The 144179-nt window shown below is 41.7% G+C and overlaps 4 protein-coding genes and 1 long non-coding RNA gene across 9 annotated transcripts in view; 2 read left to right on the top strand and 3 right to left on the bottom strand.

Annotated features, from left to right (window-relative positions):
- The window catches only part of cnn1 (calponin 1), a 43651-nt gene extending 35638 nt beyond the window's left edge, over positions 1 to 8013 (bottom strand). Inside the window, exon 1 of the mRNA XM_062971447.1 lies at positions 7794 to 8013. Coding sequence (XP_062827517.1) covers positions 7794 to 7856 — 63 coding nt within the window. The 5' untranslated portion in view covers positions 7857 to 8013. The remainder of the gene's footprint in view (positions 1 to 7793) is intronic.
- Positions 8014 to 43774: 35761 nt separating this feature from the next.
- On the bottom strand, positions 43775 to 95528 carry LOC100552377 (TLC domain-containing protein 4). Of its 3 annotated transcripts, XM_008103750.3 has the most exons (8): positions 95373 to 95461; positions 83111 to 83211; positions 72194 to 72364; positions 67222 to 67311; positions 64544 to 64602; positions 58824 to 58918; positions 53479 to 53552; positions 43775 to 48707 (listed from the first exon to the last, which is right to left on the bottom strand). In XM_008103750.3, exons 3-8 carry the CDS (start codon positions 72346 to 72348, stop codon positions 48416 to 48418), a joined length of 765 nt encoding a protein of 254 aa, XP_008101957.2. In that variant the 5' UTR covers positions 72349 to 72364; positions 83111 to 83211; positions 95373 to 95461; the 3' UTR covers positions 43775 to 48415. The 3 variants fall into 3 exon arrangements, with proteins under 3 accessions (XP_008101957.2, XP_003216867.2, XP_062830203.1); XM_003216819.4 differs by lacking the exon at positions 83111 to 83211 and having other exon boundaries at positions 95373 to 95528; XM_062974133.1 differs by lacking the exons at positions 43775 to 48707; positions 83111 to 83211 and adding an exon at positions 49230 to 52509 and having other exon boundaries at positions 95373 to 95528.
- Positions 95529 to 99720: 4192 nt separating this feature from the next.
- ecsit (ECSIT signaling integrator) lies at positions 99721 to 108639 on the top strand. Of its 3 annotated transcripts, none has more exons than XM_003216776.4 (8): positions 99721 to 99847; positions 101630 to 101841; positions 102522 to 102939; positions 103851 to 104074; positions 104467 to 104524; positions 105219 to 105367; positions 105910 to 106015; positions 107750 to 108639. In XM_003216776.4, exons 2-8 carry the CDS (start codon positions 101722 to 101724, stop codon positions 107962 to 107964), a joined length of 1290 nt encoding a protein of 429 aa, XP_003216824.1. In that variant the 5' UTR covers positions 99721 to 99847; positions 101630 to 101721; the 3' UTR covers positions 107965 to 108639. The 3 variants fall into 3 exon arrangements, with proteins under 3 accessions (XP_003216824.1, XP_008101961.1, XP_008101962.1); XM_008103754.3 differs by having other exon boundaries at positions 99763 to 99852; XM_008103755.3 differs by lacking the exon at positions 99721 to 99847 and adding an exon at positions 99869 to 100452.
- On the bottom strand, positions 106863 to 110972 carry LOC134297140 (uncharacterized). Its single transcript, XR_010003901.1, has 2 exons — positions 110186 to 110972; positions 106863 to 107895 (listed from the first exon to the last, which is right to left on the bottom strand). It is a non-coding gene; the product is annotated as an uncharacterized LOC134297140 (long non-coding RNA).
- Positions 110973 to 111248: 276 nt separating this feature from the next.
- znf653 (zinc finger protein 653) lies at positions 111249 to 125889 on the top strand. The gene is made up of 9 exons (XM_008103757.2): positions 111249 to 111707; positions 114123 to 114166; positions 115931 to 116146; positions 117785 to 118369; positions 119368 to 119551; positions 120944 to 121055; positions 121323 to 121437; positions 123418 to 123517; positions 125336 to 125889. Exons 1-9 carry the CDS (start codon positions 111343 to 111345, stop codon positions 125511 to 125513), a joined length of 1899 nt encoding a protein of 632 aa, XP_008101964.1. The 5' UTR covers positions 111249 to 111342; the 3' UTR covers positions 125514 to 125889.
- The last annotated feature ends 18290 nt before the right edge of the window (positions 125890 to 144179 follow it).

Below are 144179 nucleotides of genomic sequence, written 5' to 3'. Positions count from 1 at the left end.
TCTAGATTTTTGTAGTTTTGTTTTTAATGCCCCCCTAGCCCTAGCTATATTTCATAGAATCATAGCGTTAGAAGAGACCTTGTAGGCCATCCAGTCCAACCCTCTGCAAAGAAGCAGGAAAATTGCATTCAAAGCACCCTCAATAGATGGCTATCCAATCTTTGTTTAAAAGCCTCAAAAAAAGGAGCCTCCACCATACTTCGGGGCAGAGAGTTCCACAGCTGAACAGCTCTCACAGATAGGAAGTTCTTCCTAATGTTTAGGTGGAATCTACAATCAAGATTGCTATCATGTTCACCGTGGCTCTATAATAAAGTAAAGGTTTCCCCTGACGTTAAGTCCAGTCATGTCTGACTCTGGAGTGTGGTGCTCATCTCCATTTCTAAGCCGGAGAACTGGCGTTGTCCGTAGACACCTCCAAGGTCATGTGGCCAGCATGACTGCATGGAGCACTGTTACCTTCCCGCCAGAGCAGTACCTATTGATCTAATCACATTGGCATGTTTTCGAACTGCTAGGTTGGCAGGAGTTGGAGCTAACAGCGGGTGGTCATTCTGCTCCCAGGGCTTGAACCTGGGAGCTTTCGTTCTGCAGCTCAGTGCTTTAACACACTTCGCCACCGGGGCTCCTTGGCTCTATAATACTCCAGTTCAAATGACTGAAAACTCCTGCATCTCTGGAAAGAGGGTGGCAACTTCACATATCTCAAGGATTCCATAGAACTCTTGTTGCTTACTCTAAGATGTTGAAATTTTCAATAGTTTTGCTTTCTTACTGTGGCGTTAGGGAACCTGGCTGTTTGAAAAAGGATATTGATTTCATTTTGCCTATTAGAAAAAAACTATGCCCACGAGTAATGCAGGGAGCTCTTGACATTTATGCGGCTGTGAGATGGTAGCGGTGGGTGATCTTCCCCGTTTGGGGTCTCAGGGCAGACATCCTGCTGCCTGGAAGATGCACACCCTGCCAAATAATACCTTATATAGAACCAGCCTACAAAGAAACCCCAAAACTGACCATATATGGTGAGTCTGTGGCTGCCCAGGCTCCAGCAGCGGAGTGGGGAGTGCTGGCCTGGCCAGGACGGTAGCTGAAGAATGCAGCTGGGGAGGGGAGCAAAGAGGCTGGCCTTTTGCTGGAGCCAGGGCTTACATTCAGCCCTGAGAGGCAAGGGGTGCAGAGGGGGAAAAGCCTAGCAATAGGGTTAGGGAAGAAGAACTGCGATTCCTAATGAACTGCAGTTTTACAGGAGTAAAAGCAATTTTAAAATATTGAGTCACACCATTTAGAATCATAGAATCATAGAGTTGGAAGAGACCTCGTGGGCCATCCAGTCCAACCCACTGCCAAGAAGCAAGAAAATCATATACAAAGCACCCCTGACAGATGGCCATCCAGCCTCTGCTTACAAGCCTCCAAAGAAGGAGCCTCCACCACACTGCAGAGAGTTACACTGCTGAACAGCTCTCACAGTTAGGAAGTTCTTCCTCATGTTCAGGTGAAATCTTCTCTTGTCTTTCTCATTCACTCCTGCAGCCGTCTGGGGTTTCAGACAGGGTTTCCTTCCAGTCCTACCTTGAGATCCCTGTCTGAAAGAGGGCTGCAGGAGATCCAAAGTATTGAATCTGGGAGCTTTTGTAGGCAAAGTGTGTGTCCCCTTACAGCAGTGGTTCTCAATCTGGGGTCCCCAGATGTTTTTGGCCTTCAACTCCCAGAAATCCTAACAGTTGGTAATCTGGCTGGGATTTCTGGAAGATGTAGGCCCAAAACATCTGGGCACCCCAGGTTGGGAACCACTGTCTTACAGCCTTTATTATTTATTTATTTATTTACAGTATTTATATTCTGCCCTTCTCACTCCGAAGGGGACTCAGGGCAGATCACATTATATACATATAGGGCAAACATTCAATACCTATATACACATAGAACCGAGACAGAGACAGACAGACGAAGAGGCAATTTAACCTTCTTCTGAGGGGATGTTCGATTCTGGCCACAGGGGGGAGCAGCTGCTTCATCATCCACTGTGACCGTACTTCCTCATTCCAACGTCGTAAATTAGTTAAATTTTGCCTCCCCACTTTATAAGTGGTACCTTATTTCCTACTTGATAGATGCAACTATCTTTCGGGTTGCGAGGTCAACAACGAGCAGGGGCTATTTTTTATTTTTAATTGACAGGTGCTCACCCCGCCACGGGCTGGCCTCGAACTCATGACCTCATGATCAGATTGATTTATTGCAGCAGGCTGCTTACCAGCCTGCGCCACACCCTGGCCCCTTTCCTATCCATGTGAATGTTCCCACATGATCTAAGAAGTTGCTTACCCCGGATCTGTTCCCCTAGAAGTGCTCTAGCCATCTATCTGGACTGGTCCAAAATCTGAGGCCTTTTGCCCCCCAACACTGGTCCTGTGAAAAAGTATCTAGTATCTTTATTCCAATCATAAGTACCAATACTTGTCCATGCTCTCCTTCTGCCTCACTGTCCCAATATAAGATAGGCAGAGGACAATGGGAGAAGAAAAACCTCCAGTTGAGAGGCCGTGAAATCTTTGATGAGAAGGCTTCCCAAAAAAACCAGAAGTTTCTCAAGCAAGGAGGAGATGCGCCCCCGGGACTCATAGAATCCTAGAGTTGGAAGAGGCCTCGTGGGCCATCCAGTCCAACCCCCTGCCAAGAAGCAGGAAAATTGCATTCAAAGCATCCCCGACAGATGATCATCCAGCCTCTGTTTTAAAGCCTCCAAAGAAGGAGCCTCCTCTGGAAATGAAGACAATGAAATATAGAGGGTCTGTTCACCTTCTTGTAATGCAAGCCATGGAGTGATCAGATTCTCATCCTTCACCATCCAAATGGCAACAACAGCCATACAAGTGAAACACTCAACGCACTATCCCTTGGTGGATATTCTATCTCACCAAAACCTCCAAAGTGGTTCCCTGTATTACACACTTATGTGCTTTGGGACCACTTACTGATCAATGCAAGATGCTGAAGTTTGTCTTGCCAGCTCCTTGGGATGAATCTACTCGGCCTGATGAATCTCCTCAGCCCTCAGATGCCTAACCTTGCAAGAAGGAGAATTGCTTGCCCAAGCAAGAAATGCCTGGACGGCTTAAGATCTTAGTGTGTGGATGCCTAGAAGATGTGAGTTTTGGCTGGTCAAGGTTGTATATGTGGGTGGGGGTTGATGGCATTGCCCCACCAATAAGAATTTTGTCCCCCTTCATGAAATGTCCTTCAGTCCTCAAATTGCAAGCATTGCAGAGAGTGAGATACAGAAAATCGTTTCCACCTAGAAATCCTCTATTTTTGTGTTGGTATACACTTGGGAATTGTGCCTGCCCCTTTGCTTTGGATTCCTAAAATCTATCTTTAAATTGCTAAACTGAGTTATTGCTATTTGAGGATTGAGGGAAGGAAATGTCATGTGGGACAACATTCTTATTTGGGGAACAACACCTTTGTTTTAAACCTGCCCCCTCCCGGGCCCCCCAGGCTACAACCATGGACCTGGTCAGTGCTGGGATAGGAACCTATCTGAGGCTCACTTTCTATTTGTGTGAAATACCTCCTCAGGTTTCATAATAGAAGAAAATTGGAGTATGAAATAAACTCAAACTAAAATTAAAAATAAATAGAAAGAATAAAATACTCAGGACAGCAGTGTTCACACATACATTGGATTAAAGTCCTATTGAATTTGATGCTTTGAAAGGAGAAAAATGAGAGTGTTCCCCAAGCAGAAGTGCCAGAAAATATGGATTATCCTTGGAAAAGAGAGACAGTTAGACCTTTTCAACTTCTCACAGTATGACTGTAATGACGCGGACCTGTCAGAAATGTTTTCAGTTGCGGTGAGCTTTTAAAATCTGTGGTTGTTCTCAGCCACAAAACAATTTTGTATCTACTTACTTGAGAATAAGTGCCATTGAATTCACTGGGATATTTCTGGGTATACAGGCACAGCATTGTACTGTTAATGGAGTTATAAAAGCCTATAGTAGCTACAATGCTCATTATTAAAACAATTAGACCTTAACCTGAGTAACATAGGTAAAGGTAAAGGTAAAGGTTTCCCCTGACGTTAAGTCCAGTCGTGACCGACTCATCTCCATTTTTAAGCTGAAGAGCTGACGTTGTCCACAGACATCTCCAGGTCATGTGGCCGGCATGACTGCATGGAGCGCCATTACCTTCCCGCCAGAGCGGTACCTATTGATCTACTCACATTTGCATGTTTTCGAACTGCTAGGTTGGCAGGAGCTGGGGCTAACAGCGGGCGCTCATTCCACTCCCGGGATTTGAACCTGGGACCTTTTGGTCCACAAGGTAGCATAGAAAGACTTAATAACTCTCCTGTGTTGGGCTGGTTTATGGTGGTAAGGACCTTCTCAACAATAGTTTGTTGTCCTTGTTGTGGTGTACCTTTGAGTCTTTTCCAATGTATGCTAGTTTCCAATATGTTTGCCATTGCCTTTCCCTGAGGCTGAGAGAATGTGACTTGCCGAAGGCCAACCAATAAGTTTCATGGCTGACCAGGGATTTGAACCCTGGTCTCCAACGCCATAGTCCAATGTTCAAACCATGGCACCATTCTGGCTCACTACAAATAATAATAATAATAATAATAATAATAATAATAATAATAATAATAATAATAATTGTGGTGATGATCGGTACATTGGGAGCCGTGCCAAAAGATCTCAGCCTGCATTTGGAAACAATAGACATTGACAAAATTACGATCTGCCAACTGCAAAAGGCCACCCTACTGGGATCTGCACGCATCATCCGAAAATACATCCCACAGTCTTAGACACTTGGGAAGCGCTCGATTTGTGATTTTGTGATACTAAATCCAGTATATCTATCTTGTTTGCTGTGTCATACAATAAAATAATAATGATGATAATAATAATGATAATAATGTTTTTTGTTTTCTGTCTCTCCTAGGGAACTCAGGGCGGTTTCCAACATAGGTAAAGCATTCAGTTACCAACACAAAATCATACAAAATAACCTTTCTAAAACAAAAACATAATACTGTACCATCAAAACAAACAAACCCATTTAAAATTAAAAGCCAGTTCCAGTACTATCTGCAAACTCACATAAAAGTGATATTTCATACAAGAATAAAAACATTAATCATGATAGTTAAACATGTCAGGCTTGGTTGTCATAATTCTTTCTCTCCTGGTTCTTTTCCATCTGTTCTTTGAGAAGGTGACTATTGGCTAGGAATGTGAATAGAGAGATATCTGGTTCTTATCCTGCTCCTGTCACTAACACAGTGGAGAGCCATAGGCAAGCAAGCATTCTCCCAGCCTCAGTAGTCCCATCTGCAATATGGGGACACAGCCTTGGACTATTAAGTATGTCTTGTAAGGATTATTGAGTCTGAAAGAGTGCTTGTGAATCAGTTTGAACACTTGAAATGTGTGTTACAAGAATAATACTTTGCTCCAGTTTGATGCCTCGATTCTACTTATGGCGAACTAGCTTTTGGTGCCTACTACTCCTTCAGGAAAATAGAATCGACCCAGTTATCTATGCCTAAATAGTGTCAAGGCAGGCATGCAGCGGGGGGGGTGGGGGGGGGGGTGGGGGGTGGGGGTGGGGGGGGAGCTTCAGCCCCCCCCCCAAATTCTCAGGGTGGTCCGCGAAAAGGCCTTATATTTATTATTTAAATTGTAATGTTTATTCATATCATGATCTGATCACCATGCTCAATATATCCTATATGCATAGGGGTATTGGGATAACGATACAAAATGTTTGCTAGGGCAAATCCTCTCTCATTCAGACTCAGCCCCCCCCCCCCCCCAACCAAAATCCTGAACCAAAATCCTGGCTACGGGCCTGTGTCAAGGCACCAATTCCTGTCTGATCTTGGAAGCTAAGCAGGGTCAGCCCTGAGTAATATCTTGATGGGAGATGACCAATGAACACCAGGTGCTGTATCAGTGGTTCCCAACTTTTGGGCCTCTAGATGTTTTGGACTTCAACTCCCTGAAATCCCAACCAGCTTACCAGCTGCTAGGAACTGTGGGAGTTGAAGTCCAAAACACCTGGAGGCCCAAAGGTTGGGAAACACTGTGCTATATGAAGGAACTGTCAAAACCATATCTGAATATTCCTTGCCTAAGAAAATCCCCCGGTGGTGCAGTGAATTTGCTGACCAAAAGGTTGATTGTTTGAATCTGAGAAGTGGAGTGAGCTCCTGCTGTTAGCTTCAGCTTCTGCCAACCTAGTAGTTCAAAAACATGCAAATGTGAGTAGATCAATAGGTACCACTCCAGCAGGAAGGTAATGGTGCTCCATGCAGTCATGCCTGCCACGTGACCTTGGAAGTGTCTACGGAAAACACCGGTTCTTCGGCATAGAAATGGAGATGAGCACCAACCCCTGGTGTCGGACATGACTACACTAAACATCATGGGAAAACCTTTAACTTACCTAAGAAAATCCTAGTAAATTCATGGGGTTACCATAGGTCAACAGGTGACTTCAAGCACAGACACACGTGCCTGTAATTATGTGCCTATACTACCTGTCAGACAAATATGTAAAAAGCTAAATGAACTCTGACACATTAAAATTGATTTTGTCCACTCCAAAACCTTTTAGACAAAACTCTGAAATATGCTTTTAATCACTCAGAATTACTATGTGAATGTGCAGCCTTTTTTGCCCGATTCTCTTTGGTTTCCCACACAATCCCTTAGACTATAACCCCCATCACTCCCAGTCAACTAGCCCTGGATGATGGAGATGTGGCTGAAGATATTTGGACAGCACCGGAAAACTAATGCTAGCCAGTGTCTACCAAGGAAGATCATGGTAAGCACTTAGGTGCCCTAGAGTCGGGGACATCCTTTTTTATTTTTTAATGATTTTTATTGTGTTATTAGCTGTAAATATAGTGAAAGCAAGGAAAACAAATATGTAAAGATAGTAAGAAAAGGTGGGGGGAAATGAGAGAAGAAGAAGAAGAAGAAGAAGAAAATAAAAAAAATTAAAAAGGAGAAAAAATAAGTTTTAAAAAAGGGGGGGAGGGAGTGACTCCCCATTGTCCTCTTGAGGATTTTAGATTGCCATTGTCAATTTTCTTGTCTGGTATTAACAGTCCTAATATTTAGATGTTTTTCATACATCAGATAAGTCTATTGTTAGTTTGTATCCGTCTTTTCGAATGAAAGCTCTGAAGCCCGACCAGTCTGTTTTTTCCTTGACGTCTCTTAGTCTCTGAGTCAAAATGTCCATTTGGATTATGTCAAATAATTTTAAGATCCAGTCATTAATAGTAGGTATCTCCTTTTGCTTCCATACTCTGGCTAGCACTAGTCTTGCCGCAGTTCCAATAAGGAAGAGCAGTTGTATCTTGGATCTTGTTCAGTTTTACATTTGGTATGCCTAACAGATATGTTTCGGGTGATGACAGGAGCTTGGTTCCTAATATTGTTTGTGTCGCATTGTGAACATTGTTCCAATATTCTTTAATTTTTTTTACATTTCCACCATTGATGGTAGAAAGTTCCTACTTCCTTATTGCATTTCCAACATTTGTTCGAGATGTGCTTGCTAAAATTAGCTAATTTGGCGGGGGCATAGTACCATCTGAAAAACATCTTATACCAGTTTTCTTGAATTTCTATAGCTGAGGTGTCGGGGACATCCTGAACCACTAAATCTGCAAGCCAACTGGTACAGTACCCATCCTCTCAATAAAGAATCACCTTCCCATGGAATAGACTCCCGGTGCTAAGACAGCACCACCTTACCTTATTCTTGACTTCAGCTGACATGCCATAGGCTGGGCCCCGGTTGAAGTGTGTTGCAGACATGTTGCCCACGTGTAGTGCTGGTGGCGGTGACGGTGCTGCTCCTCAGTGGAGTTGGGTGCTCTCCTTGGTGCACGTCGGCTCTGCCTCTCCACCGGCTTTCCCTGCAACTTTTAAAAACTCATTGCTCCCCGGCTCTCCCCCTCCTCCTATCTGAGGGGGAGTCCTTCCATTGGCCCGGCTGCATGGCCAATCGCCACCTGCCAGGGATGCTGATGTCAGCCTGTTGGTATTAAGAAATGATGGTGTCATTTTTTCCACCTTGGGGGGGGAGGGTGCTGTGGGGTGGGGGGGACACATCCACTTCTGCTGCTGACTCAATTCCCTGAGATATTCTAAATATTTACAGGAGCCTGAACCTGTGAGAAGTGGGGAAGCATTGATGGGATGGGACCAGTTGGCAGAGCATCCCCAACCCATAGCTCTCCCCCTGGCTCTGCCCCTTGTGGCACTGCCCCCTGCCCCTCTCACTCCACTGCTTCTGTGTCTTCCCCACGCTGAGCTTTCTGCTTCTGTGTGGCTGTTCATCTGTGGAGGACCCCCTCCCTTCCAGCATCTCTCCCAAGGAAAGCATCTTCGCCACTCACTTTCCTTTTTTTTCATGTCTCAAAACCGCAAAAGAACAAGCTAGAAAATTCGAGTCCAGTCATTCGGGGGAAGTGCTTTGTTGGTTGTCTGGCCAGGCCTCCCTGGACCTTTCTGCACCAATTCCCTTTGCCTCGTCATCTTGTTTGGTTTTTTTCAACTCACATGTTGCTTGGCAGCCGGCGCGGCTCCGTTTCTTTTCCTGCAAAGAACTTTTCCAAAAGTGTCTGCATAGAACACTTTAATGCAGCTGCTAAACAGATCTGACTGTCGACTTTGAGAGGTTGATATTTTTAGATAAGAAATCCTTGCCGAATGTAACTTTCCACTTGCTGCTGAGAATTCAGATGTTTGGGAAGCGGAGGAATTTGAGGGTGTGTGAACCGACAAACATTTCTTGGCAAAAAAGCTTAGAATAATAGAAACAGAATCCTAGAGCCTCCGGTGGCTCAGTGTATTAAAGCACTGAGCTGCTGAACTTGCAGACCGAAAGGTCCCAGGTTCAAATTCCGGGAGCGGAGTGAGCGCCCGCTGTTAGCTCCAGCTTCTGTCAACCTAGCAGTTCGAAAACATGCCAATGTGAGTAGATCAATAGGTACCGCTCCGGCAGGAAGGTAACGGCATTCCATGCAGTCATGCCGGCCACATGACCTTGGAGGTGTCTATGGACAACACCGGCTCTTCAGCTTAGAAATGGAAATGAGCACCAACCCCCAGAGTCGAACACGACTGGACTTAACGTCAGGGGAAACCTTTACCTTTACCTCAGAATCCTAGAGTTAAAAGAGACCTCGTGGGTAGCCAGTACAACCCCCTGCCAAGAAGCAGGAAAATCACATTCAAAGCACCCCCAACAGATGCATCCAACCTCTGTTTAAAAGCCTCCAAAAAAGGAGCCTCCAACAAACTCTGGAGCAGAAAGTTCAACTGCTGAACAGCTCTCACAGTTAGGAAATTTTTCCTAATGTTCATGTGGAATCCCCTTTCTTGTAGCTTGAACCCATTGCTCCTAATTCTATTGTCCGGGGCAGTGTGTTACAATGTGTTTTAATAAGCACTTGCGATTTTTTAAAATGTGTATTTGATCTGATATACTTTTAAAGAAAAAAGATGGATCTATTTCAGGATAGCAGGAGACAGAAATGCGGAATTAGAACCTTTTTGCTAGGAAGCAGCAGTACTTTTAGCAGAGTTCATTGCAAGTTTAAGAACACCCTTCCGATTAAATAAACAATCGTGATAGTTTAAAGGGGAAGACCATTTTTTTAGAGGATCCCAGCCATTCTGTATTGGACTCCACACATCTTTTCCTGTGAAATTTGTTGTAAAACATGATGTTTTGGTGCTTAATTTGTAAAATCATAACCTAATTTGATGTTTAATAGGCTATTCCTTAATCCCTCCTTATTATCCAAAATATCCGCTTATCCAAGCTTCTGCCGGCCCGTTTAGCTTGGATAAGTGAGACTCTACTGTAAGTAAGTAAGTATTGTGTTATCTAAGCTTTTTCTGAAAAAAATCAACCCAGGATGGTTCTTCCGAATTAGGGATACCCCTGTCAGATATTAACATCCACATATGGTCCTTTTTCACACTTTCTTTCATTATAACTAATACTTAACCTCTCCTTTGCTCACTATCCTTTGGTACATGACATGTTTTATGGATCAATAGTTTCTATTTCATTTTTCCTCTTTAACTGGGATTGTGGCAAAACTCATTAAACACGTGCAAATAATTCATATAGCGAATCCATAAAATGTTCAAGACTATTCATCTGAAACCAGACTAAATCTCAATAATCTCTTCCTTGTGCTAATTTGCTGCCACAGTTTCTCTGTGGTGACGGGTATTCGACCCTATATGAACAAGTTTTATGTTATCTTTTGCTTTGCTTCCCTATCTCAGTATGATGTATGTGCCTTCAAATCACCTGTTAACTTAGGACCCCATGGATTTCTTAGGGTTTTCTTAAGCAAAGAATACTCAGAGATGGCTTTGCCAGTTACATCCTGTGAAATTTAGGCCCCTTCCACACAGCTGAATAAAATCCCACACTTTCTGCTTTGAACTAGAAAATATGGCAGTGTGGATTCAGAAAACCCAGTTCAAAGCAGATATTGTGGGATTTTCTGCCTTGATATTGTGGATTATATGAAAGGGCCCATAGCCAGCAGCAGCTGGTATTCTTTACCCTGCCTAGCTTCCAATATTGTACAGACACAGTGATTCACTAATTCAACAACATGGGTGTTTACCCCATTTGGAACAAGAAATGCCAGATGCCCACACTGGGTTTGGGAAAGGAAGAGGCACTAGGAATCCTATTGGAAACATACAAGAACGGATCTGATTTTATGTTTGAAATGTATATTTTTAATTCATAATGTATTTTAATAGTTTTAACTGTTTTATGTGCTGTTTTATATTGGTTTGTATGGGCATCTAATTGTTGCCACTGTTGTAAGCTGCCATGAGTCCCTTCGGGTGAGAAGGGCGGGATATAAATGTGAGAAATGATAAATAAATAATACATTGAATAATAGAGCATACCAAAGTATTACAAAAGAAAATCAGCCTGTGCTTTATAGGCTCCTTCTACACTGCCATATAATCCAGATTATCAAAGTAGATAATCCACATTCTCTGCTTTGAACTGGATTATATGAGTCTAATGTGCCATATAATCCAGTTCAAAGCAGATAATCTGGATTTTATATGGCAGTGTAGAAGGGGCCATAGTTTATAGCAAAGTCTTTGACTGTACAGATCATGAAAAGCTATGGATTACTCTTAAAGAAATGGGTATGCTCTAACGTTTAATTGCTCTTTACTGTTAAGAACAGAATATGAAGAACATGAATGGCTTCCTGTTGATAGGGAGGTGAGGCATTTTATCACTCTATCTGTTATACTCACATACTGAACATAACATATCTAAAGCAGGATTAAATGCAGAGGAAGAAGGAATGAAAACTGGAAGAAGGAACACCAACAATTTAAGATATGTAGATGATGCAATATTACTAGCAGAAAATAGCAAAGTCTTAGAATGATTACTAAAGGAAGCAAGTGCAATGGCATATTTATAGCTGAACATTAAGAAAATAAAAATGATTTAACTTTAAAGTAGGCAGTGAGGATATCAGAATAATTCAAGTTTTTCCACACCTTGGCTCAGTTGTTAATCAGAATGGAGACTGTAGTCAAGAAATGGGAAGATCAGCTATAAAAAATTTGACAAGATCCTGAAGGATATATCATCGAATACTAAAGTTAGGATTGTCTATGTCATTGTATTTCCCATTTCTATCTATGGTTGTGAAAGCAGGACAGTGAAGAAAGCTGATGGGTAGAGCATCAGCTCATTCGAAATGTGGTTGTGTAAATGAGTTCCATGTTAAAATGGATTGCTAAAAAGACAAATAAATGAATCCGAGAGCAAATCCAGCTTGAATTCTTCTAGAAACCAAGATGGCTAAACTGAGGATGCTGTACTTTGGCCTTTAATGAGAAGGCAAGAAAAGACAATAACGCTTGTTAAATAGAAGGTGGTCAAAAAGAAGAGTGCATTACAAGTGAATAGATGTGATCGAGGTGACCACCCTCCCCCCCAGGACTTTGTAAAAGATAGTTCAAAAATCAAGACTTTATGTTCTATATTCCATATATTAATAGTAGAAGGTGATTGAGACTTTTTACTGGAGTTTACTGTGGATTATCCCTGCACTCTGAGGCAAGAGATAACAACTTCATGAATTGTAAAATCATGCTGCTAAAACTCCACTTTTATGAATTTCCATGCTGGGTTCTCCAGATGTTATGAACTTCGTTCTTATCAAATATTTTCAATTGTTTATATCATTCATGATTACCCTTTATGCAATGTAACTCACTTTTATGGATTCTCCCTTATTTCCATGAAAGCTATATATTTGCCTATATGTATTTGGGATCCCCGGAAAATATGTATTTTTCCCAGCATGGTTTATATTCCAACTTTATTTTATTTTTCATTTTATTTCATATAATTGTCAAGTCATGAAATCAAATAGGAAATGTTTTGAACTCAACCTGAACCCCAGAACTTATCCCATTTCCTATGACCCAGGCTTCCTTTCCCAAAAACAAAAGGATAATCTGCCACTGCAAAACCCAATCAAATTCAAATTGCATGGACAATATAGGGCTTGAGTCGCCGAATTCGGAGTTTGCTGACCTAAAGGTGATTCGCCCCAAGGCAAACATTGTCATATCTCACCCAAAGGAAAAACCAGGACACCTCAGGAAGCCTGTCAATATGGCTCATCACCACCCATCTTTGCTTCCATCTCTGACACCCCAAGGCATATCTAAAATCTGTATACGTGACAGAAACCCGGACACCCTTGATTGCTGCCATTAATAAATTAAGCACCCTTTAGAAATCGGTCTAGCAGGACTTAATCCGCCAGTTCCTGTCCTGTCACCTCATTGTTTCAATAACTCCCGCCTTCTCTTTCCTGATTGGCCCGAGTAGAGACAAAAGGCAGCTTCCTATTGGGCCAACGGAGCAAGGCGGGAAACGAAAGCCCGCCTCGTTCAACCTTCTAGCCTATCAACGATCAGATGGGCGGGGGAGCAGGGCGGGAAATTCAAAGGGCTGTCAGACTGAAATTTTGTATAAGTATGGCTTTATTTTGATTGTATGGTACCCTAGTAGACCGAATGATCGCTACTAGAGTCCTCTTCAGCTGAATTGCTCAATAAAGACTCCTTGGCGGATTTTCCTTCAACTTTGGCGGACCTTCTTCATTTCGGCTTCAGGTTGTATTGCGGCTCGTAATTCTCCTTTTGGCTTCGCCAAGGTCCGTTCTCTCAGGACCGGATCGGGTCTCTCCTTAAGGGCCCGATCCCCTAAAACGCGGTCGACAACATAGACTCAATAAGGAAACCACGGCTCTGAGCCCGGAAGATCTGAGCATTGTCATTGTTGATAAGGTAACTTGGGTTGCACGTTTCTCCCTTTTGCCCTCCATTCATGCCTCTTCAAATTCCACAGCACAGCTGGTTACAGTTGACCTCCAGTTATAGCACTCAAACGCCAGGGCTTCCCAGTTCTCAGTATCTACGCCATAGTTTTTAAAGTTAGCTTTAAGCCCATCTTTAAATCTCTTTTTCTGTCCACCGACATTCTGTTTTATGTTCTTCAGTTAGTAGCATAGTAACTGCTTTGGGAGATGGTGATTGGGCATTTGAACAGCGTGGCAAGTCCAGTGGAGCTGATGGCGTAGGAGCATCGCTTTTCCTTATCCAGAATGCTGACATTTGTCTGCCTGTCTTCCCAAGAGATTTGCAGTATTTTTGGAGGCAATGCTGATGGAATCGTTCCAGGAATTGAGTGTGAAGTGTAGACAGTCCACATTTTGCATGCATGTAACAGGGTTGGGAGGACAATACCCTCATAAACAAGCACCTGGGTATCCCTACAGATGTCCCAATCCTCAAACATTTGGAAAAATGCTGCACTCGCAGAGCTCAGATGGTGCTGTATTTTAGTGTCAATGTTGACTTTTGTGGAGAGGTCAAGCCAACCCTGACCAGGAGTGTCTTCCACTTGGAAACAGATGCCCTCACTGTGGAAGAACATATGGGTCAAGAATAGGATCAACAGTCTTCTACATATCCACCACCAAGACACTACACTTGGAAGGTCATCATGCTCAAACAATGAGGGATCGCCTTAGTAAGTAAGTAAGTAAGTAAGTAAGTAAGTAAGTAAAACATTGTAGAATTAATACAGTTTGACACCATTTTGACTGCCATGGATCAATATTGTGGAATCATACTATTTGTTGTCTGGTGGGACACTGGCAATTTTTGGTAAAGGATTGTTAAACTACAGCTTCCATGATTCCATAGAACTGGCACAAGGCATACTGCATTCAAACTCAAAGAGCACCCTTGGAGGTCTCTCTGGCCCCTTCTACACTGCCTACCCTACACTACACATTATCTTCTTTGAACTGGATTATATGAGTTTACACTGCCGTATAATACAGTTCAAAGCAGACAATCTGAATTTTTTATAGCAGTGTAGAAGGCCTCAGTCATGGAGTTGTTATAAATTGAAGTTGACTTGATGACAATTAACAAGAACAAAGTAATATGTCATTACTTTACAGAATGTGGTGTCAAAAGATATGATGCTTGACCATTGGCTTTGAAAACGTTACTGCATGTAGATTAGACAAATTTATAAAGAGATATCTACCAAGAGCAAGATCTATCAAGTGCCATTAGCCATGGTAACAAAACTGGAGCTTGGATATTTCAGGGACAATGTGCTATTGAATACCAGCAGACATAAAATCATCACCTTCATCATCACCCCCCCCCCCCCCCAAATCTCTTCCCATAGCATTTGGATTGCTACTCTTAGAAACAAGATATTGAGCTAGGTGGGATGCTCTTTTAAAAAAAGGTAAAGGTTTCCCCTGACATTAAGTCCATTCGTGACCGATTCGTGGGGGTTGGTGCTCATCTCCATTTCTAGGCCGAAGAGCCGGCGTTGTCCGTTGACACCTCCAAGGTCATGTGGCCGGCATGACTGCATGGAGCGCCATTACCTTCCCGCCAGAGCAGTACCTATCGATCTACTCACATTGGCATGTTTTCGAACTGCTAGGTTGACAGGAGCTGGGGCTAACAGCGGGCGCTCATTCCGCTCCCGGGATTTGAACCTGGGACCTTTTGGTCCGCAAGTTCAGCAGCTCGGCGCTTTAACACACTGTGCCATCAGAGGCCCCATACACTGCTCTTTAGCTAACAGTTAAAGAGGGTGGCAACATAAAGCCACAATTAATCCAACACCAGAGACAAAACACAGCAGTGCTATATACCTTCCCTACAAAGGGAAAATCCAGTCTCATCTTTCATCCACTCTAACATTTTCGGCAGAGTTGTGCATCTTTGGGACTGATAAGCAAAACCTTATTAGCAGCTGTACTTCTGAGGGAATTCCACATCCTTGAAAAAGCAATTTTATGTGTCTACTGTAATCCTCTGAAGGTAATGAAACTGAGCACTACAAAAACTTGCCTTTTTGGTTTCCAGTTTCCAGGAATTCCAGCTATTATGGTGATCATGCTGTTTGGGGAATTCAGAGAGAGTATTGTTTTAAAAAGAAAGAATGTTCCCAAACTTTGGTTGTATAGATCAGAACTACCGCCACTATCCTAACTGTAACAGGCAAGAAGAAGGCACTTTTCAATGTTTTCTATGCCGTCTCCTCCTGCCAAACTGACAATAATAATTAAGAAAACACTAAAATGTAAATCCTAAGTTGGAACAAGAAGAAAGTAAGTATGAAGTATACACTAGATCGGAAGAACCATGCTATTTGCAATCATCAGAAAATACATTAACTCCAGATACCTGTGTGTATTGTAATGCTTGCTAGACTTGCCTGACCTGACTCAGATATCCCCTTTGAGAATATGATGCGGATGACACTGAATCAGAGATTGAAAAAAGTCACTTATTCAGTATTTTCCAGTGTATTGTAGTCTTGTGACACAGCATAGAGGGATCTGGCCCTTTCTTTTATGGGGCTTTGTCACTGTGCAAAGTCACCTTGAATTGCAGCTGCCAGGCAAACATCACCGCTGCCTATTGTCATAGCTGAGTCTGGCATGACCCACTGCTATGGCCTCCCACTGATGTAAGCTTTCTTTTCTCGCCTCTTTTAAGCAATTTAAAAATGAATGATTATGTCATATTACATTTTATCATTTTATATTTTATGCCACACACAGTGATGGCAATGGTGGAAATGCTATTTCTTTGTGTCTACTATCTCAGGCCCCTTCTACACAGGTGAATAAAATACCACATTTTCTGCTTTGAACTGGGATATATGGCAGTGTGGACTCAGATAACCCAGTTCAAAGCAGATATTGTGGGATTGATATTCTGGGTTATAAGGCCCCTCAGTGAAGCTATTCATTGGATTAAAGCACAAGGTTTTTTTTTAAGAATGTTTTTTGGGTTTTTTGTTTTGTTTTTTGTTTTTTTTTACAAAACTGATAGTGTTTATTTCAAATGAAAGGAATTTGGCAATTCTACTGTGATCTTTTTCCTTCCCTGGTTCTCTGCGACTTCTTTCCTTTCAACTATTGAGACTGAGGGCCCTTCCAGACAGGCCCTATATTGTAGGATCTGATCCCAGGTTTTGTTATGTTTATCCCAAATTATCTGGCATATGCGGACTCATATAATCTAGTTTAAAGCAGAAAACCTGGGATCAGATCCTGGGATATAAGGCCTGTCTGGAAGGGCCCAGAGTGGAGTTAGTTTCCTGGACTGAGACCCATCCTGATTTGAGGATTCTGGAAGTTGTAGTCTAAGGTATACATCCAATTGCTTGTTCAGCTAGTGTTGGAATTTGTGCAAATTTTTTTTTGTAATAATTTTTTATTAAAAATTTCCAAACAGCTTATACATCGAAAGAGGGGGAACAATATTTATAGGAAAGTTAAGAAAGAGAGACCAAGAGAGAGAGAGAGAGAGAGAGAGAGAGAGAGGGAGGGAGAGAGAGAGAGAAAAGATTATTCATTATAAAATCCTAGAGGGGGGAAAAAGAAAAAAAGTTTTTTGAACTTCCGTTCAACTCTTGTTGAAGCAGAATAAAGGAATTTGTGCAAATGTTGATATATAATTCGGCAACCAATTCAAGACATTTAGTCAAGTTAGAACTAGGTTTGGATTAAGTCTCTCAAAAGTATCTTTTCCAAACTTTGACATCTTGGGCATGGCTTTGTGTTCTGTATTTTTGGGCAGGGAAGTAGCATGTAAATGACTTCAATAAGGTGTTGCTTTTGTTGCTGTTGATATTGCTGTTATTGAACGTGCCTTCAATATGTTTCTGATTTATGGTGCTTCGATCTAAGGTGAACCTATAATGGAATTTACTTGGCAAATTTTGTTTTAAAGATGTTTTCCTTTGCCACCTCCTCTGACAGAGTAGGACTGGCCCAAAGTCCCCCAGTGGGTTATTAATGGCTGAGAGGGGATTCAAATCATAGTCTGTGGGCCATCCCAGTCTGACCCAAAAGGCAGGACCTGTATTAGTTTTACCTAAATTTATTTATTTACAGTATTTATATTCTGCCATTCTCACCCCGAAGAGGACTCAGGGCGGATCACATTGTACACACATAAGGCAAACATTCAATGCCATATAATCATAGAACAGATACAGAGACAGACGCAGAGGCAATTTAAACCTTCTTCAGCTTCAAACTTCCTGAGGGTATGCTTGATTCTGGCCACAGGGGGAGCAGCTGCATTATCATCCACTGCAACGGCAACTTCCTCATTCCAACGGCGGCTGGATGATTTTTATGGTGTCATAAATTAGCCTCCCCACATATAAGTGGTACCTAAATTTCCTACTTGATAGATGCAACTATCTTTTGGGTTGCTTAGGTCAACAACGAGCAGGGCTATTTTTTATTTTAATTGTCGGGAGCTCACCCCGACACGGGCTGGCCTCGAACTCATGACCTCTTGGTCAGAGTGATTTATTGCAGCTGGCTGCTAACCAGCCTGCGCCTCAGATAAAACCAAATTAATCCAGAGAAAACTGAGATTTCCCAATTTGCTCCAGAGTAGTAAAATACCTGGAAAGATCCGGATAATAAGCTAAGGTCCAGATATTTCCAGGTGAGGCCCCTGGGGAGATTGACTCCCAGGACTGCTTCCATAGTCCTGGGGGTCAATCCCCACAGCCATCCTGGTTCTTTGGGCTCCTGTGCCCGAAGGAGCAGAATGGTGCCCCCCCAGTTTCCTCTCCAAAAGTTTTCAGAGGGGCCCGCCAACAATACAGACCCCTCCAAAGAGTACTTCTGGATGCAAAAATGATGCATCAGGAGGTAGGGGAGGGAGGGAAATCCCTACCATCACCACCACCTCCTCACACGTCATTTTCATGCACCAGTATTCTTCAGAGGGACCTGTGCTATTGGCAGATCCCTTGGGTAATGTTGTGGGAGGGTGTGAGGACAAGAACCTGGGAGGAACTGGGTTAAAAAAATCGAGTTCCTCCCAGGTTTTGGGCCTATCTGGAAGGGCCCTGTAAGTCTTAGTCCACGAACTAAACCAACTACACCATTCTAGCTCTTAATAAGATATTACATTGAATCAAAAATACTTGAATGTCTTCTAAATCTGTCCTATAATACCACCTTTAGCAGCAATTTAGGCACGAGGTACCGGCAGGAACATTTCTCATTTGGGTAGAAAATCTAGGTACCGCTAATTTAACTAATTTATAACACCATAAAACCAGCAGTCTGTGGAAGAATAAGGAAGTACTTCACCAAGGACTCGATGTCACAAGTGGACAATGAAGCAGCAGTTCCCCCTGTGGCTGGAATCGAGCATACCCTCATGAAGCCAGAAGCTGTAACGTTAAATTGCTATATATATATGTCTAATATATGTTGTCTAGTGGCATTGAATGTTTGCCATGTATATGTGCATTGTGGTCTGCCCTGAGTTCCCTTCGGGGTGAGAAGGGTGGAATAGAAATACTGTAAATAAATAGATATTAGCAGCAGATAGTTTTGAGGCCTGAATTAGGATCCACATTCGAGGGTGGAGAATAATTTATTCCCTTCCATATAACTACCAGTATCTCAAATCTCCAAGTGTGACAGAGTTACATCAATACACATGTGAAAGGCCATGGTATCTTCCTAATTTTCAAAATGTTAAAAGTAAATGCAAGATGGGGAGGGAAGCAGTGAGCCAAAAGGTGTAACCTGCCTCCTCCACACTTTCCTAGAGCTCTTCCACACAGCACTATATCCCAGAATATCAAGGCAGAAAATCCCGCAATATCTGCTTTGAACTGTGTTATCTGAGTCCACACTGCCATATATTCCAGTTCAAAGTAGATAAAGTGGGATTTTATTCAGCTGTGTGAAAGGGGCCCCAGTGTGGTAAGGAGAGGCTGCTTCATCCAGGGGTTCTAATATGACCAGCAGCTTTGAGTAGAGCTACAGATTGCTGGGAGCACTGGAGATGGGGACTTTATTTGTCCCATCACACAGTGGTACCCACTGAGGGCCCTTCCACACAGCCATATAACCCAAAATATCAAGGCAGAAAATCTTACAATATCTGCTTTGAACTGCATTATCTGAGTCCACACTGTGATATATCCAGTTCAAAGCAGATAATCTGGGATTTTATTCAGCTGTGTGGAAAGGGGCCTAAGATTGTCTCTTGAATATTAAAAAGAAAACAGTTATTTCTCCAAATTCAGAATTAAAGGCAGGAATAAAGGGAGGTAAAAACCTCTCCACAAAATCCTGATTCTGTAGCTAGTCTTTTGATTGTTGACCAGCTGGGGTGAGACTACCTAGCTTTGGGAAAACAAAGGCACAGTCATACAGGGGCGGTTCAACCGTAAGGCAATTTAGGCAGTTGCTTAAAAGGGCACAGTTGAGACGCCTCTTGAGGCGCTTCCAAGTGCCCTAAAGCCAACTTTTTGTTTGCGCCTCTTGCCTCTTTTTTTTTTTTTGCGCCTCTCCCTCTGCAGTGCTGGAGCTGGCCGAGAATGCCCCCGACGCCCGCTATGCGCCTTTCTCGCTCTTGGCGCCCAGCCCCCCGGCGCACAGCCCACCAGGCAGAAGAAGAGGCGAAGAGGCAGCAGCGCAGGGCTTCTTTGCACTTTCCCTCCCTTCCTGGCTTCGTCCCTCCAAAGCTGGGAAGGGGGGGGGAGTGAAGGAGCACTCATTCCGCTTTCGGCGAGGCCTCGCCTTGGGAATGGGTGCTTCTCAGCACTCCCCCCCCCCTTCCCGGCTTTGGAGGGGTGCTGGGAGGCTCCCACCATCCCTCTGAAGCCGGGAAGGGTAGGAAAGCGAAGGAGCACTAATTCTGGCAATGAGCCTCAAAAAAAGTAGGGCCCTATCCTACCTTTTATTTTTCAGTTATTTGTTTGTGGGGAGGGGGGGCAAAAATACCGCTTGCTTACACTTTAAAATTGCCTAGGGCCGGCCCTGCACATCCTGGAGTATATTGTCCATTTGACCAGAAAAAAAAAAAAAATTAATCAATTAGTCCTCACTCTTCTATTCAAAGTACCCAAAACAGCTACAAATCATCATCATCATCATTTAATTACTTATTAATCGCCCTCCATCCACGATGCTCTAGGCGATTTACAAGATAAAATTGTAAAAGATAAAAATACATACATACAAATATTAATAAAATTAACATAGATTAAAAGCTGTAGTAAAGAGCCAGGTCTTGAGTGCTAGGGTAAAAGGCCCTAACTGACGCATGGCTCTCATATGGGGCGGCAAGGCATTCCATAAGGCAGGGGCAGAAATAGAAAAAGCTCTGCGTCTGGTCCTTTCCAAGTGCACTTCTCTAGGACCCGGTATATAAAGTAAGTCTCGTTGGGATGGTCGTTGCGACCTCCGATGATGGGAGAAGGAGAGACGGTCCCTAAGGTACGATGGGCCCTGGCCGTAAAGAGCTTTAAAGGTCAGAACTAGCATCTTATATAGACCACGGTAATCGGTTGGAAGCCAATGCAGATGCTGCAGCACTGGTGTTATGTGGCATTTCATGGGTGTTCTTGTGATCAGAGACAGTAGGCAAGCTCTCAACCAGATGCATCATAGTTAGGGAAAAGGGGTTCTTGGTAGGAGACAATTTTAAAATAGCACTTGCTATTCCCAGCAGTAAATCCCCGACAGGGCCAGCTGAGGGCATTTGGCTGCCCCAAGAAAGGCAATGTTTGAGAAGTTGCTGGACTACCATCAAGTCATGTGCAAAAAAAAAAAAAAAAGAGGGAGGTGTTGCAACACTACAAGAGATCCTGTGGCACACCGGATGAATTGCCTCCTGCCTTTTTGCAGTAACTAGGAGTGAAGAAGAAGGAGCAAGTAGCTGTGATCATGACAGTTGAGGGCATGTGTGCAAATTGGACCATAATCAACTTAACCAGACACATCAGTGTTAGGATGTCAGAAAGTTGCAATATTGGAGGCAGCTAGTGAATGATGCCATGTTCTTCTAATGTTAGACTTTCTGTTTTCCCTAAAAACTTGACTTGCTACTCTTATCACATGCAGCTTCCAGGAACACTGCTGACAGAGCTTGGAAAGGTTACTTTTTGTCCAACGATCCCAGAATCTGTGATCCAGCATAGCCATGTTGGATGGGGGTTTATGGAACGTATAGGAGCTCCCGGTGGCACAGCACGTTAAAGTGCTGAGCTGCTGAACTTGTAGACTGAAAGGTCGCAGGTTCAAATCCAGGGAGTGGAGTGAACACCTGCTGTTAGCCCCAGCTTCTGCCAACCTAGCAGTTCAAAAACATGCAAATGTGAGATCAATAGGTATTGCTCCGGCAGGAAGGTGCTCCATGCAGTCATGCTGGCCACATGACCATGGAGGTGTCTATGGACAACACCAGCTCTTTGGCTTAGAAATGTAGATGAGCACCAACCCCCAGAGTCGGGACTTAATGTCAGGGGAAGACCATTATCTTTACCTTATAGTCCAAAAAGTAATGTGTGCATGTTCTGTCTGTTCATTATGCTTGTGCCCACTCTATTATTGACCCAAATTGCCTGGGTGTCAGTAAAACCCAGGGATCCTCTTCCTCATAACATTCCTGAAGCAAAGAAGTGGTTCCAGTTTCATGCCCAGAGGCAGGCAAGAGGAATAGAGGTTTGGTTCCCTGCCCATTGCTCTATCTACTAGTTTATAAAGCCCTATCAGTCCTAGTCAAGTGAGGTTTTTAACTTTGCGAATCTGAATGTTTCTGGCATGGAATTGAGAGGGGGTGAAGGATGGTAGCTTTAATTTATCTCAGTGCTGCTATAAGTAATGAGCCAGACTTCTGGCTGGAGCAAATTGAGTCCTGCTCAGTACTTGCCTTATAAGTCCAGCATCCTTCCTCACTTGCTTTGCTTTTCTGTTTCCCCCTCGCTTCCTCCCTTCCTTTCCCTTGTCTGTCCATAAATCTGGTAACAATCAGAAGCAAAGCAAGCAGAAGTGGGCCAGGGCCGGAATGAGGCAGGGGGCGGGGAAGCAGCACAAGAGTTTGCACGGGTGCCAGGTTCCACAGCACTTTTATAAACATGTTTGCCTGAAGCCAAGTAGTGCACATTTTCAGCCTTTATATGGGAAAGCAGTAAGGAAAGGGGCCCTCTGAGAATCCTTGGGGCTCCCAGCCCAAGGACCCAAGATGTGTGCTATTTGGGCACTTCCATTGTTAGTGAGCCTCAGGCTGGGGCCAATGGATTTAAGGAGTGGCAGGGGCCTCTCTACTGGCACCCCTCACTAATAGCCTTCAGGCTGGTTGAATGTTATCTAAGCAGGAAATGGGGGAGTGAAAATCTACGCCTGCCTGCTTGCCATGGATTATTCCATTTTCTCCATCTTCAGAACAAGCAAGGCCAACATTACCATTGGGGAAGGCAAGGCAGAAGATGTATAGTGTGTGGGGTGTGTTGTGGTATGCTTCCAGACAGCACTAAATCATGGGTTTTAAACAGGGGCAAAAATCCCTGGACTTCAGAAGAAGTCCATATACAGACCTGTTAGTCCTGGGATTTCTGCCTCCATTGTCCAGACTTGCTGCTTTGTTCCGAGATTTAGAGGCTCCTAAGATGGCCGCTGCAGGACTTCCACCGGAAACCTCAGCAGCTTTTTTTAAAAAATGCCTGGGATGCGGATATATGGATATGCGGATTTCTGAAAAAGTTTCGTTCTTTTGTCCTGGCCAGAAAAACTGTGCCCTCCAGACATTTCATGAAGTATCTGCCACACAAATAAACCTCATGGGGTAGGACCACTTCTGCCCAACTCAGCACTGCACAGTGGAAAAGGAACACACACTTTCAATCCAGAAACAGAACCTTGTCATTATTGACACTTTTTAGAGCCTGGTTGCCTGGCCATCTGTCCAGACAAATTTGGTTGTATACTTGTGGCATGGAACAATGGGGTGCTGTTCCTGGGTTATACATGGCTGTTCCTATTAGCCACCTGCATGACCTTGGCTCTCAGTATTTACATTCCTCTCTCGCACATCCATGTCCCAACAACCAGTAGTAAGTTTTTGACATTTGCTCAATTGTACCCATGTTGTCAGCATACACCCAAGGAGAAACGAACATTTATAACCCGGCAACATCATCTTGTTGTTCCCTGGGACAAATACACCACAAAACCTGTCTGCACAGATGGCCATACAAGATCTTACTAATTACAGTTATGATTTTTTTTCGTGTCAGGAGCAACCAGAGTTGCTTCTGGAGTGAGAGAATTGGCCGTCTGCAAGGACGTTGCCCAGGGGATGCCCGGATGTTTTGATGTTTTTACCATCCTTGTGGAAAAAGTTGGTAAAGAATGTTTAAATCCTGTGGCTACCTCTTGTAGTTTAGTGAGATCTAGGACCACTCTGGCTGAACCGCTTAAAGGTTCCTCTCTAAACTATAAACCCCAGAATGCTGCATGAAGCAGCCACGGGACTTAATCACTCTTTATCTATACTAAACTCTAGTATGATTTTCCATGCATGGAATAGGAGAAGAAAAAGCCAGTAAGATGTTGTAGTTTGATTGCTGGACTCTCTTTGGGAAACCAGGGTTTGAATTCCCACTCAGCCACAGAAATCGGGTAAATGATTTTAGGCAAGTCACACTTTATCAGCATTAGATGACAGCAACAGCTAACCCTTCTGAACAAATCTTGCCCAGAAAACTCTATTATAGTACTGCCATATGTCAGAGACAATTTGAAAGCACACAACAACAACACTGTAGGCAGCAACATGATTTGGACTGACATCAGGAATGATAGCTATTTTGGAATATGTCAATATGTAGAAATTGGAGCATGTTTATTTTCTAATGCTCCAGAAACTAGACTCCAAATCAACAGTTTCAAGTTACAAAAAAGTTATTCTACAGAACATTAAGAATTTATTTACTGCAATGACTGGTTGATAGTGAAATACAAGGGTTGAATGAAAAGTAATGCCTCCACCTTCATAACTCCTCAACAGGTGGTAGTACTAGTATGCTTCAGGCACTGGCTTGTTCAGTAGACTTTCCTCTACAGTTCCAATTTGGCGGGAAGCCTTAGCATTGAATGGTTGTGTTGTTAAAGTGCAAAGTATGGAACCCTGCGCAGATGGTCAGACAATGCGACTTAAGCAACGTGCAGTCATTGAATTCTTGACAACAGAAGGTGTCACTCATCAGAGAATGCAAGCTGTTTATGATGATTGTGTTGATGTGAGTACTGTTTAAAGTACTCACAAGTTTAAAGATGTTGAGGTGGGAACATCTGACTTGCCTGACAAACAAAGAGTTGGACGTCCTATGACAGCAACCACCGAGTTTCTCAAGCAAAAGGTTGACAGATTGATTCAGGACGATCGCCATATCACCCAGAGAAAAATTTCAAGCATAAATGGCATTTCACAAGAACGTGTGGGTCACATTATTGCTTTGCTTGGCTATTGGGAGATCTGTGCATGATGGGTACCCAGGATGCTGATGCCTGAAATGAAAGCACACAGATTTGAAATTTGCCAGGAACTCCTCTCGCATTATGAGAATGAAGGTGATGTCTTTCTCATTTCAATTGTGACTGGAGACAAAACGTGGGTACACCATTATGACCCGGAGAAGAAGCATCAGTCTATGGAATATCGACACAAAGACTCGCCCCAGAAAAAGAAATTCAAGACACAGCCCTCAGCTGGAAAAACCATGGCAACAGTGTTCTGGGATGCAGATGGTGTTACCATGTTGATTTCCTTGAACGTGGAACAACAATAAATTCAGAGTGTTACATCACAACGCTGCAAACTTTGAAACAACGGCTAACAAGGGTCTGAAAGGAAAAGGGAAAAGTTTTCCTGCAGCATGACAATGCCAGACCACACACTTCATATGCCACCAGAGTAGAACTTCAGAGACTGGATCTCACCACAATACAGTACAGATTTAGCACCGTCTGACTTCCATCTGTTTCCGATAATGTGGGGACATCAATATGCTTCTGATGAAGACGTTGAGAGAACTGTGAGACGCTGGTTGCGGAAACAGAGTGTTGACTTCTTCCGTGATGGCTTCCGAAAACTTGTTCATCGATGGCAGAAATGTTTCCAATTGTCTGGTGAGTATGTGGGAAAGTGAATAGTGGTAGTTAAAGAGCACATTCTAAGGATTATTTCTGCGTTTGATTTATTAAAATATTCCCATACAAACCCAAGTAACGAAGGTGGAGGCATTACTTTTCATTCAACCCTCGTACATTTTATTTGGGGGTGGGGGCTCCCCTTTGTACTTGGATAGACTTAATCAAGAATGCTGTCATATTCCGGAATTGTGAAGGTTGAACAAGCGGGCCCTAGTGATCCCTTCAAACTCGAAGATACTATTATTCCATCATAGCTAGACTAGTAGTAGTTATATTTTTATGTGATAAAGACACACAGGAAGTTCCCAATTTCTCAATCTTAGTCCATCATCTCTAAAATGAATGAAAAGTGATAAACTTCATAGTGTTGTCAGAGATACAGATGAGACAAGGAAATGTAGTTACTTGCTCCTGAGATGTTGTTCAACCCCACATTGCCCAAGTCTCCAGTCCTCAATGAGGAGCAATTAATTAGCTTAGAATAGGCTGAGGGAAATCCCTTCCCACCTGACTCCTGAATGACAGTTGGAGTGTATCTATTTCTTCTCTCCTTTCTATTTCTGCTCTCATTCTGATTGGTTGTGTAGAATGGATACTTTGCAGTGCATGCCTTTTGTCTTTGACTTCCTACATTTACATCTTGGTGTGCGCTGTGTGTATTGAGATCTCTCTCTGCAGGAGAGATGTAATGCCTGGAGATTTTTCCCTCTCTCTTGAACTTTAGAAGAGATAGAGTTTAGAGTAGCTAGGACCCAGTTTTTACTATTAATAAATATAGTTATTATTTTTGTAAATAAACCTTTTGAGATTTTAAAGACAGAACTCTGCATGATTGCCTCCTAAGTTCTAAATTCTTTACAGCCACATGGCACTTCACGCTCTGCTTGCTGTGACCCGAAAGCTCAACTATAAGTATCATTTTCTCCTAACATCCAGAAAATCCTAACAGAGATAGCACCAGCAATTCACGGAACTGGAGATGAAGATAAATCTGCTGTCATAACTGATGTGAAAGATATTTATAAATACAGTAGAGTCTCACTTATCTAACATTCGCGTATCCAACATTCTGGATTATCCAACGCATTTTTGTAGTCAATGTTTTCAATACATAGTGATATTTTGATGCTAAATTCGTAAATACAGTAATTACTACGTAGCATTACTGCCTATTGAACTACTTTTTCTGTCAAATTTGTTGTATAACATGATGTTTTGGTGCTTAATTTGTAAAATCATAACCTAATTTGATGTTTAATAGGCTTCTCCTTAATCTCTCCTTGTTATCCAACATATTCGCTTATCCAACGTTCTGCCGGCCCGTTTATGTTGGATAAGTGAGACTCTAATGTAGCACCTTAATTGAATAAATGGGCTGCATTTAACACTTTCTGCCTTGGCACCATTCAGAAATGCAAAAAATAAAGACTAAAATATATTCCTGGCATCATTAGCAGAATATCTATATTTCTCTCCAAAATGGGCTTCTTTTGTAGTCAATGTGTAAGGGTTTATGCAACTGCATGTGTAAAAGTAAGGGACATAAACGGGTTGATTTCTGTGGACTGGTAAAGGAGTCAGAAGATTGGGAAAATATTTTTTAAAAGAATCAATCCATTTCCATTGCTTGTTCCAACATTTGTTGTAATTCCTTTAAAAAGTGACTCATTACATTTCGTGTTATTTTTTGTTACTTTCTTTGTTATTTCATACTACTATTTGTTACTTTCTTGAAAACAAATCAGGCTACAAGAGAATGGCATGAAATTTGAAAAATTCCACTCAGAAGGCCCTTTGTCAAAACATTTAAAAATACAAGTTTTTACACACATCACATCCTACCCACTTGTTACAGTCTTTTCTAAATGTAACTTCACTATGCTCTCATTTACCAAAGGTGAGCAACTCATTACAGTTGGATGGTTCCCTCCAAGTTCTAGGCCAGAAGACATTTCAAACTACCCTTGTTCCCTGCCTTGATTTTAGATCTCATTGGTGACAGAGCCCATCCAATGGATCAGGGGTGGAAATGGCTACCACACTGTTGGATTTTCCCCCTTTCTCAGTGTATCTTCAGAGTTCAATTATTCCTGGCCAGTATAGTCTTCCAATCACAAGGTGAAAGTAACACTGTTTGGGGGGACCTTAGCAACAACAACAACAACAACAACAACAACAACAACTCTTTATTTATATTCTGCCATTCTCCCCGTGGGAACTCAGAGTAGATTACAGTATAAACAGATACAGGCAAACATTCAATGCCTTGTTACAATACAATGTGACACATATACACAGACAAAGGCAAAGACTTCTTCTTTCATTTCCGGCTTTGGAGGCAGTGCTCATCTCTGGCTCTTGGGGAGGTACTCTTCTCCATTTCCAAACCAAGGAGCCTGCATTGTCACCTCCTGGTCATGTAACTGCCATGACTGCTTGGAGTGTCTTTATGCCTTTCCCACCAAAGCGGTACCTATTTATTTACTCACATGTGCATGTTTTCGAACTGCTAGGTGGGCAGGAGCTAGGGCTAACAGCAGGAGCGCACCCCATCCCACGGATTCAGACTGCCAACCTTCAGGTCAGCAATTCAGCAGCACAAGGGTTCATTGCATCACCGTGGCCTATATGATATTCTTGACCATAAAGACCTAAAAAATCCTTCTCTGAACTACAGTAGAGTCTCGCTTATCCAACGTAAACGGGCCGGCAGAATGTTGGATAAGCGAATATGTTGGATAATAAGGAGAGATTAAGGAAAAGCCTATTAAACATCAAATTAGGTTATGATTTTATAAATTAAGCGCCAAAACATCATGTTGTACAACAAATTTGACAGAAAAAGTAGTTCAATACACAGTAATGCTATGTAGTAATGACTGTATTTACGAATTTAGCACCAAAATATCATGATGTAGTGAAAACATTGACTACAAAAATGTGTTGGATAATCCAGAATGTTGGATAAGCGAGTGTTGGATAAGTGAGACTCTACCGTACATACATCCACACTTCACTAGTCTTTTCTTGGGAGGTACAACTACCCACTAACTGTTTAATTAATAAAGAATTACAAACCAGTCTTGTTTCTGTCAAAGTATAAATTTCTGCTAAAGATTTTAAGCACTGTTCCATATGCTTCATATGAATAAACATTTGTTTCTGACTTGAATAAGTATTTACATTTAATTTCTCATTCACACATTCCGGATAGTTCATAGGTGGTGGAAATTAAGATTATTTCCCTTAATTCATTTGCCCTTCTTTAATTATTCCAGTCATTCTGGGATTGTGGTGTCTGTTTAATTAACTTAATTTTTTTCTTATTCCAAAGTTATTTTCAGACGCTGATGTCTGTTTAAGCAGTGTTTTTGGATAAGAAGCAAGCGGACTTCCTATAACAACAGCATTGGCTTAACTACTCAGACTTTGAAAATGGCTGCACAGTTTGGAGATGTATTCATACCCAACAGTTATTTGTTATAATCCACAAAAACATGGGTCAATAAGAATTTACTTTTAATAGACGTACAAACAGCTTAATTAAATTAGATTTTGTTTTATTTAGCTGTACAGCCAACATGACTACCCTTGAATTTGTTTCCTAGATTTGAAGATATCATATCTTAGATCAACAGGGGAATCCTAAACAATAATTAAGTTTCCTAAGGACTGGGACTTAACTCTTTGAGGTTTCCACCTCCAGCAGATATACTTTGGATTTCTTATGGATTATGATTGGCTGAGTTTCACCTATACAGCACTTAAACCTTTTTAAGATGTAGCAGTGCTGAGACATCTTGAGAAATTCACTGTTTTCTGCTTGAGAAAGGGGCCTGTGGCTTCACAAAGGCCAGCGACAACTTAGATCCCAAGAGAAGTTACTTTTCTACTGCTAAAAATGGAGTTTGAATGTCATTGCCCTTTGCCTTAGTTTTCCACATGGTCACCAAGGGGGCTGGGCTCTGCCTGCATAGAGATACAATAGAGTCTCACTTATCCAAGCCTCGCTTATCCAAGCCATTTTTGTAGTCAATATTATCAATATATCATGATATTTTGGTGCTAAATTCGTAAATACAGTAATTACAACATAACATTACTGCGGATTGAACTACTTTTTCTGTCAAATTTGTTGTATAACATGAGATTTTGGTGCTTAATTTGTAAAATCATAACCTAACTTGATGTTTAATAGGCTTTTCCTTAATCCTTCCTTATTATCTAAGATATTCGCTTATCCAAGCTTCTGCTGGCCCATTTAGCTTGGATAAGTGAGACTCTACTGTACCTCCAGACCAAATGAACAACAGAAACAATGTCTGATACAAAAAATAGACCTCTGACTCTAATATTCTTTTCCTGTATGATTTTTAAACAGCTTTTCCTTGATGAAGGAGCCAACAGAGCTTCAAAAGCTTGCATGGAGTGTATTGTGCATTTTTGTGGGTTTTATATTTTGCTATATAATCAACATGTCTACCCCTGAATATGTTTCCTGAATAATTACTGTTAAATGCTTTGGAATTGATTCTGATGGGGACCATCTCATAAGTATTGTGGGGCCAAGATTAATTTAGAGAAGCTTTGCCACTGCCTTCCTCTTTGGTCAAGATAATGTGACATCTTATTGTTGAAAACCAGACTGCAAAATGACGAACCCCACAGTCTGCAGATCTGTAGAAATGAATTAGGGGACATGTGTTGATTTCCTTCACAGTTTCAGACTGTTTTTCATTGAACTCCCAATCACCACACACAACTTAGACCTCAGAGAATGACCACACAGTAGTTACCATAATTCCTTCACAATACCCCTGGAAAACACAATGGGCTTATGAATACTTAGTTGGGTCTTTTCCCGTTATCTCTAATATGATCAGATTTTATTCCTGGGAACATTTCCTTTCCTATATTGCCACATTGGACCCCATCCTTGAGGGCACCATTGAAATTGCCAACACCCTGAGCACAAGTGATAACATCAGAGGAGGTCTCTGGTGTTATCACAAGGGTGATGTTAACTATCAGGCACAATTGCACAGAGTATTACATTCAAATAAAAGGCTAACAGATGAGAAAAATATACATACCCAGTGGGAAATAAGGTACCACTTATAAAAGTGGGGAGGCAAGTTTAACTAATTTACAATGTTGGAATGAGGAAGTGCCGTCAGAGTGGATGATGAAGCAGCTGCTCCCCCCTGTGGCCAGAATTGAACATCCCCTCAGGAGAAGGTTAAATTGCCTCTGTGTCTGTCTGTCTGTTGTCTCTGTCTCGGTTCGATGTGTTTATGGGCATTGAATGTTTGCCCTATATGTACATAATGTGATCCGCCCTGAGTCCCCTTCGGGGTGAGAAGGGCGGAATATAAATACTGTAAATAAATAAATAAATAAATAAATAAATAAATAAATAAATAAATAAGAAATATTTATTTGTATCATTTTTATCTCACCCTTCCAGCGAAGAATGAACATTCTGCTCAACCATAACAAAGATAATTAAAGCAAAGTTAAAACAACAGAATGTAAAAATAAATTAAGTCATCAACCATTAAAATAATTATTATAATCAACACTGTTACCAGCATGAAAAAATAGTGAAATGGCTTAATGGAAGAAGTGTTTCTTCACAGCTTTCCCAAAAGGAGCAGGATTAGGAACTGACCATAACTCTCATAGTAGTGCATTTCACAATTTGAGAACAGCACTAGCAAAATTCTTCCCCATTGAACAGAACTCTGTAAATTGCAGAATTGTTTCCCATTCCCATCACAGGTGTAAGATTCAATTGGCAGCCAACACAGGGGCTATTTCACACTACACCATTACCGTGCTATAGTCCCCTTTGACCATGTCGGCTACAACCTATACTTAGAATTCTCAGCAAGAAAGTGCCAAGATTCCATAGGATGCATCCATGTCAGTTTAAGTTGTAGCAAACCACTATAATTGTGTAGTGTGAAAGAGGCTCTAGATGTATGAAACGGGTGTGAGTTTATGTGCATACATGCACAGAGGTCAATACAGGCATGAGAGAGGATTGTTTTATAGGGTATGGCATGTTGCCAGGCATAACTTCATATTCCTTTTAACAAGGGATGAACACGCAGATGGATTATCTGGTCTGAATCAGCTTTCTAAACTAAGAAAAAAGTGCAAGACTGAGGCTGGATCTATGGTTCCCTATATCCCAGGATCTGCTTATCTCAGATTATCTGGCAGTGTAGACTCATATAATCCAGTTCAAAGCAGATGCTGGGATCAGGTGCTGGGGTATAGGGCAGTGCAGAAGGGGCTGAGAAGCAATCCAAACTTTGGGGCTTGTCTCCAAGTAGGGAAGTAAGGAAACTATGAAGTCAGTAATAATAATACACTTTATTTATATTCCGCTCTAGCTCTCCGAGGGGACTCAAAGTGGATTACAACATACAAGATAGGCAAACATACAATGCCTTAATACAGTGGAATAATAATGACATACAAATACACAGAACACAGGTAAAGGTTTCCCCTTTAATCTCCGTCTTTCTGGAGGCAGTGCTCAACTCTGGCCATGGGGAGCTGCTCTTGTTCCGTTTCCAAGCCGAGGAACCTGTTGTCCGCAGACACCTCCTGGTTGTGTTGCAGGCATGGCTGCATGGGCGCCTTTATTACCTTCCTGCCAAAGCGGTACCTATTGATCTACTCACATTTGCATGTTTTCGAACAGGTTGGCAGGAGCTAGGGCTAACAGTGGGAGCTCACCCTGATCCACGGCTTCAAACTATCAACCTTTAGGTCTGCAGATTCAACAGCTCAATGGTTTAACCCATTGCATCGAGTGCATACTGTTGGTGAAAAATCTGAGAGAACAACTTTTAACTATACTGCATATGTTTACTCTTAGTAAAGGTAAAGGTTTCCCCTGACATTAAGTCCAGTCATGTCTGACTCTGGGGGTTGGTGCTCATTTCCATTTCTAAGCCGAAGAACTAGCGTTGTCTGTAGACACCTCCAAGGTCATGTGGCCGGCATGACTGCATGTTTACCCTTAAACAATCATGATCACAACTCAGGTTGCAACGGAATGTTAGATTCATGTGACCAGATGCAAATCAAACAAAAATCATGGGCTACTCTACTCTACTATAGTTGTGGAGAAAAGGAAAGTTGGGTGAGTGTAGCTTGCCTGACAGACTACTGAAATTCCCTTTTAAGGGCCGAGCCAAAGCCATCTGGGTTGGACAAGGCAGCAAATCATCAAAGAGACTAAAGTTAAGGACACGTGCCTAACATATCTTCCTCTTGCAAGGAATGAAGGTAATTTTTATATCAGACTAGCTTAGGACATTCTGCTGCCCAAGAGCATGGAAAAGATGTCACTCTCACTTTCTGGGTCATCCTTCATTGACTATCCCTCAGCATCTGATGCCAAGATAACTCAATAACAGGGTCCTTGGCAATAGCAGATCACTTCTGCTTTCTCAAAATGTTTGTTAAATGATGCTGAGATATAAGTGACTCCCCCAGTTGTGGGACATTTTTTGTTTTCTGGTTATGTTTTATTTGATATAATAATTTTTAGCTTCTCCTCCAATGAGCTCCAGACATTGAGCATGGCTCTGGTCTCACCCTTCCCCTTTATTCTCATAATAATCCTGCAAAGTAGGTCAAACTGAGAGATAATGACTAACCCGAGTCCATTCAGGTCATCTCATAGTTTAGCGGGACCTGGGACCTGAATCTTCCAAGTATCTGGTCAGCACTCCACCTACTACATCGCACTGGCTCTCGGGTATGTGCTAAATTGCCTTTTATGTCACAGACATTTAACAGCTATAATCCTACAAGGCTTGTTGCTGTTCTTGTACTTCTTGTTCTGTGCTTACAAGTACACTTGTGTCAGTATGGCAAAGGGTTGGACTGGATAGTCCATGTAGCCTGACTAATGTCAGTATGGCAGCGGCTGGACTGGATGACCCGTGTAGTCTCGTCCAAGTCTATGATTCTATGATTCTATCATTGGAGCTTCTTGACCATGTTGTTCAGATGAGGATTGTCATTGCCTTTGTCGAAGGATAAAGGATTGGGACTTTCCCAAAGAAAATTTCCATGGCTGAATGGGGACTGCAGCCTTAGTCTCCCAGAATCCTAATTCAACATTCAAACCACACCGGCTTTATGACAGAGGCAGCATGGATTGAATGTTGCACTAAGACAGGGAAACTAGGGTTGAAATCCCAGGTAAATATACATGGGATTGTACTGAATTTGCTATATACATTTTCCTGGTAATGAATCATATTAAACTATGGAGTTCAATTCTTTCCTTTTTTTCGTGTCAGGAGTGACTTGCGAAACTGCAAGTCGCTTCTGGTGTGAGAGAATTGGCCGTCTGCAAGGACGTTGCCCAAGGGACAACCGGATATTTTGATGTTTTTACTATTTTTGTGGGGGGCTTCTCTCATGTCCCCGCATGGAGCTGGAGCTGATGGCGGGAGCTCATCCACACTCTCCCCAGGTTGAATTTGAACCAGCAACCTTCAGGTCAGCAACCCAACCTTCAAGTCATCAGTCCTGCCAGCACAAATGTTTAACCTACTGTGCCATGGGGCTCCTAGTTCAATTCTGAAAAGACATGTGTAGGACTGATGATTAGAATGAAAAAAGATAGACAGCAGAAGAGCTGGGTTGTTGTATGTCTTTCGGGCTGTGTGGCCATGTTCCAGAAGCATTCTCTCCTGACGTTTCTCCCACATCTATGGCAGGCATCCTCAGAGGTTGTGAGGTATGGAGAAAACTAAGCAAAGAGGTTAATATATATCTATGGAAAGTCTAGGGTGAGAGAGGTCAGTGTGAATGTTGTGTAGTTAATCACTTTAATTAGCATTGAAAAGCTTATCTGCTGTCTTCTTCCTGCCTCTGGGGCATCCTTTGTTTAGAGTCGTTAACTGCCCTTGGTTGATTCATGTCTGGAAATCCTCTGTTTTCAGAGTATTGCTTTTTATTTACTGTTCTGATTTTTGAGTTTTTTAATACTGGTAGCCAGATTTTGTTCATTTTCCTGGTTTCTTCCTTTCTGTTGAAGTTGTCCACATGCTTGTTGTCCACATGGCTTCTCTGTGTAGTCTGACATGATAGTTGTTAGAATGGTTCAGCATTTTTGTGTTCTCAAATAGTATTCTGTGTCCAGGCTGGTTCATCAAATGCTCTGCTATGGCTGATTTCTCTGGTTGAATTAGTCTGCAGTGCCTTTCATGTTCTTTGACTCTTGTTTGGGCGCTGCGTTTGGTGGTCCCTATGTATACTTGTCCACAGCTGCATGGTATCCGGTAGACTCCTGCAGAAGAGAGAGGATCCCTCTTGTCCTTCGCTGACCGTAGCATTTGTTGGATTTTCTCCGTGGGTCTGTAGATAGTTTGTAGGTTGTGCTTCTTCATCAGCTTCCCTATGCGGTCAGTGGTTCCCTTGATGTATGGTAAGAACACCTTTCCTCTGGGTGGATCTTTGTCTTGACTCTCATGGCTTGTTCTCGGCCTTGCAGCTCTTCTGATGTCTGTGGTGGAGTATCCATTGGCCTGTAGAGCCCAGTTTAGGTGGTTGAGTTCACCTTGGAGGAGGTGAGGTTCACAGATTCTTTGTGCACGGTCTGTCAGGGCTTTGATTGTGCTCCTTTTTTGACTTGGGTGATGGTTGGAGTTTTTATGAAGGTATCTATCTGTGTGTGTAGGTTTTCTGTAAACTGTGTGGCCCAATTGTTGATTGGATACTCCACCACAGACATCACAGTTTTATCCATACCTCACAACCTCTGAGGATGCCTGCCATAGATGTGGGTGAAACATCAGGAGAGAATGCTTCTGGAACATGGCCACACAGCCCGAAAGACATACAACAACCCTGTGATCCCGGCCATGAAAGCCTTCGACAACACAGCAGAAGAGCTACTTCTAAATTTAAGCAGCACCTCTATCCAATCATATTGTTCTTTGGCCCATATGAACATACCATATATAGAGTAGAGTCTCACGTATCCAACACTCGCTTATCCAACGTTCTGGATTATCCAACGCATTTTTGTAGTCAATGTTTTCAATATATCGTGATATTTTGGTGTTAAATTCGTAAATACAGTAATTACTACATAGCATTACTGCCTATTGAACTACTTTTTCTGTCAAATTTGTTGTATAACATGATGTTTGGGTGCTTAATTTGTAAAATCATAACCTAATTTGATGTTTAATAGGCTTTCCTTAATCCCTCCTTACTATCCAACATATTCGCTTATCCAACATTCTGCCGGCCCATTTATGTTGGATAAGTGAGACTCTACTGTAATTCTAAAATGAAATGTCTGGAGGGAATGTAACAGCAATGTCAACTTAGAACTTAATGGCATTTTCAAAAAACTGATGACAAACCTTTGTCTAGAACAGAAAGTAAAATAAAATAATTAAAGGAAGCAAAATGTGATAACACTTCATAGGGAGCACACAAGTACTAAAGCCAGTGTTTTCCATAAAATATTCATGACAATGAGAAATGTCCAGCTTGTGATACCTAGATACCTAGAAGAACAGATTTGATTGGGTCACTTTAACTTGTGAAAATTAGTTTACAAGAAAAGTATCAAGAGCTAAGTATTTCTATAACTCTCACTGAAATCAATAGACCTTCTTTGATTACGGCCCACATTGTCTGCATTCTATCCATTGAAAGAACATGATGCTGTGGGGCTGGAAGAATTACTACCAGTTTCGCTGGCGGTTCATTCTTCTGGGCTGTCTATTAAGTTGAAAACTTTAGCTCAGTGGTTCCCAACCTTCAGTCCTCCAGGTGTTTTAGACTTCAACTCCCAGAAATCCCAGCCAGTTTACCAGCTCTTAGAAATTGTGAGACTTGAAGTCCAAAACACCAGGAGGACCAAAGGTTGAGAACCACTGCTTTAGCTGGATCATGCTCAGTAATTTTTGAAATATAGTTTCAGCGAGTTTAACTCACTGACCTATTTGACTTCCTTCTTATACAGGAGTTTGAACATACTTGAAAATTACAATAACTGGCAAAGTGCATTTTGATTTCAGACAACCTCCAGTGTAGTTGGGTTGTTGTATGTCTTTCGGGCTGTGTGGCCATGTTCCAGAAGTATTCTCTCCTGACGTTTCGCCCGCATCTATGGCAGACATCCTCAGAGGTTGTGAGGTATGGATAAACTAGGCAAGGAAAGGAAAAAATATATATCTGTGGAGAGTCCAGGGTGTGGCAAGAGTCCTTTGTCACTGGGAAGCCAGCATTAATGTTTCAGTTAATCACCCTAATTAGCATTGGAAAGGTTTTTGTCTCTTGCCTGGGGGGATCCTTTGTTCAGTCAATAGCTGTCCAGTGTAGTTTTCAGTTGAACAGGTTTCACCAGCCAATTGCCAGAAAATTTGAACAATTCTTACAATTTCCGGAAAAGTGTGGAAAGCAGACAAGTGAAACTTTGGTTCTGTATTTCAGACAGGATGCTTCCCTATATCCACTTGGGCTTCCATTTGCCCTTAATATATATTGTACCCACAACTCAAATAGTTCTCAAATAGATCTCAAATAGTAACTCAAATAGTTCTCAAAGTGTGCTGGGGCTTGGCATAAACAGCCTCATCAATTCCTGAGGGAGCTGCTGGGAGCTTAATTTTTGCTGATGATGTGAGGCTGGGATGCGTGGCAACTGAATCAGAGTCTCCCCCCGCTCCTCCGCCTGCTGAGCACAGTATCATTGCTAAGAATGAGCATTTCCATTTATAGAACCGTTGCTTGAGCTGATGTCATCCCTCCTCCACCAGCTTGGTAAACACCGCCTGTGCGTGTGTATGAGTGTGCCTTGCGTGTTACTTCCTAGAGAAGGGAACAAGACAGCTACTGGGTCGCTACTGAAGCATCCCTCTTGGCACGGCCATCTAGCCGACGTCTAGTGCTTCAAGCTATGTGGCATCCATGGCTCATGAATCAAGGAGTCTCTTAAGGATCTCCTCCCATGAAAGGAAAGGGAACTTCCAGGGGGGATGTGGTACTTCTTTGCAGAGAGACTGTCCAGGATGCCAAGGCTGGTTCAATATGAGACTCATAGAATCATAGAATTGGAAGAAACCACATGGACCATCCAGTCCAACCCCCTGCCATTCAGGAAAAGCACAATCAAAGCACCCTTGACAGATGGCCATCTAGCCTCTGTTCAAAAGCCTCCAAAGACGGAGCCTCAACCACATGCTGGGGCAGAGAGTTCCACTGCTGGGACAACTTTTACAGTTTAAAAGTTCTTCCTAATGTTCAGGTGGAATCTGCTTTCCTGTAAGTTGGACCTATTGCTTCGAGTCCTAGGGCCCTTCCAGAATGGGTCCCACTTACAGGAAAGCAGATTCCACTAGACATTAGAAAGAACTTTAAGATCATCTGGGGAGGCCCTGCTCTCGATCCCGCCCGCCTCTCAAGCGCAGTTGGCGGGGATGAGAGACAGGGCCTTCTCGGTGGTGGCTCCTCGGCTGTGGCACTCCCTCCCCAGTGACATCCTGCATGCTCCATCCCTTCTGGAGTTCAGAAAGAAACTGACCTGGCTATGCGAGCAAGCGTTTAAATAATTAGTTTTCGTTGCTTCGACGTAGTCTGGATTAAGGTTTTTGTACAAGCGGATGGTGGATGAATGGCACAAGCATTTTACACTGTTTTAGCTTTGTTTATTGTATATTATGATACTTTTTTTGTGTCAGGAGCAACCGGAGTTGCTTCTGGAGTGAGAGAATTGGCCGTCTGCAAGGGATGCCCGGATGTTTTGATGTTTTACCATCCTTGTGGGAGGCTTCTCTCATGTTCCCACATGGAGCTGGAGCTGATAGAGGGAGCTCATCAGCACTCTCCCCGGGTGGGATTCGAACCTGGCAGCCTTCAGGTCAGCAACCCAACCTGGATCACAATCACAAGGCTTTTATCCCCTATGCCATCGGAGACTCCATTATGATACTATTTAAATGTTTTAACTGTTTTAATGTTATTTTATTGTATATTTGGTGTATTGGCATTAATTGCCATTTTTGTAAGCCGCCCTGAGTCCCCTCGGGTGAGAAGGGCAGGGTAGAAATGATAGAAATAAATAAATAAACTTCCTAACTGTAAAAGTTGTTCCAACAGTGGAACTCTCTGCCTCAGCATGTGGTTGAGGCTCTGTTATTTGGCAGTGGGGTCTCATATAATTCAGTTTAAAGCAGAATACCTAGGACCAGATCCTGGGATATAGGGCAGCAGAAAACAAGCCTGCTCCATCTTCTTTATAACATCTTTCAAATACTTAAACACGTCTTAAAGCCGTTCCTCATTGGGCTTAATGATGGCTGAGCTGAACACAGTAATTGAGAGTTAGTTGCAATATAGCAACCTCTGCAATCCAGACCATAAATTACATAAAAAAAACTTATGCTGGGATTCTGGATAGCTGTGACCAGCTCCTTTGTTTGGCATAGTGGGGGTGACACCATTGCCTTGCTGCTTCAAGGGAATATATTCAGCTTGCTACTGATGTACACCGGACAAGTGCATGCTTCGTTTGCCGAGGTCGTTTGTGCAATCCCTGACATTTCCAAGTAGGGCTTAGAAAACATCTGTCTGAAATCCCTCTGGCTGGCTGCCAGTCCGAGGTGGCCATACTGTCTTAGCTCACTGCAAGGCATATCCTCGGGTTCTTAGACTGCCTTCCAATAATATTTCCTCTCTAGCTCTGTGGGTGCTGCTGTGAAATAAAGATTTGCCCCAGACTTTCACACAGTCTGTGGCACTACACCACTTTGCAAATTTCTGTTTTTCTGGTAGGAAGTGCACACAACCAGTTGCAATGTAGTGGTTGATTCATAGCAGTGGTATCCAAACTTTTTTTGACCAGGGCCCACTCTCTAACATTAGTACCAAAAGGGGTACGAATCAGTTTTTGGTCAATTTTAGATTTGGTATGGTTATTTGGGGTGCTGAATCAGAAAATTGCATTGGATAGACCACATCAGCCCTAATTTCTGAAACAGAACATATGCCATCCAGTAATCGCCATCTGCTCTCCCACAGAAAACCATATTCAATAATCTAGAGCTGATGTGGTCTATCCAATGCAATGGTCAGCTCTGCAGAAAGGAATGGAAACAAAACAAAATAAATAAATAAAGAGAAAAGAGATTAATGGACCAGATTTTTGTTCTCGTGGGCCACTGCTGGGCTGCAGCCCACAGATTGAGAACCACTGATTTAGAGAGAAGCCTTACCTAAAGGTAGCTTCTATTAATAGAGGGTTTTTAAATTAAAGTCTCTATCCCCTTCTCTGTCATTCAGAATACCTGTTGGTAGGAACGTAGCCAGAAAAAAAAAATTCAGGAGGGGTTGAAATCCCCCCTCACACACAGAGAGAGATTACTTTTCAGGTCAGTGTCTCCTGATCTAGCATGAGATTTCAACAAGATCCTGAAATTACCGTCATTGTGCAAAGGTTCTTCACAAGTAATAGGTCCTGAATCATTGCTCCCTCTTAAAGCCACTTCTTTTTGGCCACAAAGGACAATAGTTTCCACAATTGGCAGATGTTTCTTTCTGTTTCCTTCTGGTTTCTTCTTATTTCCTTTCTCACGACAATGGGTTACATCAAGATGTTTTCCACTGAGAATTAGCATGAACGTTTCAGCTAAGCACAAGTTGTTCTGATGGTACTTTTTTTTTTTTTGGTGTCCACTGAAGACTTGCATCTTTCCATCACACAAATGGTTTAGCAACTAATGTACCAAGCTTCTGATGGCCATCTTTACTCCCAACTTCTCCTCCAAACACCACACCATACTTTCAGAGTGCACCTTGCACATGAAATGAGTAGGCTAACCAGGGAAATCTGTTGGACCATTTGAGTTGAAAACTTAGATGCCTCTTTTATCCACAGGAAATACATGTCCTGGCAATGGAGTCCGTGGATTTTGCACAAATTGAGCTTTCACTTGGTCATCAGAAATAGTCTTGTACATATAAAGTCAAAGGTCTAACAATGACCCAGCTTCTTCTCTTTGCTCTTGTGCTGTGGTTTCTTTGGCAGGACTTGGATTAGATCAGTGGTCTTCAACCTTCCTAATGCCGCAACCCCTTATTACATCTTCCTCATATTGTGGTGACCTCCAGCCATAACATTATTTTAGTTGCTACTTCATAACTGCAATTTTGCTACTGTTATGAATCATAATGTAAATATCTGATATACAGGATGTATTTTCATTCACTGGACCAAATTTGGCACAAATCCCTGATATGCCCAAATTTGAATACTGATAGGGGATGATTTTGTCATTTGAGAGTTGTAGTTGCTGGGACTTATATTTCACCTACAATCAAAGAGAATTCTGAACTCCACCAATGTTGGAACTGAACCATACATGGCACACAGAACTCCCATGACCAACAGAAAATACTGGAAGGATTTGGTGGGCATTGACCTTGAGTTTTGGAGTTGTAGTTCACCTACATCCAGAGAGCACTGTGGACTCAAACAATGATGGATCTGGACCAAACATGGCACAAATACTCAATGTGCCTGAATTTGAACACTGGTTGAATTTGGGGAAAATAGACCTTGACATTTGGGAGTAGTAGTTGCTGGGATTTATAATTCACCTTCAAAGAGTCCATTGAACCCCACCAACAATAGAATTGGGCCAAACTTCCTACACAGAACCCCCATGACCAACAGTAAAAACTGGTGTTTGGTGACCCCTCTGAAACCCCCCAGGGGTCCTGATCTCCAGGTTGAGTGTTGGGTTATCTAGCAATCATGCATGCATTTTCAATGTGGATGGTTTATGTAGTTAGTTTTGTTTGTAGCTTAGTAACCTGAAGCCAAAGCTGCATTCCAGAGTTGATGGCATCATTTTAGGGCTTTTGCATGTGATGTGGGAAATGGGAATATACTTCTTGGAGATATACAGGAAGTTACATATGCCTTTAGAATTTGGGGCATAAAAGAAGAGACTCTCTCTTCACCTCTTCCTCCTTCTTCTTCCAGCCATGCCATGCTGATGTTACCTCTTGTTAAGAGATATGTAGTATCCTGAACTGTATTCTTTTGCAACTAAGATGTTTTTACTTGTATGACCATCATCATACAAGATTGTGAGTAAACATATTTTTACTATTTTACTGCTGATGTCTCTGATGCTTATTTTATGCGCATGACTCTTTAAAGGGAAAGGGAGGCTGGCTATTTTGCTTTTTCTCACCTCTGCTCACATAAACCCCTAGACTTCTGTGTTTTTGTTACTCTGCACCAATATCTAACCATATTGGTATCATAATCCTAACAGGTTATGATCATCTATATATATAAAAGAGTGATGGCATCACGGCGACCCACAAAACAACAAAACTACAGGCCCCCCAACCTCGAAATTTGACAACACAACCCATCATCCACGCCTCTAGGTTGATACAACAAAAAGAAAAGAAAAATAAAGTCCTAATTAGAGAGAGAGGAATAATTGCTTTTATCCAATTGCTGCCAGTTAGAAGGCTAAGCTCCTCCAACTTGGTCTCCTAGCAACCCAATAAAAATAATAAAAAACACTAAAAATTAATACAATAAAATACTATAATAACAGAAAATAACTAAAAGTAATACAAGAAAATAATAAAATATAATAAATAAAAATATAACTTACAATAAAATTAATTTAAAAATGCAAATAACGTCAAATAAAAATTACACAACAATTTTTAACCAATACCACCACCACTTTGCCACAGCAACGCGTGGCCGGGCACAGCTAGTATTTTCTAATAGGTTATGAATATATTCCTAATATTGAGAAATGCTGGATTAGATGAACCAGTCAGTGGTAGACATCCACAGTTTCCTTAGTTTTCACCTGCAATCCAGGTCAAATCCCCTGTGCTTGCCAAGTTGGTCGCTTCCACTATGTCAGCTATTGCAATGTAAATCGGTAGAAAGGTAGGTAATGATAGTGTGAATAATCCAAATTTGGTCTAGATATTGCTTCCAGTTCTGGAGGGACTCTAATTTTTGTTTCTCATAGACTTGACATGGAGATTTGGTTAACCAGTTAAAATTCAGGAGTAAACTAGAGATTTTTTTGACCTGAAATTGGAGGGGGGGGGGGGTTGAACCCTTAAACCACCCCCTTGGCTGCAGATTTGCCTGTTGGATACTCTCATATACAGAATAGCCAGTAAAAACAATCAGTTGACCTCTTTCAGAGATTATTATCCTCTTCAAGAACAAACTTGGCAGGAGAACATATATTTCCTATTTTAGTTGGGAAGCCATGACTTTTGCTCTTATTTTCTTTGGTCCATATATGTTGCAGCCACCTACAGTTTATAAATCGAAATTTCTTCCATCCTGCTGCCTACCTGCCCCCTTCCCTGCCGCTGTGAAAGTTGTGGGAATTGCCAAGGTCTTTAGACTTTAAACTGGGCAGAACAACAGGCTGGATTTACTGGCTGACAGATGGTTTTAAAATTTGACACTATATTACATCAAATCAACTAATTTCTTATCCTCTCGTTACAACTCTGACATCAGTTTATGCAGCACTGAATAGCTGGGGGCGGCAAGGGAATTGATCTACATGTAAAACACTTGGTGAGAGTTATACATTTGCCACCATGAGGTTTGAACACTGTCCAGGAGTCTTCCATAAGAGGTAAATACTGAAGAGTAACCAACAGTATCCACAGGGAATAGGGAGTCATACATCTCCAATTATCAGTTGATGGCTTCAGTTTTTTTCTTTTTGTAATGCCCTCTCCCGCAATACGTTTTAGCTTATGTATATATTTCAATATTTATCCTAAACCAAATTCTGTCCCATTTGTGTACACAGTACACACCATCTATCCACAACTGATTATAATAGGTGTGTTTTGGAAAACATCAGGGAGAAAAAGATATAAAGATGTCCCGTTGGGGGAAGCTTTCAAGGTCTAGCAGTCCATATTTGGTTTATGCATGCTTCTTTGTCAGTATATCCACCCACACAGCACAGGCTGAAATGAAAACATTCACAAAACACAATACCCAGATGTGTGCACAAAGACAAGATTAAATACAGAACAACAGGATTCAATAAATTAATCGTGTTTAATATATTAACATTCATTGATTCGCGTTGTTAATAAAGGGAAATTAGAAAATTACAAACCTACTTAGGCGAGGATTAAATCATTCTAAATGGCAGAAGAAAATAAGAAACAGCTTCCATTCCTGTTTCAAGATAGACTTCAGGTGTATCCATCTAACAAACTTAATATGCTTTTCAGCATTTTAGGGCCCTTCCACACAGCCATATCACCCGGAATATCAAGGCAGAAAATACCACATTATCTGCTTTGAACTGGGTTATCTCAGTCCACACTGCCATATATCCCGGTTCAAAGCAGATAATCTGGGATTTTATTCAACTGTGTGGAAAGGACCTTAGACTGATGCTGAGAGCTTTGTAAAACCTCTTTAGGCAGAAATGTAGAGGAAAAACTTCCACTACTAGTTCCTCCTAAAAATTACAATCCACTCTTCTAGCTTCCCAGATAAGTTTTATAAGCATTTTAAAAATAAGACTGAGATTGTATAAATAATTTTTCAAATGTGCTTTAAGATGTTTAGTACATGGTGTCAGTTTGTTTGGTATCTGGTCCAAAGCGAAAATGGGGCGCAGTCTTCTGAAAAGGCGGCTGAAATGAATGAGAGCTCTTTTCTATGGCACTTATATCGTGGAATGTCTTCATGGATTTTAGCACAATGATGAAATAACTCTCTCTGCTGTGCTGATTTTTTGTCTACATTAGAATTTGTTTTATAACTGAGAAGCTAGAGGCCTCAGTTACTGCAAAGCATTAGCAGTGTTAAGCAGAGAGATACAAAATTTCAAACAAACTTTGGCAGTTTGACGTCAAGTGGGGGGAAAGCTGTATTTTACCAAAAGGTAAACATTTACCTGTGAGTACATTGGGGTTGAGAGCCAAATACATCTACAGCTTTCTTGTCAGGCAGTTATTTAAGGGTGACATTCTGCCTTTGTTTGCTCTCTGTAAAATGGGATCAGGAGCATTGTGCACTTCACTATAAAGAACACAAACAAGATACAAGGAAGGCTATGAAACAGGCTAGATGGCCATCCATTGGGGGTGCTTTGATTGTGCTTTTCCTGCATGGCAGGGGGTTGGACTGGATGGCCCATGTGGTCTCTTCCAACTCTATGATTCTATGAAGCAAAACACTTTTGTCATTTTTTTGTATCGTGTCAGAAGCGACTTGAAAATATACTTTAAGTTGCTTCTGGTGTAAGTGAATTGGCTGTCTACAGAAACGTTGCCCAGTGGGCGCCCGGATGTATTAGCTGAGAGGCTTCTCTCATGTCCCTGCAAGCTAGAGCTGACAGACAGGAGCTCATCCCTTCTCGCAGATTCAAACTGATGACCTTCAGGTCAGTAACCCAAGCTTCAGGTCAACAGTTCAGTCGGCACAAGGGTTTAACATTAACATGTTTAATGCTGCATGGGGCTGGGAGCAGCTGTGTTTTGGGGCATATTGTAATGCCTTTGGAAGACAGGGGGTTACATTAAGTCTTTATATGCCCTGAACAAGCAGTAAATATTGAGTAAATATTAATTGGCTTAGTGCAACAAATACAGATCAGTAGAACAATTAGTGCAACGCTTGTGATCATAGAGGGAAATGTAGTGTCAATGCAAATAGCTTGCCAAGTTGCATTACCTGTGAGTGTGGAGATATGGTGGGGGGAACCATACTGTTGTGCTCTGGATATTTCTAATGAGGACAGTCGCACATGGTGAAAGAGAAAAGCAGGCGCACATTGAAACCTACTAAATGCCATCCCCTCTATTGCATCTTTATTTTACTATGGAGGATTGAATGTGCAACCACAAAGGAATGGTACATATTTCCAGAGCACAGAAAAGTGATTTTTTTTTGTGATAACAACTCCCATAATTCGGCAGCCAGCATAGCCGCTGGTGCCTGAAAGATGTCAGGACTGCAGCCCAGAAAAGGTAGCTTTCCCAAGCTTTGCAAATTTGGCACTTCCTAATGAAACCTCCCCTGCAATTCAGCGTGGAATCTCTGCCTGTTCAATGAAAGCTCTGCTTTGGCAAACACGTTTCAACTTTCAGTACAGAATTGTGCGTGTAGGACAAGGCTCCTCTGCCTAGGCTATCAGGACAGGTCATCAGGGGTTCTGTGAAAGACTAGGACTAAAAACAATATATTTTTGAGCTATTGATAGAATGATTTTTTTATGTAGGATTTCTCTGAGGCCTCAAAATTATTTTAAAGCTTCCTCAAGAGGAAGACTAGTATAGGGTATAACTTTAGTTTTAGTTCTCTTTTATTTCAGATCAAAGACAGAAAATCCTAGCTGAAATAATAGTATTTGCTAGCTGGCATATTTCATTAGCATTTGATAGCCAAGAGATATTATGACATATCATTTTCATGGCAGTCAAAACATTTAGATATGTACAATCTTATCCATGCATAGGGTTGTACTTTTCAGGTTTGAAAGTACAATCCAATGCATGGGAGCCCCCGGTGGTGGAGTGGGTTAAACTGCTGAGCTGCTGAACTTGCTGACCAAAAGTTTGGCAGTTCGAATCCCGGGAGCAGGGGTGAGCTTCTGCTGTTAGCCCCAGCTTCTACCAACCTAGCAGTTTGAAAACATGCAAATGTGAGTAGATCAATAGGTACCGCTCCAGCGGGATGGTAAAGGCACTCCATGCAGTCATGCCAGCCACATGGCCTTGGAGGCATCTATGGACAACGCCGCACTTCGGCTTAGAAATGGAGATGAGCATCAACCCCCAGAGCCGGACACGACTAGACTTAATGTCAGGGAAAGCTTCACCTTATTTTCTTGGCACACTTAAAAGAAAGAAATGTGGATTCACACTAAAAATGTGAGCCTTAATGTATGTATTCATTATAATTTCACATTCAAAAATTCATATTCAGCAGCAACTGGTTTTTTCAATTGCACATTTTTAAAAAATTGCATAATTGTAGTTTGACTTCTGGTCTTTACAAAAGAAATCCACCCCTCCACTATTGCAGTGGAAGATACAAGAATATGCAAGGTTGGACAGGTTGGAGAGAGAAATCTCTGTCTCTCCAACCTACCCTGTTCTCTGGAAAAATGCATGGCAGATGCTAATATTCTTCTTCTCCTGCCCTCAATAGAGACTAAACGCCAGCAGGGATGGCCAAAGGGGAACAGCTTTGCTCCGGGAAGAAGCAGCTCCTGTTCTCTGGTATATGGCTGTGCACAGGGTCCAAGGGGCTACATTTTAAAAGAAAATGCTTAAAAAAAATGGAGTGAAAAGAAGATTGGTTTGCCTGTATCTGTCACTTGTTCACTTTTTTTAAAAAAGGTATGCATGAGCATTCCCAGAATTATAATGGGTGAGTACTCAGACTCTTTAAAATGTTTTAAAAATTAAAATTAAAGTCAGAAAACAACATAAGAATGGGGATTCCCCATGCCTTTTAGGAAACCATCATTTACAGCATAAAATCAAGGTGACAACTGAGGTGTACATAAGGAATCTGGAGAATTGCATTATCTTGGTGCTGCAGAAATTAAGGTTTTCCTTATAAAGATACATGCTGCTGGAACCAGTCACCCAGACCCAGAATCATACCCAATACTATGTCCCTTTGATACATCTACCATCAACCCCACATCTTTGGTAAATGTGCGGCTATGTCATTCCCTGATGTAACACTTTATTTGTGAGTTGTTGAAACAGGAGTAAACATGGTCAAGATGTATCTTGGTGCTATCCTCGTTAGGAGAAGAGAGTTATGTATTCTTGCTTAGTTAACTTTCTAGGACAGTTTCAGGACCCCAGAATGGAGAAAAATCACCAAGTGGAAAATAAGTGTTCCAACCTGACCTGTCAGAGAAAGGGCATTTTTGCTGCTTTGTTCCCCAACATTTACTGCTTGCATCCCAGTACCTGTTAAGGCATTTCTCCACATATTATGTTGATGAATCTGGTAATCCACCATTTCCAACACATCACAGATATGCTGTCCATCCACCTTGTCTTTTGTACATACTTCTAATCAGGACCCAAGGCCACTGCAGGGTCCTGATTTATTATTTCTCTTATTCCAAAATATTCCATCCACAGGGCCAGAAGGTCTTCTACCCAGGAGACAATGACACCCATTAGTCCAGCTAATGGGTTTACAGCTGAAACCGGTTAAGTTTTTATTATATGAAGCTCAAGCCAGGAGTTTCACTTACTTGGCCATTTCAAGTCTCTTTTTAGCTGCCCTACAACAGTTCTGAACAACCCGACCTCAAACACAAAGACCAAACAATCATTGAAACAGCTGTATCTTCGTCTCGGTGTGTGCCAAATGCTGCTGGGCACATACTTCTTGCTTTGAAACTACAATATGCATTTCCAACTTTGTCATGTGCCACAGAGAGGTCATCGCCAGAACTTACGTTGATAGTTATTCTATGATAATCAGCTGCTGACTTTGGTCAGAATGACAAAGACCACTCTGGATGGAGTCGACCAAAGACTTCTGTTGTGTGGCTCTGAAGCTGTCTGGCCCAAAGGAATGGTCAGGAGCGGTTCCTATGGCTACTGGCTTCTAAGGGAATTAGAAGAGGGTGTCCAAGCTTTTTCAGCTGGTCTCTATGTTCCTGGCCATGCACAGCTTCATTTGGTGCTTCATGTTGCTTTGCGTGCCTTGGACCGACAAAAGGCCCGGTAGAAGCCACGAATGATACGATACATCCAAACCACATTGAGCACTTCCAAGGCAACACTGGGCACAATCCAGGCCAGCTGTACCCATAGGCCCAGGCGCTCATACTCTGGCGTTCCATACCAGAAGTATACTTGGGCATAATAGGAGGGAATGACGGCAATACGCACCACAAAGAACACTACCATCATGGCCAGGCCGTTGGCCAAGACAAGCCAGGAAGAGCGGGGCCAGCCTGCTGTGTCTAGGAACCATCTGAGGAAACAAAAAGAGTAGAGTCAAACAGAGACACATAGAAGGGTGGCCTACATAGAAGACCCTCCCCAAGGTAAAATGAAATAAAAAAGCTGTCTACATTGACTGACTTATTCAAATCCAAGTAAAAAAATCAGAGGTCCCATGGACCCATGTAGGCCATGCAGTGACGGCTATGAATACAGAGAGGAAACTCACTGTAAGAATAAGGCACACGTGGAGTTTGTTCCTTGTTTAAAAGTACTGTTGCAATTCTGGGAGCATTGCCAATTTGAGCAACAGGTTGATGTTATAGATTCAAGAATGTGCCTTCTGCATTCCTCATTAAGCACCATTTGCTAGTGATGGCAGCAGGGACTATTTAAAATACCTTTATTTACTCAAGTCTAATGCACAATTGAATCTAATGAACATCTACATTTTCAAAACCCTGAAACCCAAAAATTGATTTGCTGACAAATGTAATATGCAGCAGCAAAATAAATAAATAAATAATAATAATAATAATAATAATAATAATAATAATAATAATAAGTTTATTTATATCCCACCTCCATCTCCCCCGAAGGGGACTTGGGGCGGCTTACAGCAAAATTAAAATACAAGCAATGATAAAATATAAAACATCAAAGGACAAAAACAAAAACCAATAATAAAATATACACAATAGGTGAAAAAACACCACACAGAATTAAAACATCAAATTAAAAACAATGAGGTTGCAATAGTGGATAAGCAAGGCGCACATTATGAGTAACAAATTCGTAAATAGATAAAGTGCATTAGAATCATTTACGGTCACATTGGGTAGGGAGGAGTCCTGAATAATATCAAGCCATCAGGAATCAGGGGAAGAGCGACCAGTGCAAAAGGTCGAGCAAAAGGTACAGTCTTTGTAATAGTTGTTGCCTGCTTATAATTCCTTCTTTAAAAACAAAAGTGTTAGAGTATCAAATTTTCTAGCAATGAAAAAAAAACACCTTGGATACATCTATGCTGTAGAATGAATCCACTTTAACTGCCTTGGTTCAATGCTAAGGAGTCCTGACGGTAGTAGTTTTACAAGGCCTTGAGCCTTCGCTGTCAAAGAAGGCTGATGCTTCAACAAACTACTAATCCTAGGATTACATAGCATTGATCAAGGATGATTAAATTACAGATGATAGCCCTCAAATAGGAGGTCCAGTTGCTCCTGAAGCAGCTTCCCCTATTGCTTTGGTTCAGCACTAAGATTCAGTATTACATGAATCTAACACACACCCTAATTTTGGCAAGGTGGTTTAGCCATAAAAGTAAGCATCAGATTCATGTAAATATAGTAGGGGATGAGGTTTGCCCTGTGAGCAGTATGTCTCATATCTTTTTTTTTTACAAGTGTTCTCTAATTATTACATTTTCGTTTTTTAAAAAATAACACAGTGTTATTTTTTAAAAAACAACCTAGCAGTTCGAAAACATGCCAATGTGAGTAGATCAATAGGTACCGCTCTGGCGGGAAGGTAACGGAGCTCCATGCAGTCGTGCTGGCCACATGACCTTGGAGATGTCTACGGACAATGCCAGCTCTTCGGCTTAGAAATGGAGATGAGCACCGGCCCCCAGAGTCAGACATGACAGGACTTAACGTCAGGGGAAACCTTTACCCTACTTTACCTTACAGTGTTATGAACTCCCCACCCAACCTCTGCACTCCCTCCAAAACAAAACCCATATATTACATGCTAACAAAAATGTTTAGAAAAGTACAGGATGGAAGTCATGTACAGTAACTTTAGGGATCAAGCCTTTACAGAATAAATGTATATGAAAAAAGTGCAATCACGACGGGAATGGCTGCTGGACTATGATTTTGGATATGTGTGGTTTTAAACAATTGGCTTTAATGTATAGATTTTTTCTTAACTTTTATTGTTTAATGTACAGTAGAGTCTCACTTATCCAAGCCTCGCTTATCCAAGCCTCTGGATAATCCAAGCCATTTTTGTAGTTAATGTTTTCAATATATCATGATATTTTGGTGCTAAATGCGTAAATACAGTAATTACAACATAACATTACTGCGTATTGAACTACAGTACTTTGTCAAATTTGTTGTCAAACATGATGTTATGGTGCTTAATTTGTAAAATCATAACCTAATTAGATGTTTAATAGGCTTTTCCTTAATCCCTCCTTATTATCCAAGATATTCGCTTATCCAAGCTTCTGCCGGCCCATTTAGCTTGGATAAGTGAGACTCTACTGCAGGGGTCCCCAAACTAAGGCCCGGGGGCCGGATGCAGCCCTCCAAGGTCATTTACCTGGCCCCCGCCCTCAGTTTTATAATATAATCTTTTTATATCATTTTTAATAATATAATATATTGTATTTACATATAATACTGATAATAATATTATAATGTTATACAATATAATACAAATGATAATACCATATACAGTAGAGTCTCACTTATCCAACACTCGCTTATCCAACATTCTGGATTATCCAACGCATTTTTGTAGTCAATGTTTTCAATATATCGTGATATTTTGGTGCTAAATTAGTAAATACAGTAATTACTACATAGCATTACTGCGCATTGAACTACTTTTTCTGCCAAATTTGTTGTCTAACATGATGTTTTGGTGCTTAATTTGTAAAATCATAACCTAATTCGATGTTTAATAGGCTTTTCCTTAATGCCTCCTTATTATCCAACATATTCGCTTATCCAACATTCTGCCAGCCCGTTTATGTTGGATAAGTGAGACTCTACTGTATAATCTTTTTATATCATTTTTAATAATATAATATATTGTATTTACATATAATACTGATAATAATATTATAATGTTATACAATATAATACAAATAATAATACCATATAATAATATTAATTATATGTTATATATTACATATAATATTACAGTATAGTAGTATAGTTCAATATAGTAATATATAATGCTAATATTGTGCAATGCTAATAATATAATATATTCTATGTACATACAGCTGCTCTGAGTCCCCTTCGGGGTGAGAAGGGTGGGATATAAATGTAATAAATAAATGTAGTAGATGAATAAATAAATAATTTTAGACTTAGGCTCGCACAAAGTCTGAAATGACTTGAAGGCACACAACAACAACAACAATCCTAATTAACTTGACTATCTCATTGGCCAGAAGCAGACCTACACTTCCCATTGAAATCCTGATAGGTTTATGTTGGTTACAGTTGTTTTCATTTTTAAATATAGTATTGTTCTTTTATTGTTGTTGTTGTTGTTTTGCACTACAAATAAGACATGTGCAGTGTGCATAGGAATTTGTTCGGTTTTTTTCCAAATGATAATTCGGCCCCTCCACAGTCTGAAAGATTGTGGACTGGCCCTCTGCTTTAAAAGTTTGGGGACCCCTGCTCTACTGTATATGCTTACTGTTTTTACATGTTTGTTTATATGGCATTGAATTGTTACCAGTTTGTAAGCCACTCTGAATCCCTTTCGGGATGAGAAGGGTGGTGTATAAATATAGTAAATAAATAAATATATTTGGTGAATTTTCAGCTAAAAATGTATAATTGGTTTTTTCCCTCCCTCAAGAAGACAATGGGAAGTCTACCCTTATAACTCCTTTTTTCCCACTCCCCCTCTTTTTTTAATATTTATCATTATCACTATTTATCCTTTTTTCTTTCTTTTTCTCCGTATTTTTTCCTTTTTCTTTCTTTTCTCCTCCTCCATTTCCGCCTTTCTCTGTTTTCTTTCCTCCTCTTTCTTCTCTTTCTTCACAGTGTTTTCCCCCACCTGCACTGTAAATATTACTTATAACATAATAAAAACAATTAACACAAAGAAATAGGGGGGGGGGGGGGAAGAAAGAAAAAAGGAAAAAAATGTATAATTGCATCCTTTTGCTGTAGTTGTCTGCACCTGATTTAAAGCAGGCATACAAGAGCCTTTTTATGGGACACAGTTATAGCACTACGATTCCATACTATGGAATACTGGAATTGGCAGCTTAGGAGAGGGACACCAATATTCTCAGCCAGACAGCGCCTCTGACCAAACTATAAACCTGATTGCATAGGATGCAGCTTTGGCAGTTAAATTTGGCAGTTGAACACCCTCCCCAGAGAAATACGGCAAGCCCCAACCCTTTTGAGTTTTAGAAAAGCCCTGAAAACATGGCTATGTGCCCAGGCTTTTGAAGATTGAACGATAATGACGACCCGGACTGATTTACGGCTACAGCACGAGGATTTTGGAGGAATGGATTTTAATCATATGTTTTTATATTTTTTATATTGTTTTAATTGTTTTATTGGATTTTTATTGCTGTTTTAATTATGTATAGGCATCGAATTGTTGCCAATTTTGTACGCCGCCCTGAGTCCCTTCGGGTGAGAAGGGCGGGATATAAATGTTGGAAATAAATAAATAAATAAATAAATAAATTGAAATTGCAGTACCCTGTATGTCTGTATGGCTGCAATCTTAAAAATGAGGAATCAGGTAAACCTTAAGTTATTAATTTGTGTAACTACTGAATGAAAAGCCTGACCTGCAAAGTAAGCAAATAGTGGGAGCCAGTTCTCCAGTTCAGATTATGCCAAGGCCTTGAGGCTTTGGCTCCTATGCTTTTAATGGGAGGCTTGGAGGATTGCCCCTTCCACTGGATTCCTTAGCATATCCCTGTCTGCAAACTGAGTCTAAGGGGAGACAGACACTTCAACTTCCCATTACAGATTCTTGAGCCCATATCCCTTGTCATGTGCTCCAAGTCAACTCACCGTAGATTCACGAAGGGTGTGGAGAGCTCTGAGATGAGACGGAAGTTGGCAAAAAAGGGTAGCACCCCACGGCTCTATTGGGACAGAAGAAGAAACCATCAGTTGCCAGGACAACATCCAAGACAGTGACACATTTCTTGCGACAACTGTAGCTGGTGGAACGTACCTTGGATAGCAGTCTCAACTTTAAAGGAGTTACCCAAGGCGCTCAATCCCAAAGAAGTTCAGAACATTGGACAGCTCCTTTAAAGCTCAGGCTAAAATCCAGAATACATTTCACTGGCTCAGTGACAAGGATCATCCCAGCCACCACTGTCTTGCTCCTTCCAATGGCAGAAGATGTAGATACCTCTAAAATCCTGAGCAGATACCCCCACCTTCCCACTCACCCCCCATAAGGAAGCAAAGCAGAGAGGGGTTAGATAGCAACAGAGCAGAGAACCAACACAACCAGACCCAATGCTACCACCCATATAGATGTAAATAGCAAAAACTCTATTTTCTGTCAAAAGAATGGGATGAAAGCCTACATGTAGGCATAATTATTAGCCTGCATATGTTTATACCAACAGAAGCTGATCCAAATGCTTCCTCTCTTTGGCTATTTGATCTTAGGTAAAAGGTAAAGGTTTCCCCTGACGTTAAGTCCAGTCATGTCTGACTCTGGGGCTTGGTGCTCATCTCCATTTCTAAGCCAAAGAACTGGCGTTGTCCGTAGACACCTCCAAGGTCATGTGGCCAGCATGACTGCATGGAGCGCCATTACCTTCCCGCCGGAGTGGTACCTATTGATCTACTCACATTGGCATGTTTTCGAACTGCTAGGTTGGCAGAAGCTGGAGCTAATAGCGGGCACTCACTCCGCTCCCGGGATTTGAACCTGGGACCTTTCGATCTGCAAGTTCAGCAGCTCAGTGCTTTAACACACTGTGCCACTCTTACCAAGACATTATTTTTGCCTTTCTCTTCTTCCATCTCCCAACCCTGCTATGATGCAAGGCATCAAGAGCTTCACCCCATTGAACTGAAGCTTCATCCAAAGAAGCAGTGCTAAGAGAAGTTCTACACCCACCAGAAGCAAGTGGCCTTACTGACTACAGGCTTCTAGGAGCCATAGTCCAAAAAAGGATTTCTCCAAGCAAATTACATTTCCTTTCTTGTGGACATTTCTCCTGCCCCAGTCCCCTCACCCACACAAAACAGACAGGGTTTCAGAGACAGTCCTGTGGTGTGGGATTCTAGCTCTGACTGATGTCAAATATCATATGGTGAGTCTGCGCACAGGAAAGTGACTACAAGTAATGCAGTGAGTTAATGCCCACAGGAAAAAAAACAACAGAGCAAGAGGAGATAAGGAAATCAGGAACAGGGTGGAATGGTTGAATCCTTAGTTGCAGGTATAAGAGATATTAAAACAAGAAGAATGTCCTAAGAAATGGTGTTGGGGACTGCCCTTCAGTGTGATACTCTAGGCTAGGCTTAATAATGAAAGCTCCCCTCCATTTATTATAAGGATTGGGAATTTTAGACTGCAATTCCCAGTACAATAAAGAAAAGCGAATACTGAGGGTTTACAAGCAATCTCCAAATTACGAACAAGATAGATTATGTAGGTTTGTCCTTAAGTTGAATTTGTATGCAACAGATACATTTTAAAGTATAACTCCAATATTTCTCCTGCAGGAGAGATAAAGTGGGATATATATATATATATATATATATATATATATATATATATATATATATAGTAGAGTCTCACTTATCCAACATAAACGGGCCGGCAGAATGTTGGATAAGCGAATATGTTGGATAATAAGGAGAGATTAAGGAGAATTCTATTAAACACCAAATTAGGTTATGATTTTACAAATTAAACACCATGTTATACAACAAATTGGACAGAAAAAGTAGTTCAATATGCAGTAATGCTACATAGTAATTACTGTATTTATGAATTTAGCACCAAAATATCATGATGTATTGAAAACATTGACTATGCGTTGGATAATCCAGAACGTTGGATAAGTGAGACTCTACTGTATCTGTGTGTGTGTATGTGTGTATGTGTGTATGTGTGTATATATATATATATATATATATATATATATATATATATATATTTGGAGTTACACTTAAAAAATGTACCTGTTCCACTTTGGTATGTGCCCCTGTTCAGAAGGTTTCACTACACTTTCTGTCCCTGTGATAATTGAATTTTGAAAAATTTGGCTTGTTGTGGAAACAAGGATTGGTGAGAAAGCTTCAGTGCAGACACCTTTTCCCCATGATAACTCTTTCAGGAGTAAATTTCCCTTTCTTGAGATAGATTTCTCTCACTTTTTGTTGTCTCACCCCCGTTCTTAACTATGAGTAGTTAGTAAGACAAGTGTTTGTAACTCAGGGAGTGCCTGTAGTCCACAAACATCAAGAGGGGCTAGGCTGTGGTCAGACTGATTTAGTGCTATTTGTTTCTCTGTGTTACAAAACAGTGTTTTTTCACAGCTCAAACTATGCACATTTAATTCAGTTATAAGTCCTGCTGAATATATGTGACTTGCTTCCAAGTGAGTTTTACAAGCTATGACAAAGCTTGTAAAAGTGAGTTTTTTGGCAGCAACTACCCCAACAAGCATGGGCAAAAAAGTAGTGTGTAGCCTAAAAAAAGGTGTAGTCCAGAAAAGTAACATTTCCAAGCTCTACACTACAGCCTTACAAGCCCACTGTGTACTACGTGCTGGTGGAGTATCCTTCTCTGGAGGTTTTTAAGCAGATGCTGGATGGCCATCTGTCTAGAGTGCTTTGATTGGTGATTCTGCATGGCAGGAGGTTGGATTGGATGGCCCTTGTGGTCTCCTCCAACTTTATGATTGTATGATTTTTTCAAGGCTTAGAAAAGAACTAATGTTTGTATGTTGATCTTGGTCAAAACATATCTAGATTAAAGACTCTTATGTCTGCTTCCAAGCTGTTTAACAGTGCAACAGACTGCCTCAGCAGGTGGTGGACTCTCCTCTTCAGTTTTTAAAGGAGGCAGATGGCCATCTCTAAGGAGTGTTTTAGTTATATACAGTAGAGTCTCACTTATCCAACACTCGCTTATCCAACGTTCTGGATTATCCAACGCATTTTTGTAGTCAATGTTTTCAATACATCATGATATTTTGGTGCTAAATTCGTAAATACAGTAATTACTACATAGCATTACTGCGTATTGAACTTTTTCTGTCAAATTTGTTGTATAACATGTTTTGGTGCTTAATTTGTAAAATCATAACCAAATTTGATGTGTAATAGGCTTTTCCTTAATCCCTCCTTATTAGCCAACATATTCGCTTATCCAACGTTCTGCCGGCCCGTTTATGTTGGATAAGTGAGACTCTACTGTATTCCTACATGGCAAGGAGTTGGACCAGCTCCAACCCCTTTCCAGTTCTGATTTTATTTTACAATTCAAGAAATGTTACATTTCCCAGCCTACCTCACCCTTGTTGAGGTGAACACATGGACCTGAATTGTTTTGGTTAGCCCTGTCTAGTGTCTATTTGCTGAAACAATTGTTAAGTCAGTGTAGAGATAAACCCTATGGCTTCAACAGGTCTATTTTCGTTGAAACTAAAGAAGAAATTTAGGCCACATTCTAGGCACAGCATTATTTGCTTGCTTACACCCTACAATCATGAGGTGGTTTCTACTTTATAAGGAACTAGCTTTGCCCAGCCACGCATTGCTGTGGCTTATGGGAATCATTTGTTGGCCAGGTGGAATAGCAGTGAATAGCCTTGCAGCCTCAAAGCCTGGCCATTTTCTGGAGTAGCTGAAGTAGCACCCTCAGTCAAAGAACTGCTTTGAAGCCTGGCTACTTCCTTTGTAGGGGAATCATTGTTCGGCCAGATTGAATTGCACTGAATAGTCTTGCAGCTTAAAAGCCTGGCTGCTTTCTACATAAGGCATCCTTGTTAGGCCAGGTTGAATGGGATGGAGTAGCCTCGTGGCTTGAAAGCTTGGGGATTTTTCACCTAGGGGAAGTCTTGGTTGGCCAGCTTGAAAAGCACTGAATAGCCTTGCTGCTTGCAAGCCTGGCTGTTTTCTACCTTGCGGAATCCTTGGTTGGCCAGTCTGAATAGCAATTAATAGTCTTGGTGTGGCAGATATGAATGCTGCAATTAGGCACCTTGATTAGCATTTAATGGCCTTGCAGCTTCAAAGCCTGGCTGCTTCCTGCCTGGGGGAATCCTTTGTTGGGAAATGTTAGCTGGCCCTGATTGTTTCCTTTCTGGAATTCCCAATTTCCCTGCTTTCAGAGTGTTACTCTTTATTTACTGTCCTGGTTTTAGAGATTATATTGTTCTGTATTATTATACCACAGTAATTATTACGTATTATATTTATAATCTTATATTAACTGCTAAGAAGTGGATTATATGAGGCCCCTTCTAAACAGCTGTATAAAATCCAAACTGAAGTGGATTACATGGCAGTGTAATCTTTGGGTCTTCGGATTGTTCTTGGTCTGGATCCCCCCTGTGGCCACTCCTGGGAGTATGTGACTCCCGTGGTTGTGCCCACAGGTTCATTGGAACACGCAAGCCCTCTCACCACGTCAAGGTGACAATCTATCGAGGGGGTCTTGACCTAAATCCTTGCCTAGATATGCTAAATCTTGTCTAGATGCTAAACTTTGTCCAGATACTGGAATTGATTTCTGCATGTTGGTTGCAGAAAATCACCTCAACTCTCTTTGGGTTTTAGCCACTAACTTCTAGTTGTTTTACCGAGTGAAAAAATTACATTATGTAGGTTTTTAAGTTCTATCTTTGCTATTTTGCTTGTTAAGTTTTAAAGTCAGGTCGTTTATATATTGTTTGATGTTATCTGCTTTATTGTAATTTGTTTGTACAGTTCTCCTTGCTGGCACTGAATGTTTGCCATGTATGTTGGAAACTACCCTGAGTCCCTCTGTGGAGATAGGGTGGTCTGCAAATAAAGTTTTTTAAAATTATTATTATTATTATTATTGTTATTATTATTATTATTTTATTCAATTTTTTCTGGAAAAAATGGCTTGGGAAACACCTGGTTTTTCCAGAATTTTCCTGTTTTTTTCCCCAGGCCTTTCCATCTCCACTTAGGATTGCTCTGACATTTCTTTCTTCCTTTCATCTTTCGAAAACCTCTCCACTGTGGAAATGCAATGTGAATAAGGAATCCTCACGTATCTGGAAATCACAGAGGAAAAGGAGAAGGAAGTGCAGAAATTGTTGAAGTGAAGGAAACTTTTTAGGAGAAAGAAAAGGAGAATGGAGAATACAGGAAAGCTGATCCCGACCCAGTGCTATGGAACTAACCAATACATATCCATAAGCGTATAGCGCTGCCAAGTGGTGGCAAACGAAAAGTGAATCTCCCAATGTTCTCCAGTAGCGCATTAGCAGCAACAGATCTAGAAGTCAGAACACAACACATACACACACAAGGAAGGTTTACTGAGGTATCAACTTGCAAGAAACAAGGATCAAGCAGACATGGGAGGGAAACACAACCAGGTTGGCCACCTTTTTACCAAGACTGTTGAGCCTTCACCAACCCTGCACCCCGTTACCTAGAGAAAGCATGGGAAGCTTTTCCTGACATGATGGCAAAACCAAAACAAAGCATCAGTGGCCATGCTAACTGAGATTTCAGGATCTCCCTGCCATTCCATAAGCCAGGGGTCCTCAAACTTTTTAAGTGGAGGGCCGATTCATGGTCCCTCAGATGGCTGAGGGGCCGAATTGTCATTTGGAAGAAAAAACACAAACAAATTCCTATGCACATGTCTTATTTGTAGTGCAAAAAATCCCCTCAACAACAATCATTTACTTATTTATTTATTTGCTACATTTATACCCCACCCTCTCTCACCCTGAGGGGGACTCAGAGCGGCTTACAAGTTGTATGTACATACAATATATTACATTATTAGCATAGCACAATATTAGCATTATATATTACTATATTGTACTATACCATTATACCGTAATATTATTAGTAATATTACATTTAATATATAATATATAATTAATATTATTATATTATACAATATTATTATATTGTATTATTATTATTATTATTATTATTAGCTGCCCTGAGTCCCCTATTGGGTGAGAAGGGTGGGGTAGAAATACTGTAATAAATAAATAAATAAATAAATAAATATTATATTGTACTACATTATAATATTTATTATTAATATCGTATGTATACACAATATATTATATTATTACCATAACATTCATTTACAATATTTCATTTACAATATTGGTAAATGAAAAAACAATACAATATTTAAAAATAATTTTAACCAATATACTGTAAACTTATCAGGATTTCAGTGGGAAGTGTGGGCCTGCTTCTGGCCAATGAGCTCATCAAGTAGGATTGTTGTTGTGCCTTCAAGTTATTTCAGACTTTGGGCGAGCCTAAGTCTAAAACTGAGGGCGGGGGCCAGGTAAATGGCCTTGGAGGGCCGCATCCGCCCCCCCCCCCCCCGGGCCTTAGTTTGGGGACCCCTGCCATAAGCTGTTTCTTACATTATTTCATTTTGCCAGAAGCTTTGCTCTTTGTTTAGTAGACCCTGACAATTTTGAGGGGAAATCATTTTAGGTTTAAAGAACCCTGCCAGAACTTCATAAATGAAACCAATAGCTTGTCAAAATTGGGAACAGCAAGCTATCTGCAGGGCTTTCCTAATGTGCCTTCACAAACTGTACACAACAATGTATGGCCAAATCATAGCAAAACAGTCAACAAAGGATACAGTTGGGTGGTGATGAGGTGGGAAGGAAATCTTTTTAGGAACTGAAGGTGTGAAAAGTGTGGTGTGTATTTGGTATTTTCCCCTCTCTTCAATCCAGGGAGTATATTCAAGAAGCAGTTGTAAAACAGTTACATTCATACACACACTCACACACTCCTCATCCTCATGTATTTTTGTTGTTGTATAGCTTCAATTCATTTCCAATGGAACCATGAGATGCACAGCTAATCTTAAGAAATGGGGCTACAAAGTGGAGACCACGACATGCGAGTGTGGAGAAGAGCAAACCATAGACTGGGTTTTTGTATGTCTTTTGGGCTGTGTGGCCATGTTCCACACAGCCCGAAAGACATACAACAACCCTGTGATCCCGGCCATGAAAGCCTACGACAAAACAAACCACAGACTACCTACTACAATGCAACCTGAGCCCTGCCACATGCACAATGGAGGATCTTCTTACAGCGACACCAGAGGCAGTCCAAGTGGCCAGCTTCTGGTCAAAGGACATTTAGTATAATGCCAAGTTTTTAACTTTGTAGTTTTTTAAATACATTATAACTGTATTCTCAATTTGCTTATGACACAATAAATAAAATAAATTTCCAATGCATGGCAACCATAAGGTGAATCTACCATAGGGTTTCCTAGGGTTCAGAGTGCGTGACTTGTCTAGGGTCACCCAGTGGGTTTTCATGGACGAATAAGGATTTGGGGCTTGTATTCCAATACTCAGACTGCCATGCCACACTGGCTCTCTCACCAACTATTTTCCAGAAATCTGTATGGTGCATATGACAAAGAGGTGAATGCTTTCAATGGCTCTTATGTCAACAGTATCAAATATTTATATTATATTCTATTATAATAATGAAAGGTAAGAGAGATGAGATGCTGCCAAGTTCTATTATGTGCTCAGTATATTAAGGCCTTTATTGGTGCTGCAGATATCACAGATCCCTTCCACACAGCCATATAACCCAGAATATCAAGGCAGAAAATACCACAATATCTGCTTTGAACTGGGTTATCTGAGTCCACACTGCCATATATTCCAGTTCAAAGCAGATAATGTGGGATTTTATTCAGCTGTGTGGAAGGGGCCACAGAGTTTGTTCGTGGGATAAATGAAATTGTACATTACTAGAGTGCAAAGAAAAAAGAAAGGAGGGAGGAAGCGCTAAAGCCAACCCAGCAAGTATAAAAAGCCAATTGCCATTTGGTGGCAAGTTATCGCCACTAGCTTTGTGAAAGAGAGTTTTTACCTCTCTAGCTGAAGCAAGATCCATAATCAGAGTGGTTACGGCATGACTATTACAAATGACTATTGGGAATAAATAATTAGCTGGATGACAACTGAAGCCGCAGCATAGATTGAATGAGAAAAGAAAGAGGGGGGGGGGGAACAAAAATCTTTCAGATTACACGCCACTTGACAAAGCCACCTGCATTGCATTGCACAGCTTGCCAAAGAAGCCCTTCAAAGCAGGATTTCAAGCCATGCCGTGTATAAGAAATATGGATCCCGCAAGGAGCAAGCATGAAAAGGAGCAGCATGCTACCTGCTCTGATCTGAACCAGATAGGATCTAAAAAGTAATTGTAAATTACCCAAGTCCTTCTGTGAAATTTTATGAGAAGCTCTCCTTGATAGACAAGCTTTGGCATTCCCAAAACGGGTTCCCTAGCCATCAACACACACACACATACACACATTCCAATAATCTTGTTGTATAGTTTCTCAACAACCAAACCAAGGCCCCTTCTACACTGCCATATAATCCAGATTATCAAAGCAGATAATTCACATTATCTGCTTTGAACTGAATTATATGAGTCTACACTACCAGTTCAAAGCAGATAACCTGAATTTTATATGGTAGTGTAGAAGGGGCCTAAGTTTCCTCTTCAGATCCTGAAAAGCTAAATAAATGATGACCTGACAGTACTGCTTGGTCTGACAGGGTTGAGTTAAGAAGCAAGAAGATACATTTTTAAAGTCAAAGTCAGTTCATAGAATAGTAGAGTTGGAAGAGACCTCATGGGCCATCCAGTCCAACCCCCTGCCAAGAAGCAGGAAATTGCATTCAAAGCACCCCTGACAGATGGCCATCCAGCCTCTCTTTAAACGCCTCCAAAGAAGGAGCCTCCACCACACTCCGGGGCAGAGAGTTGTATAATATGATAAAGGCACTTCGGTTCTAAAGCAAAAAAAAAATGTCTGGGTTGTTGTGTGTTTTCCAGGCTGTATGGTTATATTCCAGAAGCATTCTCTCCTGATGTTTTGCCCACATCTATGATAGGCATCCTCAGAGGTTGTGAGGTATAAAATAGGTCTTCTAAACTCCATATTCCATAAGGCACAGGTCTACACTATAATCCATGTCACTTCTCTAAAGCTACAACCAGAAACCCTATTCTCCAAAGTATCCTTTATCCATTACACCTCCAATTTTAAATTGGTCATAGGAGCCCAAACATGTGGTGCAAATGCACCCTGCCTCCAGGACGCATTGGGAGGGCATTTGGGAGCAAACATTTGCTCAACTCTGGGCTATGTAAGAAGGGGTTTTGTGCTATAGGCCTCTGAGCAGTATTTTTGAAATTTAGGTCACCGACTTAAATCTTGCAATTGGACAACTGAGGTGAATGGAAGTCATATGTTGATGACAGCAAGATACTCTCTGGCAGAAGATGCAACAGCTTACTTGGGGCTTTCTTCAAAGGATGCATGGAGATAGACACCTGGGCCTGCCAAGCACCTCAGAACTGGGAAATCAATCACATAGTCTCTTCCCAAAGGATATTCAAATGTCAACTCAAAAGTGGTTAATCTTGGCAGGTGTACTTTATCACCAGTTTTTAAAAACTTTTTCCTTTTCCAATTGTATAAACTGCATTTATATATTTTTAAAGAAATTGTACTGTTCTTAAACAAAAGTTGAGGAGAAAATATTTAAAGTACAGGCTGAGCATTCTGAGAATTCTGGCATCGAAAACTGTCCACATGAGTGACTAAGATAGTGACACCTTTGCTTTCTGATGCTCAGTGTACACAATTTTGTTTCACATACAAAAACAATACCAATATTCGATAAAATCGGGTGATGTGTAGAAGGTGCATATGAAACAGAAATTGATTTTGTGTTTAGATTTGGATCCCATCTCCAAGATATCTCATTCTGTGCACATAGGCAAATGCAGGTATTCCAAAATCTGAAAAATCCAAACTCCAAAACACTTCTGATCCCAGGCATTTTGGAGAGGAGGTGCTCAACCTGCAGAAGAGAAGGCTGAGAGGAGACATGATGAGGGCCATGTATAAATATGTGAGGGGAAGTCATAGGGAGGGAGCAAGCTTGTTTTCTGCTGCCCTGGAGACTACGACACGGAACAATGGCTTCAAACTACAGGAAAGGAGATTCCACCTGAACATCAGGAAGAACTTTCTCACTGTGAGAGCTGTTCGGCAGTGGAACTCTTTGTCTCAGAGTGTGGTGGAGGCTCCTTCTTTGGAGGCTTTTAAGCAGAGGCTGGATGGCCATCTGTCAGAGGTGCTTCTTGGCAGGGGGTTGGACTAGATGGCTCATGAGGTCTCTTCCAACTCTATGATTCTGTGATTCTATGATTCAACCTGTAATACTTGAATTAAATAAGAATCTTTGTATTCAATGGGGAAAACTTAGGTCATTTGTGTATATTTTCATGTATTTATTTAGTCCAGCTGGTGGAAATCATATGGCCATCCAGATGTTGAGCTCCATAACCCTTAAAGACGTATCTTCCTTGACAAAACTGCCTGGGCTTTAATATCTGCAGGGATTTCTCTTTGTCCTACCACCATCATAGGCGTGGTTGGTTAGGAAAGGGCTTCTTAAGCTCTTTCCATCTGAGACATTTTTATGTGACTCCAGGTATATAGGTATATGAAATATAAAACATTTCCTGCTACTAAATCAGCATTTGCAAGGCTTGTTAAACAGGCTCATTTTCTTTATTGTGGAGTACAGCCAAAGCCCACTGTACTCTACAGAGTCCACCGTAAACACTGCACCTTGTTGCTAACAGATTTGTGTAAATAGGTGGCATTCAGAAACTTTTTACTGTTGCCATATTTTTATGGCCCCCAATACTGAGCTAAGGGGACCCTGTCTGGAGTCGGGATCCACAGTTTAAGAACTCTCGAGTTAAGTCATGTACTGACATCAATCTAAGCAGCTGCCTCATAACTTCTGCCCACTCGGTGAAAGAGGGAAGCTTTGCTACTTACCATAGAGTAGATAGCCACAGGTGATAGCTACATTCAGTTTGACTAGCCAAGGGTCTCCCCTGGAAAGATGAAACAGTATGGGAATGTTAAAACAGTTGGAGTCTGCCTTCCCCTCAAATTCATTGGATGCAATTTCTTTTCCCCATTAACAGGCTAAGCTCTCAACTTGGATTTTGTGAATTACCATTCTCAGAGTCACCCAGCCAGCAAGGACATAGAGATCTTTAAACTGAAAGCCTCACTGATTTGGTTTTAATTCATTACAACTGATAGAATCAAGGAAATTTAAATAACTATTATGCATCTGTGTGGCCATATAAAATTCAGATTATCATCTTTGAACTGGATTATATGGCATTGTAGACTCGTATAATCCAGTTCAATAATGTGGATTATCTGATTTGATAACCTATATTATATGGCAGTGTCTAAGGGGCCTGCCAGATGTTGCTGGACTTTACCCATCAGTTGTAGCCAGACCAGCCATTTGCCAAGCATGCTGGAAGTTGACCGGTAGCAACATATGGAGAACCATAGGTCTGGTATGTAGACAAGTTACTTTTTTACATGTCTCTTTGGTCCCTTCTATACTGCCATATAATTCAGATTACAGAAGCAGATAATCCACATTATGTGCTTTGAACTGGATTATATGATGCCATATAATCCACTTCAAAGGAGCCTCCAAACAGAAGATTATTCATGGATTGGTGATCTATAAATAGCATTCTGCCCTATGATTATTTTAAAGAATACAAGCAGAAGGATTGTAATAATAAATGTATATGAAGCACTTTGAAATATGAAAGGAGGATAAATATTAATTATTGCAGTTATAGTAATCTCATGGTGAAAATTTCCTAATTTCTCAGCCCAGTAGGAAGCTCACAGCATCATAAATACTTGAATAACTACAATATATACAGTATCCTCACTAATCTGATATTTAGTTTCATTTATATAGGAAATCAATTTTAGCTCAATGCACTTGATAAACATTCATGATTTAGTTTTGCTGTGTAAACAACCAGCACTGGATTAGAGATGATCTGAGAATTTTATTTCATGCAGAGCAGAGCTTCTTAAAACTTTTCCTACTCACTATCCCTATTGGCCCAAGAATTTTTACATGACCACAGATATATATAAGTATATAAAATAGGTATAAAATCAAACATTTATAGACAATGAATTAGCATTTGTAAAGTCTTTTATGAAGTACAGCTAAAGTATTTTCTGCATATTGTTGCTAACAGATTTGTGTAAATGTCTAAAACAGCCACTAAGTGGCATTCAGTAATATTTTACCATTGTAAAATTTTTGTGACCCCAACACTGAGCTAAATGGATCCCATTTGGAGGCATGGCCCACAATTCAAGACACAGTGATGTAGAAAGCCCCTGAAACCGACTTGATGTTTCAGCATGTAGGGAAATCTGTACATAGGTGCAGTAGAGTTTGAAACGTGACCTTCTTGGACTCAAATATCCAGAACCCCTTAATCAGCCTACTTAGAGCAGGTTGGAGGACCATAGGATTCATAATCCAAAAGTAACTTTTTCAAGTTCTGAATTGAAATGGCACATACTCATCTATATAAAAAGAAAATAATGATACTCCAAGCTGCTATTCTGGGGAAGACAAACCACAACTGCATGAAGTGAATGGGACAGGTGGGCCGGGCTGTGGCGCAGCTGGCTAGTAACCAGCTGCAGTAAATCACTACTGACCGAGAGGTCATGAGTTCGAAGCCTGGGTCGGATTAAGCCCCCGACCATTAAATAGCCCGGCTTGCTGTTTACCGAAGCAGCCCGAAAGACAGTTGCATCTGTCAACTAGGAAATTTAGGTACGCTTTATGCGGGAAGCTAATTTAACTAATTTACAATACCATAAAACTGCCAGCAGCATGTGGAAAGGAATGAGGAAGTACAGCACTCGGTGTCACTCGTGGATGATGAAGCTACAGCTCCCCTTGTGGCCAGAATCAAGCATACCCTCATGAAGCTGGAAATGTTAAAATTGCCTCTGAATGTTGTTTTTCTGATGGCATTGAATGTTTGCCATACATATGTTCATTGTAATCCGCCCTGAGTCCCCTTCGGGGTGAGAAGGGTGGAATATAAATACTGCAAATAAATAAATAAATAAATAAGGAGAAATGGCACAGGGTGAGATGTGAAAGGTATGCCTGCAGGACTTCGAGGCTCATCCCAGCCAGCCCTATTTGGGAGCAATGAGAGGCCACGGGAGACCCAGGCATGGCCACGGTCAATTGCCAGCAGGGCAAGAGGATGGCCAGGCAGCAGCATAAGCACCTCTTTGGGCCCAGTGCCAGTCCTGGCTCACAGGCTCCTGCCTGCAGCTGATTCCACTCAGTCCGGCTCAGTCCTAAACCCAAGAGGGAACAAGAGCCCATTCTCTCCCAGCACAAAACAGCCCTTCATGGTTTCCTAGCACAATGTGGCCAATCAAGCTCACGGGCTCTGCCTCTCCTTCTGGCTTGAAGAGATCAGCCTGAGGAAACAGGGTGTACAAACTGGGTGGTAAAGCATATTATGAGAAAATAGTAGTGTGTGTATGTGTTTGTGTGTGAAAGAGAGAGGGGAGAAAGAGATTACAAGAGAGAGATTAAGGGCGAAATGAGAGTACAAGCCAGGTGCTCCATTCCTGCTTACCAGATGGGGTTGGCATTGACAGCATCGTCAAACCAAAGGATGTAGAGGCAGAAGAGGCCAACTATTAAGGCATGGAGGGTGGACACACACCTAGGAAGGAAGAACAGGAAAAAGAAGAGTTAAGTGTTAACCCAGTACTGCACGCACACACATAAAAACAAGAAGGCATGAAGTCTTTTCTCGCTCAGGCATGGACCAGGACATCAACAACAACAACAACAACAACAACAACAAAACTTTATTTATATACTGCTCTATCTCCCATTGGGGACTCAGTGTGGTTTACACATGGTAAACATTCAATACCAACATACAGCATACAACAGTCCAATAATAAAACAACAGCTTAAACATAATAAAAATTTAAAACAATGTGTTCTTTACATATAAAAACAGTTTCAGATTACTGTATATACTCGAGTATAAGCCTAGTTTTTCAACCCTTTTTTTTGGACTAAAAAAGCCCCCCTTGGCTTATACTCGGGTGAGGATCCTGGTTGGTTTATATTTGGTTCAGCTTATACTCGAGAATATGGTACATGTATTATTTTTCTCTATTACTATTGGTATTATTACATTTATTATTGTACTCTATTATTGTTGCTACTATTACATTTATTTTACTCTATTTTTATTTTTATTATTAATACATATATTATTTCACTCTGATCTTATTATTATTATTATTGCATTTATTATTTTACTCTATTTATTATTACATGTATTATTTTCCTGTATTTTTTTTATTATTATTATTATTATTATTATTATTATTATTATTTTACTCTATTATTATTGAAAGGACACATAAGCACATTTACATTGAAGAAGATAAGAATAATGATTTAATCAGAGTTATACAGTCTTACATTAAATCAGAGCTTGATGTAAATATTCAAAAACATTTAACCTACTGATGCCTCAATTAATGTAATTTTTTGGTATCTATTTTTATTTCTGAAATTTACCACCCTCGGCTTATACTGGACTCAATGATTTCCCAGGTTTTTTTGTGGTAAAATTAGGTGCCTCGGCTTATATTCGGATCGGCTTATATTCGAGTATATACGGTACTCCATTCGGTGATTTAACAACCAATGGGCTTAATTTCAGAATAGAACAAGATAGCTGTAAAAGCTAGGGTAAGGGCCAAACAATAAAAATAACATAAAGCCAGGGGCGAAGTGTGAATGGATAGCAGAGAGCATAGGCCAGGATTAGTCCACTTCAGACCTGCTGAGTAGCTAACAAGGGTTAAACTAGTTAAACTAGCACCCATAAACAAAATCGAAGGACGTGGGTAAAGCTCAGAACAGAGACCGTATGGTGGCCATGCGGCGTGTAGGGTTTCAGGTTAGTCATTTCCAAAAGCCTGCTGAAACCACTAGGTTTTCAGGTCCCTACAGAAGGATGCGACTGATGGAGATTGCCTTATCTCTTTGGGGAGGGTGTTCCAGAGGCGGGGGGCCATCACCGAGAAGGCCCTCTCCTTTGTCCCCACCAACTGTACCTGGGACGATGGTGCAAGTGAGAGGAGGGCCTCCCCGGAAGATGTAAGGGTCCGTGCCAGGATATAGAGGGAGATGCGATCACGAAGATAGGCGGGGCCCGAACCGTTCTTACTCCTCCAGCATATTCTTAACACTTGAGACAAGTAAGAATGCAAAAGGGAAATGGAACAAGGATAGCCTTTGCACAATTAAACCTTCTGCGCCAACTGCACTCGTTCCTTGAGAAGCTAGATCCAGCCATGATGGTACATGCCTTAGTTACATCCCATCTAGATTACTGTAATGCACTCTATGTATGACTGCCTCTGAAGAATGCAAGGAAATTTCTGCTGGTCCAAAGAGCTGCAACCAGGTTGCTCACTGGGGCTGGCTACAGGGGGTGGACAACCCCCCATTGCAGCAGGTCCACTGGCTGCCAGTCTATTTCCAGGCACAATCCAAAGTGCTGATTATTATTATTATTAGCGACATTTATATCCCACCCTTCTCACCCCGAAGGGGACTCAGGGCGGTTTACAAGTATATATACATACAATATATTATATTATACGACTATATTGCAATATTATTAGTAATATTGCATGTAAATAAATATACAATTATAATAGTGAATTATAATTATCATTACATGGTATTACATCATAATATTATTATTATTAATATTACATGTATATACAATATATTATAATATTAGCATAGTATTATGACCTTTAAAGCCCTAGACAACTCAGGTCCAGGCTATTTGGCTGACTGCATCCCTTTGTACAAACCTACTCAGGTGCTCAGTCTGGGGATCCTCCTAGACTCAGCGCTGACGCTTGATGCTCAGGCATCAGTGGTGGCCGGGAGGGCTTTTGCACAGTTAAAGCTCATGCGCCAATTGCGACCGTACCTTGTGAACTCTGACTTGGCCATGGTGGTACACGCCTTAGTTGCCTCCAGACTGGATTACTGCAATGCGCTCTATGTGGGGCTGCCCTTGAAGGCGGTTCGCAAACTACAGCTGGTACAAAGATCAGTGGCCAGATTAATAACTGGAGCTAGCTACAGAGAGTGGTCAACTCTCCTGTTCAAGCAGCTCCAATGGCTACCGATAAGTTTCCGAGCCCAATTCAAGGTACAGGTTATGACCTACAAAGCCCTAAACGGTTCAGGACCTGCTTATCTCCATGATCACCTCCTTCCCTATGAACTTGCACGGGCCCTAAGATCTTTCGGGGAGGCCCTTTTCTCGCTCCCACCTCCGTCTCAAGCACGGTTGGTGGGGACTAGAGAGGCGGCCTTTTCGGCAGTGGCTCCCCGACTCTGGAACTCGCTTCCGAGGGAGATTAGACTGGCTCCTTCATTGTCCACCTTCCGCCAGAGTCTAAAAACATGGATGTTCCCGTGCGCTTTTGAGTGAAGAGGCCACCAGCCATGTATCTTGTTTTCAAAGTGTGCTGCACTTTAATATTATCCCCCATTTTATAAGTTTTAGTGTTTTAATGTGATCGGTTCCTTGTCCTCCTCCACCCATCTCTATTTTACTCATGAACTTTATTCAGAGTTTTGCACTAATCACCCTCTGTACATAGCAATTGATGTCTTGGTTTTAATAATTGTCATGTTATGTTGTTTTATAACTATGTTATTATATTGTGTTTTAAATTTATGGACTGTTTTTCTTATGTAAGCTGCCCCAAGTCCCTTTCGGGGGAGATGGAGGTGGGGTACAAGAATAAAGTTATTTGTTATTATTAATACTCGAGCCCTGAGATCTTCAGGAGAGGCCCTTATGTCAGTCCCACCTCAATCGCAACCTCATTTGGTGGGAATGAGAGCGGGGGCCTTCTTCTTGGTGACTGTCTCTCGACTCTGGGACTCCCTTCTGCCCAGGGAAGCCAGAATGGCCCCTTACCTGATGTCCTCCTGGCAGCAGGCTAAAACCTTTTTATTCAGACAGGCTTTTAAAAAGGAAAGTTTTAAAGATAATTTCAGAGGCTGCTGTGGTTTTCTATGTTTTTATGGATTTAATCTGAATTGTTTTAAAATTTGTACAATTCAAATTGTATTGTAATGCTTTTAATGTTAGTCGCTTTGAGTCTCCTTATGGAGAGAATAAGTGGGATATAAATAAACATAATAATAATAATAATAATAATAATAATAATAATAATAATAATAACTTCAAAGACTCTGGCAGAAACCAGTGCAGGTGGTCCCGGTGGTGATGGGCACACTGGGTGCCGTGCCAAAAGATCTCAGCCGGCATTTGGAAACAATAGACATTGACAAAATTACGATCTGCCAACTGCAAAAGGCCACCCTGCTGGGATCTGCACGCATCATCCGAAAATACATCACACAGTCCTAGACACTTGGGAAGTGTTCGACTTGTGGTTTTGTGAAACGAAATCCAGCATATCTATCTTGTCTGCTGTGTCATACAATGTCGTTGTGTCAATAATAATAATAATAATAATAATAATAATAATAATAATAGTGTGGTTTTCTGGCACTGTATATTTCTGCCGCTTCTGTGACTGTTCATTTGTATTTTGATTCCGTAGCCCACTTGTCGATGGATGTCCAGAATCAGCAGCATCCACCGCGGTCCTTTTTATCCTGGGCGACGACCGAGCCAGTATAGATTTCGTTTTGGTTTGATTCTCCATAATGCTAATGGGTTAGGTGCTCTTAGTTCTGTTCCTCAGTTGAGGCCTCTCTGGCTTGGTTGGACCTGCCAGTAGTTACACTACTGCCAGCACAGCCCTCAGTCATCATTGGAGCAGTTAGCCCCCCCCCCCCACCACCACCACATCAAGGTGGCACCTGCAGGGGCGCACAACTATGTGGCCCAAATGATTCATTGGAACTTATGCCTCAAGTACCACTTCGCAGCAGCAAAGAACTAGTGGGATCACAACCTGCAAAAGTATTGGAAAATAAGCACACAAAGATACTGTGGGACTTCCGAATCCAGACTGACAAAGTTCTGGAACACAACATACCAGACATCACAGTTGTGGAAAAGAAAAAGGTTTGGATCATTGATGTTGCCATCCCAGGTGACAGTTGCATTGACGAAAAACAACAGGAAAAACTCAGCCGCTATCAGGACCTCAAGATTGAACTTCCAAGACTCTGGCAGAAACCAGTGCAGGTGGTCCCGGTGGTGATGGGCACACTGGGTGCTGTGCCAAAAGATCTCAGGCATTTGGAAACAATAGACATTGACAAAATTATGATCTGTCAACTGCAAAAGGCCACCCTACTGGAATCAGCACGTATCATCCAAAAATACATCACACAGTCCTAGACACTTGGGAAGTGTTCGACTTGTGATTTTGTGAAACGAAATCCAGCATATCTATCTTGTTTGCTGTGTCATACAATAAAATAATAATAATAATTATAATAATAATTATAATAATAATAATAATAATAATAATAATAAATAATTTTCCACCCCACTTATGTACCTGGAATTCCATTCACTCTGCTTGACGGAGGGAAGAGTGGCATAGCGAGGGCTCAGTGACAGGGACAACTGGGGGCTGAGAGCTGAGAAGAAGAACTGGAACGCCACAAAACTACTGGCCACGATGCAATAGCCAACATAGTTGGAGTCCTCCATTGAGTTTCGGCAGCACCTGTGAACAGATGACTGAATGTGAGAAAAGAGAATGGGCTGCTGTTGTGTAGAAATACACAACAGCAACGCCCCCTTCAAGCCCAGAGTAGGGGATCTAAGGGAATTAAATTGCTGCCTGGCAATGCACCACAGGTACCATGATATTACGTCTGCCCAAATATGTTGGCTGGAGGATGCTGGGAGTTATAACAACAAACAAACAAAAAAACACTTCCAGCACACACATCAGTGCCAAAGGACGAAAGCATCAGTACTCCTTGACTCTTCCACCAAACAATAACTTTTTCCAGTTTTTGTCCAAATAGCAGGGACAATTTAGAATCAAAATTTAGAAAGTGTTGACTTGTCCAGCAAATGTTTTGATAGTCCTTGAACTTTGGTTCCAAATAGCCCAAAAGAAGTAAAAACAGTATGAGTAAAATATATATAGACTGAAATGTGACAGGCTTTTTTTTAGCAATAGAAAACTCATCTTTTGATCATCATGCAATGTGTCTCCAGTTTCTTCTGTGGATTTGAATGGATGTCCTCCAGTTTTTCCTTCTTCTACATTCAGTAAAGACTATGTCACCAAGTCACTTAGCCGGACTCCCCCTACACCTTGATGGATGAACACCTAACTCAACTATCACTGGCTTAGCACAATCTCTTCCTTCTTTGAAAAAGGATACTGTTATGGAGGAGAAACAAGGTTCAGGCACAACTCTCGCACTTCTCTTCTTGTGGGCTTTAGTAGACTTCTGGTTGGCTGCTATGGAAAAGTGTATCAGAACTTGAAAAATATTTGGGGGTGGAGGCAGTATACCATTGCTAGCGAAGCCTGCTGGGTGATTGTGTGAAGCTACAGCCCAACAAAGGAAGAGATTTACTAAACAAATCTTTCTGTATGATAATTAATGATGTTTTATATTCAGAAGGATTTCACAGAAAGCAAAGAAGAGGCCATGGCTGCTGCAGCCATCACAAACTATTCTCTTGACCTCTTTCAGCCTTCCAGAAGCAATTCAATAAAAAAGAGAATAATCCTAACTTTTTCTTGCTTCCCCACACTCCAAAAACTGTTTCTTCCAAATTAAAATGGTCTGCCCTCTGATGGATCCTTTGAGATTCCAGCAAGCCTTAGCAGATTCTATGGCTGGCATCACTGATGATCCTGTTGAATCCTTGATCAAAAAGTGGAATAAAAATCTAACCAGGACTATTGCCATGATCACTCCCAATTGTCCTCTTCGACACATTACAAATTAGGTTCCCTCAGGGAAATGAAAAGGGGAGGATGATGATTAGAGTGCATATGGTGGAAAACTGGACTTTTATGTGACAAGACATGGTACAGAGGGCACCTTTGCACCTATACAGTGGCAAAATGTTCAGTCATGAAAACTTTCTTCTCGACATGCATTGCATCTGTGAATTCAGCCAAGCTGTTCAGAGTAGTGAGAAGCTTAACTCAAGTACTTTCCCCTTCGAACCTATTTCTAGAACCTTCAGCAGCTCACTGTGATGTTTCTAATCTCTCACATAAAAGCTGACTTAGACACAATCATTGGATCAGAGGCCAACAGCAAGGTGTCCAGCCACTCTGTGAGTGGGATTACAATGGATCAGTTTCAATTGATGAGTACTATTGATGTGGTCAAGCTGCTGGGGCAAGTAAGGAGGACAACCTGCTTTCTTGTTCCCTGTCCATCTTGGCTGGTCATCAAGGGAAGAGATGCAATTGGATTTCAAATACAACAAATTATTAATGCATCTCCCTGTTTAAAAGAAGCAGTAGTTAGACTACTTCTGAAAAAGCTGCCCCTGGATCCAATGGACCTTAATAATTACAGACTAGTCTAAACTTCCTTTTTTTGGGCAAAGTGATTGAGAAGGCAGTTGCCCTCCAACTCAAGGCAGTCTTGAATGATGCACACTTCCTTGACCAATTTCAAACTGCCTTTACAGCAGGATACGGAGGTGGATGATCTCCATCATAATACTGACGGGGGAGTGCGCTCCTGTTGGTGCTTCTAGACCTCTCAACGGCTTTCAATACCACCGACCATGGTATCCTTATGTAATGCCTGGAGTGGTTGGGATTTGGAAGCACTGTTTCACTGGTTCCAGTCTTACCTCTCAGGCAGGTTCCAGATGGTGCTGCTTGGGGATAGCTGCTACTCACAGAAGGAGCTGTTATATGGCATCCCACAAGGTGCCATTATATCCCCAATGCTTTTTAATATTTCCATGAAACCACTGGGAGACCATCCAGAGGCATGGGGCAGGGTGCTATCAGTATGATGAAGACACCCAAATAGATTTATCCATGCCTTCCAAAACAGCCTCAGGTAAGGATAGTGTGTCTCCTCTGAATGAATGCCTGAAGGAGGTAATGGGCTGTATGAGGAAAAACAAATTGAAACTGAAACCAGACAAAACTAAGACGCTTGCCATCAAGGGTCCTAATCTGGGGGTGAAGGTGTGTCAACCAGGTTTGGATGGAGTTACACTCCCCCAAAAGACTGTGTCCCCAGCCTGGGACTGCTTCTTGATCCGTCTCTCCAAGTGTCAGCCCAAGGTGATGCGATGGTCTGGAGCGCTTACTATATCTTCAACTGATCCACTAGCTACGCCCCTTCCTAGATATGGAGGACCTACAGATGGTAGCGAAAGTGCTGGTAACCTCAAGGTTGGACTTTTGCAATGTGTTTTACATTGGGCTACCTCTCTATCAGGCTTAGAAAGTCCAGTTGGTTCAAAATACAACAGCCAGATTAGTTACAGGAACATCCAGGAGTGAGCATATTACACCTATACTAAAGTAATTCCACTGGCTGCCAGTTAGTTTCCAGGCAAAGCACAAAGTGTTGGTTTTGACCTTTAAAGCCCTACATGATTTGGGTCCAGGTTACCTAAAGGAGCGCCTTCTCTTCTGTGTGAACACTGAGGTCCTCTGGGGGGCGGCTACTCCAACCAGTCAGAACCTGATTGACAACCCTCACCCAGAGGATCTCTTCATCAGCTGCCTGATGAAGATTGTGGGATGACCTGACAGAAGAGTTCATTAACAGCTTAATGAAATTTAAAACTCTTCCGGCAGGCCTACCCAGCCAGTTTTAATCATGAATTTTAAACTTGGATCTTATGTTTAATCTTTGTTCTGTGTATTTTAATATGTGTTTTATAGAATGTTTTAGATGATTATGCATTTTTAGTGATGTTGTAACCCGCCTCGAGCCATGAGTTGACATGGGTTAGAAATGAAATTATTATTATTTAAGGAATCAGGTCTCCCAAGTGTGCTATCAGAAAGAGTTGCAATGGCACCAAAGGTTATTCAGCTTTACTAGCCTTTCCTCATGATGACAGGACAATCCAAAGAAGACAGGAACAGTAAAGCCTTTCTACGTCTTATTGGGGCTACCGTGTTCCCCCGAAAATAAGACAGTGTCTTATATTAATTTTTGCTCCCAAAGATGCGCTAGGTCTTATTTTCAGGGGATGTCTTATTTTTCCATGAAGAAAAATTCATATTTATTGTTGAACAAAAAAAAATGAACATTTATTATATACTGTACAGTAGTTGTCATCACAAACCAGCATAACCAGACAAACTGTGAATCCTATCAAGAATTTCTTGTTACTACCAATATTTCCATGTACAACACTCTATGGTATGTACATTTACCGATCCTGTATGCTCTGGTGTTCTGTTTGGCGGGCATGCTTCCAAACAAAAACTTTGCTAGGTCTTACTTTCGGGGGAGGCCTTATATTTAGCAATTCAGCAAAACCTCTACTAGGTCTTATTTTCTGGGGATGTCTTATTTTAGGGGAAACAGGGTAAGTTCCTTTACGGTCACAGTAACAAATACAGAACAGGTACACAAGGAATTTACAGTGCACAGCTGGATGAAAGCAGTAATGGTGGCCTGGCAGTTACAGGCCCAGCACAAGCCCTAGGATTCGATTTACCTTCACTGATAGGAGATTGGCAGGGCTGTAGCCAAGGGGGGGGGGGGGGAGGGGGTTAGGCATTCAAACCCTCTCGCCCCAAAAATTTTCAGGCTTAAAAAAAATCTGGTTTACTCATGAATTTAAACTGATTAGCCAAAACCCTCTGAGTGTCCACTGAACTTTATCTGTCTTGAGTGTCCACTGAAGTTTATTGATGGAGCCTGATTTCTAAATTATTTTGCGTTATGGAACTACTCTTCATGATTTGCTAAAAAAAAGTTTCAACCCCCTCACCCCAAATTTCTTTTCTGGCTATGGCCCTGGAGATTGGGATGTAACTTTGAAGCTTCTTGCAGGCAAAGAGAAGATCATGGAGGTATGTGCTTTGGGGTACACAACCAGAAAGACAGAAGGGAAGGAAAGGGGAGGGTGAAAAACAAACCCATAAGTCTTCTCAGAAAAATAAATTGGAGCAGCCAAAAAGAAAAAAGAAAAAAAACATCTACAGATGCCTTTTCCCAACTTGGTGCTCTCCAAATGTGTCATACCAAAACCCAACTAACTCATATTTTGTAAAAGAAGAGAAAGATTAACTGTTCCAAATGGGAAGGAAGTAAAGTGGGGTGAAATGTATTCAACCCCCAGTTGGGGCCAAAAACATTGAGGGGGGGGGGGCACAGCTGCACTGCTATCATCTATAGAAAGAATGTTTTGTGCAATTAATAATGAGTATCAAAGCAGAACAGACAGTACCTAGCAAGATGGGCAAATGGCCAGAAATAGTGCAAGGCAGCACTCTATGACCATCGAGTACAGATATGCAGACCAAGCCATGTGGATTTATGAGGTGGTTATGCATATTTCTATATTGGGAAATATAATAACTGAAACAGTTTTGAAATTGAAATAGGTAGTAGATGATGAGGAAACAACCCCCTGTTCTTGTTTTATAGCTGCAGTGGGTGCAGGAGATCCAAGCACACACATATCAGGCTTTTATACAGGAAAAGTCTAAAGGCAAAGTGAGGTCAAATGTTTACAGGTGATCTCTGCATGCGTTCTCAAAGGCATCTTGCACAAAGATCTGCCTGCAGACTAGAAATGTAACATCCATATTTGTTGGTCTGCTCTTAATTACTTGTTCAAAGTGTGTCCTGTTCAAAGCCCAGATTCAGGCATCTGCTGTGGGCCATGACATCTCAGGATCAAGGACAGGATTGCAGGAATGCTTATCTATGAGTAACCTCTACCTTGTTTGGTTTACTTCTAAATAACTAGCACAAGTCTATGTTGAGTGCTTAATTTTTTTTAAAGGTTTGACTACTTTTAAAGCAGTACTAGGTCTGCTTCTAACTACCCAAATCTTCCTGAAAATGCTCCATGGCAGAATCCTGTGTTTCCCTAACACGTTTATTCTATTTTTTCTTAATCTTAAACCAAAATGGGCCCACTTGTGCATTAAATTGCTGCTGCTCACAAGAAGGAATTAGTTTTCCTTCTCTTCTTTAAGAAATCTTTTTAAATATTTGTAATCCTCCTTCTAATCCTTCCCTCCTAATCTTCCTCTAACTGAATGTGCAGAATGTGCAAAGTCCAGAGTAACACAACACAAATAGTTATGCGTTCTATAACTTTACTTTTAATACAACAGCATGGGGAGTAGTGAGGGCACAATACCACTCCTTTAAAATAACCAAAGAACTGTTGTTCTGGAGTAGAATGAATAACAGAAACCCATTACTTTCAACTTGCTACTTTAGGGAGATAGATTACAGGTGTTTTGGAGCTATTTTTATTCTTAAACTAGTTTGGGTACCTGGCGTTGCCTGGCTTATTTGAAAAAGTCAATGTTTTAATTGCACAAAATGCATAAGACTGTGGATTAACTAAAACTGACATCATGCCAGGTGAACTCCGAGAAATTCCATCAGCACTTACAAGTTTGTTATGTTGGGCAGGTTTGCTCTAGATGCATTATCAGTGGGGTTCAGTGTGCTCTCTGGCTATAGGATAAATTACAACTCTCACGATGATGAATCAATCCACTCAAACCCCTCCAGTAGGTTGAGTTAGTCATGGGGATCTGTGTACCAAGTTTGGCCCAGGTCCATCATCGATAGAGGTCACAGTTTCTCTGGTTGTGGGTGAACTACAACTCCCAGAAAGGAAGGTCAGTTCCTCCCAAACCCCTCCAGCAATCAAATTTTGGCATATTAAGTATGCCTGCCAAGTTTGGTCCAGATCCATCATTGTTTGGGTTCACAGTGCACTCTGGATGTGGGTGAACTACAACTCCTATAAATCCTTCCAAAGACCTCCAGTATTTTTTGTTGGTCATAGGGGTTCTGTGTGCCAAGTTAGTTCCAGGTCCATCATTGGTGGGTGTTCAGAGTGCTCTTAGATTGCAAGTGAACTATACATCCAAATACAGTAGAGTCTCGCTTATCCAACGTAAACAGGCTGGCAGAACATTGGATAAGCGAATATGTTGGATAACAAGGAGAGATTAAGAAAAAGCCTATTAAACATCAAATTAGGTTATGATTTTACAAATTAAGCATCAAAACATCATGTTATACAACAAATTTGACAGAAAAAGTAGTTCAAGATGCAGTAATGCTATGTAGCAATTACTGTATTTACGAATTTAGCACCAAAATATCACGATATATTGAAAACATTGACTACAAAAATGCGTTGGATAATCCAGAACGTTGGATAAGCGAGTGTTGGATAAGTGAGACTCTACTGTACCTACAACTCCTATAAATCATGGTAAATTCTCCCCAACCTCTCCAGTATGTTCAGTTGTTGATCAATTCCTGTTTGCTGTGTGCCATAGAAAAGAATATGAAAGGGTTAAGGGAGAGGCAGTGGGCGGGGTCATGCAAATTCCACACCAATGGAGAGAGTCAGGATGTCTGTGGTGGGGGAAAAACATTAAATCTAGGAAGAAATTGTCCCAGTACAAAAGCCTTCACTTGGGTGGGGAGGCAGTATGGTGTTTGTGGAAGACATCGGCAGGACTCTTTGACATGTTCACGGCCCTCTATAATCTGCAATGTCATTTGGGGGGGGGAGGGGGTCATTGGTGTATCCTGAGTAATGGGAGTTATAGCTATTTGTAGAAGTGTGGGCTTGTCTGTGTAAGTAGACACCCCAACCAGACACATATATATTTTCACTTTTATTATGTGTATAGAAGATGTTTATTTTGAAAAGTAACTTCCTAGGAAAGGCCTGCATGCAAAGCAATAAGTTAATTTCCCTGCAAAATAATACAGGGGAAGCAACAATGCCAGGGAGTGGGAAAGGTTGCATGCCAACCACTATCCCTCTCCTGCTGGCCTTGTTGCCCCTGACCCCAGATTGGCTGCTTGTGTTGTGTCGCCATTACATTGCTTATTGAATGTTTCCGTTTTCATTTTCAACTGGTTCATCTAAGTCAGGGGTCCCCAAACTTTTAAAACAGGGGGCCAGTTCACGATTCTTCGGACCGTTGGAGGGCCAGACTATAGTTGGCCACCGAGAAATAATAATTAATAATAATAATAATAATAATAATAATAATAATAATAACAATAATAAAAAAGAGGGTTGGAAGAGACCTTTTGTGCCATTGAGTCCAATCCGCTTCTGCCTTTGTGCACCAAAAGCACAAGCAAAGCACCCCTGACAGATGGCCACCCAGCGTCAATGTTAATAATAATAATAATAATAATAATAATAATAAGAATAATAATAATAATAATAATAATAAAGAGGGTTGGAAGAGACCCCTTGGGCCATAGAGTCCAATCCCCTTCTGCCTTTGGGCACCAAAAGCACAAGCAAAGCACCCCTGACAGATGGCCAACCAGCGTCAATGTTAATGTTAATAATAATAATAATAATAATAATAATAATAATAATAATAATAATAATAATAATGGTTGTAAGAGAAGAAGAGACCTCTTGGGTCATTTAGGCCAACCCCCTTCTGCCCTTGTGCCATGGGGGCTGGATAAATAGCTTCGATGGGCTGCATCCGGCCCCCGGGCCTTAGTTTGGGGACCCCTGATCTAAGTGTTATGCCCTGCAGCACAGTGTTTTTAGACTGGATTTCTTGAAACTTTTGTGAGATTGTTTCACATTTATAGATTTAAATGTTTGCAGGACAGGCTTCAAAGATTGCATATGAAACAAATGAAACAGCAGTTTGCAATACAATTAAGACACCAAATCAATAAAATGGTTGAAAACTGAAAATTCCGTTTAAAAACAGATTAAAGTTGGTCTTCCAGAACAAGAGATAGGTAAAGGTAAAGGTTTCCCTTGACGTTAAGTCCAGTCGTGTCTGACTCTGGGGGTTGGTGCTCATCTCCATTTCTAAGCCGAAGAGCCGGCGCTGTCCGTAGACACCTCCAAGGTCATGTGGCCGGCATGACTGCATGGAACGCCGTTACCTTCCCGCCGGAGCGGTACCTATTGATCTACTCACATTTGCATGTTTTCGAACTGCTAGGTTGGCAGAAGCTGGAGCTAACAGTGGGCGCTCACTCCGCTCCCCGGGTTTGAACCTGGGACCTTTCGGTTTGCAAGTTCAGCAGCTCAGCGCTTTAACACACTGAGCCACCGGAGACTCCATAGAACAAGAGATATTATGACCCTAAAAACTTAGCTAAAGCATCTCATGTTTGGAAAAGTTGGGAAAGAGAATGCCCAAGGCCATGGATGTTGTTGGTCAAAGTAGACTTTTCACCTCCATGGATAATGATTTGAGTCATCAGAAGACTGGTCCTTCAGGGTGCAGATCACTCACACAGAAGAGTCTGCTTTCAATCACCCAATAACCTTTGAAACTTCTTCCAGCTTGACATTTCAGAGATAAAGGTTTGACTTGTGCTTTTAGACTAGATAAGCTTGCTCAATTATTTGCTTACAAGGCAAAAATGTGCATGTGTGCTGCGAACTCAAGTTTCATTGCATTCAAAGAGGCTTGCTTTTAGGACAGATATGTGTAATCCAAAGCTGGATGTTTAGGTTTAATGTTTAAACTTGCTTTGAAACAACCAGCCATATCAAAAGGTGTAAGTTTAAAGTTTAAACCAGGGGTCCCCAAACAAAGGCCTACAGGCCGGATGAGGCCCTCCAAGGTCATTTCCCTGGCCCTAAACTTCAGACCGTGGGGGCATGGTGGAGTAGTGGTTAAACCACTAAGCTGCAGAACTTGCTGACCAGAAGGTCAGCAGTTCGAATCCGCGGGGTGAGCTCCTGTTGCTAGCACCAGCTTCTGCCAACCTAGCAGTTTCAAAACATGCAAATGTTAATAGATCAATAGATATAACTTCAGCGGGAAGGTAACAATACTTCATGCAATCATGCCGGCCACATGACTAGGAGGCGTCTACGGACAATACCGGCTCTTCAGCTTAGAAATGGAGATAAGCACCACAACCCAGAGTAGGACTTGACTAGACTTAATGTCAAGGGGAAACCTTTACCTTTACTAAACTTTAGACTAGAGTTGACCTAAGTCTGAAACAACTTGAAGGCACACAACCACAATAATCGTAATTGACTTGACTGTGTCATCAACCAAAAGCTTGCCCACGCCTCCCATTGAAATACTAATGAGTTTATCTTGGTTAAAATTGTTCTTCATTTTAAATATTGTATTTTTATTTCAATTTTTTGCACTGCAAAATGCATTCATTTTTTTCCAAACTACACTATGTAAGACTTTTTTTGCTCCTGGGTTATAAATGCCATTTCCTAATTGGTTCTATCATACAAACATGGAAAAGGCTTGCTAAACTACAAAAACTTTATTTTTGCAGGACATCCTACAGCATGATTTGCTATAGTTTTTAATTAATATCTCATCGAGTCACAACCAATTCAACCTAGCTTGTGGCAGCCACAAAAACGAAGTTTCTGGAGTATAGCAACTACTTTCAAAGTAAGTACCACACAATTAAACAGGAAATAACACTTTCAAACCAAGAACATAATTTTTTAAAAAATTGTTACATAGTGGTATAGTCCAGCCCCCCAACAGTCTGTGGGACTGTGAACTGGCCCTCTACTCAAAAGGTTTGAGGACCCCTGGTTGAAACCTACACTGTGCGATTTTGGTGTTCAGTACAATGCAAACAATTTTAAACTGCTAAACATTTCCTAAGTCACACAAATTAAAGGAATAACAGGCTCATCTGCACAACTCTGAGATATGGCTTCTTCATACGAAGCAAGCAATTTTCGATGGATAAACATTTCCAATATATTGAACAAATTTAAGGAATAACAGGCTCACCTGCACTGTTGTGCCAATTTATGATAAGAAAATGCACACTTCTGTGGCCCACATATAAGCCCATAGTTGTGCCATGAGCAAAATCTCTTTGAAGCACACAATATTCAAAGTGGGAAAAAATTATTGGAGGAGGTTCTGTTTACTTTTAGGCCATTCTGATGCAATTGAAACCAGTCTCTTGAGCATACTGAAAGAGCTAGAAAAGGCTTGTTTCCCCCAGCAAAGATGACTGAAAACATATTTCCCGCTACCACCAGCAGAACCTTGAAAATTCAGCAGCATTAACATGTATAATTCCCCTCCAAATCATCTACAAAGGATGACTAAAACAAACATATATTTCCTGACTTCTGTTAATTGACAGCATTTTAAAATCTTAGGCATTCTTACACCATTTTATGATTGTGAGTATCACAGGTCTGCTCTCACATTGTTGTCTCCTAATGGGAGTTTGCAGGGAAAGATTCCAGATCCATGCTTGGAAAGTTACTTTAAAAAAGCAACTCATACCTAACTTTTACTGTGTTTCAAAAGTAATCTGTTGCTTTCACTATGGCACTGGATAAAATGATGTTGACTGCTTTGGTGCTCATTACTTTTGCCTTCATTTCCTGGTTAACAAGAGAGAAAAGCTTAGGTCAGAAAGAGAATGGAATAAAAACAAAATAGGAAAATTGCCATGCAGTGCATGCATAAAATCCCAATTAAAAGTGACATTCAGGGCCCCTCTACACTGTCCTCATATCCCAGGATCTGATCCCAGGTTATCTGCTTTGAACTGGATTATATGAGTCTCCACTACCGTAATCTGGGATAAGAAGATAATTTGGAATCAGATACTGGGATATAAGTACAGTGAAGAAGGGGCCTCAGTGATATCTATAAAACAGTGGCTCCCCACTTTTTTTGATCAGGGCCCACTTTGACCAGGTGTGATCGAGGTGACCACCCTCCCCCCCAGGACTTTGTAAAAGATAGTTCAAAAATCAAGACTTTATGTTCTATATTCCATATATTTATAGTAGAAGGTGATTGAGACTTTTTACTGGAGTTTACTGTGACTCTCTGCACAAAAGGTGTTTGACCTTTTAGCCTGAGGCAAGAGATAACAACTTCATGAATTGTAAAATCGTGCTGCTAAAACTCCACTTTTATGGATTTCCACGCTGGGTTCTCCAGATGTTATGAACTTCGTTCTTATCAAGTATTTTCAATTGTTTATATCATTCATGATTCCCCTGTCAATATGGCTCATCACCACCCATCTTTGCTTCCATCTCTGACACCCCAAGGCATATCTAAATCTGTATACGTGACAGAAACCCGGACACCCTTGATTGCTGCCATTAATAAATTAAGCACCCTTTAGAAATCGGTCTAGCAGGACTTAATCCGCTAGTTCCTGTCCCGTCACCTCATTGTTTCGATAACTCCCGCCTTCTCTTTCCTGATTGGCCCGAGTAGAGACAAAAGGCAGCTTCCTATTGGGCCAACGGAGCAAGGCGGGAAACGAAAGCCCGCCTCGTTCAACCTTCTAGCCTATCAACGATCAGATGGGCGGGGAAGCAGGGCGGGAAATTCAAAGGGCTGTCAGACTGAAATTTTGTATAAATATGGCTTTATTTTGATTGTATGGTACCCTAGTAGACCGAATGATCGCTACTAGAGTCCTCTTCAGCTGAATTGCTCAATAAAGACTCCTTGGCGGATTTTCCTTCAACTTTGGCGGACCTTCTTCATTTCGGCTTCAGGTTGTATTGCGGGCCGTAATTCTCCTTTTGGCTTCGCCAAGGTCCGTTCTCTCAGGACCGGATCGGGTCTCTCCTTAAGGGCCCGATCCCCTAAAACGCGGTCGACAACACAGGGACCATTCTCCAACATTAGTAACAAAAGAGTTACGAATCAGTTTTTGGTCAACTTTCGATTCGGTTTGGTTAATTGGGGTGCAGTTCGAAAACATGCAAATGTGAGTAGATTGATAGGTACCTTCTGGCAGGAAGGTAATGGTGCTCCAAGCAGTCATGGCAGCCACATGACATTGGAGGTGTCTATCTCCAGAGTCAGATACGACTAGACTTAATGTCAGGGGTAAACCTTTACACACACACACACATATAGGGTCCCCATTCCAGTTTCATCCCCATGCTAATGTAGCAATAAATGAAGTAGAACATTGAATGTGGAATGAAATTGTTTACACTGTAGAATTAATGCAGTTTGACACCACTTAAACTACTGCTATAGCTCAATGTTATGGAATCACTGGAGCCCCGAACAACAACTCCCAGGATTTCATAGCACTGAGCCATGGTAGGTAAAGTGGTATTAAACTGCATTAATTCTGCAGTGTAGGTGCATCTCTAGAGATGATTCAAAATGTCAGTTCCAGTTACCATAAAGTACAGCTTGCCATAGGACCAGATGAGCTGAGAATGTTAGTCTTATTCCTCCTTGGTCACGCCCAATGCAGCTTTATGAGAAGGCATTTCAAGCTGCTTTGCTTCCTGATGCATTGCTCACTCAGGCTGCAGTTTCAACAGATGAAATCCAGAACACCTGGAAGAGGCAAGGATTTCTCATTTCTCATCCTGATGGTCCAGGTCACACTGACATCACTATAAGCAAAGCAAATAGGTTGGGAACAGCGAAGGAGTAGCTGGGCAAAATGTAGACCTCTGGGCGTCTTGGCAGTGAAAAAATATTCCAAAAAATATATTACAAAATAATTGTTGGTATCTCAAGTGATTGGAATGTGGCCATAATGTCTGTTGCTAAATCTCAACACGTTGAAGGATTCATTTACACTGTAGAATTTAATGCAGTTTGAAGCCACTTCAACTATCATGGCAAAATGCTATGGAATCATGGGATCATGGGAACTATAGTTTGATGAAGCATTGGCAGAAAAGCCAAAAGTCCACAGCTCCCTTGATTCCATAGCACTGACCCATGGCAGTTAAAGTGGTGTCAAACTGAATTAAATTCTACAATGTAGATGAGTCCTGAAGTCTGTAAACATAAATCCTTAATATGATCCAGATGTGGCAAAAGACAACATATGCCCTGAGAACAGAACTACTACCCTGTTTCCCCCGAAATAAGACAGTCTTATATTAATTTTTGCTCCAAAAGATGCTTTAGAGCTTGTTTTCAAGGGTGGTCTTATTTTTCCAAATTGACATTTTAAATGAACTATATCTAGGACTTATTTTTGAAGTACAGTATGACCTATATTTCGAGCATCCTCAGAAATGCTGAAAAATCATGATAGGTCTTATTTTCGGGGTAGGTCTTATTTGAGCAGAAACAGGGTATTTTTTAATAGTACAGGCAGTCCCTGAGTTACAAATAAGATAGGTTATATAGTTTTTTTCTTAAGTTGAATTTGTATGTAAGTCAGAACAAGTACATTTTAAAGTGTAACTCCATCCTATCTGTCTGTCTGTCTACCTTCCTTTCTATAAGCAATGGATATATATATTAGGTTTCGATACCACAAGGAAGGGTTAACGCCCCTGTGGTGTTTGTTTTGCTGTCCGTGCCCCTGTTCAGAGGATTTCACCTGACTTTCTGTCCCTGCAATCAATTAATTTTGAAAAAAAAATATTGGTGATAAAGCTTCAGTGGAGACACCTTTTCCCCATGATAACACTTTCAGGAGTAAATTTCCCTTCCAAGGGGTAAGATTCCTTTCACTTTGTGTTGTCTCACCCCAGTTCTTAACTATGAATCATTTGTAAGCTGGATATTTGTAATTCAGGGACTGCCAGTAGATTTCATGTACGCCTAAATTTAAGTCATTTAATAACTTGTTCAAATAAACTAGTAATGTTTTGTCTGAATCTTTAATGGAGTGATTGCAAGGGTTGCTATTTACCAGTAAAGGGGCTTGATTTCTCTGAATTAAATCTCTTTAAAACTTGCTGAAAGAAGTAATAATACTTGGTTTGTATGGAGACTTAGGAAATGCACACTCATGCAGCTCTTGGAACTCTGGTATCTAGGACTTTGATACAACTTCCTAGAGTCCAAAGTAACTTTGTAAACGAGGCATTCAGCATCTCTATGTAGGGAATTCTGTTTGATCCTGCTTACCCACTGAGGTCACCTAGGGAGGAACTGTTAAACATCCTGTTGGCCATGGCACCTGGCCTTTGGGACTCTTTCTTCTGATATATTTGCCTCTTTGACTATCTGTCACTGCCAACCAAAGAGAGTTTTGCTTGTTTGTTGTTCCAGAAGGCTAATAGATTGTACTTGGCATTCTTTTTCTTTTTTCAGTTTTAGCTTCCTTATTCCAAGTTTATCTATATATATAAAAGGGTAATGAAATTTCAGCCTAGGACAAAACAACAAAACTACACATCCCAGAAACACTAAACTTGGCAGCACAACCCCTCATCCATGCCTCTATGTTCATACAACAAAAAGCTCCAGCTACTCCAGAAAACGGCCAGGCTTTGAGACTGCAAGGCTATTCACTGCTATTCCACCTGGCCAACAAAGGATTCCCATAAGTCACAGCAACGCGTGGCCGGGCAAAGCTAGTATTTTTTAAATTTATTACATAAGCTGACTTAAATGGTTCAACCGAGAATCACAACTACAGCATATTAGTATTTTGTTACATAGAATCCAGAAACTGTCCCTCAACTTTTTTAAAAATGCAAAGGACCTCATAAGAGAGCATGCCTCCCTTATTTTAAAGTTCAGGGCCAAACATGTACAAGGCAGGATAGCTCGGGCCCCTTCCACGCAGCTGAATAAAATCCCACATTATCTGCTTTGAACTGGCAGTGTAGACTCTGATATTCCAGTTCAAAGCAGATATTGTGTGTTATTTATTTATTTATTTATTTATTTCCAACGTTTATATCCTGCCCTTCTCACCCGAAGGGACTCAGGGTGGCGTACACAACTGGCAACAATTCGATGCCGACACATAAATAAACATAACAGTAAATAAAATCCATTACAAACAATTAATACAACATAAAAATATAAAAGTATAAAAATATAAGAACATACGGTTAAAATCCATTCATCCAATATCCTCGTGCTTTAGCCATAAATCAGTTATTCTGCCTTGACAAAAAAGGTAAAGGTTTACCCTGACGTTTGGTCCAGTCATGTCTGACTCTGGGGGTTGGTGCTCATCTCCATTTCTAAGCCGAAGAGCCGGCGTTGTCCGTAGACACCTCCAAGGTCATGTGGCCGGCATGACTGCATGGAGCGCCCTTACCTTCCCGCCGGAGTGGTACCTATTAATCTACTCACATTTGCATGTTTTCGAACTGCTAGGTTGGCAGGAGCTGGGGCTAACAGTGGGCGCTCAAGCCGCTCCCAGGATTTGAACCTGGGACCTTTCGGTCAAGTTCACTTCGCCACCGGGGCTCCTTATATTCGGGGTAATATGGCTGTGTGGAAGGGCCCTCAGATAGTGTAACAGAACCATTGGTTTTAACCTGTTCCTCCATTCAAGGCTAGCTTTTTGAAAGAAAAGCTCAGCCAAAGACACAGGGTACATTTACACAATAGAATTAACACTGCTTGACACCACTTTAGTTGCCACGTCTCAATCTATGGAATCATGGAAGCTGAATTTTTACAAGGGTTTTAGCCTTCTCTGCCCACGACCGCTGGTACCACACCAAACTGCAACTCACAGGATCCTATACCACTGAGCCATGGCAGTTAAGGTGGTGTCAAACTGTATTAATTCTATAATGCTGGTGCACATGAAGACTGAATCCACACAAGTGTTACATCCAAGTTACAGTGAGAATTACCCTGCCCTGGTTTGACCCCACTAATACCACAATCACTTATTTAAATCTTAGCTCAAATTGGTCTTGGAAGCCCACACACTTTCAGCTCTCAGAAGCCACCTTGGTACAAAAGGGTGCTTGTGGCATGTCTACGTGTTCAATGTATTGGATTACTTTAGGCCAAAGGGCCATTTTTTTTCTTTTTCTTGGCATGCATAACCTCATCAACCAATAGTCTTTCTTGTTTCCTGTCAATCTTATCCCCCATCTGTCAATCTTATCCGTTTGGATGGCTCCACTGTGCCATCCCCTTCCCCTCTCCCTCCCATGTGAGTCTGGAAACTTTAAAGGTTGTCACATAAAATGACAAATGAGGAGATGTTTCTTCCAACTCTCACACACACATTCATACAATAGAGCAGGGGTCCTCAAACTTTTAAAAGTGGAGGGCCGATTCACAGTCCCTCAGACTGTTGGGGGGCCAGACTATGATGAAATAGTCCAAAATTATGATTGATGTTGTTGTGTGCCTTCAAGTCATTTCACACTTAGGTCAACCCTAAGCCTAAAGTTTAGGATAGAGGCCAGGTAAATGACCCTGGAGGGCCGCATCCAGCCCATGGGCCTTAGTTTGGGGACCCCTGATCTAGACGATCTCATAAGACCATAGGTAAGCAAAGAGACCTCCAAAGACCATCTAGATGGTCTCATAAGACCATAGATAAGGAAAGGGACCCTCAAAGGCCATCTAGATGATTTCATAAGACCATAGATAAGGAAAGGGACCCTCAAATGCCATCTATATGGTCTCATAAGACCATAGATAAGGAAAGGGACCCTCAAAGGCCATCTAGATGATTTCATAAGACCATAGATAAGGAAAGGGACCCTCAAATGCCATCTATATGGTCTCATAAGACCATAGATAAGGAAAGGGACCCTCAAATGCCATCTAGATGATCTCACCAGGCCATCAGAAGACCATAGATAAGGAAAGGGACCCTTAAAGGCCATCTAGATGGTCTCATAAGACCATAGGAAAGGAAAGGGACCCTCAAAGGCCATCTAGATGATCTCATCAGGCCATCAGAAGACCACAAATAAGGAAAGGGACCCTCAAAGTCCATCTAGATGATCTCATCAGGTCATCAGAAGACCATAGATAAGGAAAGGGACCCTCAAATGCCATCCAAATGATCTCATCAGGTCATCAGAAGACCATAGATAAGGGACCCTCAAAGTCCATCTAGATGATCTCATCAGGCCATCAGAAGACCACAAATAAGGAAAGGGACCCTCAAAGTCCATCTAGATGATCTCATCAGGCCATCAGAAGACCACAAATAAGGAAAGGGACCCTCAAATGCCATCCAAATAATCTCATCAGGTCATCAGAAGACCATAGATAAGGAAAGGGACCTTCAATGACCATCCAGATGGTCTCATAAACCATAGGTAAGGAAAGTGACCTCCAAAAGCCATCTAGATGGTCTCATAAGGCCATAGCTAGGCAAAGAAATCTTCAAAGACCATCTAGACTATCTCAAAAGACCATAGGTAAGCAAAGAGATCTCCAAAAACCAGGTAGACTTAGGTCAACCCTAAGCCTAACGTTTAGGACAGGGGCCAGGTCAATGACCTTGGAGGGCCGCATCTGGCCCACGGGCCTTAGTTTGGGGATCCCTGCAATAGAGGGTGGGTAGTGCAACAGTGCCAAGGCAATGAAAAGGGGGTTCAGTGGCTCCCTCCACATCTCTTTCACCTGTCCTGTTGGTGCCATAACTCACCCTCTAGAATTGGATGATTCAGATAGAGAGGAGGAGGCAGATGGCCAGGAATCTGCATTTCCTGATAACATCTGGAGCCCAAGGAACCGAAGACTGAGGCTCCATTCTACACTGTCAAATAATCTAGATTATCAAAGCAGAAAATCCACATTATCATTTTTGAACTGGATTATCTGAGTCCACACTGCCATATAATCGAATTCAAAGAGAATAATCTGGATTTTATATGGCAGTGTAGAAGGGGCCTGGGGCAGAAGGAAGTCCTATTCTGCAACAAGAGTTTGTAAACATGAAGACCAACTGCTATCATTCATTGAGTGATGAAAGGACACAGAAAGATTGTACTGCTTCCAGAGATTATCAAAGAGGAGATGAAGGAAATTAGGCACCTGTGTTCAAAGATCACAGTTTCTGCCAGCTTTATTGCTTTCAACACTCCTTCTTGGCCACTAACAGTACTTTTTGGATCCTGGTTTCTTCACCTTGGTTATGCTTTTGGACTCTTTTACCCTGGAGACTTGTGTACCACTCGTCATCCCTCCCTACCATTCAGTTCTCTTTTCCCCGTCTGCCTGAGAGAACAACTGACTGGTCAAAGAAGAGTATGTGTGTGCTTCCTGCCCTTCTCCAGATACACCTGTCCCATCCCCTTAACCCCCACTGAGCAAGCCTAGCACTCCTCAGCCCCGCAAAGGTTGAAGAACGACTATACTAATAACATTTTATAAAATAATGACACTGCAGAATTATGACCCACATTTCCTTGTGGCTCAATGCGGGGTACAACATGGTTCAAACAGAATGATAAAACACAATATCATCATCATCATCATCATCATCATTTAATTACTTATTAATCGCCCTCCATCCAAGATGCTCTAGGCGATTTACAAGATAAAATTGTAAAGGATAAAAATACATACAGTAGAGTCTCACTTATCCAACACTCACTTATCCAACGTTCTGGATTATCCAACGCATTTTTGTAGTCAATGTTTTCAAAACATCGTGATATTTTGGTGCTAAATTCGTAAATACAGTAATTACTACATTGCATTAATGTGTAATGAACTACTTTTTCTGTCAAATTTGTTGTATAACATGATGTTTTGGTGCTTAATTTGTAAAATCATAACCTATTTTCATGTTTAATAGGCTTTTTCTTAATCTCTCCTTATTATCCAACATATTCGCTTATCCAACGTTCTGCCGGCCCGTTTATGTTGGATAAGTGAGACTCTACTGTACATACAAATATTGATAAAATTAACATAGACTGAAATACATATAACACATGACCATGCCAATAAAATGTAGCTTTAATTCATTCATTAAAATTGACTGGGTTGGCTTGCCAGAAGGGATAGGTCTTCAGCTGTGTTTTAACTTCCAACAGCTGATCTAGCTCTCGGATCTCTTCCGACAGGTCATTCCAGAGTCTTCTTGGGGCTGCCGCTGAAAAAGTTCTTTGAGTGACAGTTACCAGTTGGGTTTTGGCTGGTTGGAGTAGCTTTAGAACCTCAGTGTCCTAAAGGGCGGATTATATGGGAGAAGGTAATCCTGTCAGTAACCTGGACCTAAACCATGTAGGGCTTTAAAGGTCTAAACCCACACTTTGTACTTTGCCCGGAAACTAATTGGCAGCCAGTGGAGTGACTTCAGTATAGGTGTAATATGCTCATTCCTCGATGTTCCTGTGACTAGTGTTTTGAACTACAGTAGAGTCTCACTTATCCAACATTCTGGATTATCCAACGCATTTTTGTAGTCAATGTTTTCAATACATCATGGTATTTGGTGCTAAATTCGTAAATACAGTAATTACTACATAGCATTACTACGTATTGAACTACTTTTTCTGTCAATTTTGTTGTACAACATGATGTTTTGGTGCTTATGATTTGTAAAATCATAACCTAATTTGATGTTTAATAGGCTTTTCCTTAATCCCTCCTTATTATTCTTTTTTTTTAAAATATGTTTTTATTGTAGATATCAGCGAAACAACAACAAAATCCATCAACATACACACCAATTACATATTCTCGGTAACATTACACTTGTTAGTTCCACTTTTATCTCCCACTTATGTCCAGTAGTTTTTCACCCCTCCCCCCTCCCCCTCCCTCTGGGAACAGTACTTTCTTCCATTCAGATATTATTTTAATTGATCAGTCGTAAGTAGAGAATTGAATCACCCTCCTTATTATTCAACATATTCGCTTATCCAACGTTCTGCCAGCCCGTTTATGTTGGATAAGTGAGACTCTACTGTAATTGGGATTTCTGAACTTGGTACAGAGGTAGCCCAATGTAAAGCACATTGCAGAAGTCCAACCTTGAGGTTGCCAGCGCAGGCACTACCACATTCAGGCCCTCCAAATCTAGGAGGAGTAGCAGCTGGAATCAGCAGGAAGCTGATAGTAAGCATTCCTGACTGTTGCATCTACCTGGGCTGACATTTGGAGAGATGGATCCAAGACTCCCAAGCTGCGGACACAGCCTTTCGGGGGGAGTGTAACCCCATCCAGAACTGGTTGACACACTTCCATCCCCAGATTAGGACCCTTGGTGGCAAGCACTTCTGTCTTGACTAGATTCAGTTTCAATTTGTTTTTCCTTCCACAGCCCATTACATCCTCCAGGTATTCATTCAGAGGAGGTACACTATCCTTAGCTGAGGCTGTTTTGGAAGGCATGGAAAAATATATTTGGGTGTCATCAGTATAGTGAACAGAACACCACATCCCCAGAATATGGTGCACCGGGACTAAAGAATTGAAACAGTTTCACACAGTTTTAACCGCCACGGCTCACTGCTGTAGAATCATGAGAGCTGTAATTTGGCGAGGCACAAGCACCTTTGGCAGAGATGGCTAAAGACCTGTTAAAACTAAATCTCTCCTGATTCCATAACATTGAGCCATGGCTGTCCAAATGGTGCCGTACAGTGCAGACACAGCCCTGAAGTTAGTTCTCTGGGATCCCCGCATTCAAATGCTAACCAGCAAGGGGGCCAATGTCTAGTGCTCAGCCCGTACAGTTTCCCCAGACATTCCCCCCCCTTTTTTTTTACTCAAAAGGAAGAGAGGAATCAATTGCCTGTGTTGCAATATCCATGGGTTATAGGTCAATTTTCAAATAACTGGCAGCCACTACCTTTAGTGTATGTATGTATGTGTGTGTATACATATAGGGTTGCTGTGAGTTTTCTGGGCTGTATGGCCATGTTCCAGAAGCATTCTCTCCTGGCATTTCATCCACATCTATGGCAGATATCCTCAGAGATTGTGAAGTCTATTGGAAACTAGGCAAGTGGGGTTTATATATCTGTGGAATAATGTCCAGGGTGGGAGAAAGAACTCTTGTTCTGTTGGAGGCAAATATGGATGACCAGCCTCAATATAATTCTATTCTGAATTTTACTATGGGTATTTTAAATCTAATGATTCTATCGTTATATTACTGCTGCAGTCCCCCGCCTATGAAGTTTGACTGAATTGTATTGGTGGTTGTTTGATATTATTACTGTTGTATTAACTTTTGTTTTATCTTTTGTTTTACTACGGTATTGTGTTTTAACCTAAGTATATTGTGCTAATGTATTTGTGTTGTTACTTTTGTAACAATGTGAGCTGCCCCGAGTCCCCGCGGGGAGATGGTGGCGGGGTATAAATAAAGTTTTATTATTATTATTATTATTATTATTATTATTATTATGTTGCAGTTGATCACCTTGATTAGCATTGAATGGCCTTTCAGCTTCAACACCTGGCTGCTTCCTGCCTGGGGGAATCCTTTGATGGGAGGTGATTAGCTGGCCCTGATTATTTCTTGTCTAGGATTCTCCTGTTTTTGAGTGTTGTTCAAAATCTGGCAACCAGTATTTTAAAAAACCCTCTAAAATCAGGAGAGTAAATAAAACACACCACTCAGAAAACAGAGGAATTCCAGACATGAATCAATCAGGGTCACAGGGTTGTTGTATGTCTTTCGGGCTGTGTGGCCATGTTCCAGTAGTATTCTCTCCTGATGTTTCGCCCACATCTATGGCAGGCATCCTCAGAGGCTGTGAGGCAAGGATAAACTAGGCAAGGAAAGGAAAATATATATATCTGTTGAGAGTCCAGGGTGTGGCAAGTGACAAAGTGACAGTGACAAAGGACTCTTGCCACACCCTGGACTCTCCACAGATATATATTTTTTCCTTGCCTTGCCTAGTTTATCCATGCCTCACAGCCTCTGCCATAGATGTGGGCGAAACGTCAGGAGAGAATACTTCTGGAACATGGCCACACAGCCCGAAAGACATACAACAACCCTGTGATCCCGGCCATGAAAGCCTTCGACAACACAATCAGGGTCAGCTAACACCTCCCAACAAAGGCTTCCCCCAGGCAGCAACCAGCCAGGCTTTGAAGCTGCAAGGCAATTGCATGCTAATCAAGGTGGCCAGTTGCAAAATTCATACTCGCCTCCAACAGACAAGAGTTATTTCTCCCACCCTGGACATTATTCCACAGTCATATAACCCCCACTTGCCAAGTTTCCAACAGACCTCACAATTTCTGAGGATGACTGCCATAGATGTGGGCGAAACGTCAGGAGAGAATGCTTCTGGAACACGGCCATACAGCCCGGATTCCGGCTATCTGGATGGCCATCTGTCGGGGTGCTTTGAACTCGATTTTCCTGCTTTTTGGCAGGGGGTTGGACTGGATGGCCCACGAGATCTCTTCAACTCTAGGATTCTATGACTCAATGAAAGCTTTCAACAACAACACACACACAGAGTCGTCATCACCATCAGAACTTCTTGAACTAACCTGGCTCAATGGCATCGCAAGCGTTTCAGTTCTGCAAGGTCTACAACAGCCATTCCTGCCCAAAGCACGAATCTTGGCCCCTTCTACACTGCCAAATAAAATCCAGATTATCTTCTTTGAACCGAATTACTGTATATGGCAGTGTAGAAGGGCCTCTGAGGATTCCCTACCCAGGTTTTTTGGACTCCATTTCCCAGAATCCCTAGCTAGTGGACAAGCCAGCGCGGGCTTCTGGGAGTTGGAGGCCAAAACAGCTGGAGGGCCACAAGCTTGACATCTCCGGTCTATAACCATCTCTGTTATACGAGGATCCCGTAGCCTTGAGCCGCAACAGTTTAAACCGGGTCAACTTGCATTCATTCTCGAGCGAAGATGCGCCTCGGCTACTCACCGCCACCTTCTTTGCTGCTGCTGCTGCTGTTGCTTTGGGCCTCCCGAGGGACCCCCGGTCGATGGCGGTGCCCTAGAGGAGGAGGAGGAGGAGGACAGCGCCCCCCTCCTGAGCCAATCAGAGGGGTCCATGCCGCCTTTGGCCCCGCCCTCCCTCTCTGGCGGGGGCGGGGCCACGGGCGAAGGGGCGGGGAGAGAGGAAGAGGCCCCTCCCCTCCCTCTATGAAGAGGCTGCCTGTTGGAGCGAGGAAACGTACAGCGAAGGACAAGAGGGATCCTCTCATCTCTGCAGGAGTCTACCGTATACCATGCAGCTGTGAACAAGTCTACACAGGGACCACCAAACGCAGCAGCACTGCCCAGGCACGAACAAGGAACATGAAAGGCACTGCAGCCAGAGTCAGCCATAGCAGAGCATTTGATAAACCAGCCTGGATACAGCATATTATTTGAGAACACGGAAATGCTGGACCACTCTCACAACCACCATGTCAGACCACACAGAGAAGCCACTGAAATCCATAAGCATGTGGACAATTTCAAAAGAATTTATTATTATTTATTTACAGTATTTATATTCCGCCCTTCTCGCCCCAAAGTGGACTCAGGCCAGATTACAATGCACATATATATATGGCAAACATACAATGCCATTAGACATATTGACGTATAGACACACATAGCAGCAGTTTAACCATTGGGTTGTTCTATATCTTTCGGGCTGTGTGGCCATGTTCCAGAAGTATTCTCTCCTGACGTTTCGCCCACATCTATGGCAGGCATCCTCAGAGGTTGTGAGGTATGGATAAACTAAGTAAGGAAAGGAAAAAATATATATCTGTGGAGAGTCCAGGGTGTGGCAAGAGTCCTTTGTCAGTTGGAAGCCAGCGCTAATGTTTCAGTTAATCACCCTAATTAGCATTGGAAAGGTTTGTCTCTTGCCTGGGGGGCATCCTTTGTTCAGAGTCATTAGCTGTCCCTGGAGCTCCTCTGCCCTCAGAGTGTTGCTTCCCATCTACTGTTCTGATTTTTGAGTTTTTTTTAATACTGGTAGCCAGATTTTGTTCATTTTCATGGTTTCTTCCTTTCTGTTGACGTTGTCCACATGCTTGTGGATTTCAATGGCTTCTCTGTGTAGTATGACATGATAGTTGTTGGTGTGGTCGAATATTTCTGTGTTCTCAAATAATATACTGTGTCCAGGCTGGTTCATCAAGTGCTCTGCTATGGCTGACTTCTCTGGTTGAGTGAATCTGCAGTGCCTTTTATGTTCTTTGACTCGTGTTTGGGCGCTACGTTTGGTGGTCCCTATGTAGACTTGTCCACAGCTGCATGGTATCCGGTAGACTCCTGCAGAGGAGAGAGGATCCCTCTTGTCTTTCGCTGACCGTAGCATTTGTTGGATTTTTTGTGGGTCTGTAGATAGTTTGTAGGCTGTGCTTCTTCATCAGTTTGCCTATGCGGTCAGTGGTTCCCTTGATGTGTGGTAAGAACACCTTTATATTTATATTCCGCCCTTCTAACCCCGAAGTGGACTCAGGGCAGATTACAATGCACATATATATATGGCAAACATACAATGCCATTAGACATACTGACATATAGACACACACAGAGCCAATTTAACAATTTCCAGTTTCCGGCTTCATGAGGGTATGTTCGATCCCAGCCACAGGGGGAGGAAACCATGAAAATGGAAAAAAATCTAGCTACCAATATTTTAAAAACTCTAAAATCAGGACAATAAATAAAGAACAACACTCTGAAAACAGAGGAATTCCAGATATGAATCAATTAGGGCCAGCTAGCACCTCCCAACAAAGGATTCCCCCAGGCAGGAAGCAGGCAAGTTTTGAAGTTGGCAAGGACATTAATGCTAATTAAGGTGATTAATTACAATATTTTTGTATGGGCCGGGCTGTGGCGCAGCTGGCTAGTAACCAGCTGCAATAAATCACTACTGACCAAGAGGTCATGAGTTTTAAGCCTGGGTCGGGTTAAGCCCCCGACCATTAAATAGCCCAGCTTGCTGTTTACCTAAGCAGCCTGAAAGACAGTTCATCTGTCAACTAGGAAATTTAGGTATGCTTTATGCGGGAGGCTAATTTAACTAATTTACAACACCATAAAAAAAACTGCCAGCAGCACGTGGAAAGGAATGAGGAAGTACAGCACTCGATGTCACTCATGGATGATGAAGCAACAGCTCCCCCTGTGGCCGGAATCGAGCATACACTCATGAAAGCTGGAAATGTTAAAATTGCCTCTGTGTGTGTCTATACCGTATGTTGTTTGTCTGATGGCATTTAATGTTTGCCAAATATATGTTCACTGTACTCTGAGTCCCCTTCGGGTTGAGAAGGACGGAACATAAATACTGTAAATAAAAAAATAAATAAACATTCACACTTTCCTCAAACAGACAAGAGTTCTTTCTTCCACCCTGGACCTTCCACAGATATATAAATATAAACCTCCTTTGCATAGTTTTCCAATATCTCTCTCTGAGGATGCCTGCCATAGATGTGGTTCAGGAGAGAATGCTTCTGGAACATGACTATACAGCCCAGAAAACTCTCAGCAATCCAGTGATTTCGGCCATGAAAGCCTTTGACAACAAACAGTCATTCATTCATTCATAGCAGGCTGTAGAATGGAAGCAGTTTGCTACTAATTTAACAGCCATGGTTATGACCTTTAAAGCCCTATACGATTGGGGCCTAGACTATCTGGCTGACGGCATCTCCACATATAAGCCTGCCCGGATCCTGCCATCAGTGGATGAAGCTCTGCTCTCGGTCCCACCCCCATCCCAAGTATGGGAGATAGGGAGGGATAGAAAGATATTATTATTATTATTATTATTATTATTATTATTATTATTATTATTATTATTATTAGCTGTACCTGGCCACACGTTGCTGTGCCCAGTCTGGTTCAATGGGAAAGAAAGGATAGAGAAAGATTAGGTTTCAGATAAATGTGATTTCATAATGCTTGTGGGTAGGCAGTATTTGTAGTGGTTGCATTGTCTGTGCAGATATGGAGATTGTATGGTTTGGTGACTCTGGAACATGGAACATATTACTGTCCATGTGACAAGCAACCCGTATGCTGATGTAAACTGCAGAATTCTAAAGATTGCCTCTGAGTGTAAACATAGATAGATGGATGGATGGATATAGATTTAATTCTTTCTCTGCCCTCCCCTTGGGGAGAATGACATGGGACGTGGCTTCCTCGTTGGCCACGTCCCGTGTTATTTTCCTGCTGCAAGAGGCCATAGGCCCTTACCAGGGAGTGGCCCCGGTGCCGCCACCTCCCTATTATTGAAAATCTGGCTACCAGTATTTAAAAAACTTTAAAATCAGGACAGTAAATAAAGAACACCACTAAGAAAACAGAGGAAATCCAGACATGTAACAATCAGGGCCAGTTAACACCGCCCAACAAAGGATTCACCCAGTCAGCAACCAGCCAGGCTTTGAAGCTGCAAGGCCATTCAATGCTAATCAAGGCAGCCAATTGCAACATTCACACGTGCCTCAAGCAGACAAGAGTTATTTCTCCCACCCTGGACATTATTCCACAGACATATAACCCCCACTTGCCTAGTTTCCAACAGACCTCACAATCTCTGTGGATGCCTGCCATAGATGTGGGTGAAACATCAGGAGAGAATGCTTCTGGAACATGGCCATACAGCCCGGAACACTCACAGCAACCTAAGTTTGCCCATGCTTGGTATAAATATAATAATGATGATGATGGTCTGGAATTCCAAAGTGTTCCAAAACCCAAACCTGGATGGCTGAGAGAGTGGCATTCTTGCCTTCTGATGGTTCAATGTAGACACCCTTTGTTACATGCACATTATTTTTAAAAGGTGTATAAAACTGCCTTCAGGCAATTTTGTGGCTAGACTTGGGTTTCCTCGCCAACATAATCGCATCATATACAAATAAAGGTACAGTAGAGTCTCACTTATCCAACGTTCTGGATTATCCAACGCATTTTTGTAGTCAATGTTTTCAATACATCATGATATTTTGGTGCTAAATTCGTAAATACAGTAATTACTACATAGCATTACCGCATATTGAACTACTTTTTCTGTCAATTTGGTTGTATAACATGATGTTTTGGTGCTTAATTTGTAAAATCATAACCTAATTTGATGTTTAATAGGCTTTTTCTTAATCCCTCCTTATAATCCAACATATTCGCTTATCCAACGTTCTGCCGGCCCGTTTATGTTGGATAAGTGAGACTCTACTGTATTTCGAAATCTAAGGGGGGAAAATACCCCTTCTTATCCAAAGCATGACGACACACAGCCACCCTCCACCATTCTAGGCTCCAGGCAAAACAGGACACCCTCTGGGTGGGCGGAGCTTCCGCCTCCCCTTCGCACTGATTGGACGTTTTGCGACGTGACGTCATTCGGCGACGTCTCAAGATGGCAGCGCCCAGTCGGTGAGGTCAGAGAGTGTGCATGGAAGAATGCTGGGGCGATGGGTTTGGGAGGAGGGGGAATGTCAAGGGGGCTAGACTTTGCAGGTTCCTTCTGGGAAAAAAAGAGCAGATAGTTGTAGACTATTCATATTTTCGCTCTTCCTTAGGGTGCATCGACACCAGGCATGGGCAAACCTCTGCCCTCCAGGTGTTTTGGACTTCAATTCCCACAATTCCTAACAACTTAAGCGGCTGAGGGGGAAAAGGATGGGGTCTGAGGCTGTTAGGAATTGTGGAAGTTGAAGTCCAAGACACCTGGAGGGTCCAAATTTGCCCATGCCTGATCTACACTGTACAATTAATGCAGTTTGACACCACTTTAACTGTCATGGCTCAAGGCTATGGGATCTTGGGAGTTGTGATTTGGGTGTGGCCCCAGCACCCTTTGGCAGGTAAACCAAAAGTCCAAGTGGTGTCAAACTGCATTAATTCTAGAGTAGATGCACCCACACATGCATTTTAAAGTAATGTGTGGATGCAACACACGTGTAATACATGTGGAGGCTAATGTTTTTTCCAGCTTGTTATGATAATGACATTGGATCATGCTTCAGATGCGTGTACAGGTAGTGCTCAAGTTACAAAAATGATAGATTCTGTAGGTTGAATTTGTTTGTAAGTCAGAACAGGAACATTTTTAAAGTGTAGCTCCAACCAATATACATATGAGGGGAGTAGCTTTGGATGGCAAAGGGAAGGGTTGACGTTGATGTATTTTATGATGTTTTATTGCCGCTTATTTTTTAAGTATATTGTTATGTGTTTTAATTTTTATATCAGTTACTTGATTTTCTAAGCCTGGTCCTCATGTAAGCCACCCCGAGTCCCCTCAGGGAGATGGAGGCAGGCTATAAGAATAAAGTTACTTACTTACCCCTGTGATGTTCGTTTTGCTGTCTCTGCTCCTGTTTAGAAAATTCCCCCTCACTTTCTATCCCTGTGGTCATTAGATTTTGAAAAATGTGGCTTGCTGTGGAAAATGGATTGATGCTAAAGCTTCAGTGGAAACACCTTTTCTCTATGATAACTCTTTCAGGAGTGAATTTCCCTTCCTAGGGACACATTTCTCTCACTTCTTGTTGTCTCACCCTAGTTATCGACTAAAAAATATTAGTGAGTTAGATGTTTGTAACTTGGAGACTGCTTGTACAGTGAGTATTCCTCATCCAAAAAAATTAGGGAGCAGAAGTGTTTAGGATTTTGATTATTCCACGTTTTGGAATATTTTCATATACATACAATATTTCTTCAGTTGAAAGGTGTCATTGATTGTAAGATGCTACCTCATTTCTGTACAGCCACCACCAACAAAAATGCATAAAATGCACCTGTGATTCTATAATGCAGCACTGGCCCCATCTACATGGTAAAATAATAATTGGCATTAAAAATAGTTTTTTATCAGCCTGCCAACTTTTGTTTCTTTTCTTATGGATTTGCTTCTTTTTATTGCTTTTATTTATGGTAGTCTCCAAATAGTTTCAGAACAGCAACAAAGCTTTTTGGCCTTACATTTTCAGAACATACCACTATAAGTGTACACGGTGTAGGGTTTTGTTTTTTAGATGCAATATATGCTGGCAGGCAACTGTGATAGAAATCAAATATTTTCTGTAACAATGAGAGGGGCATGTATGAAGGAAAGAAACAAACCAAAAGTTTGTCGTGTCCCAGGGACTTTTTTTTCTCCTAAGAAAATTGATATTCACTTACATTTCTATCCATTTGAATTTTTGTGAGTAGGTGATGTGTGTGTCACGAAGTCTCTCGATGCAACCACAACCTTGGTTTCCTCTCATTTTACTGTCTGATTCTGAAAGAACAAGCTGACCACCATGAAGTGCATGAGGACATTACTATTGGCTCGGGAGCTGTCTGTGGGAAGATGCACTGTCCTTATGAAGGACCTTTCCAAGAGCGATCTCCTGCCACTACAGAAAGGTGTCTGTCTCCAGGTAAAAGACTTCTTGAGCAGTTCTTCTCTCTCAAATCATATTAAAACATGGGCAGTATTCAAAGTTCTGTGTCAGTTGTTAGAGATTTGGTGAATTTGATTTAGTGGCAGTGCCTGGTAGCTTTTTCTTGCATAATGTGCTTCGAGACATTTTGGTAGACAAAACAAATGTCCTTCCTTCTTATGCCTGTGCTGACATCTTCTTGCTACTTCTCAATTTCCACCCTAATGGTGTATCCTTGCCAGTTCCTTTGATTTCACAATGAGAAAAGCTGCTCGCTCTCCTTAGATAATAGTATTATGACAATCGTGACTAGGCCTAGGTATCACAGGCACTTTCTGGGTCCTTTTGTCTTATGGTGTCCCTTTGGCTTACAATTGCTTCCAAGAATCTAGGAACTTTGCTGTGTTGGTTTTCCATTGTGGTAAATACAGTCTTTGCTGTTACAGTAAAGCAACAGTTGTGAGTTGGTTTTCTTTTCTTGGGAAGAGGGATAAATGGATGGTCCTATGTGAACTGTGGCCAGGTGGGTTTGACTTTTGACAGGGCAGATTGGCAGTATAACTGTGGCAGGTATCACAAATGATGCTGTCTTCCATCTCCCTTGGTCTGTCACCGATTGAGCAAAAAGTCTGTCATTTTGGGACAGGCTTATCTTTTCATTTGTTTCTCTTTCTTAGAATTCCAGGCTAGTTTCTGTGAGAAGCATTCACATAAGCACATGTCTTGGCACTACCACCGCTCCTAAGGACAACCCAGATAATAGCAAAGAATCAACGAATCGCTCCTTGGTGACAGTGGAAGAATTATTTGAGCGAACCTCTGTGGATGCAAAGAATAGAGCTTCGTTCCAGCAAGCTGTGAACATCTTCTCTCAGAGGGACATCCGTCGCAGAGGTCATGTGGAATTCATTTATGCAGCCTTGAAGAAGATGCCAGAGTTTGGTGTGGAGAAAGACATTGATGTTTACAACAAAATCTTGGATGTCTTCCCCAAGGAGGTTTTTGTGCCTCACAATTTCATCCAGAGGATGTTCAACCACTATCCACGGCAACAGGAATGTGCTATTGAGGTGCTTGAGCAGATGGAGAACTATGGTAGGTACAGAGAGAAACCATTTTGGTTTCTGTGGGGTATAAAAGAACCTGTGGTCAGAGCAAGAAATTTGTGTTTAATAGGGGTTGAATGCAGAACTTGGCAATGACTTTGGTGCTATAGAAAACCAATGCATAAAGTCACCCTAGCAGTGGCGTCAAACTTGTGGCCTTCCAGGAGTTTTGATTCCAGTTCCCAGAATTCCTAGCCATTGGACAAACGGACTAGTCAGCAACAAGTTTGACACCTCTGCAATATAGTAAAAAGTTAACTTGTTTTATTGGAATAACTGACTTGGATAGTTTGTAGGATATATGTTGTGTTCAGTTTCATGGAATTCTGTATTGTGATAAATAACTTTGTGTTGATATTTATGCGTAACTGGACCACATTTGTTTGCTATTTCTGAGAGATTGCTATGTTTTTGAAACCGTCTGACAAGAATGCAGAATAATCAGAAATAAGAATTATGCTCTTTTATGATTAAGTAGGCCAGCCTTTTAATTCTGGTCCTTTTTCAGCAGAATAAACTTCTTTAAACATTGTCTCTTAATTGTAATTGCACAGGAAATCCTGGATCCAGTTTGAGACCTAGATGGTGATTACACAATCCTTTCTACTTATTTTGACAGAGGCCATTCCATCATTAATGTGTTGGATCCTGTAGTTGCAATATTATGTTATTCATGCCAGCAATACAACAGAACCAGAATTTGTTTTAAGTGTTTGGGAAACCCTGATTGCCATACCTTTCATTCTCATCCTCACTAGTTCAAATTGGCCCCTGCTGCCATGTTGCCTAACTACAGCTTGCAATTCTAGTTCCAGACATTTGAAGTCTTGTTCAGTTCCATGAATCATGAGTAACAAATTAAGTTTCTTACCAATATTAATTTTCCCTCTTGCTTTGAAGGTGTCATGCCGAACAAGGAGACCAAATTGCTGCTGTTACAAATCTTTGGGAACAAGAGCCACCCAATGAGGAAATACCAAAGACTCATGTACTGGTTTCCTAAATTCAAGCACATCAACCCCTATCCAGTCCCGGATCTTCTGCCTCGGGATCCTGTTGATCTTGCAAGGCTGAGCCTGCAGAGGATTGCAGCTGACTTGGATGCCAGGGTTACAGTGTATCAAGTAAGTCAATTTTCTTCTTGTATGACACAGGGAGTTCTCTAGTCTGGCTGCAGTTTAACACAAATATTGGTTTTCACCATTAGAGCTGGCAGGTCTTTTAGGCAAAGGATTTTAGAGATGTTTGGGTGGGGCATGGCAAAAAAGATTGGGAACACTGGCTCAAGATTTTCCTGCCCCAGAAATGAAAGGGTCTTCTGCCTCCTCAAATTATTTTTTTAAAAAACATTTTAAAATATGCTTTGACTTAATACGAAACATATCAACTCGGATTAGATGGCTGTGTTTCAGATTCATTACAGCTATAAGATTAAACTAAGTTTTTAATTTGGGGAATATTTTTTGGCTATAAAATGAAGTTTCAGTTAGTAATGAAGCTGTTTTAATCCTTACAGCTGTCTCATGTGGAGATTACAGACTCAGGAAAATCTATTGACCATCCACACATCGTAGGTACTTGACCCTCTTTGCATAATTTCCCTTTATTTTGAATGAATAATCTTGTATTCTGGAAATAAGGCGAGTAAGTTCCCTGTCTTAAAAGTGATAAACAAATCTAGATATAATTGAGATGATACGTTTCTTTCTTTATGTAATCTTCCTGTCTTCTCCACCTGTTAATTTCTCAAATGCAGCATCTTACAGCTCAGAGGAAATGTTCCAAATTTTTTGACTCCTCAGCACCTCTTTCAGAATAAAAGCCAAGTAAACAGATGACATTGCTCTGTAGCTGGAGAAATACCACATTCGGGAAATCAAAATAAGAATTTCCCAATTTAGAAAAGTTATAGCACTTTTGCTGTTAGGTTACTTTAGTAAAAAGAGGAATAAGTAATCAGAAGAAAAGTGAGACATTTGTTGGGACAGTCTAGAAGTTCCAAAGTTGATCTGTCAGAAACCTGCCCAAATTTATCATTGGTTTTTAAATCTTCTAGCAGACACCTTTTGCCTGCTATGTATTCTTAGAACAAACAAAAACAAGCTATGAAAAGTTCACCATTTTATTAGTTAAAAGCAGCTCTACTCTGCATTTTGGAGTGCAAGTAACATTGCTGGTGGCTTACTCAGGTGCTGGTCTCATTCTCCTACAGCAGTGTGGAGCCTTTGGTTTATAATCTGTGTGCTCTCTATTCTCTGCCCCTTTTAGGAATTCAGAGCCCTGATCAGCAGTCACTCTTGGCTCATCACAATGTAGACAGGCCTGTTTTTGTGGAGGGTCCATTCCGTTTGTGGCTCAAGAAGACATGTGTTTATTACTATGTGCTGAGGGCAGAGCTGTTGCCTCCTGAAGAAAGGGTAAATGATATGACCTTTTCTACCTTAATGGGGTGGGCAACTTTGATTTTTCCAGGGGCATTTTTCTATCTCTGAACCTTGCATGAGCTATTAAAAACAAGGGAATCTTGAAAGTCCAATTCTGTCATTATTATAGTTATTTATACCCTGCTTCATCTCCCCAAAGGGGAGTCCAATTCTAGTTTTGATAAAACAAGGATGTTTCTAGCAGCAAACCACATGCTGGAGGATTTGCACAATCACTGTGCTGAAGTAATATAGAATTCTGAGTGTGTTTCAATAGAAAATAATTTTGCTTTTGAAAAGCTAAAAGACTTGTCATGTGGTGCTCGACATGTGCATATAGGGAAGATAGTGATCTGTATGCATATGTGGAAGGGCAGAATGCATATTAAGAACACTGTAAATTGATTTTTCTTTTCAGAACGTTTGCAGCTTTAGAAAGGGTGCTTTCTTGTTGGGACATGAGTGCTCCCTTGAAACAGCAGATTATTTTGTTGACTATTGAGATAGTTTTGTGCTTCTCTCTTTTCTGTCTACAGAAGGAAGAAATTATTGACCCAGAGAGGAATTTTTACTACCCCATGCATCTGGATATTGATCTGGAAAGGGACATGTGGGATGACTTGGAATTTGATATTGATGAAGGTTAGCCTCACAGTAATGGATACTTCATTTTTTTTATCAGTTGGTAGCAGTGGGGACCAAGAAAAGAAACTATTCTTAGTAAGATATTATTCAAAGTGATAAACAGATGGGCATAACAATAATAGTGCACATCCATGGCATTGTCTTCAGTTAATAGCTTTGAGCTTGTCTCAAAACATGGTTATTTTGTGGATGTGATAGATTTAGAAATGGGGATTGATGACCAGTTATTTATTTATTTATAATTTAAAGTATTTCTTCTTTAAACTATTTCTGCATTACCTCCCAGGCCACAACAGATCCAAAGGCAATGAACAAATAAAATCCAATTAAAGCAGTACAAACATGAAACATTTAAAAAACGCATTAAAATATTGTTTTAAAAAACTCCTAATAGCATCTAAGATTCCAATTTTAAAACAGTTAAATTGTATTTTCAAACATTGATTGCCTTGCAGAATAGCATTCTTGTGGGTGCCTGCCAGAAGCTTAAAGTTGGGGCCAGCTCAACTTCCTTGGGTGTAGGGAGTTCCAAAAGTCAAAGTGCTGCTATGGAGACAGTCCTGTTATGTGTACCCCCAAACATAACTTCATGAGGTGTTGAGACATACAACAGGGCCTCCTTTGAAAGTCTTAAATTTCTGGCAGACATGTAGGGGTCTTTCAGCTATCCTGGCCCCAAGTTGTTTCTGTTGGGAATTGAAGAGCCGTTAAGCTTTAATCACCCTCTTTATGAGGTAAATTCCCATTAAAATAGCAGAGAAAAATGCAGTGGTGATACTTACGCACAGTGTGAGTTTCGCAAGGCCTCTTTGTCTTTAGGAAGGCAAAAGGATGCAAAGTTAGCTTTAAAGTTTAAAAGCATTTATTGAGGTAAAAAGAAATCCATTAATGGATAGAAAAGGTTTGGAGCTAACTAGCTAATCTATCCTGTTCTAATACACATAGACGGATCAAAATAACAAAGGTATCGATAGCTACATCTTGAGTATAAGAGCGGACAGAGTGCGTCCTCTCTCTGGAACAAAGCAGGAAGCAGGAATGGCGACCAAGCCTCGTAGGTCGCTTCTTCTCTAGAGCCATAAACATTCCAAAGGCCCAATTGGGGAAGTTACATCAAAGCCCTAGGAGAGATCACATTTCTAAAGCATCAATGGGGTGGGTTGACCTAAACAGGACATGAGGTAGGAAACAATAGTAAAGCCTAATCAAAGCATGCATGGAACTGGGGAAGGTGTCCCTGTTTTCTAGGCTTCCTATCTAACCGTAGAGACTTAAGCTGTACAAGAAGACATTTTTCCAACAGTTTCTGGTTTGTAGGTCTACTTTATTACATGTCCATGAAGACTACTTCTGTTGAGCAGTGTTCTGTAGAAGTTGCATGCCTGCTCATCCATAAGAACCTTTATTTAAAAAAAAAATGGGGGTCTCAAGAATCAAATTCTGCTCAAAATCTCATAGCAAGACAGAGATCATCTGAAAGAAGACATGGCAAGAGAAAAATGATCTGAACTGTTTTTTTTTTTAAAAAAAATCACAATGATGGAGTAAAGAACTGTCTTTAGAATAGTTGTGCGATGACTTCTGATTGTTGAGTGGAGCTTCTCTTGGCTTGTGATATAGGCAGGCTCTTTAATGTGATTCTTGTTGGGCTATTTTTTAGTTTTGTTCTGTGGGTTGGGTTTGGATTTGGGTTTTTTGATCTGAAAACAATGTTGCTTCTTCCTCTTTTAGTTGAGGAGGGCCCTGTATTTGCCATGTGTATGGCAGGGGCAGGAGACCAGGCTACCTTGGCGAAGTGGATTGTCGGCCTTCAGGAGACTAACCCAATTTTGCGCCAGATTCCGGTTGTGTTCCGCCTCACACCAGGGCCTCGGGAGCTGCAATCAAGCATTGACTCAGATGATAACAGAGAAGAGGAGATGTCACAAGCTCAACGCCTCAAATAGGAGTTTTAAGCACATGCTTAACACAAGTTTAGATGGTGGAATAAAATGTATTGAATAGAACACAATGACTGTATTTAAAGTTCCAGTGGTTAGTGCAATATTTTCCTCAGCTTAGGCCATTTGCAGTTAAATCCTAACGGAGTGTGGAGCATCAAGAGTACCTGCTTTAACAAACAACATATGTCTTTTCTCAAATACACTCCTTAAGTTTTGACTCTTCATAAGTGAGCTAGCAGAGTCTTTTTAATGCCAGCAAAATTACAACACTTCAGTACACAACATTTTCACCTTTGCTATCCCCTCAGTTGTCTGAGGTGACAGCTCTTTCCTCTGCTTTGTATTTTGCATCACTTTCCCTCATGAATATACCTACTGTTGGCTGTTCTGATTTTTAAATAACAGCCTTCTAAGTGAAATGTTTTTCATTATTTGACAACTATCCTTCTGTAGCCTATCATGACTGTCTTAACAGCTAAAAGAACTGAGCTTTTGTTCTACTTATGACTGAGCTGGGATTAATGATTATTTTTTCCACGAGCTTTTGCCTGGAAGAAAGTTTGTCAAATGTTTCTCTGATATGCTGCTTTGGTTCCAGCCTTGCAGTAGCACTATTAAAGGTAGAAACTTGGTCTTTGTATTACAACTGCTGGCATAATAAATCTCACCTGGCTTGTATATTTATGTGAAATTAAATTTCAAACACTAAATAAGCAGGTACAAAACTCTGAAAACTCATGGAATGATACTATACATGCATAATTGCTAAAATGTTCAAGCTTCATTTTGTGGATGATAACAGGATACCTGCTTCAAGGTTAGCACATGCCACAGTTTGAGGATACTTTCCAAATGATATTGATAAATGTCTATGGGAAGCTAATGACATTGGTGGCCAAGCTCAACTTCGGCTGTTTGTGTGACCATCAGTTGATATTCTTTTTAAGCAAGATAATAAGTAGGAGGTAAACCAAGAATATGAGAACCCACATGATGTAGGTATCTGAGTGTTGGACTACACTCTGTGGAGACCTAGGTTTGATTTCTCAGTTCAGCTGAAGAAACCCAGTATTTGACCTAGGGAAAGTTACTCTAAGGCCTAGAACACCCCGTGATAGGGTTTGACACAAGACAAAAATGACTTGATGGCATACAACAAACCAACAATGCCCTGTGTATTTACTCTTTCCTCACATACATGTGTGCATGTTCACTGAATAGAGGCCATAGCTCTATTCATAAAGTAATTCATTCTACTCTTATTTCTTATATGAGCTAAAATTCCTGCAGAATTTCAAGTGCCCTGAAAACTATTTTTTAACTGAAAGGTATTTTATGGATCACTATCCCAGAATTCTGTATTCAGCATCCAAGCTGGCAATTTAAGGAGGGGTAATCCAAAAGGTAATGTTTTCAAACTGCTCCGACATGGCTTTTTGTCATAGGCTTTCACCAAGAAGGAACAATTTTTGCCAAGGCATGACTGCCCAACTCTGCTAAAGAAGAAATCCTCACTGGTCAAAAGAATACTGAAGCATTTCAGGTTAGGTAATTTGATTTTAAAAGAAAGTCTTGAAATGACCATGCAAAGATCCTATTTATGGAGGGGTAAATTCCACAGGATTTATATCCAGTAGTGCACAAGGTTGCAGTCTTTGCGAATGATCATAAAAATTACCTATTGTGTTTGATACATGGATTAATCACAGCTAGGGGTCCTCAAACTTTTAAAGCAGAGGGCTGGTCCACAATCCTTCAGACTGTTGAGGGGCCGAATTATCATTTGAAAAAAATGTCAAATTCCTATGCACACTGCACATGTCTTATTTTAGGGCAAACCCCCCCCCCCCCTTCAACAACAACAAAAGAATGCAATATTTAAAAATAAGAACAATTTTAACCAACATAAACCTATTAGGATTTCAATGGGAAGTGTGGGCCTGCTTCTGGCCAATGAGATAAGTTAATTAGGATTGTTGTTGTGTGCCTTCAAGACATTTCAGACTTCGAGCAAGCCTAAGTTTAAAACAGGGAGGGGACCAGGTAAATGACCTTGGAGGGCTGCATCCAGCCCACGAGCCTTAGTTTGGGGACCCCTGAATCGCACTGTTGATAGGTGAACTGTCTATAGGTGATGTAATGTTCCTAGGCATGAAAGGTTGGAATTAAAGAGAAAACATGGTGTATATACAAAAGTGAAGCATAGATTTAACAGAAGAGTTACCTGCTAAAGTGCAAAGGACAATGTGCACTGAATGTAGAAGCTGAAAGTGCCAGGATTTTCAGCAGCGGCAGTCATGGGAGCAATAAATATTAACTTTATAATTGCCTTGTGATGTTTTGTTCTAGTCCAGGCATGGGCAAACTTTGGCACTCCAGGTGTTTTGGACTGCAACACCCACAATTCCTATCAGCTTTTAACTGGAATATCTGAGGCCCCTTCTACACCGCTGTATAAAATCCCACATTATCTACTTTGGACTGGAATATCTGGCAGTGTGGACTCAGATAACCCAGGGCTGGTCCAGATCATGAAGAGTCGGAAGCGACTGAACTTATGAACAACATACAGCTGTGTGGAAGGGGCTTCAGGGCCCTTCCACACAGGCATATAACCCAGAATATCAAGGTAGAAAATCCCACATTTTCTGCTTTGAACTGTGGACTCAGGTAACCCAGTTCAAAGCAGATATTGTGGGATTTTCTGCCTTGATCTCTGCCTTCCACACAGCCATATAACCCAGAAGATCATATCATAGAATCTGGGTTATATGGCTGTGTGGAAGGGCCCTTGGTTATCTGAGTCCACACTGCCATATAGTGCAGTCCAAAGCAGAAAATGAGAAATTTTATACAGCTGTGTGGAAGGGGCTACAGTGCTCCTTGCCTGAGACAAACCCTATTAAAACCCGACAGGCGACTTGAAAGCACTCGTGTCCTGGGGCCCTTCCACACAGTCCTATAACCCAGAAGATCAAGGCAGGAAATCCCACAATATCTGCTTTGAACTGAGTTACCTGAGTCCACACTGCCATATTTTCCAGTTCAAAGCAGATAATGTGGGATTTTATTCCGCTGCGTGGAAGGGGCCGTCGTCTTTATGGAAGCGCTCTGCTTTGCGGACCTTCATTTCCCAGAAACCTTCGCCAGCTTGTTCAAGGGTCAGGAATTCTGGGAGTTGGAGGCCCAAACAGCTGGAGAGGAAGCCTGGTTTAGAGCGCTGGACAGCATCAGGAAAGACCCGGAAGCGGGCGGGCGAGCGAGCGTAATTAAAGCGACGCCGCGCGTGACGTCACCAGCACGCGCCGAACCCTCCTCCTTTTCTCCCTGGACTGGCTTCCTCCAGAGGAGAGAGTTCGTTGCCTAGTTACCGGGCGGGGAATGGGGGACTCAGCGCGCGGCGAGCCTGAGGAAGAAGAAGGGGAGGACGAGGAGGAGGAGGAAGACGAAGAGGAGGAAGAGGCCACCTCGGTTGCCGTTGGAGCGGTTGGGGATGAGGAGGCGGCGCCCGGCGGCGGGCGGAAGGGCCGCGGCGGGCGCAAGGCGAGGGGAAGGCCGCGGCTGACGGAGTCCGACCGGGTACGGCGCCGCCTCGAGTCGCGCAAGAAGTACGACGTGCGGCGAGTCTACCTGGGCGAGTCGCACGGGCCCTGGGTGGACCTCCGGCAGCGGAGCGGATGGAGCGACGCCAAGCTGGCAGCTTATTTGCTGGAGCTGGAGCGGGAGCAGCGGGCCGGGCGCCGCGGGTGAGGAGGGCCAGCAGGGCAGAGGGCCTTGGGCACCACTTCCCGTGAGAGCAGAGGAGGGAGTCATGACAAGCAGCCCCCGAGTTACAGCCCACTTACAAAACACTCCCAGTTTTTGGATTTTTTCCGTGTCAGGAGCAACCGGAGTTGCTTCTGGAGTGAGAGAATTGGCCGTCTGCAAGGACGTTACCCAGGGGACACCCGGATGTTTTACCATCCTTGTGGGAGGCTTCTCTCATGTCCCCGCATGGAGCTGGAGCTGATAGAGGGAGCTCATCCACACTCTCCCCGGGTGGGATTCGAACCTGGCAGCTTTCAGGCCAGCAACTCAACCTTCAAGTCACAAGGCTTTTATCCCCAAGGCCATCGGAGGCTCCTAACACTCCCAGTTAAGAACGGGCTTCCTTTATTTATTTATTTTGTGCCAAAATCTTTGCATAAATAAATAAATAAATAAGTATAACATTGATAAAATAAAGGGAGCACAAGCAGTTAAATAATTTTAGACCACAAACGGGCAACAGTGACCGCCTTGTCTGTAGCTTTAAACAGCTCTTCCTCTGTGCGTGAGGCAGGGCATTGTGGGCAAGCATACAGGTGCTGAGTTGTTTGTTCTGCTCTGCAATCGCACAAGGTGGAGGATTCTGTAGGTAGTGCCATTTTGCCAGGTTGTCTTTGATCTGTCAATTCCACTTCTGAGTTTGACAATTGACAGCAACTTTTATACATTATATATATATATATATATCTCGGGGGCCCTGGTGGCACAGTGCGTTAAAGCGCTGAGCTGCTGAACTTGCAGACCGAAAGGTGCCAGGTTCAAATCCTGGGGAGCGGAATGAGCGCCCGCTGTTAGCCCCAGCTCCTGTCAACCTAGCAGTTTGAAAACATGCCAATGTGAGTAGATCAATAGGTGCCGCTCTGGTGGGAAGGTAATGGCGCTCCATGCAGTCATGCTGGCCACATGACCTTGGAGGTGTCTACGGACAACGGCAGCTCTTCGGCTTAGAAATGGAGATGAGCACCAACCCCCAGAGTCGGTCACGGCTGGACTTAACATCAGGGGGAAACCTTTACCTTTTACTATATATATATATATATATATCTTGCTTTATCTCTCCATACGGAGATTCAAAGCGTCTCACAATAAAAAAGATTACAGCAGTATATCATTATATATTATTATATATTATCAGTAGTAATTTTATTTAATATATTAGTACTATATTGGGAGCCCCTGGTGGTGCAGTGGATTAAATTGCTGAGCTGCTGAACTTGCTGACCGAAAGGTCGGCAGTTCAGATCCGGGGAGCGGGGTGAGCTCCCGCTGTTAGCCCAAGCTTCTGCCACCCCAGCAGTTCAAAAACATGCAAATGTGGGCAAATCAATAAGTACAGCTCCAGCAGGAAGGTAACAGCGTTCCATGCAGTCATGCCAACCACATGACTTTAGGCATCTACGGACAATGCCGGCTCTTCGACTTAGAAATGGAGTTGAGGACCAACCCCCAGAGTTGGATACAATGTCAGGGGAAAACCTTTATCTAACTCTTACTACTATTACTATATTACAATATTATTATTTATTGTTATATTGTATTAGTAGTACAGTAGAGTCTCACTTATCCAACGTTCTGGATTATCCAACACATTTTTGTAGTCAATGTTTTCAAAACATCATGACAACTTAGGAATCTCCCCTGAGAATGTACCTTCTCTAGTGATTTTAAAGTGCATGTTGGCTAGGGACTGTGTTGAAATAATGGTCTCCTTACTAGACCCTAGAGGTCTATCCGGCCTGTATAGGGGGGCATGGTGCCTCAAGTTACCTGGACCAAAGTTCTGGAGGGCTTTATAGGTTAAAACCAGCACCTTGAATTGGGCTCGAAAACAAATCAGGAGTGGTATACTCCCTGGAATCAGCTCCAGTAAGTAGTCTGGTATTTGTTCAGGTCCATGAACAAACATGGTGAAGATAGTGGAATCCATTTTAGAGATCCGTATTATTCTACAAGAATTGAAACAACAAGGAGTTTAGTAACAGGTGCAGTCTTAGCCACAGTTATTTCGAGCAGAGTCAGCTGGTAACTCTTATGTCAGTGGGATAGTGAATCCATGTCAGCAGCATGTTTGCTTTGAAGGAACTATCCAGGGTGCTGAACTGGTTTATGATTTGGTATCTTGGAAAGCTCCTTTTAAAACTTGACGTGGATTTGCTACTCATTGGTTGCCACTGCTTGGGAGAATGCCACTTTGTATAAAACATCTTCGCATATTTATGTTAGATTTCTTTTGGCAGGTAAATAATTACATCTGTTTCTAAGGATCTAATAAATGCCATAATATGACACCACCTTGAATCCTCTGCTTGGAGGAAGGTGGGATATAATAATAAAGCTTTCATCTTTACTTATAGGAAACCATGGGAACAGATGCCATATGAGCCACAGCGAAAGAAAAGTAAGTACATATATTTTTATTGCTAAGTCTGGAATGATGTGTGTTGTTCCTGAATGTTTTTCTGTACAAAGACTAGAAAGGGCAGCCTGCATGGTGATCTAGAGCAAGGATTTCTGATGATATTGGAGAATTGTAAATCCTAAACTGGTATGAAAAGTGTTGTAAGTTTAGTATAAAGAGGATCCCCCCCTCCACTAAGTTCAGAGTGAACTTACACTTTGATAGTAGTTCTCTGTAGAGTAAATCAGACTGAATTTGGCTTGACTTGTTTCTAAATACCGAAACAGAATTGTGTTGTTAGAGTTCTTGTATGCCTTCCTCAATTCATTCTAGAAACTAATAAATGATCCTTTTAGTGTCATGAAACATGTATCCTCATTTATCACATATTATATAATATAAGGAACTGGTATCACTCTGTTACGTGTGCTGTACAGATTATGGTGGCTATGAGAAATGATCCAATGAATGCTCGTGTTTACCTCTGAAAGATGGAATCACTCTTATCATATTGGCAGAGATATTCTTCTAGCTGGCCATGCTGATCCAAAGTCGATGAATGTTGCAAGAAAATTAGAGGGCATCTTTGCTTGTGCACTGATTCTGACAGCATGGAAAGAACAGCATAGAAGTTTCTATAAGTGTAATATTATATCATTGCACTAGCTGTGCACGGCCACGCGTTGCTGTGGTGTTGTCTGGTGGTGTTGGTGAGAACTTGTTGAGGAAGTGGTGGTATTGAATGTCTGTTGTATGGTTGTCTTTATGTTTAGTATGCATTTGGTTGTTTGTGTACTGTGAAAGTGGTGAGGGTAGAGGGGGTCTATGTCCCTGTGTAGTATTGTATAGTATTTATACGTTGTCCATGTGTTGTGAATGCTTATTATCCAACACATTCACTTATCCAACGTTCTGCCGGCCTGTTTATGTTGGATAAGTGAGACTCCACTGTACATTTATAATCTTGTATTATCTGCTTAGAACTGGATTATATGAGGCCCCTTCTACACAGCTGTATAAAATGCACACTGGTGAATTATCTGGCAGTATGGACTCAAGAAAATCCAGTTCAAAGCAGATAATATAAGATTATAAATGGGTAATATAGCTGTGTGGAAGGGCCTTGAGTCTACACTGCCATATAATCCAGTTAAAATCAGATAATCTGTATCTTATAGGCAGTGTGGAAGAGGCCTGAGGCCTAACTGTGCCTGTCCCCTGGGCTGAGTAGGTTGCTAGGAGACCAAGTGGGCAGAGCTTAGCCGTCTAACTGGCAGCAATTGGATAAAACCAATTATTCCTTTCCCTCTAATTAGGACTTTATTTTTCTTTTCTTTTTGTTGTATCAACCTAGAGCTGTGGATGATGGGTTGTGTTGCCAAATTTCGAGGTTGGGGGGGCTGTAGTTTTGTTGTTTTGTCCGCTGCCCTGATGCCATCACTCTTTTATATATATAGATGATAGCAATACATTGATTTTGAAATAGTTGGAGTAGCACTGTATTCCTTTTGGTAAAAGTTGTGTGTTCATTTGGTGGGCTTTCCATTCTCAACATTTTTGTAGATATTTTATTTTAGCTAGAATGTTTTAATTAATGATAACGATTGTTTTTCATGTGTATAAAATGAATTAAATTTGTTTAAAAGATATTGTATGGATGACTTGTTCTGCCTTAAGATCTATGTGGCCATTTTTTAATATTTTAATTATGTGCTTCTCAAACTCCAGTTCTTCTCTTCTTCCCCTGTTGTCCCATGTCCTAAGGAAGAAGGCGGAATGTGAACTGCCTTAAAAACACTGTGATCTGGTATGAAGACCATAAGAATCGCTGTCCCTATGAGCCCCACCTCTCAGAGTTGGACCCCACCTTTGGGATGTACACTACAGCTGTATGGCAGTGCGAAGCAGGACACCGCTATTTCCAGGACCTCCACTCCCCCCTTAAGCCCCTCAGTGACTCTGAGAATGAGTGTGACAATGGTGAGTGTGTAGAGATCTAGAAACATTTTCAAGGGAAAGCACATTCACACAGCAATGGCAATTTAGGAGGTGCAGAGAGATCACTTCTTGGTGAGCCAGTGGGAATCATGGAAGGAAATACAGTCAGCCCTCTACATTTGTGGGAGTTAGTGGGGCAGGGTCCCTGAGAAAGTAAAAAAACTGAATTTAAAAGATGCTGTTTTTCATCTGAGAGAAAACCTCTCTAGCCATGTTATCACACCCTCCATTTCTGCCACCTACAGAATTCTGGGAAATGTAGTTTAGGAAGACGAGGATCTCTGTATCAAAAGGCCCTGTCCTAAATTACATGGTGTGATAATGTCGTAAGAATCTCTAGGTGCTCCAGTACAATTCTGGGGTAAGCCTCCACAGAAAGTTGACAGTAGAGTTCTGCTGGAGGAACAAGAGATGCCTAGAAAGACCATATTACCATATGTCCTTTGTGTATAATCCGAGGATAGATTTGGGGACCAAAATCATGAATTTTGGCGTGACCTATGGATAGGTTGAGGGTACAACTTTAGATGTCATCAGAAAGATGAAAAATCAGGAGCGTCTTGAGCCACCGCACAGGGGGAGAGGGATGCGACATGCATTGCCAAATTGTGGTAAATATTTGCCCCAAGTGGTAGCTGAGATCTCATCATCTTGAGCCTGCCCGTTCTGACTCAACTTTGCATATACACACTGTCAGTTGTTCACAGCCAGCTGCTTCTCTGTCATTCTTCCTCATTATCATTAGGAAGCAAACAGGCTTGCTGTGATCGGAGAAGGTCACAGATGGCTTGCTTTTTCTCAGCATTACTGCTGTTTCTTCAATCACCATTCAAACTGATCCCTTCCTGCAGTGGCAGCTCAAGAGATTGCTGATTTCTTTTGCTTGACTTCTCCAGCTCTACCACCCACAGCCAGTCAGTTCTTCTCTTTAGAGTAGTTGGAAAGGAGGAAGGGATCAGTAACCTGTCTGTAGATAACTACTGGTGGGTGGGTGGATGAGCCAGGTAACTGTCCATCTGTGAGAATTTACCTTGAAAAACGCACTGACACTCTCACCTCCAGACCTGATAAAATTTCAGTTATTTTTCAGATACTGATTTTGCTGTTATCACTACTAAAGTATGTAGTGGCGTGATGAGAATTTTTGCTGTGTTTTCAAGAAGTGTATCCTGATTTGTTGATTTAGATTATGATTCTTACAGATAGAGGATGTGTGGTATGCATCCAGAACAGATTATTATTGCATGGGTTTACTTGAGAACTGTGTTAAGTGATGAAGTAGAACATGGGCTGCATTCTAATCACCTTTTCTCAGTAAGATTTTCTGCTAGTTGGATTGGCACCCTCAGCTGCACTTAAACTGTGACCTCCCCAATTTAATGTTTATGAGATATTTGAGGAGGATACCCACACAAAAAATATATCTGAACAATAACAGTTACAGTTTTGTAGATGTTTTAGAAAAGAGTTGCTTATTCTGCTTTGCTGACATTTGCATAATCCTGGGCAATGGCATCAGTGGAGATTAGGCTGGTGGGGAACAGAGCTGTAGGTTTTGACCTGCTTTGTGTTAAGTAAGAAGATCTCTGCTAATGTTGTTGCCTTTTTTCCCCTTTGCAGTTGCCAATGGGACAGGGGCTAGAAGCTCCGATTCTTCAGAGGAGAGTTCCAGCTCTGAGACAGAGGAACAACACAAGAGCCATAAGGTGCAGGCCCAGCAGCCATTGGCACCGCCAGCAAATACCGAAGGCGAGAGTGCTAGTGGGCTCATTACTCAGGACGGCATCCACATTCCCTTTGAGCACCATATTGAGAACCTGACATCAGAACAGGGTGCTAATGGGAACCACAATTCACCCCTGAATGGCCCAGAAACTATGGAAACTGTGGTATGCGTGCCAGTGCCCATGCAGATGAGTTCAGGCCATGGGACTCTGTATGAGAATGTTACGCAAGAGACTCTTGGTGAGGTGGTGGCTAGCTGCCCTGTGCAGGGCATGGTACAAGGCTCACAGGTCATCATCATTGCTGGGCCTGGCTACGATGCCCTCACGGCCGAGGGAATCCAGCTTAATGTCACGAGCACAGGAGGAGAGGAGCTGCCTTGTGCCATGATTGAGGGTGTAGCAGCTTATACTCAGGCAGAGCCTGAGAGTGGACAGCCCAGTAGCATGGAGAGCATGGAATACATCGAAATCAAAAAAGGTAGTTTCCAGCATAGACCTGGCTGCCTCTTTTCAAGTGGTGCAGCTCTGGGTATCCATGTCACTTCCCCTTAAATTGCTAGATGTAGTCTGCTAACCAGGGAGGGCTGAATGATTTCTTGGCTGTGCAGTTCCAGAACTAAGTATGCTACATTGTATTGGATGGGCATGTGAGTTAGTCTCCTGTCTCAGCTGAAGTAACTCAGCTGCTGATCACAAGTAAAACCAGTATCCTATTAGGAATAGAACTGGAGAGCAGTTCATTACTTTCTCTCATCATCTTTGTTCCTGTTGAAGGAACAAAATCCTTCTCTAGGAACCAATAACTGCTTGTGAAGCATTCATGGTAGGATTCTGTTTTTGTAAGTATATTTGTTAGGAACCATATAATTGTCTGAAATGGTCTTTTAAAAATAAAAAGAGTTTTCTGGAATTGTATATTTAGCACATGAAAGTGGAAGAAAGGTGTTTTGGCTTTGGTGCATTTGTGTTTAAAATCTTTCAAAAGTTGCTAACTGAAAAGAGTTTAGTTACTGCACCGGTCAGTAGATAATTGTTAGCCATCTGTCCTGAGAGAAGAAAAGAACCTTCTTTGGCAATGTAACTTTTGTGTAGTCTTTCTGTGGTCCCAGGGGACAGTGTGCTTACAGTTTTTCTTCCACAATGAAAGCTTTCATGTGAAAATGGTGGTGGTGTACAGTACTTTTTGTAGTGATGTTGTGATTGATTTCTTCTGCTTCCCACTTTTGTCCATTTGAGTTTATAGGTGGAGCTAATCAGGGCCAAGCTCAAAAGACTAACCATAACTCCAGTGAGTTTCTGGTCTTTTTGGAAAGTGGATCACCCTTTCCTGGTTTCTACAGGGGAAACTTTAAAAAGAGATTTGCCTGTGGGTAGCATTTGCATATTCCAAACTTCAGCCTTTGGAAAGCCCCTGGAATCTCTATGCAGAGAGTTTCAGCATTCAAAGTTGCTATTTTGTTTTGCGATTGTTGGCAGAAAATGAGGAGCTATTTGAACTCAAAAAAGAGGAACCACAGCCCCTAGCAGAAATAGAGACACCGTGTGACTCAGAGGCATACCATGACGACGAGGGGCTGGAACGAGAGCCTGAGCCTGAAGACGAAACTGAGGGCAGCAACATGTCATCTATTATCTATGAGATTCCCAAGGAACCTGAAAAGTGAGTGAGCAGTAGGAGGGGATTGTTGCTGTTGTGAGTGCTGTGTTCATAGGAAGGGAATGGGTGCGGCTCTTGGATACTGTTCTGGAACATAGGCAGTGGAAACATTTACCTTGTTTCTGGTATATTGGGATCATAATTGTGTTTCTAGTGCTGCTGATGCATAACGTGCTGTGCTTTGGATCCCATCCTGCTTTGGCTCCCATCCTGGGCATACATTTTTAAAATAAATAAATTATGCAGTGGGTCTTCCATATCTGCTGGCTCTGGACCCATGGATTCAACCAATAGCTGATTGAAAATGATTTTTAAAAATTCAATTATTTATTTTTATTTAAAAATAGTACTTATTTAAAAAACAAAAAATGCAGGATATCTCATCTCTTCTCCACCTGTTGTTGTAAGAGGACTGTGATGAAGCTGTTCTTTGGTACTTCACTGAGGATGAAGAGAGCAAGTGGGAGGAAGAGAGGAAACTAGCTGGTGGGGTGAGAAGAAAGGATGATGCTATGGTACCTTTCGTTTGCATTTGGGATGCTCATAGGGGGTGGTGGGATGGAAGGATTGCTGAATCTACGTGAACAGTGCCTCTTAATTAATTTAACGGTCTATTTGTAGTCTGTTTATACAATCTGATTTATACACATTTGTTGAGCATCTGTTTTTTGGTATTTGCGGATGTGTGTGTCCTGGATACGGAGAGACAACTGTATAAAGTCCATTGCTAAATATTTTATCTTTGTGATTGAACTGACCATGGCAAAACATGCATGGCTATCATAACTGGTATTATGGTCAAAGGGAAGCTCTCATCAGATGGATAGTCTTTGTCACTAAAATACCCTCTTAGTTCTAGTGATTTCTCGTTTCTGGGACTTTGATTCTGCAGTCTTTAAACCTAGGAAAATCACTGTTTTCTGCTAGATCATGCATCCTCAAACTAAGGCCCATGGGCCGGATGCAGCCCTTCAAGGTTATTTACCTGCCCCTGCCTGTTAGATTTGGGTGACCCTAAGTGTGAAACAGCTTGAAGGCACACGACAATCCTAATTAACTTTGACTATCTCATCAGCCAAAAACAGGCCTACACTTCCCATTGAAAAACTGGTAAGCTTATGTTGGTTAAATTTTTCTTCATTTTAAATATTATTCCTTCAATTTTTGCACTACAAATAAGATATGTGCAGTGTGCACAGGAATTCATGTTTTTTTCAAACTATAGTCTGGGCCCCCAACAGTCTGAGGGACTGTGAACCAATCCTTGGCTTAAAAAGTTTGAAAATCCCTGTGCTAAATTGTCCCCAAGCTTTAAACCTCTTGGCTATATGTCTGTTTGATCCCAGGAACAATGGTTTTGGATTTTGTGAAGCAAATTTCCTTTCTCCCTTTTAGGAGGAGGCGGAGCAAAAGGGGCCGTGTGATGGATGCAGATGGCTTGTTGGAGATGTTCCATTGTCCCTATGAGGGATGCACCCAGGTCTATGTAGCACTTAGCAGTTTCCAGGTAGGGTTCATATGTCCTTCATTCCAATTTGTAACCTGCAGTTCATGATTGAAGTGCTAGCAAATAGCAGAGCAGGATATCTCATCACAGACCTGAGCATGCTTTGTGGGGGAATAGTAACTACTGAAATTACTTGCAAAGCAATAAAGGCTATGATTGAAAAGTTGGAGTATTCTAGGTGCTAGATCCATGTCTTTGTGATGGAGTGATCAGACTTGCTCAGTAAGGTAATTTTAAAAGGACAATGTTCATTCTTTTTCTCTCCAGAATCATGTCAACCTTGTTCATCGGAAAGGAAAGACAAAGGTGTGCCCCCACCCTGGTTGTGGCAAGAAGTTCTATCTGTCCAATCATCTCCGGAGGCACATGATAATTCACTCAGGTAGATTGCCATCTGCTCCATGGTCATATGTTTTCACCTCTCTTTCTGTATGCTTCGACTTGAGTAGTTCTGAGACCATCTTTCCCAATAAGAATAGGGAGGCCCTAAGCAGGATTTCACACTTGTTGTTCTGTGATTCCCAAGTGGTGCAAGGCTAGTGGTCATTCTTACTAGCCTTGGCTCTTTGCAGGAAGGGGGCTTCTTTTTTCTCTAGAATAAGAGAGAGGAGCTTGTCCAAGCGTCAAACCCCAGACATGGGATGGATTCATTTAGCAGTGAATTCTGGCAGGAATCAACAGGGAGGCAAGTTGAGAGACTTCAAAACTGAACCACAAAGTTAATAGTTTTAAACATGGCATGTTCGTATAAGACACTCAACCAAAATTTGTCTTTAAAAGCTCTTGACTCTCATTTCTGTAAAACATTACCAAGGGTTTTTCTTTTCTTGTGTGAATTCATCCTGCTGCATTGAGTTCATTTCTGGCACATACAGTATAAGTTCAGACTCGTGTATGTATGTAATACCAGATTAAAGTTCATAAAGGGATGGATATAATCACTCTGATGGCAAAAGAAGGTCTTCTTTCCACACATGAGAGATTACAAGTATACCCATGTGTAGTGCTATGGAAGAAGCAGACAGCATTAAATTGAGAAGACAGTTGGAGATAAAAGTAACTAAATTTGGGTTTGGGATGGAGAGAAAGAGTACCTGGAGGAGGTAGAATTAGAAGAAGGAAATTTCTCAGTATGAGTGAATAAATGCGGTTTGCAATATTTATAACCTTTCTGATGTGATAAAGCAAAAAATAAAATATGTATGGAATGATGCCTTAGAAAATAATTTCAGTTGAAACACATAATATGATCATTGAATTATCCAGCCCTCAGGGGCTGGTACTGAGAGTCAGCCAGTTTGGTGAAGCCAGATTACATTTGTTAAATCAAATGCAATTGAGGGTCATTTCTTGAGGGTGCAAGTTTGTAATAACTCGTTAATTACAGAAAACACAGATATAACATCCATTATATCTAGTATAAGCAAACTTGTGCACAATATGAACTAACCTCTGTTAGTACACTAAAGTTGTCATTCTAAGGCAGGCACTTCTGTAGTTTTCTTAAAATGAATACATTTGGTATGATAAAGTATTTGTTGCATACTGGAAAATGCAATAACGTAATAAAAGCTGAACCCATTTAATAAAATATGTAATTGAGATTGCAACAAATCAAATACGCATTTCATCCCCAGAGATCTTGTGATGTCCAGGAATATATAAGTATTTCATAAATTAAACAAAAATATTTGCAACCACCTGCAAGGGAAAGCTCGTGCTTGTTTTTCCTTTCTCTATTCTACCGATAGTTCCTCAGGGCCTCTTGAAAGTTTTGCAGATTTTGCCAGTATTTGAGCTATGATTGTTCTAGTTACACTCAGGTTCTCTTGTGCTATTTGTGCTATTAAAATAATAGTATGCTGGAATATTTTAGTATGTTTTATAGAAATGATTTTTGTCATGGTTCTTTTTAATCACTGTTATTTAGGGTGTGTGCAGAAACCTATATATATATTTATATATCACCTCCTCCGTCACCACTCAGAAATGGTTAAAAGGGCTATTTTCTCTCAATATATTAAATGTCATGAGTGTGCAATCATAAGATTGGAGCTCTGCACAGGTAATTTGTTACCTCTCTGTTAATGCTATTGGTCCAGCACCATCCGTTGTGCCATGCAGGTCTTGAGTGGGAGCATTAGCATCCATTGAAATATTAGTGATCATTGCCTTAATTTTTTCTGAGTGGAGATACTGATATTGATAGGAGCCTATTGAAATGTTGAATTCCTATTGCTCTGACATTGTATTAAATTACTGGCAGTGCAGCTTACCACCTTTTGCCCAGCCTGGTCTACCCAGGCCTAGATATAAGATGCTTCCCTCCCAGAAATGGACTCATTCCTTTTGTCCCTCTTAGGAGTCCGTGAGTTTACCTGTGAGACCTGTGGGAAATCCTTCAAGCGGAAAAACCACCTGGAAGTCCATCGACGAACCCACACAGGAGAGACGCCTCTTCAGTGAGTGACAGGGCATGGGGCCATGAATAGCAGACTCTTGTGGCTGAGTTATTCTCTAGCATCTGATCATTAAGATGAAGTCTTTGGCACCAGCTGCCTTTGTCGTGTGAGTTGGGAAGCTTGACAAGAGAAGACACAGGGCTGAGTTTCTGATTGTCATTTTCTATGCACCCTAGCTCCACAAACTAGAGAGCTTTTAAAAAGGGCGGCAGTTAAAAATCAAGAAAGTACTCCCCTTCCCCCTCTCCTCTTTGTCGTCTTCCTCTTCTTCTTCCTCCTCCTCATCCTCTCCCTCCTCCTCTTCCTTTCCCCCCTCCCCCCTCCCCCTAACCAGATGGCCTGTCTGGCCCACTGAAGAACTCAAGAGAGGCAAGAGAAAGTGCTTTGTAACTTTGTGGTTACAACAAATGTGGTCAGGACAAGACTAGAAAAAACAGAATAGAGCCAAGCAAGATGAAGGAGGAGTACAGCAAGATGGCTTCCATTCCTGAAAGAAGGGAAGCACTGAAGGATGATGGTTGGTTAAAATATACATATAATAATAATATAATAATAATAAGTAGCAATAGTGATTGGAGGCATTCCAAGAAACCATGAAAAACACTTGAAAAGCCTTAGTTTGGACAGAACATTAATCCATATGCTGCCAAAGGCAGCACTTCTTGGAACGACACACATTCTACAAAAATACATCTAATATCCTAGGCCCTTGGGAAGAGCCTGTTAGTCAGAGACAAATCCTAGACACTTGAACCTAATGTGCATGTGTGCTGCGATGTTATGTACATGTAAATAATAGTAATAATAATAATAATGATAATGATAATAGAAGAACTGAATGAACCTCTCATTGTTATGTTAACTTGTAATACAATATTTGATACTAAAGAATTGCTTTCATAAGTATTTTACATGTCTAAGTAAATCACATCATTACTGCAAAGCTTTGTATAGACTGTAACATTGGTTAAATTTTGTAGGCTAGATTTAAGCAACTAACTAACCTGGAAGACTGGGCTTTACCTAAAGTCAGGTGTTAAAACTGCCCTTGGAAATAACAATAATCCCCTCAATTGATAGAAACTGCTGGCCCTGCTAGTTGCCTAAGTTTCTTTTGTCTTCTACCAAAAGTAGAAAGGGGGGGGGGGGGGGTAGATTGTAGCAAGTGTCTGCCACACATGCTGTGATTTACTTAAGTAGGCATGTCAACTCATTTTCATTGAGGGCCTTATGGTTGCCTTCAAAGGGCCATGGACTCCATGGATGAAGAATCCATGGATACAGAGGGCCAACTATATTTTTTATTTACATAGTGGTCAGTGTTCTTTAGTTTTTACCCAGTTTGGGTCCCCGCAGGTGATTGAATGATAACTCCCATCACTTTAGATTATCTGCCATGTGGACTGAAGATGATGGGAATGGCAACCCAGCAGCACTTGGTGCTCTGAAATTGGGGAAAGGTTAAAGAACATTTTCAAGTCAGATATCTTATTTAAATCCAGACCCAAGTATCCTGACTAAACAGAACAAACTGCAGTCTTTTAGATGTTACTGTATAACAACTCCTATCAGCTTTAGTCATTATATATCTAACGAGAAGGAGGAATATAGGAGTTATGGTCCAGCATCTGGAGAGCCACATAAAATGACATGGAGGGCTAGATTTTGGCCATGGACCTTGACTTTGACATGTGTTTCTTAAGGGATCACTGTGGCTGCTTTTTCAAGGCTGGGTGGCCCAAAAGGGTGGCATTCCCTGGGGATATGAGTTCTCTTCTCCTAGGAGTGCACCGAGCTGATGGCTTCTTCTCCCTGCAGGTGTGAGATCTGTGGCTACCAGTGCCGGCAGCGGGCCTCTCTCAACTGGCACATGAAGAAGCATACCTCAGAAGTACAGTACAACTTCACTTGCGAACACTGTGGAAAGCGCTTTGAGAAGCTAGACAGTGTCAAGTTCCACAAACTAAAGAGCCATCCGGACCACAAGGCTGCCTGATCCTGACTATGGACCACTTTATTTATTGCCTCACCATGGATCCCAAATCAACTGAGGACACTTTGTTGCACATACACAGCTGGAGATGTGATGTGTTCTACCTGGTGCAGAAGGATCCATCCCTCAATGTTAACATGGGGCAGCTTTCAAAAAACAAATGTTGGGAGACTTCAAAAAGTTTTAGTTCTGATGTGCAACTGTCAGTGTTCTCAGGTACTGGGGCAGGGGAGAGTTCAAATAGCATCAGGTCAATTCATATAGTAACTGGAGATTGTGGTGCTATAACTATCCTGTCGGGGCTGGGGGTGAGTGGGTGGAGACACAGAAACAATAGGGAAAGAGAATCTTAGCCAATTAAAATATCAATACTTTGTTACTTGCTTAGCAGTGCCGTTGCTTTTCAGTCTTCCTGAGACTTGCTCTGAGGTAAGAAGGATTCTGCCAAATAACATAAAATATTATAGAGTGGATGTTGGGATCTCTGGGCCAGGTCTCATTGCCATTGTGTACCCATTGATAGCATTTGACCATGCAGTCTCATGAAGGGTTTAGCTTACAGAAGGTGTGAACCAAGCATTGTTATCAGTTGGCTTGAATTCAGAGAATCCTCTCCCTCACTCTTTGTAGTCATTGTACTCGAGGATAATCAAAAGTACCTGTGTCCCTGGGATGTGGGTATTATGTAAAGTAGTATATCCTGCAGGGCTTCTTGGGTTGATGCTAGTCCATGAACAATCACCTGCAGGTCCCTGGCAAAGTGTCCAGGGACACTTGCCAATGGGACAAATATGACACTGGTCCCTGAGAGATTGGATGGGAAATTATTGTCAGAGTAGCTGTAGGGAACCTTAGGCCCTGGGTAAAAACAAACTGACCATTTAAGTTTTCCTAGTTGACCAGGTGACCTTCTTCATGACTTCAATGTTCGGTGGTCTCATCACTTTTATATAGGTTTTCCCATTCTAAAAGGTAGAATTAACTCTCTAAAGACTCATATAGTGGCAGAAAAAGGTTAAAATAAGCTGGTATTTTTCATTCCATTTGTCCTGCCTATGGTTGGAAAGTAACCCTTGAGAATTTCTCTGAAATTGAAGTTGCCCCTTGGGTCAAAAAAACTTTCCAACCCTTTTAGTAAGGATATGACTTTAGTTTAGAATATATGGAACTAAATAAGAACATAAGAGTTGTCAATCAGACTAGTTCAAAGGCTTACCTAGCCCAATGTTCTATGCCCACAGTGAGAACCCATAACCCACAATGAGAAACCCATAAGCAAGACGTAAGTGCAGCAACACCCTCCTACACTTGTTTCCCATACACTGATATTCAGAAGTTTGTTGGTTCTGATACCAAAAGTAGCATATACTGGCATGACCAGTAGCCTTGTTCTCCATTGAGTTGCCTTCACTTCTTTATAGCCACTTCAAATTAGTAGCTGTCGCCACATCTTGTAACAATTCGATTTTTCAGTGTCTGAAGAAGTACTTATTTTGTTTGTTCTGAATCTCCTAATACTCAGCTTCAGTGGATGACTTCAGATTTAGGGTATTATGGGAGGAGAAAAACTAAAAGATTAAATTGAAAAATGCTGTAAGTAGAAGTTTATTAATTTCCTTAGTCCAACCTCCTTTTTAAATGACAATTTGGCCTTAAGAGCTAATCACTAGCACAATAGTCAAAGCAAAACCCTATTTCACAAAATAGAAAACTACTTTTCTAGAGATAATAGCAAAATGACAGATGGGAAATGTTAGCATTGAGAATTATTTTTGATGTAGTCAAATGGATCCAGGAAGGGTCTCTCACTGAGATTGGCAGTAAGATTTTTAAAAATCCAGGTGTCATGGACACATCGGGACACAAAGGAATTGTATGCTCTTCCATTAGGCATTCAAGTGTGTGTGTGGGCTATTTCACAGTAACGATGATTAGATACACTGTGGGACCCATGAAAGAGTAGCTCTTATGTCCATAAAGGATCATAGAGTTGGAAGAAACCCTGTGCCCTGCCATACAGGAATACACAACCAGAGCATTCATGAAAGATGTCAATCTCGCGTGTTCAAAAACCTCTAGTGAAGGAGGCTTCACCACACCATAAAACAGTATGTTCCATTGTCAAACTGCTCTTACCGTCACAATTTTTCCCATAATAATTTGGTAGAATCCCATTGTCTGTAGTTTGAGTAGTTTCCCCATATCTTATTCTCTGGGGCAGCAGAAAACAAGCTTCCCCTCAATATGACATGCTTTTAAATATCTAACATAGCTATCATGTCCTCCTTTAACCTCTTTTCCAAACCACTCCTCATAGACATTTTACTATTTGAGTCACTTTCCTCTTGACACGTTCCAGTTGTAGATACCCTCATTGAATTGTGGTACCCATAAACTGGGCACATTATTCTAGGTGAAGTCTGACCAAAGCAGAATACTATTACTTCCTTCAATCTAGATACTTTTCAAACAGCCCAGAATCACATTGGCTTTTTTTTTTTTTTTTGCTGCAGCTGCAGCTGCTGCATCATCACACTGTTGACTCATGTTCAGATTGTGGTCTCCTAAATCCTTTTCACATGTACAGCTGTCAAGCCAGGTGTTGTATATCTGCATTTCATTTTTTTCTGAAGTGCAGTACCATATATTTATCCCTTTTGGAAGCCATTTAGTTAGTTTGGCCCAGCTCTCTCATCTGTTAAGGTCATTTTGGATTATGACCCTGTTCTCTGGGATATTAGCTATCCATCCCAATTTGGTGTCATCTGCAAATTTGGTAAGTCTGCCTTCTATTCCGTCGTCCAAGTCATTGATGTTGAATAGCACTGGGCCCAGGACAGAACTGGCACCCTACTGGTCACTTTTCTCCAGGACGAGGAGAGGCCATTGATAAGTACTTGTGGGTTTGGTTGGTCAATTCATCTAATTTTAGCATTACCTAGCCCACATTTTCCTTGCTTATTTGCAATAATATCATGGGGGATCTTGTTGAAAGCCATACTGAAATCAAAATATGCTACATCCACAGCAATCCCTTCACCTACCAAGCATGTAACTATCAAGTGGAACCTTCTAGGTTGTAGGGACATCTCCTTTGCATGTACAAGTTTCTTTGAAGCTCTGAAATGTTAGTGCAGCTTGGTTTGCAAATTTTATACCTAGGGGAATGTTCTTGCATCAGTTTATGTGATGAAAAACCCTGCCTGTTCTTAAATGCACATTTTTGGCAACAATTACAAGTCAACTTCTGGAGAGCATAGGCCAGGCCAGGCTTGCGAGGCTTTGTTACTGCTCTTTGTGGACTAAGTCCACACCCTACATTTCTCTGCTGTTATACTTTCCACAAAGAGATTGGTAGTGATAAGACACTGATCACCAAGAGCCCTGTCTGCCATCTGTTTTCTGAGAAGCCCTGGGGTCTATGGAACACAGCTTGAAAACCATGGCTCTTGTCTATTCTTGTATCAAGGTTCCCTTCATGTTTCTGTTGCTTTTCCACATTAGGATGACTGGAAACAAGATGTTGAATGTTTTGTGCACATACAGGCTTATGTAACAAGTATAGACATTAGTATGTGCTTCATCACCCATAGCAAAGTCTTTGGAAAGCACAGTAGAGAGATGTGTTCATTGGTCATAGGAAGCTGTTGCTACTCTTTCATTCATGCGCTTGTTCAGGTGTCAGTATTAAATTTTTGCATAAACCAGCCACAGGCACAATTAAAATTCTTTATCTTGAGATGCAGACTATATGCTGTACAACAGATGTGTGAAAATGACTGAATTTGCACAGTGACATTGTCTTCCAACTGCTAGAGATGTTTCTTGACTTTTCAGCTCAGAAGAGAACTGCTGGAGGCAGCTCTTCTCATTTCTTGTTATTCTCACATAACCATATTCATAAAGGAACTCCCACTTTGGGGAATCCACTTTTTTGTGTGGCTGTAACAACTTATTTCCCTTCTCTGTTTCTTCTGTATGTAGAGTAGAGATGGGCAGCTTACCATACCAGGGTACCTTTTCAGTTTCTTGTGGAAGCAATTAGTTTAGTTTTCTGACCAAGAAAGAACTTAGAAAAATTACTTTTAAGAGCTACAACTTAACAGGACCCTCTTGTCATCATTACTGGACATGTTGACAAGGAATGGTTATGAAAGCTGTAGTAGCAAGAGTAACTTTCCCACACTTTAACAAGGATGATAACCGAGTAGGAATAGAGAGAAATAGAATGGCATTCAATAAGATAAAAGTGTTCTGGAGAGCATAGTTTATACTTGTTCTAGATGTAGCTTAGTTTTCAACTTCTATCCTTTTTCCATTCCCACCAATGTCCACTTTTAGAACAATACCCTTGGCTCCTGTTCTGTTGAATTATGAATCTTTTCCTTTTTTAAAAACATTATCCATCCTGAAACAGACATAACCTTCCAGAGAATCCTCCCCAATCTCTTTCATTTTGCAGGAGATACTGAAGGGAACCCCAGTGGCGAAGTGTGTTAAAGCACTGAGCTGCTGAACTTGCAGACCGAAAGGTCCCAGGTTCAAACCCCGGGAGCGGCGTGAGCGGCCACTGTTAGCTCCAGCTTCTGCCAACCTAGCAGTTCGAAAACATGCCAATGTGAGTAGATCAATAGGTACCGCTCCGGCGGGAAGGTAACGGCGCTCCATGCAGTCATGCCAGCCACATGATCTTGGAGGTGTCTACGGACAGCGCCAGCTCTTCGACTTAGAAATGGAGATGAGCACCAACCCCCAGAGTCGGACATGACTGGACTTAATGTCAGGGGAAACCTTTACCTTACTAAAGGGAGCTTCCTTTGTGTAATACAAGTCTTTGTCCAGTAGGTAGAGCTGGAGCCACATCTCTCTTATCAGAACCAACTGCTATGCTGTTGGTTGTGATAAAAATGTCTGCCACAGGGCTGGGCAAACTCCAGAGCTCAGTGGGCTTCCTGAATCCATTTAGGCTGTTTAGGGAACTCTGGAGGGCCAAGCATCACATTTACGATTTTGGACAGGGTGTGTGTGTGGAATTGAAGCAGTCTTCTTAAAATCTGTTGAAAGTCATTGTGGTGAAAGCACGGGAGTGTGTTTTCAGTTGAAAGTTTGTTGAGTGTCTCGGAAGCTTAGTGGGAGTCAGCAGGGGTTTCAGATAAGTTTGTTGAGTGAAAATTGGGACAGGCTTCTCCACTTTTAATGGTTATGTAGAAGAGGAATTTCAGCAGATGTCATTATTTACCTTACTTAGTGATGCACAACACCTACTGAAATGCTGTCTTGTATCCAACTATTTTCTGATCCTTCATTTCCTGCTGGGAATAAGTTCAGGGCTGCTAAGCACCAGATTTTTATTCCGATTTTTATTCTGGCATCCCTAGTTTCAAGTAGCACATTGGAACCCCCAAAGGGCCACTTGCTCTGTGAGTTGCACAGTTCCTACTCCAGGCTACCTGGGCTAGTTTTTTCCCTATAGTAGCCAACTAGATGTCTGCAGGACTCTTTTTAAACCCATCCCTGCATCCCCTTTCAGGCCTCTTACATTTCTCAAAGGGATATGATCTGCCGTAATGGAATCCTTGAGTCATAGCTAATAATTATATCTCCGAGGGCCTGAAAAGCACTTTTTGCATCTCTGTAGAGTAAGACAGTATTAATAGCTTGGTTACAGAAGTATTTGTTTTCCCTCACAGCCTTGTAGGCTTTCTTCATATTATGTCTAGGCTAGGCAGGGTCATTGTACCCCTTTTCCTCCCTCTGGTGCTTAGCAGCCCTGAACTTACTCCCAGCAGGAAATGAAGGATCAGAAAAGAGTGTGTGAATAATACTGGAAAAAGCCATTCCCTAAATGCTTTAATCAATAGATGCACATTACCTTTTCAATATTTAAAATGACCCTACTAGGTGGACTAGTGCCATTAAATCCCCCACCCTCTGATATGACACAGCTGGGGCTGCCTGGTGACTTCATGACTCAGCTATGGTAAATCACAGCTATCTGCTATCTTTGTTCTAATTTTGTGGACTCGGGGCAGTCTGTCTACCACACCAAGGGGGTAAAATTACCAACTTTAGTCAATCTGTGTAAGAGCAAATAACAGAATCCCTGTAATATAGCTTCTTTTGAACTGCTCTGCCCTAAGCATTCTCTGCAAAGATTTCTTCCTAATGTGCTAGAAGAGAGATGACTGGTAAATAGCTAATAAGTACTCTCAAGGGACATTGTGTCTCCATTGTCCTCTTATTTCATGAGACTGGTTGTGGAGTCCAGCCACTGGGCAACTGCTTTCATGTACTTTCAGAGACCTTGTGCTTGTGCAATGGGAGGATATGAATCATATCTCTAACTTCTTCACTCCTTCAGCCAAAACGGCTCCTAGAGCAGCTTAGAAATGATAAATAAAAACAAGACAGCACTTGCTTATTTTCTCGTGGTCTCTATAACGGTGCCAAAAGTTAAGTACCTGCTGCTGAGTATTTTTCTGTACAGAAGTGGTTAAAAATCTGTATCCCTGTCTCCCCCCACCCCCAGCTTAAAAGCACCTTGGTGCCTCTTCCCATTCCCTACAAATAGTGCTGAATAAATAATTCACAGCCTGACAAGGCTGCATGAATAATGCAAGCTCAGGGAACTGCTGCTCTCCATATCAAGGGCACCTCAAAAACTGCTCTCTTTTGGCCACAGCCTGGTCAAATTCCCTTCCTATGGAGCAGCAGGCGCTCCTACCTGGTGGCAGGCTGGGCTTCGGGACCCTCCTTCCTTCTGCTAAGACGAGGTCCCAAGTTTATGCTTGGAGGGCCTTTTGCTTTGGCCCACCTCTAGCTACTGAAGGTTTTGCTGTGTTGTGGTGAAGGGGCTATGAGCGTGCCGATTCAACAGTAGTTGTGATCATGGGGTGTTCTTTGGGTTCTTTAGCTTGAACTCATGGGCTGTGTCATCAAAGAATGGCCAAAACCTCCTTTTCCCAAGGCAGTTAAGGCACCTTGTAATCCATACACCCTTTTGAAACTCATGAGCTCCAGAGTGGGAAAACCTGTAGCCCTTCAGAGGGTGGATCTCGAAGCTGTCCTAGCCACATAGCCAGTGGAGGGGAATACGATCTGAAGTCATACAGTGTCTGACTTTTTGCCCAGTGCTCGAGAAAAGGATAATCTAAGGATGAAGTAATGAGTAATAAGAGTTTGCTGCATCCAGAGAGACCAGTATGCTCCATTTAACCTAAAGAGCTTTTTAGCAGCTACTTTTGTTTCCAAAGCTATTAACACTTTGTTAGCAAACTCAAAAGCAATCATTTTCCCTCGGAGACTTTAAACAGAGGGGGTAGTGAATACCACCACCACCACCCCCCCCCCCCCCCCGACCATGTTTCATGGCTTCATTCAAAATACATTAGTATTAATTGTGGGTGTTATCCTGAAAATTTTGTTCACTACCGGCAGAGAGAGCTATTGTGTTACTCCTATTTTAAAGAGCAGTGGTTGAAAATCTATCTACCAGCTTCCAGAGCAATACATGATAATGATCCTGATTGGGTTTTTTTAAAGCTTTCTGGGTAAATACAGTACAGCACAGCGTCCCATTGCTGTTTTAACAGGTAGCTATGTCATGACACATTCCAGATTTAAGGCATCTTACCCCATCTCTTCTTTTTAAAATCTAAAATTAGCAGTAATGCTCCAACTCTTGTAATTGCTAATGGTGTGGGGCTATATACAGTTGTTACAGAGGTATTGAGATTTAAGTTCATGAGATGGTGGTGTATTGGAATATAAAACAAGACACCTGAACTTGGAAAAGTTGGTTTTTGTATGTTACTTTCCAGAATCCTTTACCGTTGTGGCCTGTAGCCATGCATTCTGGCAGTTCTGAGAGGTGTAGTCTCCAAAAGGTAGCTACCATTTTATACTTGCTGTTTGGTTGATGATAAGAAGCAAAGCCACACAAACCAAGCAGGATGGTTTTAATATTGACATGAATGTATATTGAAGGGAGAAGAAAAAACAAAAACAAAAGAGTGCCAGACTGCACATTACAAAAGTCCTTGCATGAATATGGCTATTGTGCATGAAGTTTGACTGTGCCTTCACTTGTATGGCATTGTGTTCATTCAACTATAAGGACCTTTGGACAAGCAGGAATAATTCTTTTAGTTGGAGAATTACATTTTTACTGGTTTATCACCAATGCCATTGTGAACATTAACTTGGAAAATAAGTTTCCAGGAAGGCATGTAAGGGTAGAGGACTTTAAAGGCCGAAAGTGGTTCTCCATCATCCTGGAACTTGTATTGGAAGGAAGAGCTGTTTTGGTTCAAGAATATTGTGTACAGAAGAGATAATGGCTATAAAGTGCCCATTAAGAACCACTGGCGCTAAATCAGACAAGTATTTTAAAGTATGGGATGCATGACATTTAAACAGTTTTGGCACAGAGTTAGAGAATCTTGGGCTTCCAAAACATCTCATGAAAGATGCTTGGTCATTTTTATTCCAAGACGTCGGAAAGAAAAAAAAACTAGTTAACAGATCATGATTTAGAGTTCAGATTCCCTGCCTTCAGACAGCTCTGATTCCTTGGTGATTACAGATACAATTTTTTTGGCCTTGGAGTATGTACACAGTATGTGACTTGCCACTGGGACATAGCAAGAGAACAATTAAAAAAAACTTAGAATTATGGAAGCTGGGTTTATAAGGGCTACATGGAATCTTAAAGGAAGGCAAGTTCATCCTGTAAATTTATTGAACACTGATTCAGGGCAAAGTGTCTTCAGGCAGCACATGACGAATGCATTCATGGCCAAAACACATGATAATGGGACTCTGGAATATGTTGTCCAAATATGTATCTTTTCTGTGATTCAGAATTAGTACAGGCAGCCCATGAGTTACAAACATCTGACTTACAAATGACTTGTCATTAAGAACGGGTGAGACAACAGGAGTTGAGAGAAATTTACCCTTTAGAAGGGAAATTCATTCTTGGAAGAGTTATCATGGGAAAAGGTGAAGCTTTATCACCAATCCTTGTTTCCACAACAAGCCATTTTTTTTCCAAAATCCAATGATCACAGGGACAGAAAGTGAGGAGAAATCTTCTGAACAGGGGCAGGCAGCAAAACAAACACCACAAGGATGTTAACCCTTCCCTATGCTAGCCAAAGCTAAGATACAGATATAGTAGAGTCTCATCTATCCAACATAAACGGGCCGGTAGAACGTTGGATAAGCGAATATGTTGGATAATAAGGAGGGATTAAGGAAAAGCCTATTACACATCAAATTAGGTTATGATTTTACAAACTAAGCACCAAAACATCATGTTTAACAACAAATTTGACAGAAAAAGTAGTTCAATACACAGTAATGTTATGTTGTAATTACTGTATTTATGAATTTAGCACCAAAATATCACGATGTATTGAAAACATTGACTACAAAAATGCGTTGGATAATCCAGAACGTTGGATAAGCGAGTGTTGGATAAGTGAGAGACTACTGTATATGGCTGGAGCTACACTTTTAAAAGTCCCTGTTCTGCCTTACATATATATAAATTCAACTTAAAAACAAACCTACAGAAACTATCTTTTTCATAATTTGGGGGCTGTCTGTATACCCTGAATATCAGTTACCAGGGAATTAATAATAATAATAATAATAATAATAATAATAATAATAATAATAATAATAGTTTTTCGTTAATACAGTCACATTGACAAAAAACAACAGGAAAAACTCAGCCACTATCAGGACCTCAAGATTGAACTTCACAGATTCTGGCAGAAACCAGTACAGGTGGTCTTGGTGGTGATCGGCACATTGGGTGCCGTGCCAAAAGATCTCGGCCGGCATTTGGAAACAATAGACATTGACAAAATCACGATCTGCCAACTGCAAAAGGCCACCCTACTGGGATCTGCGCGCATCATCCGAAAATACATCACACAGTCCTAAACGCTTGGGAAGTGTTCGACTTGTGATTTTGTGATACGAAATCCAGCATATCTGTCTTGTTTGCTGTGTCATACAATGAATAATAACAATAATCTATATATATAAAAGGCTTTTGGCATCACGGCAACTCACAAAACAACAAAACCCAACACCCACCAAACTCTAAAATTGGCAACACAATCCATCATCCCTGCCTCCAGTAAGATACAACACAATCACACAAAAAACACAATCACAACACCAAAAAAAGGCCAAAACCCACAACAGGCAATGTACCATGCTTTCTATATTTTGAGATATATATATATATATATATATATATATATATATATATAGATAGATAGATAGATAGATAGATAGATAGATAGATTATATATATATATAACAAAATAATAAATACAGCCAGACATTGGAACTGCAAGGATATTTAGTGCAATTCCACCACACCAATAAAAGATTAACCTTCGTAAAAGGCGACCAGGCTTTGAAACAGTGATACAACTCTGAAGCTGGCCAACCAAAGATTTCCCCTAGGTAGCAAGCACCCAGGCTTTGAACCACCGAGGCTATTCATTACAATTCTACCACCCCAAAAAAAATTCCCCTAAAAGGCAACTACCTAACCTTCCAAGCAGCAAGCCTATTCCTTTCTATTCCACCTCACCAAACAAGGATTCACATAAGAAAATGGCCAGGCTTTCAGGCTACAAAGCTATTCACTGTTATTCCACATACCTAACAAAGAATTCCCATAAGCCACAGCAACGCGTGGCCGGGCACAGCTAGTAATAATAATAATAACAAAACAACTTTATTTATATTCCACCCTATCTCCCCAAGGGGACTCAGGGTGGAAGCAGAAGAAGAGATGTGATGCTTTCACGTCTTGCCTGTCAAGTATCCAGAAGCGTTTTGTTGGTTCCTTGATGTGATCCATTGGGATCCACATATGTTATTTAAGCAGAGCTGCCTGTATTTATTTTGTTACAATTATGTGGTGGATTTCTTCCAATGAGTTCAAGGTGGCAGATGTAGCTTTTCCTCCTTTCTGGTTTGTACCCTGTGGGGAAGGTCATGTTGAGAGAGAATGACCAGTCTACAGTCACTTCTTTTCGATTTCCTGCTTCTTGGCAGGGGGTTGGACTGGATGGCCCATGAGGTCTCTTCCAACTCTACTATTCTATGATTCTATGATTCTATGGCTGAGACAGGACCTGAGCTTGAATCTTACAAGTCCCAGTCCAAGACTTCAAAGGTAGACTCTTATCCCAAAATCCCATACTACAACTTGAGGGTATTAAGGTGCATATCCCCCCGCCCCATATCCAAATAACAAGTCAGCCTCATACATTTTTGTTTTCATCAAGGAGAAAGTTAATTCTGTAACCAGAACAGAGAACAGATGGATGCTTTCAAAGTGCTGCCCTTCCTGGTGTCCATTCATAAAGGGAGAGCATACATTCCAGCCAGCAGCACCGGGCAAGGAATATTTCTCCTCCTCCTCCTTGTCCTTTGTCTCCTTTCTTCTTTTCCAATATGAAGGCCAGAGAGCTGCACGCTCCCTTCCCCTAACAAGTTTCCCTCCTTTGGCTAATTAAGACGGATTGGGCCATTAGCGAATACCAGACACTGCCTCTTCTGGGAGGAAATTGGATCAGAAGATGAGAAAATGGGAGATGATTTCCACCTCCCAGCGGATGTTTTTGCTCCCCCCCTTCCGATTTGCTGGATGCTTTCAAGAGGGCTGAGCTGGGAAACAGATCATGCTGGAAGGTGGAGGCATCTGCTCCTCTGGCTTTGGGAGTGACCTCACTCTTCGGTCTTCATGGTTGCCTCTGAGAAGGGGAGGAAGAGAAGGAGGAGGCTGGTGGTGATGGTAATTTGTACCATGGAATCCAAGCCAAGGATTCTGGTGCGCTTTTCCAGGTCTGAGCTCTTGCCTCCTACAGTCTTCTTTGATCCACTGTGTTCTGATGCATCTTCCCCTCCTGCGGCACCCTGAAAGGTTCATCAACCAGAAGATTTTGATAGCTGCTGATGGATGGGATTTACTTACACATGCTGCAGAGGGTTCTATGAAGCTGTACTGCTTTCTTATGGAACGGTCCACAGCACAGGAGGAAAAAAGCTGAGAACACTGCAGCATCTCAGAGCTCAGAGAAGAAAGGGCCCCTACTTTACCAAAGCACTCTTCACATCCATATGGCTTCAAATGCTTCTGGTTGCACAAAACCTCCTATGCGGGAGACAAGACAAGTTGAACGGAAGTGTTAAGAGCCATGGGTGTGTTTATGGGACTTGATTCCCCAGTGGCCCTATAGCACGGAGGCCCTCCCTCACTTTTGCCTGACCAAGAGCTTCTCTGTGGTTATAAAACATTTCCCTGATTGAATTTACTCCCAGTGCTGCAGGCACAGAGATTAGAGGCAGCGGGTGGGTGAGTCTGAATAAATCACAATTGTAATTTCTATTGCAGGAAAGAGTGAGAGGAGGGAGGCACTGAGCAAGAGAGCTGAAATGTGGCAGTGGACAAATGAAGGGCATTCGATCACCTTCCGGATCCAGACTGGCAGATCCATGGATACTGAGCAGGTGGATGATGGGCAGAGATGGAGGAGGGAGCACTGTCCTCATGTGGGGACATGAACTTGACCAGAGTCCTAGGCCTACCCACAGGTTGGAAATGGGATCTCCTCCTTCAGAGCTAGCAAAGCCGGCCCTAGGTATTTTTCAAGTGTAGGCGAACAGAATTTTGCCCCCACCTCCCCCCCCCAAAAAAAAACAATCACTGAAAAATAAAAGCATTGGATAAGCAAAAATGTTGGATAATAAGGAGGGATTAAGGAAAAGCCTATTAAACCATCAAATTACATTACGATTTTACAAATTAAGCACCAAAACATCATGTTTTACAACAAATCAACAGAAAAAGCAGTCTCAACTGCGCCCCCGTATGTTTGCCACCCGAAGCGACCGCTTAATTCACCTCATTGTTGGACCGACTCTGGGAGCTAGCCTGAGCTGGAGGCCAATATGGATATGCCTTCAATGTGGTGTTTCTGTGTAAGGGACACCAGACTGTATTCACTGATAAAAGAGACCTGTCAGCAGAGACTCTATGGGTAAGACTGTGCAGAGCTGCTCAAAGACGGATATGGGCAAACTAAGGTTCGGGGGCCGGATGCGGCCCCCTGGGTGCTTACTTCAGGCCCCCCTCATTTTCCCTGTCCTCTCAGCATAAGGACACGGTGGCCTGCCGCATCATTATGCAAAAAGGACAGGGGAGGATGGCAAGCAGAAGCTGAGAGCCCTCTGGAGCCCTCTCAGCCACCATATGTTTTGCCCTCCTCCTGACATAAGGACGGTGTGAGCAACCCATTCTTATGCCAAGAGGATGTCCCGAGGAAGGCACACAGCAGCTGAGAGCCCTCCAGGGTGCTCTTGGCCCTCGTGTGTCTTGCCTTCTTCTCAGCATAATGCCAAGAGGACAGCCTGAAGACTGGAGGAGGAGGATCAAGGAGAAGGATCGGGGCAGTCGCCACATGTCTCATAGAATCATAGAATAGTAGAGTTGGAAGAGACCTCATGGGCCATCCAGTCCAACCCCCTGCCAAGAAGAAGGAAATCGCATTTTCCTTCCAGCATAAGGATGGGGTGAGCAGCCCATTTCACTCAGCACATGCCAGGCCACCCTCCCTCTCAGGCCAACCCTCTCAGTCAGGCCCACAATACAGCCCCAAGGCAAAAAGGTTTGCCCATGCCTGCTCTAAGATCATAAATGAAGCCCACACCTATCTCCATCTTTAGTTACCTGCTTTGCAATTCCATGATTGAAATGGCTCACAGGGCAATGAAGTTATTCCTCTGTCTCAGAAGTTACAAAATTCTTAACTCCACAAATTCTCTGACCAACATGGCATTCTGGCCAAAGAATTCTGTGATCTGCCATCCAAACATTTTTACCAGTTGCTGTCCAGCTTCAGTAGCAACATTTCTCTTTCCTCTGCTGTGTCAATGATCATCTTCATAATCAGGAACAAAACGCCAAGTGGAATGAATATCCATACTCAAACCTGTGTGAAAGTTGCTCTTAGATTTTTAACCTGTTCTAAAGATGCAGATCTGTTCATTCACCTTCCCAGAAGATGAAGGGGTTGCTCTTTTTTCCCACTACTTTCCTAGCAGTTCGAAAACATGCAAATGTGAGTAGATCAATAGGTACCGCTCCGGTGGACAGGGAACAGCGCTCCATGCAGTCATGCCGGCCACATGACCTTGGAGGTGTCTACGGACAATGCCGGCTCTTCGGCTTAGCAATGGAGATGAGCACCAACCCCCAGAGTCGGTCACGACTGGACTTAACGTCAGGGGAAACGTTTATCTTTACCTTTTTTTCCTCAGCTATGTTCACAATTTTTCTATTTGGAAATTGGTAGTCTGTCTTATGCAACTTAGATGAAGAAGAAACAAAGCTTTTGGTGGCTTCAGCTCAAAGCACAAAGCTGAGCATGGAGGCTTTTCTTGGTGCCCTCCAGGTGATGGGGTGGTACTGAAAATCCGCTCCCCCGCTCAATCCCAGCTGCCCACTGCCCTATGTATAATTGATACCCGTTGCTCTCTGCTCTGCTGCAATTATCCAGTCATTAGCCACCATCAATAATTCATTAACCCAGACAGCTGCGTAGAGCTAGCCCTTGGATAATTCTTCTGGCCCTTCTCTGTCATTAACTTCCTTGAGAGCATGGAAAACATTTGGGTGGTGGTTGAAGTGAAAAATCCAACTTTTCTGCTTCTATTTATAGCACACTCTACTGGGAAGTCTTCTACTGCTAATCGCATGTTAAAATGCAAAAGAAGCTGTTCAGCTTTATTTCATTTCTGAAAGTCACTTCTGGTGTGAGAGAATTGGCAATCTACAACGACGTTGCCCAGAGGACACCCAGTTGTTTTGATGTTTTTACCATCCTTGTGGGAGGCTTCTCTCATGTCCCCGCATAGAGCTGGAGTTGGTAGAGGGAGCGCTCTCTTCGGGTTGATTTCGAACTGGCAATCTTCAGGTCAACAACCCAGCCTTCAAGTCAGCAGTCCTGCTGGCACAAGGATTTAACCCACTATACCACCGGGGGCAGTCTCTCAAGTCGCTCCTGACTTAAAAAAAAATTCCTTTGTGTGGGACTAGTAAGCATCCCTTCCAATCATGCCCCTACAATCCATTCTCTGGGTTGTTGTATGTCTTTCGGGCTATGTGGCCATGTTCCAGAAGTATTTTCTCCTGACGTTTCGCCCACTTCTATGGCAGGCATCCTCAGAGGTTGTGTGGTACCTCACAACCTCTGAGGATGCCTTCCATAGAAGCGGGCGAAACATCAGGAGAAAATACTTCTGGAACATGGCCACATAGCCCGAAAGACATACAGCAACCTGGTGATCCCGGCTATGAAAGCCTTCGACAACACAATCCATTATCTGTTTCCCAGTCTCCTGCCTTTCATGATTCCCCAGATCTGCTGCCCAGGATATTTGGTATATCTTACTATCTGATGCAACAAAAAGCTAGTCCTGCTGGCTGCCAGAGAGTGTCTGCTTATTCAGGCAGCAACAATTGGGGTGAGGATGACCATCAGCAAAGGACTGGATGGCAGCATTGTGTCATTTCAATCTTCTAGAGCCCTCTCTAATCTAATTGCTGCCCTAACCTGAATGCTATCATGTCCCATTGTAATGGTGGAAGAAACCATCTTTGCCACAGGCAGTGGGATAATCCTGGTAAAGTCACTTATGCTTGAAAGCATTGTGGGGGGAAATTGGGCAGAGGGATGCTTAGACCATAACTTGGTTCCCTTATCTGTTCTCAACAGGAGGTGCTTTTCAACCTTAACTCCAAGACCAAATAAGTACAGACTGAAACCCTTCTCTTTGCAGTTTCATTATTAGGAAGCCTATGTTGAAGAAGAAATGGAAAATGGCCCCTCACATAGGGTTGGGGAGTAAGATATAGGAACCCACGTCCTCTGGGCTCTCACCGCATTTCCTGTTATTAATGTAGATTAGACTTAATTGTAATGAAATAGTTTCCACACAAGATCTACACCTTGATTCTCCACCCTCCTAGGCCCAGGAGTGCTTTGGAAAAACTGTTAATAACTTCAAAAGTATTTTGTAGAATATTCATGGTGGATTTCTGGAACAGTAGGATAACAGGATACGAGATTATGCAGACTATATAATTGTTAAGTTGTCTGAATGTGAGTCAGTTAGTTAGCCAGATGAGCCTCAAAGCAAAGTTCAACACAAACAAAAGTGGCAGTGGTCTCTCACTGCATCTTCTTCCTAGTCCAGTTCTCTCTGTCTGTTTCCCTCCCTCATTTATCACTACCTCTCTCTTAGTTTCTTCCCCTCCTCTTTTCAGGCCTAGCAGCCCAACCACAGAACCACTTGCCCCTGGCTGGGATGGTAGGTTTATAGTAATTTTGCTCGGGAGCCATGGTTGGCCAAGCTTCTTTTTCAGCCCAGTGCTTATGAGAGTCTATTCAACACTCGACAGAGCTTTGTACCAGCAAAATGGTACAGGGGATCTTTGAAATGGAAATGAAGTGCCAGGTGGGAGATGGGATAATGGGAGATGCTTAGGAGTAGAGGAGATATGATGTTGCAACAAGTGGGCTACTTTCCTGGCTGTGTTGTTGGTTTTAGAGGAAAGTGTAGAAGAAACTCTTCCTTTCTAATGATGAGGAGTCGTTTCATGTAAATGTTATTTATTTCTATAATTGTATTTTTACTTTGCTTAATAATGTGTTATTATGTTTGCTATGTAATGTTTGTGTTGTTTTTATGATTGGAAACCGCCCTGAGTCCCATCCGAGAGATAGGGCGGTATATAAATAAAGTTTTATTATTATTATTATTATTATTATTATTATTATTATTATTATTATTATTATTACACAAATATAGAACTATGATTCCCCATTAGTTGCTGTCACTGTGTCCTATGGAGTCATATGTCATGTGAAAGAGTCCCTGGTGTCTTAGGCACACTGAGAAGATAAACGTTTTGGGAACATGGGGTAGGAAATGCAGGGAGTCAGGGATCTTTCTTTCCTCATTGCTGCTACAGCTATTTCCATGCCCTAGATATGTTGGATGACAATTTCTGCTGTTTCTTGCCAGTATGAGGATGATGGAAGTGGTGGTCCTCTTTTGGAGAACACTAAGCTCTTTTGGTCTCCTGGTGGCACAGTGTGTTAAAGCGCTGAGCTGCTGATCTTGTGAACAGAAAGGTGCCAGGTTCAAATCCCGGGAGCGGAATGAGCACCTGCTGTTAGCCCCAGCTCCTGCCAACCTAGCAGTTCAAAAACATGCCAATGCGAGTAGATTAATAGATACCGCTCTGGCGGGAAGGTAACGGTGTTCCATGCAGTCATGCCGGCCACATGACCTGGAGATGTCTATGGACAACACCAGCTCTTCGGCTTAGAAATGGAGATGAGCACTAACCCCCAAAGCCGGTCACGAATGGACTTAATGTCAAGGAAACCTTTACCTATATAGCCCAAACAGCAGGTTTGAAGACTTGCTCCATGCCAGAAGTGCCCAAAATCGAGGGTGGCAATCATGCAGCCTTCCTGATGTTGTTGGTCTGCAACTCCCAGTGTTCCTCTCCATTGACTAAAGCAGTAAGGACTTCTGGGAGTTGCAGACCAGAAAAAGCTAAAAGGCCATATAATTCCTGAATTCAATTGCAGGTCTTAACTAGAGTCAATCCTAAATAGTACACCAATAGTAGACCAGTTGTTACAATAAGTCTTCTTTGAAATAAGCAATTGGATTTAGTTCATTGTCTGTTATTTGTATTGGGGAAAAACATCATTTCATTTTAAAATAAATAAATAAACTAGTAAAAGGTCTGTCTCAATGGGTGCTAGTGGTTTTAAGAGTGAACATATTTGGCAGGCATGAATAGAGGCCCACCTTGAGCCCTGAGCTTGGAGGCAAAGGAGTAGATGGCAGAGAACCCCAGGCACAAAAAGGGACTGTCTGTGGCTATTTTAAGCCTCCAAACACTATCATAGGAACTGCAGCTGTCAAAACCACTTAGTGGCCAAGGCTGGGTGGGCTTCCAGGAGGCCGTGACCAGATAGCCAGGATCCTAGCACAGCAGAAATAGTAAAATGGGGGGCACTTTGCCCAGGATTTTTTTGGACTCAGCAGCCCTCCACAGTTGAAATTCTGGAATGTGTTCAACAGCTTTAGATAAGAAGCCCCATCTGTTTAGTCCACATAAAGAGATTTCTTCGTAGTAATGATATCTACATGTCCTTCATCTCTTGGGTTGTTTGCCTAACCCTCATCAAAACAAAGTACTGCAGACCTCCATTTTTTCTGGGATTAGGGGCAAAGTGGGGAAAAGGGAATAAAACCTCACTTTTTTATACTAAAAGAACGCCTCTGTAAGAACCTCTATGTCTTCTAGCATGACTCTATGGTTTACTTTCTGCCAGAAGTGATCCCCAGAATTGCACTGGAGGACCTAGAGATTCATAGAGTGCCTTCTCTTTAGCAATATCCAGGTTTTCCAGTGAGACTCTATGGTGGGAATAGAGCCTATACCCAGCCCTGACAAACTGGCTTCGGCATGGCTGAACTATTGGGCCGGTGTCCCACCGCTAAGGCAGCTCAAGACCCTCCTGTGTGGCTTTAATGTGGCCTGGAACT

This window comes from Anolis carolinensis, chromosome 2 (genome assembly GCF_035594765.1).
Source record: "Anolis carolinensis isolate JA03-04 chromosome 2, rAnoCar3.1.pri, whole genome shotgun sequence".
Taxonomy (NCBI): domain Eukaryota; kingdom Metazoa; phylum Chordata; class Lepidosauria; order Squamata; family Dactyloidae; genus Anolis; species Anolis carolinensis.
The sequence above is the reverse complement of the archived record's forward strand: the minus strand, read 5'-3'. Positions and strand labels throughout refer to the sequence as shown.

Excerpts from the sequence above, each read along its gene's own strand:
- ecsit (XM_003216776.4), top strand. The coding sequence starts at position 101,722 with ATGAAGTGCATGAGGACATTACTATTGGCTCGGGAGCTGTCTGTGGGA. Across the intron at positions 102,940-103,850 it reads TGAGCAGATGGAGAACTATG|GTGTCATGCCGAACAAGGAG; the intron begins GTAGGTACAGAG and ends CTTGCTTTGAAG. Across the intron at positions 104,525-105,218 it reads TGACCATCCACACATCGTAG|GAATTCAGAGCCCTGATCAG; the intron begins GTACTTGACCCT and ends TGCCCCTTTTAG.
- LOC100552377 (XM_003216819.4), bottom strand. The coding sequence starts at position 95,503 with ATGGACCCCTCTGATTGGCTCAGGAGGGGGGCGCTGTCCTCCTCCTCC. Across the intron at positions 67,312-72,193 it reads CAGAGTGAATGGAATTCCAG|GTGTGTGTCCACCCTCCATG; the intron begins GTACATAAGTGG and ends CTTCCTTCCTAG. Across the intron at positions 53,553-58,823 it reads ACGCTTATGGATATGTATTG|AGCCGTGGGGTGCTACCCTT; the intron begins GTTAGTTCCATA and ends CTGTCCCAATAG.
- znf653 (XM_008103757.2), top strand. The coding sequence starts at position 111,343 with ATGGGGGACTCAGCGCGCGGCGAGCCTGAGGAAGAAGAAGGGGAGGAC. Across the intron at positions 114,167-115,930 it reads TGAGCCACAGCGAAAGAAAA|GAAGAAGGCGGAATGTGAAC; the intron begins GTAAGTACATAT and ends CCATGTCCTAAG. Across the intron at positions 119,552-120,943 it reads ATTCCCAAGGAACCTGAAAA|GAGGAGGCGGAGCAAAAGGG; the intron begins GTGAGTGAGCAG and ends TCTCCCTTTTAG.